The 121,896-nt window shown below is 37.1% G+C and overlaps 1 protein-coding gene across 1 annotated transcript; it reads left to right on the top strand.

The window, feature by feature from the left end:
• The first annotated feature begins 653 nt into the window (after window positions 1-653).
• On the top strand, window positions 654-81,469 carry LOC150075932 (outer dynein arm-docking complex subunit 4-like). The gene is made up of 11 exons (XM_090387610.1): window positions 654-1,222; window positions 5,519-5,650; window positions 22,728-22,881; window positions 34,428-34,489; window positions 43,069-43,207; window positions 47,333-47,572; window positions 54,089-54,296; window positions 59,230-59,316; window positions 71,084-71,280; window positions 78,652-78,789; window positions 81,393-81,469. Exons 1-11 carry the CDS (start codon window positions 674-676, stop codon window positions 81,467-81,469), a joined length of 1,983 nt encoding a protein of 660 aa, XP_090243736.1. The 5' UTR covers window positions 654-673.
• Window positions 81,470-121,896: the final 40,427 nt, after the last annotated feature.

Raw genomic sequence — 121,896 nt, 5'->3', positions numbered from 1 at the left:
TGTAAACATTGTACGATCCTTCCTTTTTCAACTGTATATATTTCAAGCTTGCCATTTATTAAATTTCAAGTGACTGCTGCACTAAGATCCGACGGCTCAGATATATGCACCGATACGGCGTACAGCTTATACTTTCTTTCTGTAATGTATACATGTACAGTATATGCACTTTGACAAAGTCAAGGTCACTTATATTAACATATTAGGAATTGTTGCTGCTGCCATCTAGTTGCCAAATGTGGAAACCATGTGCGTTTCAACCATTATGTAATCGTGATAAACGTATTGTATACTGTTTAAGTTATGTTTTTTGAATTATTTTTCTTATTTATCTGTTATATGAGTTTATCAGGCCAATGAATTTATATATTTCTTAGATGAAATATGAAGAGTTTCAAACAATCGTTTGCAAATAAAATTCTGAGACTCTTGGTGTGACAGGAGGAACATATGACTGTTTTGCTTTCGTTGCCATAGAAACGAAATGACAGGAATTATTTCAAGCAGTCTGTACCAGTGGTGCCTTGGCAGTGAAGCAGTAAAAATTTTCACAAGATTCTCAGTATTTGAGTCTTTACAATGTATGGTTTTAAGAGAAAGATTCATTCTTTAAACTGTATTTATTTCAAAAGTCTCTCCATTTTGTGAACAATTTTAGTATTTCTAGTACAAGATGGCAACAAAAATTAAAAGTTTATTCTCCAAGGCAACACTTTCTACTGGTAAAAGTAGTGAAAGTTCAGAAAAGAGAACTGAGTCCCCCTTTTCAGTTCAGTCAGACGGACCTTCTGGTGATGAAAGCTCAACGGTTTCTAAAACTGATAAAGGTGTGATGGTTGCTTTAATAGGTGCAGTCAAGAAAGCAGAATCAAAGGGTGTGAACAAACCGGGGCAAGTAAAACGCAAAGAAAGTTTGATCTTGGAGCTGGAAAATGAGGAGGAAGAGATTGTCCATTACACAGATGCATCAGACAGTAGTGATACAGACAGCATCCAGAGCTATAAAGTATTTGATGTAATGAATCAAATATATACAGACAAGGACAGAGCTGCAGCTGTAGCCTTGGGATCCAGAGATATTAAAATCAGTCTAGAGAGCAAGAGATTGCGAGACAGACAAAAGGTGAGGCCAGAAGAGCAAGGTGCTACAGTCCTTCTTGCACAGGGAAAGGCTGAGATTGCAAAGGGTGACTGTTATGCAGCACTCAAGATGTTAAACCAGGTAAAAGTTTCTACATGTAGTGTAATATTTAGTGAATTTTACAAAAAGAATACTTTTATATACTTGATTGCAGGTGTGTGTGTGTGTGTGTATGCAAATTCTCGTAGAATTCTCTACGAGAATTTGTTCACTCACGGCTCTGGTTAGCTGTTCATGAAGTAAAGCAGGATTTTTTCTTGTGTATGTATGCAAACTAGAATAGACTTAGTTTTCAGAATTGGTATATTGATTCCTCATGGCATTAGTTGCACTGTTCTGTAGCCTAAACAAGCACCACTCTCCTTTTAAACTTTTAGCATTAAGGAAACTTCCTCTCTCTCTCTCTCTTTTTTTTTTTTTTTCTATTATTGCAATTAAAAGAATTTACATATTGAATCCAGGGGCACGTCAATAGAGTCAAATCTCCCAAATCCAGTAACCTTGGGACCTGATCCTTACTAAAGTTTGGAATTTGGTAGACTTTGGGTGGCCATATTATAGTCACAATAAGAATTTTAAAAAAAAACAGCATTTGTATACTGCAAATTTGCTTCTTTAAATACCATCCAAAGTAATTGCACATACCTGTATATAGTGTCCTGCATTAAACGTAAAATATCTTATAGTGCATGAAAAAGTATTACATATCATCAGCTCCACCACCACGGGGAAGGGGATGTTCAGTATGGTTGTACAAAATATAGAAAAGGACAGTTTGAATATCTTTGAGGGTAGTGGTACAGTGTTAAAAATTTCTGTACTTAATGTATAACACTTCAAATAGTAACCCACCAAGTTTTGTTCAGTTTCAATAATGTCTTTTTTTTATTTACAGGTCCCAAAGTAAAAAAAAGTTGTGTGAATGAGGAAAGATGGACAAAATCAATCGCTGTTCAATCATCTAATATTGGGAAAAAAGGGACTAATGCCAAAGGCAATTCATAAAGATGTGGGGAGAAGATACTCCTTCCTGTTCCATGGTTAAGAAGTGGGCAGCAAAATTTAAATGAGGGAGGAAGAGCCTGAAGATGACCCATGCTATGGAAGATCTGTAATGCTAATCATTCTGGAAGTTGCTAACTGTGTGCATGATCTTGTGATGAGCGATCGATGAGTGAAAGTCTGCTACATTTCCAGCATCTTGGGCATCTCATCTGAACAAATGAAAAAGGTGTCAGCACGATGGGTGCCAAAGTTGTTGAAGGCAGATCAAAAGTGCATGAGAGTTATCAAGTAAAGTGAACATTTGCATCATTTTCAAGCAGATCCAGCAAATTTCCTTGCAAAGTTTGTAACCATGAATGAGCTGTGGGATCCATCACTTTCAGCCAGAGACAAAGGAGAAGTCCAAACAGTGGAAACACAGTTCTTGTCCCCTCCCACAAAAGTCAAGTCAATTCCTTCTGCTGGCAAGGTAATAGCATTGAGATTTTGGGATGCTGATGGTATGTTGCTAGTGGATTACCTTCAGAAAGGCCAGACAGTCACAGTGTCATATTATGTAGACATTGTGAGGCATTTGTGTGAAAATATTAGACAAACACTGAGGAAAACTCAGCAAAGGAGTCTTTTACTATCAGAACAATGTGCCTGTTCACAAGTCTGCCATTGTCATGGTTGCCTGCATGAGTGCAGCTTTGAAACCTTGGACTATCCCCCATATTCATTAGATATAGCACCATTGGACTTTCACCAATTGGTAATTTTAAAATATACCTGGCTGGCATTCATTTTCTCAATGACAGTGATATCATTGCTGCAATGGATGCATTCCTGGGAGCACAAGAGAAAACTTTCTTTGCAGCTGGAATCAATGCATTGCAGCATTGGTGGAAAAAGTGTATTGACTCCAAAGGGAACTATGTTGAAAAGTAACATGTTACCAGACTCTTCAAATGAACAGTTCATAATGAGGCCATAAACTTTTCAAATGCCCCTCATGTGTCAGTCTAATGCATCATACGAATTAGTGTTAATTGTAAAGCAGCTCCAGGGATTTTCCCCAACTCCACAAGAGCAAGGAACTTAGTTCTACTTTATTTTGTTCACGAATAACAGTTTGCAATCCCAGTTGCTAACAGATTTCTCTGTGCGATGCGATACTTAAAACACAAACATGATTTAATTTCATAATAACTGTACTGTATATTACTGTGTGCTCACTAGAATATACATATGAAGTTAATACCTGTTCAAGAAAATATTACTGATAAATTGTAAAAAATTGTTTTGCAGAATGGCTAATATTTGTTGACCATTAAATGAATGAGGTATTGAATGCGCCTAGGAATGTAAACCTAAGTGTTTGGCTTTCATGTAATTAATCAATCACTGGATTTCAGAGAATGCATAATAGGAAATTTAGGGCTCTGTAAGCACAAAAGACAATAACAAGACTGTGAGGGTAATCTGGACTCATTTTTTTCTTTTTTTTAGGAGAAATACTGACATATTACAATAACCATAGTGTCATTCCTTTTCAAGGTATTCTCCCTGTAAACTCAATACATTTATTCTATTGTTCTAATGAGGACTGATAGTATTTGAACCAGCTAGATCTTTCCAAATAAGTGACATGACAAATTTGTATGAGCATGGAGCTTCTGCAACCTTTTTTTTTTTTCTTTTTTTTTTTCGGGACATTGAAAATATTTTTATCCTGTTTACTCTCATAACAATATAAAATAAAAAATATATAAAATAAAGATTATTTTTTCTTGAGTTAAAGAATAGGATGCATATTTATATGTTATATACAAATACCTATTTTTTTCCCCAGAATTCTGAAAAAGAAATATGGATGTGGGCTGAAAATTGATGCTTCTTATTGTATAATTTTTGAAGCAGTAAAAATAAATAAAATAAGCTTTACAAGCTTTTGTACATCATCAAAATTGACATTGCATGCATGCTGTAGTGAGGCCATGCATTCTAATTTTGAAGTATTCTAATTGTTTAATGTCTCAATGTGCCATTCATTGTGGTTCCTTTTTCTGAAAATTCAGTTTAGATAACACCTATAGAGTTCCAAAAACAGTCAACATCACTTGACTGTTTTTGATAAGGAATTTTGCCATAAAACATATCCATGTCCAAAAAAATTTCAAATTCTAAGACTAGGGATGTTTAATCTTTTCTTGGGGATTTTCTGAGACTCTGCAGGCCAGATAAGAAAACGGTTAAACATAGTATCATTTTGCTCCACAAGAGCTGGTAAAGATGCACAAAGTTTTCCTCAAAATTTAACTTAATTAAATTGCAGCATATAAGCTTAATAAGAAAACATTTTTTAAGTTTATATTTAATTATGAATATCAATAAAATTAAAAAAGAACTTTTACTGTTTAACTTTCTATAAATGATCTCAAAGCACTTGCATCTTGTTATAGGTGGGTATTAAAAATTTGGATTGCATGCTTATATCTGAACAGCCTTGAATCTATAGTTTCCATATTTTGCCTCTAACATACCTAATTTGACTAACAATAATTTTGTCAACCGGGCTAGCCAGGTGGGTAAAGTGCCTGCCTGGCAACCCAAAGGTTGCAGGTTCGAATCCCGCCTCGGGCTTGGATCAGAGTAGAAAATGCAAAAACTTTGGGAGGTGCATTATGGCCACAGAAGCCGATGCGCCAACAACTAACAAAAAAAAAAAAAAAAAAAAAAAAAGCAATAATTTTCAAAATTCATTTTCAGATCAGGGAAAACATTGTCAGGGTCCAGACCCAACTCATAGGCCATACTTTGAGTATCTCTGCCTTAGACTGTTTCTTGTTTTCCAGTTCATAGTAGTGAATCCAGAATTCATCTTCATTCACATTAATACTTAAAAGTACATTCTATGGGTCTAACATTTCAGCAGTCAGAAACAGTAACTAATGTTTTAAATGTGCATTCAATAAAGTTCATTTAAAACCAGGGCCGGACGAAGGTATTTCTGTGCCCTGGGTAGAAAGATTTTTCGGCACCCTTTACAAAGGATATAGATTTTTTTGCCTCATTTTTCTTCTGTTTTTGGTGTCCCTTAAAGAATGGTGCCCCAGGCAAGGGCCCTTCTAGCCCATGCCTTAATCTGGCACTGTTTAAAAAGGTATAACTTTTAAATAATTACACAGAAATGGTAGTTAAAGCTTGCTGCTCCACCTAGTGTGCTAAGATTATGAACTAAGAGGCATTACTTTTTAGTCCACTCTCATATATGTATTGCATAATGTATTTGTAACTTTCTTTGATCTGTATTTTAGTAGTATAAACACTTTATAAAATGTGTTTCTGATAAATACAGTCGCTATAGATTTTATAGGTGATGTTTTACAGGCCCTGGAGCTTCAGCCCAATAGCAAAGAATGTCTGGTGGCCAGGACCCGTTGTTTCTTTCAGATTGGCAACTATGACGCTGCTATGCAGGATGCTGAAGCTGCTCTGGCTTTGGATAAGGAATACATTCAAGTAAGTTTTTGTAATCCATACATATTTATTTATTCATTCATTCATTTGTTTTTTAATAAAAAACTAGGGGGCTCTGCCCCTGCTCGCTTTGCTCGCACATGCTTTTTTACATAATATGTAGAGGTATGACGAAGTAAGTCAAATCTTTTCTACGTAAAAGACACCTGTCAAAATGCACTGATTGATATCTAATCTAATATATAAAAGTAAATAGAAAGGGTAAGAAAAAACTATAAAAAGTAAAATTGTGTGAATTTTAAGTGAATGAAAGTTATTATTAATTGCAAGTTCTATCTTAGCCTTTTCACTGGACAGACTGATGGCTGTGCAGGCCCTCAGGGGCATCATTGTTATCCAAGCTAATACCATGCTGTAGCTTTTACTAGCTGGGGATGCTGACACTGGCCATTAGGGTAACCCACTGTTGTTTTGTATATTTATCAATGATATTGATGAAGTTATATCAGGCTTAGTGTCAAAGTTTGCAGATGATACAAAGGTTGGCAGGGTTGTTAATGACAGTAATGGCAGTGTCCTACTGCAACATGATCTAGAAAATTTGGGGAGATGGGCTGAGAAGTGGCAACTGAAGTTTAACATTATAAAATGCAAAGTACTGCATATGGGTAGAAGTAACCCCAGAGGAACATACCAACTGTGTGGTACTACACCAGTGCCGTAGCTACCATGTAGGCAGGCAAGGCAATTGCCTCCAGGCCCGGACCCTTTAGGGGCCTGGCGTCTTTGACTGTTTCCTGTTTTTGCAATTTTCATTAATTCTGTAGGCGCCCGAACATGTTCTTTGCCTCTGGACCTGAAAAAGGGTAGCTACGCTAGTGTACTACACTTAAGGTGGTAGAAAATGAACAAGACCTGGGAGTAATTGTGCAGTCAGATATGAAGTTTTCTGAGCAATGCAGAAAGGCTGCCAAGGCAGGTCATGGGGTTTTGTCAGTGATATACAGGAATATTGCTAGCAGGGAAAAGGAGGTGATTGTCCCTCTGTATAAGGCAATGGTCAGGCCATGCCTTGAGTACTGCGTACAGGTCTAGAGGCCTCATTTTAGGAAGGATGTAGATTTGCTTGAGCGTTACTGAGAAGGGCAACAAGGTTGGGCAGGGGAATGAAGGGCTCCTCTTATCAAGAGAGGCTTAAGCTCTGCAAATTGCAGCGACTGGAAACTAGGCACCTGTGAGGTAATGTGATTGGGGTGTATAAGGCCTTGAATGGTTGAGCACGCTGAATTCTGATAGGATTCTTCCACTTGTTCAGATTAAACCTAAGGGGGCATAAATTCAAATTGAGGAAAGACAGATGTAGAATAGATGTGCTGAAATTTGCCTTTAGCCAGCAGGTGGTTAATTGCTGGAACAAACTTCTATCTATTGTTGTGGAAGTTGATAGGTTAAATAAATTTAAGGAGGAACTGGACAAACATTTAGAGGGAATGGTTATGTGAAATTTTTTTTTTTTTTTTGCTGATGCTGCATAAGCTCATACGCTTGCTATCTTGCATCACATGCCACTATTACTACTACTACTACCACCCCCAGACCCATGTGGGAAGTTTCAAATAGCACACTCCACCATAGGGATCTCTTTCCCTACATTCTTTTATTCCTACCACCTGGGGTGGTTGAGTGTCCTTCCCCCACCCTGGGTGGCCCCTACCCCCTTTTGCATGGTGGCTCACCCCACCAACCACTTTTAACTCCCACTCTCTGGGCTAGGATGGGCATCCTGTACCAGGGAGTCCCCTTACTGTCTCCCCTTTCAAATCATGCAAGTGCCTCAACTACTGCGCCCCTCTATTCTCTGCCCCTTTTATCCCACCCTCTTCCTATCTCTTTTCCAATAAATTTTTTTTTCTCTTTTTTTTTGGGCTCTCCTTGGATGCCTAGGCTACACCAGGGTTCACCCCGCTAGAGCTTTCTTCTCTCCTAATGTGTTCTGGCCTGCCTCCCCGGGGCAGTGATGGAAACTTTGAGTGTTAGTGGCTCTCCCCAGGCTAAGTGGCTAGAGAAACAACACAACCCACACTAATGCTTCACAAAACACACTAACACACCCTGGCCTTATGCAGGGTATTGTATTCTACACAGAGTAAAAATGTGGAGTTGGGGGGGGAACCCCCTGTGCTGCCAGACAAAAAACACTATGTCACTATGATCGATATCTAATCAGGAAATAATCTGTGTAATGATTTACCTGTGCATTTGTAGTGCGTGGCATTCAATCACTTCCAATCACATTCAATCACATTCAATCATTCAATAATTATTTACCTGTGTTTACATAGGTCACTTAGAAAAAGGTCTTTTGCTTCGGGTTTCATAATGCATGAGGAATACTGTTGCATCCCAATGAGCAGGACTAAAATATTTAACTGAAATATTTACAAACTATACAAATATTTAAAATATTTACAAAATACTAAAGTACTGTATTTACAAATATACAATATTCATTAATATATAAAAACGTTACAATGGAACATCAAATGTTAGACAGCGAAGCACAAGGTTGGTGAATGTTATGGAGGCAGTTGTGAATAATTAATTGCATTTATAGTGATGTAATTGTCTCGCTCTCTTCTCCCATTGGCTTGAATAAATATCACTAGGAAGAAAACTTTTTTAAGGCATAGAGAGAGATATCTTTCACTTCTTAGAGATATTAGTGACACTGTTGATACTATCAAGAATATTTTTTTTTTCTATATTACTGTACTGCTATTTTTATTCTATTTGTTGATATGTACACTCAGTTGTGTATCTAAAAAATTTAAGGGAATTAAAAAGTCAAATTAAATTCTGTGATTTTTAAATTTAAATTTAAATTAAAAATTTTCGTGAGACTTTTTTATATTTTATATATTTAAATTGTTAATATTCCATGTAATGTCCTTTATTCAGTATATTAGAAAATTAAAAAAGTCTTACTTCAGTAGTTCAGTGAAATTTCATATATCGAACATAGGATAACTGATCAGCAAATGCATTAGGCCAGCTTGATCATAGATATTGTTAGCAATCTCATATAGGCTTAACATGGGTTGTTTGTAAGCTGTAGCAGCTAGAGCCTGCTGTAGGTATCAGTTGACTAGATGGTGCCTGAGTCACCATTACCTAAAGGGCTCCCTGGTGCAGTAAATGTAAAACCAGTCCTACGAAAGTAGACTTCTCCCAGGACACCATTTTATTTCAGCTAGCACCAATAGTGACGGATAAGTGCAAGTAGAAGAACAACTTGTAATATTTTTTATATTTGAGTTGAGGAACTGACTAGCTTCATTAGCTATAGTCCCAATCCTTACAAGATGTTGTAGGGTGTTAGGAACATCAGACCTAGACTATATTGCACCTTTGTGTATAATGTCTATGCAACTGTGTGTTCACGGGCCAATATGCATGTTGGCCAAAAAACCCAGAATAGCTCATGAGGAACCCTACTTCCTCCTGAGATCAGCTAACTGGAACCCTAATTGAAAAAGCCTTCAGAAATTCCTCCAGTCTACAATGGGACTTGAACCCAGACTTCTCCAAGTGGTGAAACCACTATACTGTTATGGAGGACCTTACAAGATGTAATCTGCCCTTGGTAATATAATTATTTCTAAAATGAATAAAGACCAACTGACTGAGCAGCAATGGCATTCCACATAGGAAAATATTCTGGCACACAGTCACCCATAAATAGTTTATACTAGGGGTGTCAACTTTAGAAGCACTTGTGAACTGCACAAACAATTCTGGGTGGACCACATTAATGGTTTTTGGGGAGTTCACAGACTGCACTGGGTGGCATTACTGAGATAAAAATGGACGCCTCCATAACCAGGTGGGAAGGAGCAGCAGTGCGTAGCACACACACTTCTTGATTAGACCGGGGTTCGAGCCCGTCACCACCAAATACAGAGGATGCGGAAAGGTCAGAGAATGACCACCGCATATCCCAGAGCAATATGGCCTTAGTTGCTAATGCTCCTAAAAACCAAATAACAATAACAAACTGAAATAAATATATATAATATTTTTAGGATATTTCTCCTTTTGTGTGCGACCTCATAACCACATTTATAAAAATTCATATAGATTATGAATTTTATTGAAATCTTATATTAGTGTTCCACCTTTTAAATATCATAATTTACTGTTATTTTCATATGTTGAACACTCTTAACCTGAAAAAGTGGAAACACTTGGGGAGCACACTGCAAACATCAGAAGGCCGGCAGTTAGACATGCCTAATTTATTCAATGAAAAACTATTTTTTATTTTAACACAAATTTGTTTTATTGTCTGTTAGTTCCGTATAGCAGTGAAAAATCATAATGTATTGAGATAAAATTATGCAGCAACAAAATTCTCATTAGAAACTTTTAATTATTTGTTAGCTTTTTAAAAATATCAATAAAGGCTATAACCAAGTTTTGCCAGTTTTTTTCTCCTTATGATAGGAGAAAATTGTTATTTTTTTTTTAGTATATCTTTTGTCATATGTTCACCATAACTGTGATAAAGTATTAAAAATTATTCAGATATTTAATTAACCTTTAATAATTTTGATATGTTTATTGATATAATTTAATGATATTTTGGCTAATTATTTAAACAGAATGAAATAAAAAAATTTAGAATTAAAAAATTATTAATTGCTATTGAAATGTGAATTGGCCTTAGCAATGGTCACGCCACCAATCAAGCAAATTTCAGGTCGGCAGTTGTGGTGGTGGGTAAGGGGACTCACGACATTCCAAGCCATCACACTAGCCCAGTGAAACGTTAATTAAAGATGCAGTGTTATAAATTATACAAAAAAAATATCATTAATCTAAAGATAATGCTTCAGAATATCATACATCAAATTACTATAATTACTTACATTAACTTAAAACTGAGAATAGTGAAGAATTATGATGGATTTAAGATTCATATATAAAGTTTTAAATAACAAACTGCTCCCTTACATTTCATAGAAAGTCTCACACAAAATTTTAAGACCACACAAATTATTTCATATGATTTTTTTGAACTGACTACAGACATATTTAACAGATCGGGGCCATACATATGGTTTAAGGTGGGGGTTAAAACCCCACTTCAAAAACCCCAACTGAAATCTGCAGTGAACAAGAGAATTGATGACCTTAAAAAACACTCTTCCCATTTTAAATTTCTGTATACAGCCATGTTAAAAAAGTTTAAATTTATTTGATACTTATAGTCTATCCATTTTTACCATGTTTTTTTTTTTTTTAAATTGGTGAAATAATTGTTCAGTAAATAGTCTTAGAAATTAGTGCTTTTATTACTATTTTAAAATTATTTGATATTGCCGTGATGCTTTGTATAATACTATAACTATTATACAAAGTTAAAAAAAAAAAAAAAAAAGAAAGAAAAGAAATACAAGTAGATGAGAAAATACAAATTACACTGAGTGAGCACTGAATTATGACCACCTACCTAATACTTCGTAGGTCCTCCTTTTGCCCTCAGTACAGCAACTATCCAACATGGCATTGATTCAACAAGATGTCGGAAGCGTTTGGGAGGTATGGCCAACCAAGCTGTGTGTAATGCGGTCAGCAATGCAGGTATGGAGGTGATTGGTGTATCCAGATGCCTGATATGCCTTTCCATAGTGTCCCACAAGTGCTCTATGGGATTGATATTGTGGAGTTTGGAGGCCAATTGATATTCTGGAAGTCAGATTGTTGTTTGTTGTTTGGTTTTTAGGAGCATTAGCAACTAAGGCCATATTGCTCCAGGATATGCGGTGGTCATTCCCTGACCTTTCCGCATCCTCCGTATTTGGTGGTGACGGGCTCGAACCCCGGTCTAATCAAGAAGCGTGTGCTACACACTGCTGCTCCTTCCCACCTGGCTACGGAGGCGCCTTGGAAGTCAGAACTGTGTTCCTCAAACCATTCCTGCACAACAAGTGCCCGATGGCTCGGCACATTGTCATCTTGGAAGACACCATCGCCATTTGGGAAAAAGTGTAACATAGTGGAGTGTACACAGTCAGCAAGCAGTTGACGATAGCGGAGACCACTGATACGTTGTCCCACATGCATCAGGGGTCTAAGTTACTGCCAGTGAAACATTCTCCACACCATATAACTGCCTCCACCGGCCTGCACTTTTGATACCATGCATGATGGACAAAGAGCCTCATGTTGTTGACTCCAAATCCGTACATAACCATCCACAGTGTGGAGTAAATAACGTGACTCATTCGGCCAGCATACCTTCTTCCAGTCTTCTAACGTCCAACTTGCATGCTCTTTGCACCAGGCAAGTCTTTTACACTGATGAACCGTGGTTAGGAGAGAATGCCATAGAGGTCTTCTGTTGATATAGCCAATACATGCAACATGCGACCCATGGTCATGCCAGATATTGTTCTGGGTTGGCCCTTGTTGTATTGGGTAGTTAACTCTTCAACAGTGCTGCACCTGTTTGCCTGTACGAGTCATCGGACCTGGCGCTCACCTCTAACATCAACTTTTTGCTGACCTTTGCAGGTTTGCCATTGGGTCGTTGTTTGACCATTTTGACGCCAGTCCTGGTACACTTTTCGACGGTGGCTGTCGAACATCCCACCAGTTCAGCCGTTTGGGAAATCGAGGCACCAGCTCATCAAGCATCCACAATCTGTCCTTTATCAAAGTCCAATAAATCCTTCCTTTTACCCATCACGCTCGGAATTTTACTACCTACTGAACCACTGACACCTTATCTATGCTGTGTAGGTCGACTAACTGTGCACTCTCGTACCTCGCATGGTCAACGGGTCACATTCAGTTTTCATAGGGGTGGTCATAATTCAGTGATCACTCAGTGTATATGCTTCCCTCTTCACACAGGTAACTATTCAACTGACCTTTGAATTTATTCAAACTGTCAGCCTCAACTACCTGCGAGGGCAACTTGTTCCAGCAATCAGTGACTCGCTGGCTGAAAGAAAACTTCGTACGATCTAATCTAAGCCTCAACCCCTGTAATTTGAATTTATGACCTAATAACATAATCTAGTTCTGGAATTCTTTATAACAGTAAGAATTCCACCTTCATTCATTTTACTAATCCCTTTCAGAGCCTTATAAACCTCAGTCAGGTCACCTCTGAGATGTCTGGTTGCCAAGCTCTGTAGCCCAATACTCGGAGTCTTTCTCATACAGTCATCCTTTTGTTGATCTCCCCATGTGAGTTACCTGTATTTGGACCCTTTCAAGAATCTCAGTCTTTTTTCAGATGAGATCTCCATACTTGAACACAGTATTCCAAATGTGGTTTTACAAGTTCCTTATACAGTGGGATATTATGACCTCCCTGTTTCTACAGGATAACATTCGATAAATCATTGATAGAACTCCATGGGCTTTTTTGGCTGCATGTTTGCACTGTTTAGAAAACTTCATATCTGCCCATATTGTAACTTCCGGATCCCTTTCCTCCTCTGCTGTTTTTAACTCAGCTCCACCAAATGTATAATTTATTTGGGGGTTGCTATTTCCCAAGTCTAAGACCTTGCATTTAGCAGCATTAAAACCTAGCTGCCAATTCTATGATCATCTATGAAGTCTGTTCAAGTCATACTGAAGGTGCACTGCTTGGCCCTGATCATTAACGACTCTGCCAATCTTTATGTCATTTGCAAATTTTGACATCATTCTTTCTATCCCTTTGTCCATATAAACCATGTCAAAATTGTTCCTTAAGTGCATCAGTAACTGTGTCAAAATTGTTCCCTAAGTGCATCAGTAACTGTGTCAAAATAGCCTACTAAGTTAGTTAAACATAATTTTCCCTTAACAAAACCTTGTTTTGTGTCCTTCAAAATGCCATATCTTTCTAAATGTCCCTAGATTGTACTCTTAATCTTTGCATCTAAGATTTTTCATACTGCTGAAGTCTGAAGTCAGACTAACCAGTTTGTAGTTATCAACTTCACTCTTAGAACTGCTTTTATGTATTTGCGATACATTGGCACTTCTCCAATCCTAAAGAATCTCCCCAAGTCCAAAGATCCCTCGTAATTAACCTCAGTGGTTCAATACACTCCCTTGTGCTCTCTCCTCAAAACTACAGGGTATATGCCATCAACTCCAGTAGCCTTACTTTATGATCAAAAGTTTTTCTAATAAACAGTCATCTGTAATTAAGATATCACTAATATCATATGGCTCAGCTTCACTTGCACAGTCTCTCACCAATGAGGGGTCTTTTGTCAGTAAAGACCTATGCAAAGTACCTATTTAATTCATCTGTAACATCAGCTGTATTAGCATTAGCATTAGTAGAGGCATTTGATGCAAGAAAGCAAGCTTATGCAGCATCAGCCAAAAAAAAAAAAAAAAAACCCACCTCCACTTCACCCCTCTGTTCGTTCAGAATACCTGTCCAGCTGAGCCTTAAACTTATTTAGGCTATCAACCTCCACCACAAGGGATGGAAGTCTGTTCCACCAACCAACCACCCGCTGGCTAAAGGCAAATTTCCGCACGTCTATCCTACATCTGTCTTTCCTCAATTTGAATTTATGCCCTCTCATGTGATTTTTCTGAGCTAGAGGAAGAATCCCATCAGCATTGAGCATGCTTAAACCATTCAAGGCTTTATACACCTCTATCAGATCACCTCGCTGGTGCCTAGTCTCCAGACACTGTAATTGCAAAACTTAAGCCTTTCTTCGTAAGAGCACCCCTTTGTTCCATTCACTAATCTTGTTGCCCTTCTCTGTACTCGTTCCAGCAGCTCTACCTGTTATCTAAAACTTTCCCACATCCAGTGCACAAGGGGCTGATCTGATTAGCATTTTTCTTCGTTGTATTCACATACATGAAAAATTCCTTTTCTCTATTCTTTGCTCACCAATGTTACTATTACAAGTATTCGAGTATTCTTTGTATATTAGTTGCAGACCCCAGAGTTTCCTCCATTAGCCACATTTAGTCATCTTGTGGTAAGACTTGCACCATATCTGGTCGTATGTATGACGTGTATTGTGCGTGTAAATGTTATGTGATGTTCTGTTGTTATGTTGTATGACTGGCACCTGGAAACTGAGCAGGTGGGAAGTAGCAACACCTGGTCACCACCTCCCCCCATCCTTGCCGTGTGGAGGCATGCCAGGATCTGTAATCATCTTGCGAGCCTGTGCCAAGACAAAACCTTGAAACAGGCAAATTAAGGAAAAGGAAGGGGAATAAGTAGAAATCGTTTAGGATGGGTAGGGGAGGAAACTATAGCAAAGAGGGGGATCAGATTGAGGGACCCACCTTGGAAATATAAAATAAAAGTATTAAGGTAAAGAAGAAAGAAGGAAGTGGAAAATTATCTTCAGTCATGAGACTAATTTGTCCCATGAATCCCATCCTGATATCAGGATCAGCAAGTGTTGAAGTTCTTCTTTAAGAGAACCATCAGCTCAATGGTAATTCAATCAGTCACTCCCAATACATGATCAGCAGAGGTCGAAACCCTTGACAACAAATCCGTCAATCCAGTAGGAGACTCCTATAGCCTACTGATACTGATATCCAGAAAAACTGATAAAATCATCATAATACTGTCCATCACCTCAAAAGAAGATCCAATTATTTATCAGGTTCTAGGCTAAATAATTTACTTTATATTCTATGAATCAAATGTCCAAAACATTTAAAACCAACTTCCCAGTTGATTTGTTTAGTCCTCCAACAAAATGTTATCCGAATGACATTTGATAGCCTAGACTCAAACCATTAGCCTTAGGTTAATTAACTACCATAATTTACTAGGTCTGCAAAATTTATAAAACAATTATATACATTATATACAAAAGTTTTTTCCCTATTCGATTTAATAGTAGACATTTGTACTATTCCAAAGTTACTTCTGTATTATTCAGATGATTATTCAGCAGGGATGGGTCATCCTGAGGGTGCAAGGTGTGCACTGCACTCGGGCAACAACGTTCAAGGGGCACCTGAAACTTACATACACATGTGAAGAAAATTTTAAAGGGGGCACCAAATTGCAATGGCAGCCGGCACCACATACTCTAGGAACGCTCCTGTTATTCAGATTATTTTCCTTAAGCACCTTGTCTCAAACACTGTTCATGAAACAGAAAATGCACTGTAGTAATCATACTTAAAACAGAAAAACAATTCACTTGTACAGTAAAAGCCAGCACAAAATACGAGTAGCCATCCTCAAAGAAGGCATTACCAAGAAAGCTACCACAATGAGGAAACTTTAAGTAAATCCAAAGTCACTACAGAAAAATAAATAAGAAGGCATCTCGTGAGGAAGTCACCATAATAAGGTGTCATTAAGTCATGAGTATGTAGAAGTCATCACCAAGAAGTTACCACAATAAGGCAACTTTAAGTCTATCAAAATCATCACTGAAAATAATGAAGGCATCATGCGAGGAAGTCAAAAGGTGTCATTAGCTCATAAAAAACATAGAAGTCATCACCAAGAAATTTTCTTGTCAATGATATATAGGAATTTTGCTAGCAGGGACAAGGAGTTGATTATCCCATTGTACAAGGCAATGGTCAGGTCACACTTTGAATACTGTGTACAGGTCTGGAGGCCTCGTTTTAGGAAGGATATAGAGTTGCTAGAATGAGTACAAAGAGTACAAGCTCAACACTGATGGGATTCTTCCTCTTGCTCAGATTAAGAACCCGAGGGGGTATAGATTCAAACTGAGGAAAGACAGTTATAGAATAGATGTGCAGAAATTTGCCTTTAGCCAGCTGGTAGTTGATTGCTGGAACGGGCTTCCATCCCTTGTCGTGGAAGTTGACAGCTTAAATAAATTTAAGGCTGAGCTGGATAAGCATTTGGAGTGAATAGATGAGTGAAATGGGAGGTTTTTTTTTTTTTTTTTTTTTGGCCGATGCTGCATAAGCTTGCTTTCTTGCATCATATGCCTCTGCTAATGCTAAAGTTACCACAATGAGGCAAATTTAAGTCAATCCAGATCACCACAAAAGAATAAAGAAGTCATGTTAGGAAGAACAAGAGGTCATTTATAATGATACAATAACATTAAATATTAATCACCTGCTAGAATCCTGCAAACATAGAAGAGAGCTGCACCTAGCTGTCCTCTAAACCAGTGGTCTCCAAACTTTTTTGGTCATGCACCCTTATTTTACTTAAAAGGACTAGCGCACACCCTGGAATAAAAAATTAAATATATAAGTTTAATTTATTTTTTTTTTATAAACCATTTACATGGAAGGCATATCTAAAATCACATATAATTTTAAAAAATCACAAATAAAAAAATACAAAACAAAATTAAATTGAAGTTCAAGCACAAAATGATATGAAGTCATTAATGTAACAAGTGTAGTAAATGTGATGTAATACTAATTATTTTATTTATAAATAATTTACATGGTATGCATTATATCTAGAATCACATATAATTTGAAAAGATCACAATCTAATTCGATGCAAAAATACAAAACAAAGCGAAATTGAAATTAAAGTACAAAGTGGTATTAATCGAATCAACAGCATTTTTTAGGGGGAAAAATGTGCTTGAATATTTTTCATTATTGCTGTGTATCTTGGTTTCATATTTTGGGACACAGCTACCCAAAGGTCTGGTTCCAAGTTAGTTTATTTCTAAATGTAGTTTTAATAATAGTCATTGCAGAGAAAGTCACCTCACATAGGTACATTGATCCAAATGGAAGGACTGCTTCGCTCGTTCTGCTTACCAAATCACCCCATGGATCATTTTGTGCGCACCCCACTTTGGAGACCACTGATCTAAACCAGCAAAGTAGATCTCAATTCCTCTCTCTGCTTGAAGGCTTTTGTCACAAAAGTATTAACAGCATTAAATGCAGTTTGAGTCTGAATTAGTAGTGATTTGTTTTCTCTAGAGGAATTTCCAGTTATTAACTGAAGTTCATTCCTCAAATCTATGTAAAAATAATAATCAAGAAGGATATGGTCCACATCTTTAATACAGCTGCACAGGCAATTTGGCGTAGGTGAAAGACCCAGCTTATATAATTTATTGTTGATACATATGATCTGACCATGTAGTCCAGGAGAAAACCACAAGTGTTCTCTCTTTCTAAACTCTCTAATGGCAGAAAGAAATTCTTTTGTCACCTTTCCTAAATCCGAAGCATTCCAATCAGCTTGCCATTTACTTATATAAATGGAATGAAGTTGCTTCTTCTCCGATGTAATGGAAACACTTAAATCTAGTTGTACATCTTATAGGGCAGTGTTTCCCACTTTTTTAGTCGTAGAACACTTTTCATCTAACAACATATTTACAGAACACTTATATATTTGCAGAACACTTATAAAACACAAGTTTAGCAGGAGCCAAAGAACTGTTTGCTAATATTTTATTACATAGAATGCACTAGCACTATGCATCAGAAGCATCTTTATTTCCAACACATGTAAAGCCAGAATTCAAATAACTGTCATCATACTTTCGCTTTGGTCTTTTATTTGGTTCCTGTTGTTAACAGGAGAGACTGCTTCTACAGGGATGGGATACACTTAAACAGAAAGGGTGCAAGAATATTTTCTGACGCTATTGAGGTAGTGTTAGTGGGTCGGAAAACTGCTAGCTTGGGGGGGATACAAGGACTAATAGATTAACAGTAGCCTCTAGCAGAGGTGAAAGTGATTCTTGCACTGCTTCTATTGGAATGAGCAGCAGCCTGGAAAACAATGCAGGATATTTCAGAGACTGCTGGGAGTCATTGTGGTACAAGTAAACACATAGGTTGTGTTAGGGTAGCTAAGAATAGGAACAGGTGCATGTATACTTGCGTGTACACCAATTGTAGGAGTTTGGTAAATAAATTTGATGAATTTGAGGTATTGCTCAAAACATCAAAGGCAGATATTGTTGGGATATCAGAGACGTGGTGTCACACAGATATAAGGAATGCAGAACTGGAATTTGGGGAGTACAATGTGTACAGAAAGGATAGACAGGATAGGAAGGGAGGAGGGGTTATGCTATTAGTTAAGAAACCAGTCGACATCACTGGACAGTACAGTGTCGAGTCAGTTTGGTGTGACATAAGCATTAGGAGATCAAAATTGAGAGTAGGAATGTGTTATAGGCCTAATGACTCTGATAAGTATAATAAGAAACTGTACAGGGAAATAGAGTGGGCCAGTAAATCAGAGAGTCTTATAATGGGGGATTTTAATTTCCCAGATATTGACTGGAATTTGTGGGTTGGTCACTCACACACTAGCAAGGCTTTTGTGGATTTATTGGATGATTGTTTTCTACATCAGCATGTTTGGGAGGCAACTAGAGGGAGAAGAATCACTACTGATCTGATTATCAGTAGTGATTCTTCATGCCTTAAGAATCTGCAGATAAAGGAACCACTAGGTGGCAGTGATCACAGTGTGCTGAAGTGGGATTTACTCAAAGAGGTAACTACCATCAGGGGAAAAGGGAAGGGTTTTTGCTTTCATAAAGGCGACTACGATGGTCGGAGACAGTATTCAAATTCTGTACAGTGGGACCAACTGATGATGTTACCAACAGCAAATTCAAAATGGGAAGCATTCAAAGAACTTATCTTGGAAGCTACTAAGCTTTACATACCAACTAAGAAATATTGTTCAAGGTTTAGGCCTAAATGGATGTCAGATGAACTAATAAGACATATGGCAGAGAAGAAAAATGCATGGAATACATATAAATTAATGGGTGACATGGAAGCCTATGATAGATATAAGCTGGTCTGTAACCACGTCGCAAAGGAGATTAGGCAGGCAAAGGCAGATTATGAGAAATCCTTGGCAAAGGATGCAAAGAAAAATGGAAAACAGTTCTTTACCTATGTAAAGTCTAGAAAGAAAGGGATGAATCAGATTGGTCCACTGGATATTGAAGGTTCAACAGTTGAGGATCCTGCTCAGGTGGCTAACAATCTAAACGAGTATTTTGCATCTACATTCACACATGAGGAGTTATTTAGGAAGGGGAATGCCCGAGGTGAAGTAAACTCTGGCAGGGAGCTAGATGATTTTGTAATAACTGAGAGAAAAGTGATGGAGAAATTGTTGAGGATAAACATAAAAAAGGCACCTGGGATGGATGGGATCTATCCAGTTATGTTAAAGGAGGCAGCAAAGGAAGTAAGCAAACCCTTAGCCATAATTATGAGAGCTTCTTTGGACTCAGGGGAGGTACCCATAGACTGGAGATGTGCAAATGTAACCCCAATTCAGAAAGGAGGATCAAAGGCTGACACAAGTAATTATAGACCTGTGAGTTTAACCTCTGTTCCAGGAAAATTAATGGAGGCACTGGTTAAAGAAGCACTGCAGGTTCATCTAGACAAGACTTCAGTTATAGCTCGGACACAGCACAGCACGGTTTTGTTAAGGGGAATTCTTGCCTGACCAATTTGATTGGATACTTGGATACTATGATGCAGTCACAAAAGAACATAGATAATCTTGTTTTTACCATCTTGCTCAATCAGCCCAAATGCTGTCATTTAGAAGGTAAGAGTGGCCAGAAACCATGAATTTATGGTCTTTGACTTCAACTGAAGTTTCTTGAATCAGTTTCATTAACAATAAGGATACCTCGATGTTCTGATTTTGGCCAGTACATGTGTCACTGTATATCATCAGATGCTTTTATTTTATATATATTTTTTTGTTCAACTTAATATGTTTAGTCAGGCAAGAAGCAACCTCTTGTGAACCTCTGGATGCAATGGTCTCATCCCAAACGTACGTGTAGCCAAGGTTATTTTTGATGTCATGCAAACCTAAATTATAGCAGTACATATTGCACCTATAGTAGGCCTCAGAAACAGTTGATTTTGGGAATGGCAGGGCTTTTTGTAAATCTATCATAATTGTGTAGATGTCAGAATTTCCTCGGGCCTTTTTCCCATCAGCCCTTTAATTGATTTCTTGCTTTCTCTGCTTTTTCCAAATGCAAAACATGTTGCCCCTCCAAATCATCTGTCCTTTCTTTGCCCATTTCTACAACAATTGACTGTTTATACTTGCCACATGCCTTGCAAGTGTCCTTTCAAGGAACGTGAAAATGTAAATTAAATTCTGTGTTGAAGACATGTCTATAGTAATACTCTTTAAGACATTCAGTCTCTCTTTGCTCACACTATTCACAATAAAGCACATACATTTTTCTTATGTTCAAGTCAGGGCTAAGGAACTTCCTGTTCGGATTATCTTTTTGAGTGTAATGACTTTGAAATGCTGGGAAAATATTAATGTGATCCTTAAGTAACTGTTTTTGTTTGTCAGTTATCTTTTGTGCTGCTACATGTTTACCACTTAAATCTTCTCCTGCAGACCTCTCCTTCCTTGCTTTTTCTAATGCTCTTGTCACCCTTCCATCAGAACCTTCACCCTTCCAAAAGTATCAAGAAAGAATTTTTTACAAACACGTACTGTGGTATTTTCTTTTTGAATGTAAGACAGATTTGTACATTGCTTTTCTCCCTAGCTGTCATTCTGAGGCTGCCTTCGCTTTATAGGTTCATGATGTATAAGACCGCATAAATATGCATTCTGTCTAGAAAAATCAGCCATGGATATAAAATTATCAAATTGCTTTCTCCTTTCCTCTTCTGTTAAGGACTCTATGCATTTTTTTTTAATTTTTTTTTTTTTGCAACCACAATCTAAGTTTTCAAACTGCTTACACTCAACTTGTGTTCCTTTTGAGTTCACGTACACCTGACCTGAATTGCGAAGTCTTCTGGCTACAACTCGTTTTGACTCTTTCCTTTTACGTTTTCTTGATCTGAAGGAAATTTCATGGCATGCTTCTTCTACTTTGTTGGCCTCTTGACGTGCTCCATTTCTCGAGATTTCAACTTAAAAGACAACTTAAAATCCTCCATTTATTGAGATTTCAACTTAAAAGACATCTTGCTACATGAAAATGTGAAATACAAAGTATGAAAGACACCTTGCTACAACAATACAAACTTGAAATATAACCTCCATCATACTAGTTGTTTAGGAACATAATGGTGTAAGTCAGACTTACTTCACTATGATTCTAAACCTTTTGCTCATATTGTTAACTATTCAAAATAAATGCTGACATCTCTTGGTTAGAACTGCAACTTTGACTTACTTTGCTATGAAACTAAACAGTGGACACCTAGAGAAGGCAGGAAATATGAACAGCTCATATTTATAAAATTACTGACTGTGATTCTCAACATCCAACTTCAAGTAGCGAAACTGGACTTTGTACTGTATAGACATTTTTCTGGTCAGTATCTGCAAGGCCACTGTTCAAGTGGTCCTACATGCCTTCAACAGCATTAAGAGGGCTGCACACTGAGGCTATTACAGCTTGTAGACTATTACAGATAAACTTGTACCTGTTGTAGGCTTCAGTAATTTTCATCACTCTGTAACTGTCTTGTGCTATCTTTTTCTGCTCTATTTGTCCATTCAGGTCTGTAGTCATCCATTTCGCTCTCCGCCTCCTGCATTATTTCTTTAAATGTATGTATGTATGCATTCGTGGCTTCTTTGATTTTGCTTTAAAAGTATTCCATAATTCAAATGTATTCGCCATCCCTTGGCAATCTGCCCAATTTACAGATGCCATAATGTATACTATTATTTAAAATACTTTGTAATAATTATTTTAATATATCCAAACCCATGTGGAAGTCTTCCATATTTACTTCTGGAATTTTTATTAGAGATATAAATCGAAACACCAAAATTACCATTCACATCAAGTGGGCTGCAAAAAAATTTCACCGCAGTAACTACAAGAGATAAAACGAAAGCTGAATTGAACAATTTAGTAAATATATCACTGGAAAAATATATCACCAGGAAAAGTTAGATCACTACGAGATTTCTGAGGAAATCTCATAGTAATCCATGTTACCATGTGAATAGTTGATTAGTTTTTTTAATTAGTTTAAGATAGTGAGGAAATAATCTAGTGTAGTTTTGTTTCATTTACTTTTCAATCCAAGAATTTCACAGTCCAAGTGATTTTTTTTTTAAACTAAACATTGTACATTTGTCACTTAGGCTATACTTGAAAAAGCTGAAATCCTCTACATTACGGGTGACTTTGAGCATGCACTTGTCTTCTTTCATCGTGGATATAAAGCAAGACCTGATTATGAAGCCTTTAAGCTAGGAATTCAGAAATCTCAACAAGCTATAGAGAATTCAATTGGAGGTAAATTTCAAATTATAAAAATATTAGCATTAATTAGTACATGTGTTATATTTCATCTGAATCTATTATCAAAACTATTGTAACTATTGATATTATAAGTTATTGGGAGGTCTTGATGAGAACCAATGCCATAATTGATAAAATTCCTTCAGCATCCCAAAATACAGAGGCCCTGACCTTTCCGGTTGATTGTTCTTTTTACTCAGGGTTGAAGTGATAAACCAAGTCTTATCTATGGTAACAAATTGTCTACAAAAAGAGTCACAATCCCTATTAAACTTTCTTGGAAATGTCTCTGAAAATTGCACTGCCATTTGTTTCTGCTAAGATGTCAACATTCATGGGATCTATCTTGCTGATAATTTTTTCATACCTTATTATTCTCTCAGTACAGACTACTGTTCCACAACACTAGCCCTGTGGTCTTACAAGTTTTTGAATGGTCACTCAATTATCACTGTATCACATATTGGATTTTTCAGTTCTCAGTCATCAGTGCTTTTGGTCTCCCATTACAGTGTGAATTGCCAAAGACTCTTTGCCTGTTTTAAGGCAGAGAGTCTTTGTGACTTATGATGGAGATAAGTCACCCAAAGTACTAACCATATCACTGTCGATCTCTGCTGGGTTTATATTTTTCTTTGGTAAATATTTGATCACTACTCATAGTAGGAAGGGGATGAATCAGATTGGGCCACTTAATATCGATGGTTCAACTGTTGATGATCCTGCTCAGGTAGCTAACAAACTAAATGAATATTTTGCATCGACATTTACACATGAGGAGTTATTCAGCGAGGGGAATGCCAGAGGTGTATTCAACTCTGGCAGTAAGCTAGATAATCTTGTAATAACTGAAAGTAAAATGGAGGAGAAATTGTTGAAGATAAACACAAGAAAGGCACCTGGGGTGGATGGGATCTATCCAGTTATATTAAAAGAGGCAGCAAAGGAAGTAAGCACACCCTTAGCCATAATTACGAGAGCTTCCTTGGACTCAGGGGAGATACCCATAGACTGGAGATGTGCAAATGTGACCCGAATTCACAAAGGAGGATCAAAGGCTGACACAAGTAATTATAGACCTGTAAGTTTAACTTCTGTTCCAGGAAAATTAATGGAGGCACTGGTTAAAGAAGCACTGCAGGATCATTTAGACAAGACTTCAGTTATAGCTCGGACACAGCACAGCACAGCACAGCACAGCACAGTTTTGTTAAGGGAAAGTCTTGCCTGACCAATTTGATTGGATACTATGATGCAGTCACAAAAGAACTGGATGCAGGGAATAACTTTGATATTATATACTTGGATCTTAGAAAGGCTTTTGATACTGTTGCACATGGAAGACTGCTGCACAAATTGGAGCAGTGTGGCATTGGAGACAAACTGCTGCTATGGATAAAGGGGTGGTTTAGGGGGAGAAGACAGAGAGTGGTAATCAATGGACACTGCTCATCATGGACTAATGTTATTAGTGGAGTCCCTCAGGGTTCAGTGTTGGGTCCATTATGGTTTTCTGTATTTATAAATAATATCGATGATGGCATATCAAGCTTAATGTCCAAGTTTGCAGACGATACAAAGGTTCGCAGGGTTGTTAAGGACACTACTGATGCTATGCTGCTGCAACAGGATCTGGAAAGGTTGAGCAGATGGGCTGAGAGGTGGCAAATGAAGTTTAACATTGACAAATGTAAAGTACTACATATGGGAAACAGCAACCCCAGAGCAACGTATCAACTCCGTGGTACTACACTGACACTGGTAGAGAATGAAAAGGATCTGGGGTAATTGTGCAGGCAGATATGAAGTTCTCTGAGCAGTGCAGACAGGCTGCAAGAATAGCTCATGGTGTCTTGTCAATGATATACAGGAATTTTTCTAGCAAAGATAAGGAGGTGATTATTCCCTTGTATAAGGCAATGGTTCGGCCACACCTAGAGTACTGTATACAGGTCTGGAGGCCTCATTTCAAGAAGGATGTAGAGCTGCTGGAACGAGTACAGAGAAGGGCAACAAGATTAGTGAATAGAACAAAGGGTTGCTCTTACAAAGAAAGTTTTAAGTTTTGCAAATTACAGTGTCTGGAGACTAGGCACCGGCGAGGTGATCTGATAGAGGTGTATAAAGCCTTGAATGGTTTGAGCATGCTCAATGCTGATGGGATCTTGCCCAGAATAATCACCTGAGAGGGCATAAATTCAAATTGAGGAAAGACAGATGTAGGATAGATGTGCATAAATTTGCCTTTAGCCAGCAGGTAGTTGGTTGGTGGAACAGACTTCCATCCCTTGTTGTGGACGTTGATAGCCTAAATAAATTTAAGGCTCAGCTGGACAGGTATTTCAAACGAATGGAGGGGTAAAGTGGAAAATTTTTTTTTTTTTTTGGCTGATGCTGCATAAGCTTGCTTTCTTGCATCATATGCCTCTACTAATGCTAGTGCCATATTGGGCTTAATTTTTCACAAATCAACACACTTCACAGTTATTAGCATTAGTAAAGGCATACGATGGGAAATGGGGAACATGCTATATAAAAAGGATAGGTGGAACAGGACCGGGATATGTCTGCCAAGGGCAAAGGTTGATGACGTACAGCTGATATCATCTTTTAGTAGTAGTAGTAGTGGTGGCATGTGATGCAAGAAAGCAAATGTATGAGCTTATGCAGCATCAGCCAAAAAAAAAAAAAAAAAAAAAATCGCGCCATTCCCTCCAAATGCCTGTCCAGTTCCTCCTTAAATTTATTCAACCTATCAACTTCCACAACGACAGATGGAAGTTTGTTCCAGCAATTAACCACCCGCTGGCTAAAGGAAAATTTCCGCACATCTATTCTATATCTGTCTTTTCTTAATTTGAATTTATGCCCCCTTAGATTCGTAATCTAAACAAGTGGAAGGATCCCATCATAATTCAGAGTGCTCAACCCATTCAAGGTCTTATATACCTCAATCAGATCACTGCGCAGGTGCCTAGTCTCCAGCCACTGCAATTTGCAGAACTTAAGCCTCTCTTGGTAAGAGGATCCCTTCATTCCCCTCACCAATCTTGTTGCCCTTCTCTGTACACGCTCAAGTAAATCTCCATCCTTCCTAAAATGAGGCCTCCAGACCTGTACGCAGTACTCAAGCCGTGGCTTGACCATTGCCTTATACAGAGGGATAATCACCTCCTTTTCCCTGCTAGCAAAATTCCTATATATCATTGACAAAACCCCATGACCTGCCCTGGCAGCCTGTCTGCATTGCTCAGAAAACTTCATATCTGCCTACACAATTACTCCCAGGTCTTTTTCATTTTCTACCACCTTAAGTGTAGTACAACACAGTTGGTACGTTTCTCTGGGGTTACTTCTACCCATATGTAGTACTTTACATTTGTCAAGGCTAAACTTCAGTTGCCACTTCTTAGCCCATCTGCCCAAATTATCTAGATCCTGTTGCAGTAGCACACTGCCATTACTGTCATTAACAACCCTGCCAACCTTGGTATTACTGTAAACTTCGACATTAAGCCTGATATACCTTCATCAATATCATTGATAAATATACAAAACAACAGTGGACCTAACACCGAACCCTGTGGGACTCCACTAATAACATTAGTACAAGAAGAGCAGCACCCATTGATTTTTCGCCCTCTGTCTTCTAGCACTTAACCATCCTTTTAAGGGCACAAAAGGTGATATTGTTGTACACATTGGCACTAATGATATTAAGAGTAGGAGACCGGCAAAATTACTTAACAAGTACAGGCCACTGTTGAAAAAAAGCCATGAATTTGAAAGTGTCTGCAATTCTGCCCAGACACGATAGGAGAGAGTATATGATGAGAGCCTTGTCGATCAATTCGGCCCTGGAAAGATTGTGCAAGGCTCAAGGGGTGGAATTTTTTTCAGCTTGGTCTGTACTTGTTAACAGGAGAGACTGCTTCTACAGGGATGGAATACACTTAAATAGAAAGGGTGCAAGAATATTTGCTGATGCTATCGAGGCAATGTTAGGTGGGTCAGAAAACTGCTAGCTTGGGGGGATACAAGGACTGATAGATTAACAGTAGCCACTGGCAGAAATGAAAGTGATTCTTACACTGCTTCTATTGGAATGAGCAGCAGCCTGGAAAACAAGATGCAGGATATTTCAGAGACTGCTGGGAGTCATTGCTGTACAAGTAAACACATGGGTTGTGTTAGGGTAGCTAAGAATAGGAACAGGTGCATGTATACTTGTATGTACACCAATGCTAGGAGTTTGGTAAATAAATTTGATGAATTTGAGGTATTGCTCAAAACATCAAAGGCAGATATTGTTGGGATATCAGAGACGTAGTGTCACACAGATATAAGGAATGCAGAACTGGAATTTGGGGAGTACAATGTGTACAGGAAGGATAGTCAGGATAGGAAGGGAGGAGGGTTATGCTATTAGTTAAGAAACACATAAAATCCAAGGAAGTGAAGCCTTCCAAGACATCGCTGGACAGTGCAATGTCGAGTCAGTTTGGTGTGACATAAGCATTGGGAGATCAAAATTGAGAGCATTAGCATTAGTAGAGGCATATGATGCAAGAAAGCAAGCTTATGCAGTATCAGCCAAAAAAAAAAAAAAACTTCCACTTCACCCCTCTGTTCGTTCGAAATACCTGTCCAGCTGAGCCTTAAATTTATTTAGGAAGTTGATCTTCCACAACAAGGGATGGAAGTCTGTTCCACCAGCCAACTACCCGCTGGCTAAAGACAAATTCCCGCACATCTATCCTACATCTGTCTTTCCTCAATTTGAATTTATGTCCTCTCAAGTGATTATTCTGAGCAAGAGGAAGAATCTCATCAGCATTGAACATGCTCAAACCATTCAAGGCTTTATACACCTCTATCAGATCACCTCGCCGGTGCTAGTCTCCAGACACTGTAATTTGCAAAACTTAAACCTTTCTTTGTAAGAGCAACCCTTTGTTCTATTCACTAATCTTGTTGCCCTTCTCTGTACTCATTCCAGCAGCTCTACATCCTTCTTGAAATGAGGCCTCCAGACCTGTATACAGTACTCTAGGTGTGGCCTGACCATTGCCTTATACAAGGGAATAATCACCTCCTTATCCCTGCTAGAAAAATTCCTGTATATCATTGACAAAACACCATGAGCTACACTTGCAGCCCATCTGCACTGCTCAGAGAACATCATATCTGCCTGCACAATTACCCCCAGGTCCTTTTCATTCTCGACCACTGTCAGTACCACAGAGTTGATATGTTGCTCTGGGGTTGCTGTTTCCCATATGTAGTACTTTACATTTTCAATGTTAAACTTCATTTGCCACCTCTCAGCCCATCTGCTCAACCTTTCCAGATCCTGTTGCAGCAGCATAGCGTCAGTAGTGTCCTTAACAACCCTGCCAACCTTTGTATCATCTGCAAACTTGGACATTAAGCTTGATATACCATCATCAATATTATTTATAAATACAGAAAACAATAATGGACCCAACACTGAACCCTGAGGGACTCCACTTACATCATATGCCTCTACTAATGCTAATACCTCTCGTGTTTGGGGTTTTCATAAAAAAAAAATGTATCCACAGTGTAGCCTAAAACTACCCATGTTCAAGCACCAGTCCAGTTTTGTCATTTTGGAATGCATACCTCTGTGATTTTATTCACTCTTTCATTTGTTTTTAATCTGTATTTCATTTTTTATATTATTCATGAAGTTTAAGCATCTTAAACATTCTGACCATTCTTGTTGAAAGTAATTTTGCAAGATTAGTTGTTACTATATTTAATACATATATATGTTTCTGCTCTAACCTTGTTCCATATGCCCACCCTGCTGCTTATGTAAAAGGAAATAAACCAATTTTATTAATTGATGTGGTTCATAATGCATATTAATTTATTTTGTATATAATTATAATACTATTCTAATCAAAAATGCCTAAAAAATGTTACACAATATAATATTGTAGCTTAATTTAATTTATTATGATACTCACCTTTTTATAATCTGCATTGATGTTGGAATAACAGCTGCCATTAACTATAATATTAACTATAATATACATTAACTATATTAATAACTATAGCAGCTGCCATTAACGACATCGAACTCAGACCCAACAGAAAATGGGGGATCCTTAAACAGAAACCTCACACTGCCACAAAATCTTCCACTATAAACATTTTTTCGTACCCTTTTTCTTCCACTGAACTCGCTAGCCTCGATTACGGTTTTAACTTTGCTATTAAAGATAATAAATATCCCTACAAAGGATGTATAATAGAACTACAAACCAAATTAGATAATCATCCAGATAAATGGGGAATTATACACCAAAGTAATTCAATCCTTAACTCCAGATTCAAACCCCCAACCCAATATAAAAAAAACAAACAAACTATTGTCACAGTCCAAAATAATATCAACAACCCACCCAAACGCATCTCCAATAATAATCCACGTATTATCCTCCCTTACCATAGTAATTTTGCCAACCAATTCCGCCGTTTATTCAAAAGTACTGATATCACCCTTACATTCTCATCTTACAATAAACTAGGTTCATTATTCAACTCATATAAAGATACACAAAATTACCGCATTAGTGACATGAATAATATCATCTACTTAATAAAATGTCAAGATAACTGTAACGCTTGCTACATTGGTAGCACCACCACAAAATACGGTTCTACCAAAACATCAAACACACGTGCGTACTACCACTACAGTAGCTTTAGGACGGGACAGTCCAATACCGAATTAGCAACACATGTTCAATCCCACAACCACACCCCCTTAGTAGATTCAGCCATTCCTATTATCAAATTAAAATCTAGTTTTAAAATTTTCCAATACGAAGCCCTAGTTATAGAATGGTTTCGCTGCCATTCCACTCTTCAAGTATTAAATTCCAAACTACCCTATAACATAGCACCGGTCTGGAATCTCATGCACCTGAGATTCCCACGTGTATCCAGGAGCATCACGGGAACCTAGGCTTCTTAAATACACGCGTTTACTCTCATTTTACCATTGCCAACTGAAGACGTGTAAAACGAAAGCCACTTGTTATGGCTATTGGCCTTCTGTTTCCAACCGTATAACTAAAATCGTTTCAAATTTCAACATTGACGGCCAAGGACGAAGATTTTGTTATTGTTTGTTTGTTATTTGGTTTTTAGGAGCATTAGCAACTAAGGCCATATTGCTCCGGGATATGCGGTGGTCATTCCCTGACCTTTCCGCATTCTCCGTATTTGGTGGTGACAGGCTCGAACACCGGTCTAATCAAGAAGCGTGTGCTATGCACTGCTGCTCCTTCCCACCTGGCTACGGAGGCGCCAAGGACGAAGACGTGCACTTCTACTTCCTTGCTCACATTTTAATTCTGTTTTTAAATCCTAACTTATTCATGCTAACTTAAATTTAAAATTATCATCCAATTTATTCCAACATCAATGCAGATTATAAAAAAGTGAGTATCATAATAAATTAAATTAAGCTACGCTATTATATTGTGCCAGTTATAAATGGTACTTTAAGAGATCTACAATTTTCGAATTGTCACTAAAAAATGTTAATATGATGAAGTACACTTGAAAACAAAAGCTGTTTTGTTCTATATCTAATTCAGAGCAAACATTTTTTTTTTCTAGCTGAAAGCTTTAAATTTGTGACCGTACTCACTGAAATCTGTAGTTCAGCCATTGCTGCATGTATTTTCCAAAACTCACTTCTTATCTGCTTAATTTTAGCTTTAGCCAGTGGGTGGTTGATTGCTAGAACAAAACTCCATCTGTCATTGTAGAAGTTGACAACTTAAATAAATTCAAAGCAGAACTAGACAAACATACATTTGGAGTGAACGGATGAGTGAAATGGGAAGGTTTTTTTTTTTGGCTGATGCTGTATATGCTTGCTTTCTTGCATCATATGCCTCTACTAATGCTAATACTAATTTATTGTAAAAATGTGCAATACACTTGTAATGTAAATTCCTCTAGCCACCCCAGGACTATATTGGAATATAAAAAGAAATCTTTTTATAAATCATAGAAATGATGTATTTACACCAGAAAACATAACAGCTCTCTTCCAGTTTTTTTATTTTTTTTTTTGTGCAACCCCGAACATGATAGATCAACATCCATAGTACTCTATAGATTTTGACAATCTTTGCTCAAGTACCATGTATTATGTATTTGTTCATGTGCTACAGTTCGGTTGAAGGGTGAGAAACTAGAAGCTTGACACTGGACTCAAATTTCTGTACTTTCTACCTTTTGAGGCGGCAGTTACAGAATTAAAAGAATCAAAATTGGTAATTCAGTACATTTATGAAATCTTTATGAAGTGATATGCAATTTCTTCTGATATGTAAATGTCATATGTGTATGTGCAAATACATATTACATATAAATTTAAAGCATAGAATTTATGTAAATGTGTGGTCACTTTAAAACTCTTTTTTTTTTTTTTTTTTTTTATATTGATACAAATTTGGTGTATCCAGGTTGATACAAATTTGGTGTAACTTATATTTCCATAATAATACTTTATTAATTTGATATGGGGAAAAAGTAAATTCAGATTCTATCTACATTACCAGTTAGCCAGATCTGATAATAGGCTCTATGGAAACTAAATTATATCAGTTAACAAATATTCCCCTTATTTGTTAAAATTTTTTTCATTCTTATCAATCGCTAGATTAGAGGATTTGAGGAATCCTTAAAGTACTCTTTTATTAAAGCCGTATTTAGCCAATCTCAGATGGAAAGAGTAAAGTTTTTTAGCTTATGCATTATGTATGTCAGCCTGTGAACGTGCATTTGTATAAATGCATGTTCAATATTTTATTCTCCAAAAATTCACAAACAGCAGCAGAACAGCAAAAACATTATTAATATAAAGTCAACCACTACTATTATTCAAACTCAGTCACATTACTTTTGAAAAATGTAGTTGATAGCTATGGCAATCTGTTGATTATAGTAGGATATTAATTGGAAAATATAGATTAGGCTTAGGTATCCCCATTCATGGAATGATCTCTAAGTTATCTTGTCTGTAACAGTATTCCAAAAGGCATAATTTCCGATTTGAGAAAAGTTAATTTTACTAACTCCTTGTTAGGGATGCTTAGTTTACAACATCAGAAGAAATTTTGAAGAGGCTTTTACATCAGAGCATTCTCTAATGTAATAATCAATTCCAGCCATACACTTGAATTAATACACTTAAATCACAAAGGAATTTGATGCAGGGAATAACTTTGATATCATATATTTGGATCTTAGAAAGGCTTTTGATACTGTTGCGCATGAAAGACTGCTGCACAAATTGGAGCAGTGGCATTGGACGCAAATTGCTGCTATGGATAAAGGGATGGTTGAGTGGGAGAAGACAGAGAGTGGTAATCAATGGACACCGCTTTTTTATGGACTAATGTTGTTAGCGGAGTCCCTCAGCGTTCAGTGTTGGGTCCATTGTTTTGTGTATTTATGAATGATATTGATGATGGCATATCAGGCTTAATGTCCAAGTTTGCAGACGATACGAAGGTTGGCAGGGTTTTTAAGGACACTAATGACAGTAAGCTGCTGCAACAGGATCTAGAAAAGTTGAGCAGATGGGCTTAGAGGTGGCAAATGAAGTTTAACATTGATAAATGTAAAGTACTACACATGGGAAGCAGTAAACCCAGAGTAAAGTATCAACTCTGTGGTACTACACTAACAGTGGTAGAGAGTGAAAAGGACCTAGGGGTAATTGTGCAGGCGGATATGAAGTTTTCTGACCAGTGCAGACAGTCTGCAAGAGTAGCTCACGGTGTCTTGTCAATGATGTACAGGAATTTTTCTAGCAAGGATAAGGAGGTGATTATCCCCTTATATAAGGCAATGGTCAGGCCACTCCTTGAGTACTGTATACAGGTCTGGAGGCCTCATTTTAAGAAGGATGTAGAGCTGTTGGAATCAGTACAGAGAAGGGCAATAAGATTAGTGAACGGAACAAAGGGTTGCTCTTACGAAGAAAGGCTTAAGTTTTGCAGATTACAGTGTCTGGAGACTAGGCACCTGCAAAGTGATCTGATTGAGGTGTATAAAGCCTTGAATGGTTTGAGCATGCTCAATGCTGATGGGATTCTTCCTCTTGCTCAGAATAATCACCTGAGAGGGCATAAATTCAAATTGAGGAAAGACAGTTGTAGGATAGATGCGCGGAAATTTGCCTTTAGCCAGCGGGTAGTTAATTGGTGGAACAGATTTCCATCTTTTGTTGTGGAAGTTGTTAGTCTAAATAAAGTTAAGGCTGAGCTGGACAGGTATTTGGAATGAACGGAGGGGTGAAATGGGAGCAGGTTTTTTTTTTTTTTGGCTGATGATGCATAAGCTTGCTTTCTTGCATCGTATGCCTCTACTAATGCTAAATAAAACATAATCACTGCAGACTATTTACATCAAGAATTTAGGACAAACCTTTCCTTCTAGTGAGAAAATCACTCTCATTTCCAAGATTTAAAAGCTTCCCTGTTTAACCCTGAACCCTGCATGTATTAGCAGCTATGTGGCTGATGCCAACATTTGTAGAGGTAGTTATGATAATAGTCATTTGCAAGTTCCAGTCCATCTGTGTAACTATAGACACCAATATTCTACCACTGTGTGTTTGCATGCATGTCTGTGTGGGTATGTGCATACCTAATTTATTTTAAAAAAAACATAACTGTCATCTCAGTATTTCAAGTGGATATTCATTAGACACAGACAAAGTGAGCAATCATTTGTGAGTATAAACTAGTCTGGAAGCCATTTAAACACTATTTGTGCCTGGCTTAGTTGAATGGTGTCAGTGTGGCAGTGCAATAGTGCATGCATTTGAGTTGATCATGATTCAAACTCACATAATTGCTAAAAATGGCAGTAATTAGTAGTAAATATGATTGTTAAATATGTTAGTAATTGATAACAAATATGATTGCTAAATTGGTAACAATGATTAGTTTTAATGCCTCTGACTTTGTGGTCATTCCAGAGTATAAAGAAAATTTGGAAGCACCATCACTACTTAAGGAAAGCTTCTTGTCCAGGACACAATTCATGCTATCCCAGCTGTACATATCTTTCTTTTTTTCCCATTCACTGAATGGGAACATTCAGTGAGTGTGTTGTATGTCCTATTTGCTGTATAAATAGTAGTGAAATATTTATTTATTAACAAGTGGAAAAATGTAATTTGAGGCTAAATTTTCTCATATATTTAGTACACACCCCTCTGTTAAAGATTTCCTTATCTAAATTGCTATTGCTCATTTTTTTTTTTCTCCCAGACAAATGCCAAGTGTACTCATAGAAACCACATATTATCAGCATATTTGTGTTGTTCATCATGTTGGTATATAAAACAGTGCAAAAGTACTGATGTTTAAGTATCAAATGGAAAAATGTAATCTACCTTATTTTCAGCAACATATATATACAGTGTACATTAAGTTAAATATATGAATATTTATAAAAATTATATTTGTTTCCAGAGGAAGCATCAATTAAACTTACTGATAAAGACTGTGAAAGTTTGGAAACTAAAAAAGATGAAGTAAGTTTATTTTATATTTCAAATATTAACATATAATATTTATTTCAAATTTTAATTCATTATTTGCTCCTCTTTATGATTTGTATTATCATAATGTATTAACTGTTATCAGCAGAGGTACAGTTATATTTAAAAAATATATATTGGCTGCTTATACTTCAACATGTATATACAGTGTTTCAAAAGTATGTGCAACAAATGTTGCAATGCATTTTATATCTGTAGCCAGGTGGGCAGGAGCAGCAGTGCGTAGCACATGCTTCTTGATTAGACTGGGGTTCGAGCCCGTGACCACCAAATACGGAGGATGCGGAAAGGTCAGGGAATGACTACCGCATATCATTGGAGCAATATGGCTTTAGTTGCTAATGCTCCTAAAAACCAAAATAACAACAACAACAACATTTTATGGGTCCAAAATAAAAAAAACTAAACTATTACAGAGATTTTTAAATTTTAAAAATATCGATAGAGTTTTGAATAGCAAAATATAATAATAGTAATAAAATAATAATAAAAAAAGATTGGATTAAGGAGACACATACTCAGTATGAAATAAATATTTTACTAGGTATTTGTCAGTTTATTCTAATTAATTTTTTTATTATCTCATTATTTTACCATTCAGAACTCCATATCTATAACTGTTTAGAATTGGATACATCATCTTTTTTATTATTATTTTTTTTTATCTTTCCATACTTTTTACTTTTAAAACACTATATATATAGTATAAATAAAATTGATAAAAATGAAGATTTTTCTTCCTCAGTAAAGTTTGACAATTCTTGTATCATTTTTAATACTGATTTCAGAAATGCTCTTGAAATATTTCTATCACATGTGGTTTTGAAAAAAAAAAACTTTTTAAAATACATGAACTAGAAAAGGGACTGAATATTACTTCAAAATGTTTGACTGTAGTAAATACCATGTTTTTTTTTTTTTTTTAATTTTCTTCTAACATAGTGTGGTGAAGTGTAAAATTAACAGTTAACTAGCAGTAGTTAACTAGTATTATCAGTTCAATACCCTGCAACTTCATTAAGGAAACCAAGGCATTCCATGTAAAATACTCACCACACTACTTCCTCAGTTTTCTACCCAACATGGGTAGAAAACTAACAACCCCAGGGCTGGCTCTAGGCAGGTGTAAGAGACACCTCCTGATTCACACTTGGGAAACAGGAGGAGTGCATTTATAAATACTAATTGACAGCTTACATTGTATTAAAGCGTTTGCAAAAATTTCAGCAGCAAGTTCATATGATGCTTCATTCCAACAAATTAAAGTGGTAGCAGAAAAGTATAAGTTAAATTTCAACACCAGTCTGTCTCTTCCATATAATCAGCCTTTTACTATATCCGAGTTAACGGATGCTCTTAACAGAGCACCCAGTAGTGCAGCTGGCCCTGATGGTATATTTTATATTATGCGAAAACACTTGAATGATACTGCTTTACAAATTCTTTTAATATTTTTTAACAGAATTTTTGAGGAACATGTTTATCCTCGCTCTTGGAAACATTCACTTGTATTAGCCATCCCTAAACCAGGAAAAGACCTCTCTAATCCAGGAGATTATCGTCCAATTTCCTTAACTAGTTGTTTGGGGAAAACACTGGAGAAAATGGTTCTAAAGCGCCTCACCTGGTTTCTTGAGTCACATAACATCTTACATAAAAATCAGTATGGCTTTCGGCAAAATAGATCTGCATTAGATATGATGACCAAAGCAGAATCAAACATCAGAAACACTTTTGTCAGAAATGACCACCTTGTTATGGTAAGTTTCGATTTAGAAAAGGCCTTTGATACAACATGGCGTTTCGGTATTCTACGGGATCTTTACACCTTTGGTCTACGAGGCAGGCTTCCTTTGTTTATTCAGAGCTTTCTCCAGGGCAGAACCTTTCAGGTTAGTCATCTAAATGCTCTTTCTAGAATTCATATACAGGAGGAGGGGGGGGTCCCTCAAGGATCTATCTTGAGTCCTACGCTATTTTTAATAAGAATAAACAATATCATCCATGATATTCTAAGCACAGTAGAATTATATCACTATGCAGATGATCTCATGATTTCGTGCCAAGGAAAAACTATGAATTCTATTGAGAGACAGCTTCAGATCTCAATTAACAAAATTGAGCTGTGGATGTCTTGCAGTGGCTACCGCTTATCAGCACAAAAATCTAACTGTATTCATTTCTTCATTTCTGTAAAAAACGTAAGATCCACCCTGAGCCTGAACTACATCTTAAAAATTTCACCATACCTCTTTCCAATAGTATAAGATTTCTTGGCCTAATCCTGGACAATAAATTAAACTTCTTACAACACATCACATATCTGAGAACCATTTGCTTTAAAAAATTAAATATCCTCCGAGTACTATCTTCATTGACATGGGGTGCTGACCGATATACTCTGCTTCGGCTATATCGGGTATTAATCCGATCTCGCTTGCATTACGGAGCTCCAATCTATGACTCTGCCAGGAAAAGTGCACTAACTCAGATAGACACTATCCATCACAGTGCCCTAAGAACTGCTTTAGGAGCATTCAGAACATCCCTGTACAGAGATGCACATGAACCTCCACTCCATCTTCGGATGAAAATGTTGATCCTCAACTATGCAGCAAAAATACGGAGTCTTCCTTTTCATCCTATCTCGCCATACTTATTTGAGCCCCGGTGGACCACATTTTATCAAAACAAACCTAACGAAAACAAGCCTATTGGGATAAGGTTGCTACAGTTAACACAATGTTGGAATCTAGACATGGGTAATGTCTTTCAGGAAATGAGCCATCACGACCCTCCGTGGTCTGATTATACACCGGTCTGTGACTTCTCATTTCAACAATGGGAAAAAGCAAGCAGCAGACCTTACCATCAGGAAACTCCATGCTGCACATGTAGCAGAAAATTCTCGGTGTCTCCAAATATATACCGATGGCTCGAAAACAAGTACGACAGTGGGCGCAGCGACAGTTTCTTCTATCTTTTCTACTTCTGTGTCCCTTCCAAAGGAATGCAGCATCTATTCTGCTGAACTGTGGGCGATTAAATAGCTCTGGATCATGTGATTAATCTGTCCAGGAAGCGAATTATGATCTACTCTGATTCTGTGAGTGCAATAAAATTGTTGAAAAATCCATCCAAACCAATCCACCCCGTCTTGAAGCAAATTAGATCACAGATTATTGCGTTACAAGCTGTAAACCAATCAGTCAGTTTCTGTTGGATACCAGGTCATGTAGGCATCAAAGGAAATGAATATGCAGATCAAGCCGCTAAATATTCAATCATTGCAAGATCTCCTAACTACCAAGTGCATATACAGACTACAAATCAGTCATAAAAAACGTATGTGAAGAGCAATGGTTGCAAATCTGGCAGGCTCAGTGCGGCAATTTAAACAGGAACCTAAGTTGTGGCCATCAAGCATGCAATCAAAATAGGCAAGAGGAGGTGATCCTGGCTAGGACGCGTATTGGGCATACGTATCTAACCCATATTTATCTACTCAAGGGGGAAGCTCCGCCTATTTGTACTTTTTGTCAGACTACACTTACGGTGAGGCATATTCTAATAAATTGCAATCATTATAATAATTATCAAAACAAAATTTTCAAATCGCTTTCACTCTGCAAGAACCTTTGACATTACCCCATCTGATTGGAGACAATGCAAATATAGCTGAGTTTTTTATTTCTTAAAGCAGATGGGATTATTTTACAGATTTAAACTGGTAATTGCACTACCGAATAGAATCAGACACATATGCCCTTGTGCCATTAAACAACATATCAACCAACCAACCAACCAACCAACCTTGCATTGTATTTTGCACTTTGTCCTGGGAGTCTTAGAACTGCTTTAGAGCTGAACCCCATAATTCCATCTAAAGGAAACCATAAATAGAAGAAAATAAATTTAAAAATTTCTGTTCTTGTTTTTTTCTGATTGTGTAAAGGTCAAGTTTTATATCTAGACTTTAAAGACATCACGTGCCATTTTATCATATTTTCTTTCCCCTCTGCTCTTATTAAAGTATTCTTCTTTATTATTTATTCTTTATAATTCTTTTAAACACATTAGTATTCTAACATGTTTAAATCTACAAACAAATAAACATGTTAGAATAACATGTTCAGAGAAACTCTGAAAGGAACAATTCTAATGTTATTTATGATTTTATTCAAGACTGAGTTTATTACTCAGTTTTGATATTCACAGACATGAAAATTTTCAGAATTTTAGGAAAATATGTTAAAATAAATAAATAAATTTTCTGTTTATACTCTGACACGACAACCAAGTCAGTAGAGTTTACAATAAATCGTCAATACAAGTATTTATCGTATTCAGTAGTCACGGGCTTGAACCCTGCCCCACTCAAGGAACGCGTGCTATGCACTCTCACTCCTGACCACTCGGCTACGTCAGGTTTTGATTTCAAAAAAAGAAAAAAATAGTGTATTTAATTTATGGTTATTTTACTAGAATGCATAGATTATCTGTAATCCCTCTTCTGCATAGAATGCAGAAGAGAGGTTACAGATTTTATTGGGAAGTCTTAAGAAAAGTTGTGAAGAATATGGGATGGGAATAAATTTTGATATGGTTAAAGTTATAAGGATAAGAAGAGATTACAAGTAGATAAACATAGATACCTTGGCAGTCTGCTAACAAGTGATGAGAGAAGTAGTCAAGAAATTACAACTAGAAATTACAATATGTAAGACAGCATTTAAGAATAACCAAATATTTTCAGGGAGAAAATTGAGTTATCAAGTTAAATGTTCAAGGAAACAGTTAAATATTTTGTATAGAGCACCATGCTTTGTGGGGCTGAGACATGGGCATTAAAGAAGGAGGATATTTGAAGAATTGAAGCTTTTAGTTGTGGGTGTGGAGGAGGCCTGAAAGGAGAAATGGACAGATAGGGTTAGAAATGAGGAAATATTGAGGGGGGTAGGAGTGTGATACTGATATGTGATAAAGGCTGTAAAGAAAAAGAAAAACTAGAATGGACATGTATTGAGGGGTGAGAGAGTTTGTTAATAGATATGATTGAAGGAAAAACAATGGGCAACAGAAAGAGAGGAAGGAGAACTGGAATGTTGGATGAATTTATAGAGGTCGAAGGGGCATCATGGGCTGAAGGAGAGGGCTGGAGACAGAGAGAAATGAAGATACAGTTGCCATGCAGAGAACTTATGAGGATATTGCTGCATAAATCCTATTTTCTTACAGGATTTTGTTATTAAATAATGAAGCACTGTTACACTGTTAAGTGACCAACAGAATAAAATTTTGAGAATGCACTGACTAAAATTGCAATCTAAACACTGAAGAGGAATTTGTGAGACCAAGCTTGAAACATTTACAAGTTTCTGTCTTAATAGTTCAATTAAGTTGTTTGGTATGGTGTATGCTGTTTCTTTATTTAATAGTCTATGTATTAGATTATTAAATAAACCCAACCATTATTTGGTTGGTGGAACAGACTTCCATCACTTGTTGTTGAAGTTGATAGCCTGAACAAATTTAAGGCTCAGCTGGACAGGTATTTCGAATGAATGGAGGGGTGAAATGAGAGTGGTGTTTTTTTTTTTTTTTTTTTTTGCTGATGCTGAATAAGCTTGCTTTCTTGCATCATATGCCTCTACTGATGCTAATGCTAATTTTATTTGCCGTGATGTTATACCTATGAATATAGAGTTTTCCATATTAGTTAATTTGTTATCTAAACTTTCAAATATGTGTACATTTTTTGGATAGTCATTCACCCACCTTTCCAAAATTTATCAGTTTGATTAATTTATTAAACATTTATAACATTCTAAAAATATTTCTTGACATTTATTATATCTAAGACTATTTGCATGTACCCTGTTGTTGCAGTGTATTGCAACAACAGGGTACCTGCCCACCCACCGATAAGTAAGCCAGCAAGCTTCAAAAAGGTGCCATTTGGGTGGTGGTATCTGCCAGAATAAGTAACATTAATCTTCTCCACTGGTGAAGCATTACTTATTTAAAACAATGCAATACCTCGGCAACTCATTGTGAAGGTATTCACAATATGAGATATAATTAAACGATGCATGCATGCATACTACCTGGGTAATAGAAATGATGGAAGTGCAGTACCCATGCATAAACAACCTCTTTCATTTATAACATTGTTGAAGATTTTATTTAAATAAACACAAGAAGATGATAAGCACATTACTGCATTAGTTCAATCACAGGGAATGTTCTGTTCTGTTTCCACTAAAGATTTGCAGACCAAGCCTAATTGATCTTTAGTGGGAACAGAACATGTCTCATGATCAGACTAACATGGCAATGCACTTATCATTGATGCACATAACTTTGATATCATATATTTGGATCTTAGAAAGGCCTTTGATACTGTTGCACATGGAAGACTGCTGCACAAATTGGAGCAGTGTGGCATTGGAGGCAAATTGCTGCTATGGATAAAGGGATGGTTGAGTGGGAGAAGACAGAGAGTGGTAATCAATGGACACTGCTCATCATGGACTAATGTTATTAGTGGAGTTCCTCAGCATTCAGAGTTGGGGCCTTTGTTGTTTTCGGTATTTATAAATGATATTGATGATGGTATATCAGGTGTAATGTCCAAGTTTTCAGACGATACGAAGGTTGGCAGGGTTGTTAATGACACTAATGACAGTACACTGCTGCAACAGGATCTAGAAAACTTGAGCAGATGGGCTGAGAGGTGGCAAATGAAGTTTAACATTGACAAATGTAAAGTACTACATATGGGAAGCAGTAACCCCAGAGTAACGTATCAACTGTATGGTGCTACACTGACAGTGGTAGAGAATGAAAAGGACCTGGGGGTAATTGTGCAGGCAGATATGAAGTTTTCTGAGCAGTACAGACAGTCCGCAAGAGTAGCTCATGGTGTCTTGTCAATGATATACAGAAATTTTTCTAGCAGGGATAAGGAGATGATTATCTCTTTGTATAAGGCAATGTTCAGGCCACACCTTGAGTACTGTATACAGGTCTGGAGGCCTCATTTTAAGAAGGATGTAGAGCTGTTGGAATGAGTACAGAGAAGGACAACAAAATTAGTGAATGGAACAAAGGGTTGCTCTTACGAAGAAAGGCTTAAGTTTTGCAAATTACAGTGTTTGGAGACTAGGCACCTGTGAGGTGATCTGATTGAGGTGTATAAAGCCTTGAATGGTTTGAGCATAATCAATGCTGATGGGATTCTTCCTCTTGTTCAGAATAATCACCTGAGAGGGCATAAATTCAAATTAAGGAAAGACAGTTGTAGGATAGATGTGCTGAAGTTTGTCTTTAGCCAGTGGATAGTTGACTGGTGGAACAGACTTCCATCTTTTGTTGTGGAAGTTGATAGCCTAAATAAATTTAAGGCCGAGCTGGACAAGTATTTGGAATGAACAGAGGGGTGAAATCGGAGCATTTTTTTTTTTTAATTTTTTTTTTTTTTTTTTTTTTTGGCTGATGCTGCATAAGCTTGCTTTCTTGCATCGTATGCCTCTACTAAGGCTAACATCTTTTTGTGTTTAGCATTATCATTAGCATTAGTAGAGGCATATGATGCAAGAAAGCAAGCTTATACAGCATCAGCCAAAAAAAAACACGCTCCCATTTTCACCCCTCCATTCATTCCAAGTACCTGTCCAGCTCAGCCTTAAATTTATTTAGACTATCAACTTCCACAACAAAGGATGGAAGTCTGTTCCACCAACCAACCACCCGCTGGCTAAAGGAAAACATCCACACATCTATCCTACATCTGTCTTTCTTTAATTCCAATTTATGCCCTCTCAAATGATTATTCTGAGCAAGAGGAAGAATTCCATCAGCATTGAGCATGCTCAAACTATTCAAGGGTTTATACACTTCAATCAGATCACCTCGCAGGTGATCTGATTGAAGTTTATTTATTGAATTTCTACATTAAACATATCCTGGAATCCTATATATAATGATATTGCATGGGTTAGCACAATCCAGTTATTGGCAGGAACACATAATGGTTATGAGTTTAAATGGAAGTTTTTCTTCTAGAAACTGCTTAGCTGTTCACTTAGACTAAGTATAATTGTTCACATGTTTGGCATAGGTTTGCAATAGAATTCACCTACTGGCTGATGAGAAGCCAGTTAGGTTTGAAATAGATGTCCTGGTGGTGTCTGTATTTTTAAATGCATAGCAGAAATGTTAAATCACACAACATCACCTGAGAGGTGATGTTACTCATATGTGATTTAAAAAGATGTTGGCAACTTAGGCTGAACTGTGGATAACAGTACTTGTCTAAGGTGGACATAAGACAAATCTTAATTGATCTTTAGTGGAAATAGTGTTTCCTGGGATTGGATTGATGCTGAAATGTGCTTAGCATCTTCTCGTGTTTATTTATTTAATTTTTGATTAAATATCCTCCACAATCCTATTATATATAATAAGATTTTGTTTAGTTTACTCCTTTTTTTTTGTCATCAGATCACTGTATTAATATCATAAAATGGTTTCCTTTATTGTCTTTTGAGGATCAAGAATCTGTTTCTAGCCAGAAGAGTTCAAAGCCACCTAGTGTTTCAGCAAAACGCAAACGCATTGTTGAAAAACGACTATTGGGAGAACTGGCTGTTGATAAATCTTATTTGGAAGGTCTGCTCAGTAAAAAAGGTATGTTGAAACTTTGGAATATAACAAATTAATTTAAAAAAAATTATCTTGATCAAAGCATTAATCCATTGATTGAATAACGCATACATTCTGCATGTTTTATTTTAAGTTATGTGTATCAGGCATGTTTAACTACTTTATGTATAGCCTGCTATGTTTAATTATTAAGGTGTAATTATTATTTAAAGTATTATAACTGAGCTATATTTATAGTAACAATAAGAGTAATTCGATTGTGATTTATTTACACCGCCTTTTCAAACGAATCCCTCCTCCTGCCCTCTTCCAATTACACTGGTGTGCAAAACTTAAGGACCGGTCAGGTTTTAGCATTAGCATTAGTAGAGGCATATGATGCAAGAAAGCAAGCTTATTCAGCATCAGCCAAAAAAAAAAGAAAAAAAAAAAAAAAAAAAAAACAACCACCTGTTTTCACCTGTAGCTTCTCATAGGAGTGGCCTGGATATGGGAAAAGCATACCAAAGGAACCTCGTGAGGTACAGAAATAATAAATGAAACAACATCGACACAACAACGGAAACAAAATGGTATGGTGGGACTTTATTCAAAAATGGCAACATAGCACTGGCTGCTATGATACAGATGCATCACTGCCAAAGGTGGAACAAAGGGAAGAGGTGGTCCTCAGTAGGAGATATGGCCACCTCTAATGTCGATGCAGGCTTTGCACCACCTGTCCATACTTAGAACAATGTTGTTGATAAGTTCTTGTGGTAACATCGTCCATTCCTCTGTCAGCGCCATCTTCAGCTGGTGAACATTTTCTGGTGGGTGTCGTGTTGCTAGGCATCTCTCCAGAGCGTCTCATGTGCATTTGATGGGATTTAGATCACAGTAATGGGCAGGCCAATCCATACGAACAATGTCCTGACTTTCCAAAAGCATATCAACAGCTGCAGTGCGATGGGGTGTGGCGTTATCATCCATAAACACGAACTCGGGGCCAATGAGACCTCGGAATAGACGCATATGGGGAAGGATTACCTCAGTACAGAAAAATCTTATACCCTCCTCTTGAGATCTGCTAACTACAGCTTCAAATGAAGAGGACTTTAGAAATTCCTCCAGTCATTAATGGGATTCAAACCTAGTTCTCTCCAAACAAGTGGGCAAGAAATGATGTGTTATGTTGACTAGGTTGCCACAGTGGGCATACATTTAGTAGCATAGCATAAATGGCTTACATTCTTGGCTTTCTACCATGTAAATCCTCTTCTTTGTGGACATACACTGCCTTGAAATAACTATTTGTACATTCTTAATATATTAGCATTAGTAGAGGCATATGATGCAAGAAAGCAAGCTTATACAACATCAGCCAAAAAAAAAAATGTGGAAAGGATTTAATTTGTTGGCAGCATGTACAAGTAGGCAAATGTTTGGTGGTGGTTCCATTGTGTGATGATTCCATTAAAAAACATTTTTGTGACTTACTGTGAATATTTTGAAATAAAATTGAATATATTATGAACAAAATGAGAATGTTTCGAAGTTAGTATTAGTAGTGGCAAATTATTATTATTATTAGCTATATGGTGCAAGGAAGCCTGAGGCTTATGCTACATCAGCTAAAAAAAATTTCCGAATTACCCTGAGAGAGAGAGAGAGAGAGAGAGAGAGAGAGAGAGAGAGAGAGAGAGAGAGAGAGAGAGAGAGTCGGAAGTAGAAGGGAATCACCAAGAAAGAGAAGAATGATGATATCTAGCTAAGGACCCTGGGTTGTCCAAGACCATGCTCACCAGATGTGAGCCCCTGGGGTAAAATTATGTCACTACTAATGCTAAAAGGGATTGCCAAAGTAAATATGTTTCTAATATAGTATGTGAATATTTGTTTAGGATTCCATATATAAATGTGTAAACTTTTCTTCCTTCTGCTGCAGAACACTCCAAAAAATTTAATGTGGCATTTAATGTGGACCCTGGGTTGTCCAAGACCATACTCACCAGATGTGAGCCCCTGGGGTAAAATTATGTCACTACTAATGCTAAAAGGGATTGCCAAAGTAAATATGTTTCTAATATAGTATGTGAATATTTGTTTAGGATTCCATATATAAATGTGTAAACTTTTCTTCCTTCTGCTGCAGAACACTCCAAAAAATTTAATGTGGCATTTCCTCATGCATAACACAACTGTGTTGTAAAGTGGTCACACTATACAACACAGTTGTGTTAATATATATTTCTCAAAGGCTATAAATGATAAAAAATATTGAAATAAAAAACTATCTTAATAAACTGTGAAAGTCTTTTTAAAGAGAAAATAATAGTGTATTTTTTATTTGGACCCTTCATTGTAGATCTACAAAGCAAATCACTAGGGTGTTAGTCCCATATTAGGGTTTCATACAAAAATGGATTCTTGTTATTGCTATCTGCAGTGTACAGAATTTCACTGTACTTAATTGAACAAAAATTTAGTAGGGTTTTTTTTTTTTTTTTTTTTTTTTTGGCTGATGCTGTATAAGTTTACTTTCTTCCATCATATGCCACTGCTAATGCTAATACAGTCAGTCCTCGTATAGCATGATAGTTGTGTTCCTAGAAACCCTCGTGCAATATAAATAACAGGCCCTATGGGAAAAATAGGGTTAGGCGCCGACCACCCAAGATTGAACACACATTTGTAACCAAAATATTACCAAACACAATAAATAATCGTAATAAAATACGTAAGTATTTTATTACGACTATTACATAATAAAATATTGCCAATGCTTTTGCTTCTATCGTAAGCAAACTTGTTTTTTGTTTGATTTTCTATCCAAACAGATGACAGCCGTTCCATCTCTTCCAATTCTTTGCGTCTTAATCTAATGGATTTTAATTACACTTTGAGTTGTTCCTGCTATCAAAGTTGTTTTTATTTTCTTTGCATTCTTTGTAATTCTCAGGGTTGCCTCATTTAGGTCTATAGCACGTGCAATATCACATGGTCTTTCATTTCGCTCAAAGCGTTTCACAATTTCATATTTTTTCTCTATCGACAGAGGCAGACTGGCCATAAGCCTTACCGGGGAAACACCGGTGGGCCAGAGGCGGGTGTGATTTTGGCCATAAACCATACTATGAGGCCACTATAAATTTTCCCGGGTAAGAATTTTTGACCCAGTCCGCCTCTGTTTATCAATATTGCTTTTCTTTTTCTCTCTGAATCTGCAGTGTCTTCACCAGGACGCTTCCTTTTCATACTTTTAAGTATTTTACTCATTTTTAGGGAAGAAAGCACAATTACAAGATTGTGCTTTATTCCCTAAATAAAGCTTGATACACATAAACATATAAATGTGTGCGTGTAACAACTGAATAAACAACACTGTAAAGCCAGAGATACACTATTAACACCTCACATTTTACTAAAACACATTTCTAGGGGTTGCTACCATAAAACAATAAAAACAATTTCCAGTTGCGTTTCTGCTAATGGAATCTGTTATAAACTGGTAGTAAACCGATCTAATTGCATTTGCGATTATACCGATAGCTGGAATTGTGTTGCTTTTTACGTTATTATGGTGAAATCTGTTTCCCCTTCACTGATATAAAAAACAAATACATTTTCAGAATCTTCTCTTCATTCCTATCGTGTTGCATTCGGTTGGGGTGATTCTGTGTTCGACTGCTATTTCTTGTAAACACAAAGGCGAATCGTGCATAAGCAAATTCGGTTTGTGTTATATAAGATATCGTTCCCCTATTTATAAATCGTGTATGATCGATTTGTGTAGTGTAAACACGTGTTATACGAGGACTGACTGTACCTCTACTAATATATCTTCACTGATAAAAAAAAAAAAAAAAAAAAAATTTTTAGAGGTTAACTGTGTCAAGTGTAAGAATGCAGTAATGCACATGCATTTTAATGGACCATGCTTCAAGCTTGTGTGACTGCTAAATATGATTAACAATTGTATTTGTTGTAAAAATAATTAATTGAAAGCTTCTCTGACCTATTGGTGATGCCAAAGTATAAAAAAGAACATTTATTTATAATGCTATTTTAAGTGTGATTGAAAAGATAAAGATATTTCTGTTCTTCCAAAAAAAACTTTGAATAATAATAGTGATAACAATAATCTTTCTGTCTGAATTTTTTTTCTAGTTCTTGCTAGTGAAGTTAATCCAGAGTCAAGGAAGGCTGTGGCACATGCCCGAGAAGCTTTAACTTATTTAGAGAGATGTCAAGACTTCTGGTTACAAGAGAAGCCATTATATGCACGTAAAAAAGTTACTATTACGTATCGAGATTATCCAAAGAAAAGACAGAGAAGCAAAATGGATCTTCTGAAAAGGTGGGATAAAGCTACTTCAGCAATGAAGATTTTGGAGCAGGCTGACCAAGGTAAGATTTCTTTCAAATTTTCAAACAGTTAAATGGATAGTTTCTTAACTGTGACCAAGTTAACTTGGAATACAAAGCATATTATCTTTTATGATTTTTCAGATATGAAAACAACAAAATTTTTTGTTTTGATTTTTTCAAATAAAATATTTATATAAAAATCTGTATTTCAGTTGCTTTTTTTAATACACTTTTATAAAACTAGTTAAAGAGAAAATTATGGTTTTTATTCCAAAAATGCCCATACTTGTTTTTAGCATGTTATTGTTGTTGTTATTTGGTTTTTAGGAGCATTAGAAACTAAGGCCATATTGCTCCGGGATATGCGGTGGTCATTCCCTGACCTTTCCGCATCCTCCGTATTTAGTGGTGACGGGCTCAAACCCCGGTCTAATCAAGAAGCGTGTGCTACGCACTGATGCTCCTTCCCACCTGGCCACGGAAGCACCATTTATTTTTAGCAGTCATCACTTAGTTTGTACTGTAGTCATATGGTCATCATATTTAAAGACAGTACTGCTGGTACTAGCAAAGTATATATATATATATATAAAAAAAATACAAAAATGTATTATAAGAGTAAAACTGAAAAAAAAAAAAAAAAAAGGAGAGTGGTAAACACGAAAAACAGCAAAAAATAAATGTTAGAACTAACTTTTGAAAAGTAGGAGCAAGCCACATTTGGAATGTGCCCTAAAAAAAATCAAATTAGTAGTGAATAAAACATCAGCAGGATATAATCAAGAAACCAAGAGAAATAACTAATCATACTGGATCTGTAAACATGAGATTACATGAAACTAATATCACTAGGGATGCCAAACGTGTTATTAATGATAATGACTTTATCACTAGGAATAACTTAGAAGCAATTAAGAGCCTTCCCTGCCAAATAAAGCAGCAGTATGACCTGACCAGTTCCCACTATTTATTTAATAAAAAAATATATATTACATACAGAATTGACTACTTTGTTACTTTTGCCAAAGTATATTAAAAGGTGTTACAAGCAGGAAAAGCTATTATGTAAAAACAATTATAAAAATCAACAAACACAAATCCAGTAAAGCCTTCAGTCCCAATTCTCTTACATGCTCTTAACAAAAAGAGACAATCCTAAATACTATTAATCAGTGCTTCTTTGGGTAAAGACCAAAGTACTTGCACCCTTGTTCCACAAAGATTGATTATAAAAAATTTAAATGCAACTCCTCCTGATACAGAAAATATTAAAAAATAAACAACAGCTGATGTAATTTTTTTAAATGTAGCATCTCCAACAGAAATTATGTTGTACATTAAGACATTGCACAGTCTATCCTGTAAAAGCCAAGTGCAGATCTTGATAGAGTACATACTATTGACTTTTTGCAGTGGCAGCCACCAGATTCACCTGAAACTTCTCTATCCTAGCCGATTTCCTATTCCCTATTCTGATTTCCTAGGCTTGAAATACTGGCTCTTGAGATGACTAAATAGCACTGCAGGGGTGTGATAATAAGATATGTATGATATCTTCTTATCACATACTAGATAAGCATCAGTATCTTTGATAACAAAATATATATGTGCATATCTTTTTATCACATCTTGGGAGCAGTTTAGAATGATGAGAAACATCATAACTCCTGCTCAGTTATTAGCAGATAGACTAGATGCACCGAACATAGGAAACTAGATAACTCAACATTGGATGACAAAAGAAAAACTAAAGGTGAAGAGCTATATCCCAACAGCAGCATCATTGGATAGTCTGGAGAGAATATCCCCAACAAATATAGTTAAGTTTTCCAATAATTTTAACATTGATCTAGAGAAACTATGCTCAAACAAAATATATAGGAAATAAATCTTTTGGGAAAGCATGCTGACAGATCCAAATGAAAACTCTAAAGCAAAAAAGGAGGGGCAGTTTCCTTTCAAAAGGCTGAAGAAGAAATTCATATGTTATAAATTGTTCAGCTGAACTCTTTTTTTTTTTTTTTTTTTTTTAAACACCTTTTAGTAGGATTTTTTAAACTGAAATAATAGCAGGTTGAATGCATTTGCTCAGGTTCATCTTATTTAGACACCAACATAATATCCGACTCCTTTGCAGTTTAAAATTGCATAAAGATTTCTTTTTCATATACAGTGGATTCCGGTTATTTGGGTCACCGGTTAATCGGGGCAGCCGTTTATTTGCAGCAAATCTTAAAAAACAGAACCCAATCGAGAAAATAGCCAGGGTTTACTTCGCTTAATTGGAACAACATGTTGCTTAATCGGGGCAGGAGACCGCAGCACTGTAGATTACCCTTTGATTGTCTCCAACCGCCCTACTTGGTGAATTTGTGATAATACCAATAACTGGAATTCTGTGGGTTATTATGATGAAATGTGTTTACACTTCCATGACATCTACAATCATATCAAAAAATTAATTTTCATAATCTTCCCTTCATTCCTATTTTTAAAGCTTCATAACTTGTTACTCTGTTCTCACTTGTGTGTTACTTGCAATTTGTGTGTGCCGTGTTCTTTGTTATTGATTTCTTATCTTTTTACTGTTTTAAATTTTAACCCCCACCCACAAATATCAGCTTCCACAACAAATGATGGAAGTCTGTTCCACCAAACAACCAACCAACCAACCACCCGCTGGCTAAAGGAAAACTTCCGCACATCTATCCTACATCTGTCTTTCCTCAATTTCAGTTTATGCCCTCTCAAATGATTATTCTGAGCAAGAGGGAGAATTCCATCAGCATTGAGCATGCTCAAGTCATTGAAGGCTTTATACACCTCAATCAGATCACCACACAGATGCCTAGTCTCCAGACACAGTAATTTGCAAAATTTAAGCCTTTCTTCATAAGAGCAACCCTTTGTTCCATTCACTAATCTTGTTGCCCTTCTCTGTACTCGTTCCAACAGTCTACATCCTTCTTAAAATGAGGCCTCCAGACCTGTATATGTCACTCTGGGGTTGCTGCTTTCCATATGTAGTACTTTACATTTGTCAATGTTAAACTTCATTTGCCACCTCTCAGCCCATCTGCTCAACTTTTCTAGATCCTGTTGCAGCAGCGTACTGTCATTAGTGTCCTTAACAACCCTGCCTACCTTTGTATCGTCTGCAAACTTGGACATTAAGCTTGATATACCATCATCAATATCAATTATAAATAGAGAAAACAACAATGGACCCAACACTGAACCCTGAGGGACTCCACTAATAACATTAGTCCAAGATGAGCAGTGTCCATTGATTACCACTCTCTGTCTTCTCCCACTCAACCATCCCTTTATCCATAGCAGCAATTTGCCTCCAATGCCACACTGCTCAAATTTGTACAGCAGTCTTCCATGTGCAACAGTATCAAAAGCCTTTCTAAGGTCCAAATATATGATATCAAAGTTATTCCCTGCATCCAGTTCTTTTGTGACCACATCATAGTATCCAATCAAATTGGTAAAGCAACACTTTCCCTTAACAAAACCATGCTGTGTCCGAGCTATAACTGAAGTCTTGTCTAGATGATCCTGCAGTGCTTCTTTAACCAGTGCCTCCATTAATTTTCCTGGAATAGAAGTTAAACTAACAGATCTATAATTACTTGTGTTGCCCTTTGATCCTTTGCTGCCTCCTTTAATATAACTGGATAGATCCCGTCCACTCCGGGCGCCTTTTTTTATGTTTATCCTCAACAATTTCTCCTCCACTTTCCTCTCAGTTATTACAAAATCATTCAGCTCACTGCCAGAGTTTAACTCACCTCTGGCATTCCTCTTCCTGAATAACTCCTCATGGGTGAATTTAGATGCAAAAGTTATGTAGATGCATTTAGTTTGTTAGCCACCTGAGCAGGATCATCAACAGTTGAACCATCAATATCCAGTGGACCAATCTGATTCATCCCTTTCCTTCTAGACTTTACATAGGTAAAGAACTGTTTTCCGTTTTTCTTTGCATCCTTTGCCAAGGATTTCTCATAATTAGCATTAGCATTAGCATTAGTAGAGGCATTTGATGCAAGAAAGCAAGCTTATGCAGCATCAGCCAAAAAAAAAAAAAAAAAAAAAAAAAAGTAACATAAATAAATAAAAATAACCACTTCCACTTCACCCCTCTGTTCGTTCGAAATACCTGTCCAGCTGAGCCTTAAACTTATTTAGGCTATCAACTTCAACGACAAGGGATGGAAGTCTGTTCCACCCACCAACCACCCGCTGGCTAAAGGCAAATTTCCGCACATCTATCCTACATCTGTCTTTCCTCAATTTGAATTTATGCCCTCTCAGGTGATTTTTCTGAGCTAGAGGAAGAATCCCATCAGCATTGAGCATGCTCAAACCATTCAAGGCTTTGTACACCTCTATCAGATCACCCCGCTGGTGCCTAGTTTCCAGACACTGTAATTTGCAAAACTTAAGCCTTTCTTCGTAAGAGAACCCCTTTGTCCCATTCACCAATCTAGTTGCCCTTCTCTGTACTCGTTCCAGCAACTCTACATCCTTCCTGAAATGAGGCCTCCAGGCCTGTATACAGTACTCTAGGTGTGGCCTGACCATTGCCTTATACAAGGGAATAATCACCTCCTTATCCCTGCTAGAAAAATTCCTATATATCATTGACAATACACCATGAGCTACTCTTGCAGCTCGTCTGCACTGCTCAGAGAACTTCATATCTGCCTGCACCACCACCCCCAGGTCCCTTTCATTCTCTACCACTGTCAGTGTAGTACCACAGAGTTGATACGTTGCTCTGGGGTTGCTGTTTCCCATATGTAGTACTTTACATTTGTCAATGTTAAACTTCATTTGCCACCTCGAAGCCCATCTGCTCAACCTTTCCAAATCCTGTTGCAGAAGCATAGTGTCAGTAGTGTCCTTGACAACCCTGCCAACCTTCGTATCGTCTGCAAACTTGGACATTAAGCCTGATATACCATCATCAATATCATTTATAAATACAGAAAACAATAAAGGCCCCAATACTGAACCCTGAGGGACTCCACTAATAACATTAGTCCACGATGAGCAGTGTCCATTGATTACCACTCTCTGTCTTCTCCCCCTCAACCACCCCTTTATCCATAGCAGCAACTTGCCTCCAATGCCACAAATCTGCCTTTGCCTGCCTAATCTTCTTTGTGATATAGTTACAGACCAGCTTATATCTATCATAGGCTTCCATGTCACCCATTAATTTATATGTATCCCACATTTTTCTTCTCTGCCATATGTCTCATTAGTTCATCTGGCATCCATTTAGGCCTAAACCTTGAAAAATATTTCTTAGTTGGCATGTAAAGCCTAGTAGCTTCCAAGGTAAGCTCTTTGAATGCTTCCCATTTTGAATTTGCTGTTGGTAACATCATCAGTTGGTCCCACTGTGTAGAATTTAAATACTGTCTCAGACCATCGTAGTTGCCTTTACGAAAGCAAAAACCCTTCCTTTTTCCCCTGATGGTAGTTACCTCTTTGAGTAAATCCCACTTCAGCACACTGTGATCACGGCCACCTAATGGTTCCTTTATCTGCAGTTTCTTAAGGCATGAAGAATCACTACTGATAATCAAATTGGTAGTGATTCTTCTCCCTCTAATTGCCTCCCGAACATGCTGATGTAGAAAACCATCATCCAATAAATGCACAAAAGCCTTGTTAGTGTGTGAGTGACCAACCCACAAATTCCAGTCAATATCTGGGAAATTAAAATCCCCCACATTAAAAGACTCTCTGATTTACTGGCCCACTCTATTTCCCTGTACAGTTTCTTATTATACTCATCAGAGTCATTAGTCCTATAGCACACTCCTACTCTCAATTTTGATCTCCTAATGCTTATGTCACACCAAACTGACTCGACACTGCACTGTCCAGTGATGTCGACTGGCTTGACTTCCTTGGATTTTATATGTTTCTTAACTAATAGCATAACCCCTCCTCCCTTCCTATCCTGTCTATCCTTTCTGTACACATTGTACTCCCCAAATTCCAGTTCTGCATTCCTTATATCTGTGTGACACCACGTCTCTGATATCCCAACAATATCTGCCTTTGATGTTTTGAGCAATACCTCAAATAGAATTAAAATTCCATTCACAAATGTGATCACAATGACTGGCGCTTATTACACATTGTATAGTGAACGGTACTTTACTATGGTGAATCCATCGTAACGTGATTTTATTGTACAGTGAACCAATTGTAAAGTGGGGGTCCCTTGTATTTTTAACTATTTACATGAAACTTCGGATAATTGGGCAGCCGCTTAATCGGGGCAAAATGCACTAGTCCCGATGTGTCTCAAATAACCGGAATCGACTGTGTGTGTGTGTGTGTGTGTGTGTGTGTGTGTGTGTGTGTGTGTGTGTGTGTGTGTGTGTGTGTGTGTGTGTGTGTGTGTGTGTGTGTGTAAAACAGCGCTTAACAAGTCTTGTTAAATCATCCTTTGTTCTTTAGTGCAAATGTAAATGGGTTTTTTTGGTAATAATTAACTTAACCATTCTGTTTGTTATTTTTAAGCCCTAGCAGACAAGCATTACCAGGTATGCCTCCAGAAATGTGACAAGCTTCTTAAACTTCTGTCCTCTTATACTGATAGTGATCTCCCTGCCAAACCTGAACTCCTGGCCAGTACATACAGCAACCTTGGATGTCTTTATATTGAATTAAAGGACTATACATCTGCTTTAGAATATCATCAGCTTGACTTGCAGATTGCTGAGGACTAGTAAGTTATTTTCTTGATACTGAATATATAAATGTTTTATACCAAAACATTATTAGCATTAGCATTAGTAGAGGCATACGATGCAAGAAAAACAAGCTTTTACAGGTGCTAGATGACTTTCATCAACTGGTGAAATACCACCACTTTGCTTATTGGAGGCTTGAAGTGGTGAAACCCATGTTTAGTCTTTAGAGCAAAGTTTCCAGCACCCCCCCTCCCTCCCTTCTCCTTCAACCCATGCACGGTACTAAGTACTATAGGTTTTGATACCTTTCATGTTTGGGGTTTTCATAAAAAAAAAAAAAAAACCTTCCATTTCATCCCTCCATTCGTTCCAAATGCCTGTCCAGCTCATCCTTAAATTTATTTAGGCTATTAGCTTCCACAACAAAAGATGGAAGCCTGTTCCACCAATCAACCACACGCTGCCTAATTTTTTTGGCTAATATGAACTTTAAACAAATAATGGACTCATTATGGAGCAAAACAAAATTGATCATGCTTTGTTTCTAGAATCTCCAACATTGTATGAAATATTCCTGGATGTATCCCACTATATAATATAACCTACATCAGTACCAGACTTACTGTAATATATCAGCTTTCATTGTCATTTTTATCAAACCAATGTAATTTTATAAACTTTATCAGTTTGAGAAGTTTTTTCAATATGCTTTAGCACCAAGCTGAATATATTTTCCCTCCCTATAAATTTTCCTATATAGCCAAAATAAGAATTAAAGTCACTTAAAGAATTAATTCAGTTTTTAAAATCAAAATACTAGAAGTCAGCGGTTCTTATCAGTATTAAATAGAAAAATTGAAAAAACATAGCTTTATGTCTTTATTTACAAGGAAGATACAGATCCCATTACTGAAATTAGATTTTAGACATCAGCAGCTTGCTTTTAAAGAGCACTTTGTACAAAAACAATTAATTGTACAAAAAAATAAAAGTCAATGTTCATTGACACAATAGATTAATAATTATATTTGATTTATTGCTGTTTGGAATTTTGTTTCACACTGAAAAAAATAGAGAGAATTGTAAAGCCCCTTTGTTTAAATTTTGGCAATCATTAAATAGATTCTTAAATAATGTTGTAAAGTTTTTTTAGTACCTAAATAGCACATATATTAATGAACAGAAATACTATTAAGGTATTAGAAATTCTTTATATCAGACTGTGCCCTATCTTTTTTCAAGTAGCTGAAAATACAAAGGGAGAACATTAAATGAAACTGAAGTTTATTCTCACATGAAAATTCAGTAATATTTTGATCTTTTTGAAGTTTTGAAAAGGATGTGTCTGTGAAGTTGCAAAAGAAAATAAGTGTGGCGGGTCACCTGACAGATGACTCACCACACTTATTTTCTTTTTTATTTACACTAGTTCAATAAGCATCTACAGTCTTACCCTAGTTGTTTTTGTAAGATTTATTGTTTTCACAGAGTAAAGATGTAAAAGAGTACATCTTTACAAAGAGTACTTTATAAAGAGTAAAGGGAAGTCTTGTATGACCAATTTGATTGGTCAGACAAGACTTCCCTTTAACAAACCCATGCTGTGTCTGAGCCATAACTGAAGTCTTGTCAAGATGATTCTGCAGTGCTTCTTTAACCAGTGCCTCCATTATTTTCCCTGGAACAGAAGTTAAACTAACAGGTCTATAATTACTTGCGTCGCCCTTTGATCCTCCTTTGCGAATTGGGGTCACATTTGCACATCTCCAGTCCATGGGTACCTCCCCTTAGTCCAAAGAAGCTCTCATCACAGTCATCAGGCCTATAAAACACTCCTAATCTCATTTTTGTTTTCCTAATGCTTGTGCCACACCAAACTGACTCAAAATTGCACTTTCCACCCATGTCCACTTGATATGCTGTCTTAGATTTTGTGCTTCTTAACTAAGAGCATAACTACCTCCTGCCCTGTCTGCCTTTTCTGTACACAATGTACTCCCCATATATAAATTCTGAATCCCTTATATCTGAGTGACACCATGTCGCTGATATCTCCCCATGCATTTGACGATTTTATCAGTACTTTAAATTCATAAAAATTTATTTACCATGCTCTAAGCATTATTGTATATACAGTGGTGGACAAAAAAACTGCATCACTTGTGAATTTTGCAAATACTGTGTTTTGCGCTGCATTGTGGGTTGCAGAAATGTTCAAAATGCATTTGTTAGATGAGATATATATCTCTGTGAATGAAATCCAATAAAAAGACTCCACCTAATATATCTAATTGCCATAAATATCTTCGCAAAGAGTAAAATGCGTAATTAATGGAAATATGAGAAATATGCAAATGGCAATCATGACAACCAAACGTACATTTTATTGTATTTACGTGTACAAACTGAAATGACAAGTTAATGTAATAGTATTATGTACTGTAAATCAGCAAAATAAGTCCTCAATATTTTGTTGTTCCTCTTCAAGCTGCAATTATCTTCTTCAGCCTTGCAGCCTTCCTCTTCAGCCTTGCAACGATTTGGCATAGAGTTAATCAACTTCTGGATACGTTTGCCCAATTTCGTGGTACCACACTCTTACAATGCTCTCCAACAGCTGAATCTTACTTGTTGGCTTCTTCTTCTTAGACGATATTATGTACCAGCAATTTTCAATAGGGTTCAAATCTGAAATGTCTAACACTGTAATGCCAGCATGTCTGAGGTATGACTGCACCTTAAGGGAGAAAAATGAGGAAAACATTGATGTAAGTATGTGTTTAAGCCTTGTGAGACAAGAAGACAAACTCATCATTAAATCTCAATACCATAAAACTTACCAGTTTTGCTGTGTGGCATGGTGCTCAGTCCTGTTGAAAAATGCAGTTTTGGACTTCTGTGTGGTGATCTGTAATAATGGGCTTCAGGCACGCCTCCCAGGTAGCAGTGTAGGTTTCAGCATTCACCATTCCATTAATAAACTTAATTTGCCTCACCCCTTTGCTTGTTATGCATCCCCAGACCATCTGACTGGTGAGAAACTTTACAGTCGGTGTTATGCAGTCAGGATGGTATGCCTCCGATTTCGTCTTCTGACATATCGCTTCCCATCTGAGCCATGCAGGTTGAATTTCAGTTCATGAGAAAAGATGATGGTGTCCCATTGCTCTTTTGTCCATGAAACATGCATTTTAGCCCAAGCAAGTCACTTCTTCCTCATTTGTTAGGTCAACAAAGGCTTCTTGGGCCGATAGGCATGCAGACCACATTCCGAAATCCGTCTTTGGATAGTTCATGCACCTGTTTCAACACCAGAGGCCATCTCAAAGTCCAGTTTTAGATCAGGAGCACTAGCATAGTCATTTTAAATATCAATCTTGGGAAAACATAGTCACTCTCTTATGGCCTGATCCAGATCTCTTCACATCTCCTGTTTCACACTTTAATTTCAGCACCCAGGATACTGTTGACTGGTAGCAGCCTATTTTATCAGCAATAGTACTGGTAGCACCCTATTTTATCAGCATCTGCCTTTCCTGGGACAGAGCAATAGCTACACTTTTTTTTCTTGGTGTCAACTGAATGTATGGAGCCATGCTTACACCTCTGCAAAACAGGATACTAATGAGTGTGTATACCCTTCCAAAGCCATATTTATAGAAACAGCTGATGCAATATCTTGCATTACTGTCTGATGCAATACCTTTGCTTTGCAACAAACAAAATGACTGCAATCAAACAATAACTTATATGTTTCACTACAAATGTTACCTTTTTTAAGGTGATGCAGTTTTTTTGTCTGCCACTGTACAAATATATGTGCATGTTTAAATTTTCGTGCATTTAACATCTTTTTAAACTGGAAAATGGAAGAGAATAACAGATTGATGTTTCTGTTTTTAATTTTTGCTAAAAGTTAAAATATACATTGATTCTATTGTATGTTTTAATACATTAATTAAGACTGTTTCGTTAATTTCATTCATTAATAGGTACTGTTTAAGTAGAATTCAAAAGAACTCAAAACATTTTCCAAAAATTAAAAAGAAAGTTGGACACCTTTAGTGACCCCCACCATTTCTGCAACATATTGGGTGCCACCAGGTTAAGACTTACCATCAAAGGTCTAGCATTTTATTGGATCCTTATAGCAAATATTATAATGTAAAAATTGAAATTTTATAAATAAATTTAATTCCCCTTTATACTCTAAAGCATTTAGGGCATAAGCCTCAAGCTATGGGAGAGTCTAGACTATGTATAAATATAGTGCACGCATCAGAAATACATAGCTATATCTGAATAAATCAGAATATTAGTAAAACGGCATCGTTTTAATGTTTTCACATTAAAACTTCACCTAAGGAGAAGACATTAGTCTTCTCCTTAGGTGAAGTGTTACCCACTGAAGAAGGGCCAAATAGCCCTGAAACGGTGCCATCTGAGTGGTGGTATCCATCTGAGAATAAGTAACATTAATCTTCTCCTTTGGTGAAGTGTTACTTATTCGAAGTAGTGCAATATCATGGCAACTCATTGTGAAGGTATTCACAATATGAGATATAACTTAAAAAGATGCCGTTTTACTAATATTCTGATTTATTCAGATATAGCTATGTATTTCTGATGCGCTTGCACTATATTTATACATTCCCCTTTATATTATTATTCTGACTTATGAATATACATCTCTTTAAAATCATTAAATATTATAATTTTAGGCGCCTCCGTAGCCAGGTGGGAAGGAGCAGCAGTGCGTAGCACATGCTTCTTGATTAGACCGGGGTTCGAGCCCGTCACCACCAAATACGGAGGATGCGGAAAGGTCAGGGAATGATCACCGCATATCCCGGAGCAATATGGCCTTAGTTGCTAATGCTCCTAAAAACAAAAAAAAAAAAAAAAAAAAATTATAATTTTATATATTGAAAAATTCACTGTTTAATGAATGTCTTTCTTTATATTTAGCGAACTGACTGAAGCAAAGTCTCGAGCATTAGATAACATTGGAAGAACATATGCACTATCTGGAAACTATCAGAGTGCTCTAGAAGTGTAAGTAAAAATTGATATTTCATTTTGATTTTAAAAAAAAATAATAATTATTAAATGTTTCATAATCTTGTAAATATGTCAAAACCTAATTGATGCTTCAATGTGCTGTTGTTTAGAAAACACAACCTGAAAACATATTTTAGAGCACAATTCTTGGTTTTGAATCTTGTTCAATTTATTTTTATTTCATAGGAATTTCCTTCTCTGCTGATAACCTAATAAGAAGTAAATAAACTTGGTATAAAAATCTTCATATACTCTCACAAGATTATCACATGTGCCATGAGCTGCACATACAGGAAAATATACTAGAACATGTGCTAGTAAAAAAATAAAAATAAAATAAACTTTTTCTCATAATACAAACTAAATTGTTTATATTATGAGAAAAAGTTTTTTTTTTTTTTTAATTTGAGGACAATTTTTTTTTACAGTATATCAGCCACATCTTGCAGTGGAAACCATAAGTGTAATTGTTACACTTATAAAGCAACAAAGTTATTATTAGGAACTTTCATGTATAGCCACGTTTTTTTTTTTTTTTATAGTGACAGTAAAGATTATTCATAAATTTAGTTAGTTTTTATTTGTGGCACACATACATCATTATTATTTTTTTCTGTAGCACGCAAAAATGGCCATATTTTTGTTTCAGCTTATTTTCAACCATTAGAGTGGAAAGGGTTTGTCATCACTGCCCTAGAATGTATCATTGTTAGAGTGCCATAATACCATGGGCTTGCACTTCTAGTGAAGCACAAAAGTTAGCCTATTTGAAATAGTTATTTTTATAAAGATATTTTGAAAACTTATACTAATTTATTTGTCTTTCAACAAGTTTTATAAACTGGGGTGAAAAAAAAGAAAAGAAAATACCATCTAGTCTTGTACTCACTATCAAAAACAAGTGCTTTTTTCTTTTTTCTTTTTTTTTTAATATTACAAAAATAAATTTTGTAGTCCCAGAACACATTTGTAGGTCAAATTTTGATCTGCACAATCAAATGACTCAGATCAATTATTGGCACTTCAGAATTTTAATTATCACTTTAGCCATCTCAAAGAGAATATCTATAGAGTTTAATTTTACTGATCATGACCTGTTAAAACCATTGTTTTTTCCAAATTGTGGTACATTCACCACCAGTAGTATGTAAAAGGATTTTAAGAGGAATATATAGGGATATATAGCAAAAAGAAAATTACTAAAATTTGTACCAGACTGTGACCTACCATCATATGAACTCTGACATAAAGAAAATTGAGCAGATTAATTTCTTATAATTTTCACATGATCAGGAAATGGGTTAGTGTCTGTACTAATTCCTACCTTGCTATCTAGCAAGAGTTTTTGTTATGTAAATTGTGTGCTCTGGGTATTTGATCTTATTGGAAACATACCATAGGTTATTATTTTAACTGAAATCTGTACTGGTGATAATATTTTTGATTCCATCTTTCAGTTATATCATATTTATTTAGTGATAGCTAAAATTTGCATTTCCTCAACTGCAACCTCAATAACAAACAAAGAATACCAAGAAAAAACAGTAAAATTATTCCAAAATAGGTACAAGGATATCCAAAGGTTGGGAAAACCAGTGCATTAGAATGTGTTGTGAAAACATTGGAAGCTCCTTATAGTGTATTCTATAATACAAGATAATCAATTAATTTTATTTGCAATCCTTATTAGCAAAAATGAATATTATGATCCAGATACCTTTTAGGCATAAAAATTAATAAAATAACAAAAAAAAATGATAACAAAATTTTGCTTCCTTTTATTGCATAATATTTACTGATTATTACAGAATGTAAAGAAAGGTGCATTCAATGTAATATATGATCAATTTTTTAAATGTCACGCATCAAATTAAAGGAAACTTACAAAAATGCATAACTGAAATACATAACTAAAAATACATAACTAAAACACATAACTAAAAATACATAACTAAAACTTTATATACAAATGATTATTTACTTGGGATCAGATCACTCCAGTCATTGAAAAATCATTGGTAGTTTGGATGTCGAGGTCTGCCAGTTTGTGACAAACAATATTATACTTAATTGCAAACTCCATAGCTGTTCAAATGATTGGCAAGAAACTGATGAAACCTGTAGCCAAAGTGTTGTTGTAGTAGTGGCATGTGATGCAAGAAAGCAAGTATATGAGCTTATGCAGCATCAGCCATAAAAAATCACACCATTCCCTCCAAATGCCTGTCCAGTTCCTCCTTAAATTAATTTAACCTATCAACTTCCAATCAAACCTATCAACCTATCAAGTACAGTAAAGCAGTTGATAGCCCTCCTGTTAAATAACATTTGTCATTGTAGAATTACAGATATGGCCAAAAATGTAGTTCATTATTACAAGTATGATGGAATAACTCTGCACTTCCCACAGATGTTACGAATTTCTAAAATGACAGATACGACCTAATCTCTTGTTATTTGGCAGATACAAGTTAAATGGGGATGCCCAAGATGATATTTTTGTTCTGCCAACACTTAGAGCTGGGAAAGCTATTCTTTCGTTGATGACTTTATTAAAGATGCTCACTTGATTTGGATAGATGTGTTTGGATAAGTGTGCATGGTACTAGAGCCATTACCAGTGGAAAGAAAGGAGCTGCATTTATTAAGCTGTGACATTAGAAGCAAAATTAATTCAATGTTGTATACACAGGGTAGCACTCACTACCCAAGAGACATCCATGCATATCTAAAGCAAGTACATTGTGAAACTATTAAGATTGTCAGTTGTAAAATTCCAACCACTAAATGCCAAGCTTTTTGTTCAGCTTTGTAATGAGATGGGTAGAGCTTAAATGCAGCTCCTGTTTCATGCTGAAAGATGTTGGCTTATGCATGAAAAAGTCCTGACTTGCCTGTTTGCACTGCAGAAGAACTTTAAGTTTTCCTGGATGAAACTGCCAACCTGTAAGATTACATCCTTAATTGTAAATTATCATACACTGGGAGATATCATAAAACAATATGCACTTTCCGGCTTATTGGGCTTTTCTGTTAGTGCATCTAATTATAAATGCGTAGTAAACTCGATCTTATTGCATTTGCGATAATACCGATAACTGCAGCTGTATGGATTTTTACATTATTATAGTAAAACTGTTCCCCTTCACTGAAATTTTCAATCATATAAAAAAAAAAAAAAAATTTTTCAGAAACTTCTCTTCATTCCTATTTACGGGTTACAATGATGAAGGGAAAGCGGCCAGCGGAAAGTGAAAGTGGTGGTAGTGCCAGGAAACGAAACAAAATTGATTTAGAAATGAAGGTGAAAATGATTAAAAAGTACAAAGCAGGACAAAGTTTGTCATCTATTGCAAGGGAATTAGGTCTCGCTGCTTAAACAGTGAATACTATTTTAAAGGACAGTGCGCGTATAAAAGAACATGTCAAAGGATCAATGCACTTAAGATCAACAGTGATCCCAAAACAGTGTTCAGGTGCTATATCGAAGATGGAACAGCTATTAATAATATGGATGGAAAATGAGATTCAGAAGCGAGTGCTCCTGAGTCTAATGACCTTGACATCTCAAAGGCTTTCAATCGTGTTTGGCATAAAGGTCTTCTAAACAAGCTTCCATCTTATGGTTTGCCAACTGTTTTTTGTAATTGGTTATCCAGTTTTCTCTCTGATTGCTCACTGAGGGTGATAGTAGATGGCTCTCTGTCTTCTAACTTCTCCACTAATGCCGGTGTCCCACAAGGTTCAGTTCTTTCCCCCACTCTTTTCCTCTTGTATATTAATGACCTTCTTCCATTGACTGGAAATCCTATCCATAATTTTGCCGATGATAGCACATTGTATTCCACTTTCCATTTTGAGAAACCTTGCCCTGCTCAATCAGCTTCAACTTCTCGAAAATCTGCTGCCAATTCCTTAAATGCCGATCTCCAGGTAATTCTCCAGTGGGACAAAGACAACTTAGTTGATTTCAATCCTTCAAAAACTCAGTCTTGTCTTATATCTCACAAAAAGGATTCTTCCGCTCCTATGCTTATCTTTGGTGACACTCTGATTTCTAGGTAAAATGATATATCTCTTTTGGGGATTACATTACAAATATTGCTTTCTCTGCATCGAAAAAACTTGGTTTTCTCTTTTGCTCTCGGTGTTACTTCTCTTCCAAACAGCTGTTCACTCTGTACAAATCACAAATCTGCCCTGCCATGGAATATTGTTCCCACATCTCGGATGGTGCTCCCAAAACCTCTCTCAGGCTTCTTGATTCCGTTCAGAAGAGGGCAGTTAGGTTAATTAATGATTCATCTGTAACAGAGTCTCTCCAGTCTCTGTCTCATAGACTTACTGTTTCTGCTGCATGCCTCTTCTACAGATATTTCCATGGGCACTGTTATTCCCACTCTCCCTTCCAAATCAGTCCAAACATATGCCACCACCAGCCAACATCCATTTACTGTCCAACTTTAAACTCACAGAACCAACTTTTCATCTTCCTCGTTTATTCATTCAACTGCCATTTTCTGGAATAACCTTCCTTCATATGTATTTCCTGAAAATTACAGAGTACAGAAGTTCAAATCCGATGTCAGCAAATATCTTCTTTTGTCATCTCAACCTCCAACCCAAGCACGGTACTAAGTACTGTAGGTTCTAATACCTCTCGTGTTTGGGGTTTACATAAAAAAAAAAAAAAAAAAAAAAGCGCAAAAGCAACAAGTATTTATAAAGAAATTAAGGATAAGTGTGGCAAACCCCAACCCAAGTTCGTGGCAAGCAATGGGTGATTTAATAGGTTCAAGAATCGCACTGGTTTCCGCAACATTAAAGTATGCAGTGAAGTCGCCAGTGCCGATTCTGCAGCTGCAGAGAAATTTTGCAATGTGTTGGAAAAAATTATCCATGAATGTAGCTATTCAACACAGTAAATTTTTAACGCTGACAAGAATGCTCTGTATTGTAAAAAAATGCTGGATCGAACATACATTGCCAAAGAGGAAAATACAATGCTATGTTTCAAGGCTTCAAAAGATAGGGCTAATGCGGCGGGAGATTGCAGATTAAAACCACTGCTTGTGTACCATCATGCTGGAAAGTCTCGTGCATTTAACAGCATCAATAAAGCCACCCTACCCGTGCATTTCAAATCAAACCAGAGAGCGTGGATAACAATATCTCTCTGAGGATTGGTTTAAATGCTGCTTCGTTTGTAAGGTTGAAAAATATTGTAAAAACAATGTTCCTTTCAAGATTTTGCTTCTATTAGATAATATTCCTGGACATTCTATGCATTTATATGATTTCAATTGAAACACGAGAGTCATATTTCTACCGCCAAACACGACTTCACTCATCCAACCTATGGATCAGGGTGTTATTTCAAATATAAAAGCATACTATGTACGCACAACATTTGCTCAGGCATTGTCTGCAGTAGACGATGAGAAAAATTTTATGTTAAGAGACTTTTGGAAATCTTACAATATTTACCACAGCATCAAACATTAATAAGGCCAGGGTGGAAATTACTAAATGTTGTTTATATGGCACATGGAAGGAAATATGCCCATGGCACGTAAAAGGCTTTGAAGTATTTGAAAAAGGCAAATCATTTGAAGAGGTTACAGATAAGGTTGTAAAGATTGCAGATCTACTTCAGTTGGAGATTGATGCCAAAGACATGGAGGAGTTAATAGAGGAAGAAGAGAAGGAATTATCTAACAAAGAACTTATTGGCTTGCAAGCAGCGATAATGAAAGAAGAAAATGCTGACAAAGCTCAAGATGAACTAAATGAGGAGCCGAGACATTTCGTGAAATTGCATCGGCAATGGCGAGCTTTAAGAAGATCGATCCCGACAGCGAACGATTCTTAAAAGTCAACAGAGGGGTGAATAATATGCTTGCTTGCTACAAAGAAATCTATGATGAAAAGAAAAAAAGCCACCGTCCCATCATCCATTAATATGTTCTTTCATAAGGTTGAGCAGCTAACCCGTTCTAAATCTCCACAGCCTCACTCAACCCCCACAGTGGCGTGCTTATCAGCTGACGACATCGATTCTGGCAACGATGCTCGAGAGGTAAAACTTATGTTATGCCTGTCTCCTCTCTTTATTTTTGTAATTTTATAATTTTTAAATTTTTGTCATTTTCCTGCGCGTGAGAAAAAAAATTGAATAAATACAATAAATAATTCTATTTACATGTTCGTCAAACATTTCTTTTTTGATTCAATCAATTCAGTGAGCACAGTTGTGAGTGCTGCAGAACGCAACCCTTAAGTAAGGCGGGGTAGTTCCTGTATTAAAAACAAAGGAAATGTAACATTCTATATTACACAAATTTTTATATCATTCCAGTTTAATATTCTCTAGAATTTGATTTCCATTTTTGACTTTGAGGTTCCGAAATAGATGAGTCTGCTGATTTAGGAATAAGCCATAACTTGGGATTGCACCATTTTCTTTTGTGAGGATAAAAATCTGTAATTACATATTTGGGATTGTTTCACATACAGTCAGTCCTCGTATAGCATGATAGTTGTGTTCCTAGAAACCCTCATGCAATGCAAAATCGTGCAATATGAACAACAGGCCCTATGGGAAAAATAGGGTTAGGTGCCGACCACCCAAGACTGAACATACATTTGTAACCAAAACATTACCAAACACAATAAAAAATACTTACGTATTTTATTACGACTATTATGTAATAAAATATTACTAATGCTTTTGCTTCTATCGTCAGCAAACTTGTTTTTTGTTTGATTTTTCTATCCAAACAGATGACAGCTGTTCCATCTCTTCCAATTCTTGTGTCTTAATCTAATGGATTTTAATTACACTTTGAGTTGTTCCTGCTAGGAAAGTTGTTTTTATTTTCTCTGCATTCTTTGTAATTCTCGGCGTTACCTCATTTAGGTCTGTAGCACGTGCAATATCACATGGTCTTTCATTTTGCTCAAAGCGTTTCACAATTTCATATTTTTTCTCTATCGACAGAGGCGGACTGGCCATAAGCCTTACCGGGGAAACCCTGGTTGGCCAGAGGCTGGTGTGATTTTAGCCATAAACCATAGTATGAGGCCACTATAAATTTTCCTGGGTAAGAATTTTTGACTCAGTCCGCCTCTGTTTATAGATATTGCTTTTCTTTTTCTCTGTGAATCTGTAGTGTCTTCACCAGGACGCTTCCTTTTTACACCTTTTAAGTATTTTACTCATTTTTAGGGAATAAAGCAAAATTACAAAACGAGGAAGCACGCTTGATACACATAAACAAAGCTACGCACGTGTAGCAACTGAATAAGCAATGCCGTAAAGGCAGAGATACACTATTAACACCTCACATTTTACTAAAGCACATTTCTAGGGGTTATTACCATTACACAATAAAAACAATTTCCAGTTGCGTTTCTGCGATTGGAATCTGTTATAAACTGGTAGTAAACTCGATCTAATTGCATTTGCGATAATACCGATAGCTGGAATTGCATAGGTTTTTTACATTATTATGGTGAAATGTGTTTCCCCTTCACTGATATAAGAAACATAAATGCATTTTCAAAATCTTCTCTTCATTCCTATCGTGTTGCGTTCGGTTGGGGTGATTCTGCGTTCGACTGACATTTCTTGTAAACACAAAGGCGAATCGTGCATAAGCGAATTCAGTTCATGTTATATAAGATATCGTTCCCTATTTATAAATCGTGTATGATTGAATTCGTGTAATGTAAACACGTGTTATACGAGGACTGACTGTACTTTGATTTAGGGACTCATCATATCTAAATCTGACTCAGATAGATTCTTTGGCTCAAGACCTCATCCTGTCTAAATCTGAACTGGACTGATGCTTTGGCTTGGGATTTCATTAGATTTCTCCAATCCTGGAGAGACCATTTTTGATAGCCAGTAGTCTATTTTCTGGAGAATAAATAAGAAAGAAAGGCAAAAAATAAAGCCATTTGAAATGAGATATCTAAGGAAAATCAATAAAACAAATTGGAAAGAACATAAAACTAATGAACAAGTAAGGAGAGATCTAAATTTTGAATGCAGAATAATAGAGCAGATCTACAAAAAAAAACTTCATTGGTTTGGACATATGAACTGGATGAAACAACACAGACTGCCTAATTTAAGGGATGGTTGAGTGGGAGAAGACAGAGTGGTAATCAATGGTCACTGCTCATCGTGGACTAATGTTATTAGTGGAGTCCTGCAGGGTTCAGTGTTGGGTCCATTGTTGTTTTCTGTATTTATAAATGATATTGATGATGGTATATCAAGCTTAATGTCCAGGTTTGTAGACGATACAAAGGTTGGCAGGGTTTTTAAGGACACTACTGATGCTATGCTGCTGCAACAGGATCTGAAAGGGTTGAGCAGATGGGCTGAGAGGTGGCAAATGAAGTTTAACATTGACAAATGTAAAGTACTACATATGGGAAACAGCAACCCCAGAGTGACATATACAGGTCTGGAGGCCTCATTTTAAGAAGGATGTAGAGCTGTTGGAACAAGTACAGAGAAGGGCAACAAGATTAGTGAATAGAACAAAGGGTTGCTCTTACAAAGAAAGGCTTAAGTTTTGCAAATTACAGTGTCTGGAGACTAGGCACCGGCGAGGTGATCTGATAGAGATGTATAAAGCCTTGAATGGTTTGAGCATGCTCAATGCTGATGGAATTCTTCCTCTTGCTCAGAATAATCACCTAAGAGGGCATAAATTCAAATTGAGGAAAGACAGATGTAGGATAGATGTGCGGAAATTTGCCTTTAGCCAGCGGGTAGTTGGTTGGTTGAACAGATTTCCATCCCTTGTTGTGGAAGTTGATAGCCTTAATAAATTTAAGGCTCGGCTGGACAGGTATTTCAAACGAACGGAGAGGTGAAGCGGAAGTGTTTTTTTTTTGTTTTTTTTTTTTTTTTTTTGGCTGATGCTGCATAAGCTTGCTTTCTTGCATCGTATGCCTCTACTAATGCTAATGCTAATGTAGTACTGACAGGAAGATTTGGAGATAAGAGACCACAAGGAAGACCCAAAAGAGAATGGCTCTAATACCTAAAGGAAAACACAGGCTTTAAGAGCTATCAAAAAATACAGTCTGTCCTTGTATAGCACAATAGTTGTGTTCCTAGAAACCCACGTGCAATGCAAAATCGTGCAATATAAACAACAGGCGCTATGGGAAAAATAGGGTTAGGTACCGACCACCCAAGTTTGAACACACATTTGTAACCAAAACATTAAAAACACAATAAACTATCGTAATAAAATACGTAAGTATTTTATTACGACTATTACGTAATAAAATATTGCTACTGCTTTTGCTTCTATCGGAAGCAAACTTGTTTTTTGTTTGATTATCTATCCAAACAGATGACAGCCATTCCATCTCTTCCAATTCTTTGTGTCTTAATCTAATGGATTTTAATTACACTTTGAGTTGTTCCTGCTATGAAAGTTGTTTTTATTTTCTCTGCATTCTTTGTAATTCTTGGCATTGCCTCATTTAGGTCTATAGCACGTGCAATATCATATGGTCTTTCATTTCACTCAAAGCGTTTCACAATTTCATATTTTTTCTCTATCGGCAGAGGCGGACTGGCCATAAGCCTTACCGGGGAAACCCCGGTGGGCCAGGGGCCATGTGATTTTGGCCATAAAAGCTAGTATGAGGCCACTATAAATTTTCCCGGGTAAGAATTTTTGACCTAGTCCGCCTCTGTTTATCGCTATTGCTTTTCTTTTTCTCTCTGAATCTGCAGTGCCTTCACCAGGACGCCTCCATTTCACACCTTTTAAGTATTTTACTCATTTTTAGGGAATAAAGCACAATTACAAAACGAGGAGGCTCCCTTGATACACAAACAAAGCTGTGCTCGTGTAGCAACTGAATAAACAACACCGTAAAGGCAGAGATACGCTATTAACACCTCACATTTTACTAAGGCACATTTCTAGGGGTTACTACCATAAAACAATAAAAACAATTTCCAGTTGCGTTTCTGCGATTGGAATCTGTTATAAACTGGTAGTAAACTCGATCTAATTGCATTTGCAATTATACCGATAGCTAGAATTGTGTTTGTTTTTACGTTATTATGGTGAAATGTGTTTCCCCTTCACTGATATAAAAAACAAATACATTTTCAGAATCTTCTCTTCATTCCTATCGTGTTGCATTCGGTTGGGGTGATTCTCCGTTCGACTGCCATTTCTTGTAAACACAAAGGCGAATCGTGCATAAGCGAATTCGGTTCGTGTTATATAAGATATCGTTCCCTATTTATAAATCATGTATGATCGAATTCGTGTAGTGTAAACACGTGTTATACAAGGACTGACTGTAATGCAAGATTGAAGAGACCGACAACAATGGAAGTCGACATCAAAATAGGGACTCAACCCATGCCAAATGAAAGAATAGAATGATGATGATGATGTAGTCTATTTTATATTTATTTCTCTAAAATTATAAATGTATAAATTTATATATATAGAATATTTATCTGCTATAATTTTTTTATACAGTAAACCCCCACTATTCGCGGTATCTGTATTCGTGGTTTCGCGTATTCGCGATCGCTGATTTAATATAAAATGAAACTTTAAAAAAATGTGAATTTTAAAGCGCCGTGAATATTTTCCGCCATAAAAAAACATGGGTGTGGCTAAAATTATCTTTCCTGGTCAAAACAGCGTTCAGTGAGTGGGGGGAGAGGGGTGACAAAATCGCAAGCGTGGATGTTTCTAGCTAATCCTTGTTCAGTATGTGTTATGCGCTTATCATGGAAGGTTTCGTCGTTTGCTTTTCATTTATATGCTTATAAATTGAATCAATTTATCAATTTGTAAATTGATATGCTTACAAAAGTGAGAAATCTACCGTTTTGCAGTGTAAAACAGACTTTTTCGAGTGGCTACGAATAACAAGGGAAATGTGAAAATATCAAAGAAGGTGATGACATTAGCGAATAAAATTGAGTTATTAGACAAAATTTCTAATGGTGAAAGTGTCTCTTCAGTGGCAAAACATTATAAAATCAATGAGTCAACGGTACGATCAATCAAAAAATAGGAAGAAAAATTCCGCCGTGGTGTCCGTGAAAACGCGCTAATTGCTTCAAAAATTTGCTCTGTAACTCGTGATGTTAAATTAGAAAAAAATGGAAAAAGCTTTAAATCTGTGGATAGAAGACCGAACTCAAAATAAAATTCCGTTAAGTTCACTCATCATTCGTGAAAAAGCAAAACTCCTTTATCAACACTTTAGCGAAACTGGTGATAGCACTGGCGGGATACGTTTTTTAGTTAGCAAAGGCGCTGGTTTGAAATTTCTAATAAATATTACATTTAATATTAAATTTTCTTATTTTCATTTCGATGTCATATGCTTGCATTTCACTATGTACTGTCTATGTACATAGTCTATTATGAAGGTACATATAATACAGACATAGACAAAATTTTAGACTAGTTTTTCTTATATATTTCATACTTTTGGAACGGAACCCCTTTATTACTATGGGAGCCATAAATCAGTATTTGCGACATTTCTCAGGAACGTAACCCCCGCGAATAGCGGGGGTTTACTGTACTGTGTTATTTAACAAAAGGTGAGAGAGCAAAATACTTTTTATATTTATTTCTCTAAAATTATAAATATATTAATTTATATATATATATATATATATATATATATAGAACGTTTGTATGCTAAAATTTTTTATACTATATTTGCTATTTAACAAAAGGTGGGAGAGCAAAATACCTCTTTGTGAATTTCCTCGTGAGAAAGCGTGGCTAAACCATGAAATCGGACGCTGTTATCTAGAATTACAGAACTATTCAACTTCAAAGGAGTATGCAAAATACTCATTAAAATATGCACGGGAAGCCAATGATAGTGGATGGATCCTCAATGCCACAGTTTTATTGGCACAGTGTGAAGGTTAGTATAATTGTAGTAGTTTTAGTAATAATTAATGCTGACCAACCCATTCTATTGAAACACAACAGTTGGAATGCCTGTATGTTAAGAATATGTAGGGAAAATTTTTAATAAATTATGATTGTATATTACTGTATAAAAGTAAGTCATTATTAGTAAAATAATAAGAGGAGTATACCTCAATATAGTATGTAGAACACTTCCGTATGATACCCTCCAGAAATTAAAACAGAAAAAATGAAAAAATCGACGACTTACCAGTACATTAGAGTAAAATATAAATAATTAAATAATAAATTTAACACAATTCAAATCAATTTAAAACAATTAAAAATCAAATTAACGCAATTAAAAGAATCTAACGAAAATATTCAAAACGATTTTCCTTCTGGAAGCTGACAAGCTCAAATATTTTATTTTTCACGCAATTCCTGTGATCACAGGAATTGCGTGAAAAATAAAAATTGCGTGAAATTTAGAAAGTTTAAAGTCATTAAACTATCTAAATTTCACACTTATCCAGGACTCGAATAAAATAGAATTTAGCATCTATCGAAAACCTACAAACACCGGTATGCTTCTACATTATAATAGCTATCACCCATTCACCTACAAAAGATCGATTATCTTTAATCAATTTCTAAATGCCTATAAATATTCAACAACGGAATCTGCTTTGGACTCAGAAATACAAATATTAACTAGCAGATTCTTAAACAGGGGTTATTCCATTACCACAATAAACCGAATTAGGGTACAGGCTAAGGATAGGATACAAAATACTACACCAATCAACAATAGTAATATCAAAAAATACTTTATTTCTGTTCCATATGTTGAACAGTGCCACAAACAGCTTAACAGATTCTTTAAAGATACCGAATTTAAAATTATAGCTAGGCCTATACGGAAGTTACACACTATACTGAACAATCGCTCGGTTCTTTCCGCGTTCGCAACACAAATTAATGATCTAGTATACAACATTTCTTGCGGTGATTGCGACTCGTCTTACCAGGGTTCGACGCGGTTTTCTCTTAATATTCGTGTAAATCAACATGAAGCCTCAGTTCGTGCTTCTCGGTCAGCAGCGTCAGAATTAGCCTTTCATGCCATTAACGAAAAACATACTTTTTTCTTTAACAAGGCCAAAATACTTAACATTCAACGTAATTATACGCAACTATTAATTGCAGAAACCGTTGAAATTAAATTACACGAGAATTCTGTTAATGTTTGGCGGCCATATTTGATCTCCGATGCGTGGACCTTTACGCGCATGCGCGAAGACAAATAATCACTATTTAAGTTTCAGGTTTAACCCGATTCGGTAATTTTCATTCCTGTGATAACGACATCCGGTCGAAAAGCGTTGTCAGCTTCAGGAAGGAAAATCGTTTTGAATATTTTCGTTAGATTCTTTTAATTGCATTAATTTGATTTTTAATTGTTTTAAATTGATTTGAATTGTGTTAAATTGAATATTTAATTATTTATATTTTACTCTAATGTAACGGTAAGTCGATTTTTTTCGTTTTTTTCCATTTTAATTTCTGGAGGTATCATACGGAAGTGTTCTATGTACTATATTGAGGTATACTCCTCTTATTATTTTACTAATATTATTATCAACGTAGAACATATTGAGTATTACAGCTCTGATTCATACTATCAAAAGTAAGTCATATAAGATATATGATTTTCTTGTACATAGTAAAGATTTTAGCAGATTTATGATTTTGTAATCAGTGATGATTGTTGTAACAAAAACCTACTGAGTTGGTTAAAACTGGGTTGTCCATCAAATGAAAAAACCATAATGCATTCCATGGTCTTTTTTAATCAATTATTCCAGCAGGCAGCTAATTAGCTTCTTACGGATCCAATCCCATTTCTCAAAAATTTATTACTTACGAATGTGCAGTTGTCAAGTTTCATTTGTAATGTCAGTCCACTTTTATTTTCCCATTTTACATTCCTGATTTTAAACATTTTTCTCAATGAAACTTGCACATGTGCACATTTAAGCCCGGACCCCTGCCTTCACAAATAACTACAGGTTTTTTTTATTATTTTTTATTTTTGTACTATGTAAATTTATTGGACTAGGAACAGGATTACAGTAACTTGGTTTCTGACATTTTCCCATATTTATTTTCATATTCAGTCTCCACCGTGCACACACACACACACACACACACTCTCTCTCATATATCAGAAGTCAGCACCCATAGTTAGTTGATATCTGAAACATGTTCTGCAAAGGTATGTTTCAGAATCAAAAATATTTTTTAATTCATTTCTGTTTTTTCATTTTTTATCTGATTTGTGATTTCAATGAAATGCTTCATAATCAGGTCCCTGACTCTTGAAAATCACTCTTGGCTATTATAAATAGTGTAATTGTCACAAGGTTTATTCTAGAGTTCAGAGGAGCCTGGGTACAAGAATTAATAGTGAGCAGAGGACAAAAAGGAATTCTCCTTGCTTGGATTTGAAACCCTTTTCATTAGGAGGCCAGTGTTGATTACAGTAACAGTCTTTGTTGTCAGATGTGGCCAATAGACAAAAATAAATTTGTCTTTAAATAAAAAATTCTTTCTTTTTAATAATATAAACTATTTATGGAAGGCTGCATGCCTGCATATTTCTTACCTGTGCTGCTCATGACATGTATGCCACTGGTTCTCCAGTCCCTGCTATATGTTATTGTCCAAGAAGTTTCTTTTCTCTACGAGTGAGCAACTTTTCCCTATGAGCCCACCAGACACATTGACAAATAATTTCCCTGGGGTCTGTGCAGTAACAGCTATGCAGCTGATTATACACACTCTGGCAAAAAAAATATGAACCTTTATTCTGTATCAGATCAAGCTTCCTTTGTTTTGAATAACAACAAGTGTGTAGCATGGCATGAATTATGTAAGGTGTGTTTAGTGTGTTTTGGTCTAATTTCCATTCTTCCAGCAAAATATCACACGGCTGTGACAAAGTTGAGGGAAGAGGTTGCTGAACAGCTTCCTCCAGTATATCCCACACATTCTCAATAGGATTGACATCACGTGAATGTAGGGGCCAGGATGATGGTTGAAATCCATGTCATGTTCTCAAAACCCTTCTTACACAATTCCGGAGTAATTTTTTTTTTTTTATTTAATTTAACTATTTAATAATTCATATTACAAACTTATCAATATATTAATAAGTTTGCAGTTTGAATAATATTAGAAATATTACTGAAAAATATCATTGCCTAGTTGTGTTAGCTGCATTGTATTTGCTCTGTGGGTTGTATTTTATTGCGCCTATCTTTATTATTAGCAGGGATAAGGAGGTGATTATTCCCTTGTATAAGGCAATGGTCAGGCCACACCTTGAGTACTGTATACAGGTCTGGAGGCCTCATTTCAAGAAGGATGTAGAGCTGCTGGAACAAGTACGGAGAAGGGCAACAAGATTAGTGAATGGAACAAAGGGCTGCTCTTACGAAGAAAGGCTTAAGTTTTGCAAATTACAGTGTCTGGAGATTAGGCACCGGCGAGGTGATCTGATAGAGGTGTATAAAGCCTTGAGCATGGTTTGACATGCTCAATGCCTATGGGATTCTTCCTCTTGCTCAGAATAAATCACGTGAGAGGGCATAAATTCAGATTGAGGAAAGACAGTTGTAGGATAGGTGTGTGGAAATTTGCCTTTAGCCAGCGGGTAGTTGGTTGGTGAAACAGACTTCCATCCCTTGTTGTGGAAGTTGATAGCCTAAATAAATTTAAGGCTCAGCTGGACAGGTATTTTGAATGAACAGAGGGGTGAAACGGAAGTGGGTTTTTTTTTTTTTTTTTTTTGGCTGATGCTGCATAAGCTTGCTTTCTTGCATCATATGCCTCTACTAATGTTAATGCTAATTTCAATTACAGTATATACATTGGCCATTATATGCAAACACAGATCCACACATTATGAGATTGAGCCCATATGATATGAAAAAATGCAAGAACCATTGTTAATTGTTGCTACTGTATATGAGATACAATAAAATAAAACAGTTACAGTGAAGCTGTAACCTCTAGGATGCAGTGTACCCCAGATATACAGTATATAAGTGGAAATTTATTTATTTATTTATTATGTGAATTGATTCTGTTAAAAAAAAATAGTAAATCAAGTGCAGCGAACTGCATATTTTGAAAATTTTCTTATATAGTAAACTTGTAAAAAAATTTACAATAAAATCTTAGTGTTAAGATGTGTAAAGAACACAAAAATTATTTTTGAAATATAGAAAATATACTTTAATAATAGATAGTGTATTAACAATTGGATAACTGTTTGAAAGACAATGGGCTATTAAAGTTTGTGCCATTTCTTAAAATTGATAAGTTAATTATACATTAAGTTAATTCCATTAAACATTTCATACATATGCATGGCAATTTTTTTAGGAATACTTACCACTTTCATGAAATGGAGTTCTCATTCAATAACATCATTGTCATTGTTAAGAAATAAACCAGTGACCAAATACATAGTAATACCCATATCGGCTACGGAGGCAGGCCTCCGTAGCCGAGTGGGCAGGAGCGGGAGTGCAATAGCACACGCTCTTTGAGTAGACCGGGGTTCAAGCCCCTGACTGCTGAATACGGTCGATCTGCCAACCCGCACTGGACCAGCGTGGCAGATTATGGTCCATTTCCCTCAGCATGAATTGTTGAGGAGGCTTCCATCCTGCAGTGGGTTGATAATGGCTGCACTTTACTTTTTTTTTTAATACCCATATAATGCAGGGGAGTTGCAGGCTTTTGCTGCACTGGCTGGGGGGAAAAAAGTAGATAAGAAAATAGAAATTATTTCTTCCCTCTTTGCAATCCAGCTGCCTTTGAATTTTATTCAAACTGTCAGCCTCAACTACCTGCAAAGGCAACCTGTTCTGGCAATCAATGACTTGCTGGCTAAAAGAAAACTTCGTACAATCTAGTCTAACCCTCTTCCCCTATAATTTGATTGTATGCCCCCTAGTTCTGGAATTCTTTATAACATTGAAAATTCTACCTTCATTCATTTTACTAACCCCTCTAACCCCTGTGGGCTCTGTAGCCCACATACAGTCTTTCCTTGTATGGTTGCCCTTTTACCAATCTCACCATGCAAGTTGTCTATCTTTGGACCCTTTCAAGAAGCTCAATATTTTTTCAGATGAGATAGCCATATTGAACACAGTTTTCCAAATCTGGTCTTACAACTGCCTTATACAGTGGGATTATGACCTACATATCTCTACAGCAGCATTTCTCAAATTGTGTTCTGCTGAACACTAGTGTTCCGTGAAAAACTGTAATTAATAATTTAAAAAATATAATAAAATAAATAAACTATTATTAAAATAAATTACCATGGATTTGTGGTTGAAAAAAAGAACTTTAAAACAAGAAGCAAAGTACTTCGAGTATTGCAACTGTGGTCAATGAAAACGAACACAATATTGTCACACTTCAAAGTGAAAATGAGCAATCACAGCCTTTTGTTCCCCAAAAATCTGAAGTGAAAAAAACAGGAGCCAACTAATAAAAGACCAAAATGAAAGTATAATGACAGTTATTTGAACTTCAGCTTTACATGTTGAAATAAAGATGCTCCTGATGCACAGTGCGTCATATGCAATAAAATATTACAAACAGTTCTTTGACTCCCGCTAAACTTGTGTTTCATAAGTTCCGTCAATATATTGTGAGATGAAAAGTGTTCCGTCAATATATTGTGAGATGAAAAGTGTTCCGTCAATAGATTTTGAGATGAAAAGTGTTCTGTGACTAAAAAAGTTTTGGGAAATGCTGCTCTACAGGATAATGTTTGATAAATCATCAATAGAACACCATGGGCTTTCCTCGCTGCCTGTTTACACTGCTCAGAAAACTTCATATCTTCCCATTTTTCAGTGGCTAATAATAATAAAAACAACCTCTCGTGAGGGACTGAGTTAAATGCCTTGCTAAAATCCAAATAAACTGTCAGAATTGTTCCCTACATCTAGCCTTATCAGTAAGTGTCAAAATAGCCTAAGTTAATTAAACATGATTTTCCCTTAAACAAAACCTTGTTTTGTGTTATTCAGAATGCCATATCTATCTAAATGTCCCTGGGTTGCACTCTTAATCATTGCCTCTAAGAATTTCCCTACCAGTGAACTCAGACTAACTGGTCTGTAGTTACAAACTTTGCTCTTAGAACTGCCTTTATGTATTGGTGATACATTCGCACTTCTACAATCCAAAGAATTCTCTCCCAACCCAAAAATGCCCTCATAATTAACTTCAGTGGTTCAATACACCCCTGTCAGCCTCCCTCAAAATTACTGGGTATATGCCATCAACACCAGGAGCCTTATTTACCTTTATGCTCAAAAGTTTTTCTAATAGCAGTCATCTGTAATTTTGAAATCACTAATTTCACATGACTCAGCCTCTTTTCAGCATGAAGGTTCTTTCTTCAGTCAAGACAGATGTAAAGTACCTGTTCAGTTTATCTGCAACATCTTCTGAGTTGCCTAAAAATTTCCCATACCAAGTGCACAAGGGTCCGATCTGGTTTGCTTTTATCTTCCTTGTATTCACATACATGAAATATTCCATGTCCCCCATTCTTTTCTCTCTTAGCCGGTGCTTTCTCATACGCAGCATCAGCTTTGTCTTAAGAATTTTCCACACCCAGCACACATGGGTCTAATCTGCTTTCCTTTTTTCTTCCTTATATTCACATACATGAAAAATTCCTTGTCCCCCATTCTTTACAATCTTAGAATGTGCTTTCTCATACGCAGCCTTGGCCTTCTGCAATATTTTCTTAATGATATGTATGCACTCGTGGCTTCTGTGATTTTTCTTTAAAGGTATTCCATAATTCAAGTGTATTCGCCCTCACTCTGCAATTCACCCAATGTTCAAAACCTCAGATATGTGTTTAAAAAGTTGTCATCACCCTCAGTTTTCAAATATCATAGCTTAATAACCAAAAACCAGTATTCCAGTACAATAACACTGGAATCCTATCATCGGGCCTAATCAGGAAACATTTGATAGCTGTTTATAATTATAGAGTCTCCTACCTTGTGCAATTAGTAACAACTGCCAAATCTTTCCTGGTGTGTCTGATGACAGAATTCAATATGGAATCTAGAAACAGCACCAATTATTAGGTAGTTTTACTGTTTTAGAGGTACTTAATGAAATACTTTTTTACACAACAAAGTTTCATTTATGACAACAATTCATGTTTGATTAGTGATTCTACATTTCATTGTATATATCAAAAATGTGTTTAGTTAATATTTTTACAAAAGAGTTCTTTTTTATCTTATGTGTATGTATGACTTTTCAGTGCATATGAATGACCTGAGAAATGCATTACACCACTTTGAAAGAGCATTGAAAGTTGCAAAACTGTTAAAAGATAAAGATGCCAGAGATGCAATCCAGAGCACAATAAAGAAGTTGAAAATGCAGATTGAAACTACAGGTAAATAAAAATATTTCTGCTGTTTACACACACACACACACACACACACACACACACACACACACACACACACACACACACACACACACACACACACACACAGTCAGTTTCTCAGCATTCCCTTGGTTCTTTCTTTTACAAAGTTACAGTAAAAGTTTGTTTTACTACTGTATAATTAAAGCTTTTATTATAGCTTGTGTAATTATAGTTTTCTTCTTAAACACATTTTCCAAAGATTTTACATTTTTTCTTGTCTTTTAAAAAAAAATAAAAATTGAATTGATCAAATTGCTTTTAACCTGTCAGCATTCTTTAGTAAATATAACATTTTCTTCTTAAACACATTTTCCAAAGATTTTACATTTTTTCTTGTCTTTTAAAAAAAAATAAAAATTGAATTGATCAAATTGCTTTTAACCTGTCAGCATTCTTTAGTAAATATAACATGTAAAGGATCAATTATCTTGTTAATAATTATAAATCTTAATTTTAATGTGCCATTAGATATTGAGATTTTTAAGTAAATATTCATATTTTTTGGATTTAACCATCCAGTGAGTTATGCTAAAAGATAAAAATATCCATTTGGAATGATATTAATATGAATTTTAGCATTCCTTCAGTGTGGTTTTGATTCTGCATCGTTGATTCTATTAAAATTCAAAAAATGTGGCCATAGAAAAGTCAGTTAATTAAATAAGTGTAACTGTTTGCACACTATATGCTATATAACAGTCCATATAAGCAAATGAGCAGATTAAAAAGGAATATTACAAGGCATATAAAGTGCATCATGAAGCCTGTTTACATTACATTTTACATGTAACATTTTTACATGTCCCTTGTTTTTCCGTTATAATTTTTATAGCGTATAAAATATGCCACTTGCCTATTCATGTAGGTTTTTTTTGCTTGCCTGCCATAGAGTTAATGGCTGGAGGAAATTTGTTTAGCTTAACTGGTTTTAACTGTAATACTTAATACGCTCCACGAAGAAGCCCGCCTGTTATTGATATCCTCTTTACAAGAAGTCTCCTCTGAAATCTCTTTACAAGACAATAAATGAAATCCATATTGTGCAAGTCTGTATTGTATCCAAAATATACTGTTTCCAAAAAAGGATCTGTATACCACTGGAATTGGGAAAAATTAATAATGCCTGCCATCGATGTGTTAAGAATAGATATAACAGCAACTACATTCACTCTAGAAGTAAGAAGATTGATGAAATACATAGCTGGATCAAGGCATAAAGCTTTGAAATTCCCAGGAGGGGAATGTCATCATAGGAGATCATATTAGCAACCAATCCGTTTGTACTATTGCAACAAAACTACGACACCCTAGATCAGCAGTGACTGACATAATCACCAGATGGAAGTGTCATGGTTCAGCTACTGCTGGGAAACATTTGGATATTTGTAGGCCAAGAAATTGAAAGAAAGAAACCATAGGTCGCTTAAAACAGTAGTATGTAGGTTTCATCAGCCCTCATCAGATGCTGTCAACCAGGTGTTCAGAGAAGCTACAAGAACTGATATTGGTACAAGGACAGGGAGTAGAGACTGTGCAGCTCCTTACAGTCCCTACAGGCAGTGTAGGGAGCTGCACAGAATCCCTACATAGTCAAATTGTGCATTACACAATCATTGTAATTTGTTCCTGGAATGTTGAAAAGCTGCATTATGGGGTGATGAATTATAGCATATAGTTTTCTGATCTAATAGCTATTTGTGTGTGTACTTGGTGCCCAAGAACATTATTTACCAGAGTGCATCATCCCCTAGCTGTGCAGTTTGGCAGAAGTGCTGTCACTGGGGTTGTTTCTCATGGTTGGGACTTGGGTCATTATGTTATTCTTGTAACAATGAATACCATGCAGTACATTGTCATTCTGGAAAATTCTGCCCTTCCTACATTGTGATAGCAGTATGGGAATATACCATTTATGTTTCAGCATGAAAGTGCACCATTTTCATAATACGCAGCCTGTGGTGAATTTGAATACAAGTGTGTACAGAAACTTCATTAGCTGTCTAGAGCCCTGACTTTAACCTTATTAAACACCTTTAGAATAAACTGGAATGTTGACATCTGGCCAGGCCAGCTTGCTTGCAATCAGCAGCTGAATTGACTGCGATGTTGAAGTAGGAATGGACCAAAATACCACCTTGCTGTTTTGCACTCTGCTGATGGGAATACAGTGTGTAATTAAGGCCAAAGGTGGGCTTGCACATTATTAAATATCGCATTAGTAAAAGTTCTTAGAAACATGCAGGCATCCAATTACTTTTGGTATTATAATGACGTTCTAATGACAGTTAAGACATGGTCAATATGTCTTGACCATGTCTTGGCATTCTTTTCCATCGTGGCTAAATAAATTATACTTAACGGTGCTATTAATATGAGATAATTTAACTTTTGCCTGCCACATGCAATGACCAGTTGCATGTGGCAATGATTGAAACTGAATTTATCTTAATCATAAGTGATGTACAAAATTTTGCAGACATTTTATTTAAATAGATAAATAATTATTACAACATAAATATTGATTTATTTCAGCAATTATTTATTTAATATTTTATTTCTTTTTCTAGGAGAAAGCACACCTCCTTCTGAAGACAGTAAAAATGATTCTGGAATGGAGAGTTACAAAAGCCATGGTCCTGAGTAAGCCTGTTTTACTTGTGAATTGCTTTCATCGGTTGCATCAACCCACACAATGGGTTTCTTGTGAAATAAAATTGTATTTTATTATGTCTGTCTCAAGATTGATTTTTTATAACATTTTGCACTATACTGGATACAAAAAAGTTCATACTTACATTTTAAAAGAGAAAAATATGTTGATTAAGACAATAATTCTCTAGCTGACTTAGACAAATGTCACAGATTCTGCTATGGGTAGTAACTCCTAGACAAACATCACAGATGCTATGATGTTTGTCTAAGAGCTGGCATCTTAGACAAACGTCACAGATGCTGCTCTGAGCAGTAGCTCAGAGAAGCATCTGTGATGTTTGTCTAAGTCAAACTATGGACGCTCATCCAAAGTCAAACTTTGGATGTCAGAGCAGCATCCATAATTTGGTTTCCAAATTAAAGGCAAACATAAAGTGAGAGCTACCATTAATTTGGAAACCATTGCTTTAAGATTGGCAAGCATGTCATAAATAAATTTTTTTATATCACAGATATTTTTAAAAATAGCCTGATGTTTGATAGAGTTATTTTAGCCTGCTTGCAGTACAGGCTACTATTTTTTTAAAATGCCACCATAGCCAAGTGATCAAGCACAAGTGTACAGAAGTACATGCACTTGGTGATTGTGGTTCAAGCCTATGTGACTATTAAATATGGTACTGTTCTTGTTTTCTGTCTTGTGAATTCCTCCAATCTTACGTGATTGTCCTGGAGTATAAACAGAATTTTTTTTATTTTTAATATGAGACATATCTGATTTTATATTTTTAATATTTAGTATTACATTAGATGTATCATTTGCATGCTCCAGACAAAATGAAAGATGTACTGCATCACTCTTTTTCTCGCTCAGAACTTTGTAAGTATTCTTATGATATATTTTATATAGAGGGTAGTTATAATTAAACTGAATCACTTTGGAGACCAGTTGATTGAATCTTGGTAAACATGGAAAACAAAAAAATTCCTTTTTAACTTCACAACCACAAAGCCAACCTTTCCTTTAGTATCATTCAGTTTTAAAACTGCGAATATATTTCTTATTATTACTTATTCCCCGCTGAGAAATTTGAATCTTTGGTGTGAGGCGGCCTTCTTTTTTAATCACATTTTTTTTCTTGAAGAGATAATTGTAAAAAACTTAGTTGCTGAAGTTTATTCACTGTCACGTGGTTTACTTCATGGGGAAGCATGAAGGCCATGATCGAATCAAATTTCGCAAAATCGTGTGTCGCAGAAATAATGTTTAACTTACTCATCACCTCATAACTTCAACTTACCCAGTTCAAGCTCAATTCGCAATTAAGATGTAATCACATAATTACACTGTTGAATGTTGAGTATTGACTTAACACTGATATTATTTGTTTACTTAATGAGAATTCGGGCGAAAAACAAACAGATACCGACATTGTGGCTACACACCCATCATGGTCAACGATGAAATTTGAACTGCGTGCTTGTTTCGTTTCACCTATAAAAAACGTATATTGGCAAGTTGCCAATAGCAACCAACTACCAGATATTCACTGAATTGCAAAATGTGTCACTGCCTGACACACAGTGAGGCCTACGGTTAATTAAACTTCAAAGGTGGAAACGATTTCGTGTTTTTATTCGTTTATTATTGAAATGATTACTGAAATAGAGGATGCGCATACTATATGCAGGTACTGTTAATAAAAAAATTCATTGCATTGCATTGGTCTTCACAAAATTTCATATAACTTCGTTCACTGCATATCTAGATTTAACTAGCTGGGGTGCTGCAGTGCCTATGGACGAGTCTCCTTGGGCCATGATGCTGGCAAAAAAAAAAAAAGAAAAAATGCCCAAATTACATCCCATGCACATATTGACTTGGATTCCACTAGATGCCTCAGAGAACCTAGCTCCAGATTTGCATATTCTACCATCATAATATCTGTCAGCTGCTGTATTGCGGTTGGTACAGAACTGAAAAACTGAACTATCTTTCCGCAAAATCAAAGACATTCTCAATTGGATTCAGATCTAGAGTAATTCTCTAGATCTGAATCCAATTGAGAATTTCTTTGATTTTGCGGAAAGATAGTTCAGTTTTTCAGTTCTGTACCAACCGCAATACAGCAGCTGACAGATATTATGATGGTAGAATATGCAAATCTGGAGCTAGGTTCTCTGAGGCATCTAGTGGAATCGGTGGCCAGGTTAATTTTGGAAATATTTCTCGAAACATTCAGATATAATTTTTGCACGGTGGATTGTGGTATTGTCGTCATGAAATAATCCATTGTAATACCGGTAAAAATGAAGCATTGCTGCGTGAAGTTGATCAAATACGGCAAAAAGTTGATAACACCGCCTTCTAATGGCATGACCATTAGGGTTGAGGGGAAGACGACAGAGAGTGGTAATCAATGGACACTGCTCTTCGTGGACAAATGTTATTAGTGGAATTCCCCAGGGTTCGGTGCTGGGCCCATTGTTGTTTTGGGTATTCATCAATGATATTGATGAAGGTATATCAGGATTAATATCCAAGTTTGCAGATGATACAAAGGTTGGCAGGTTTGTTAACGACAGTAAACACAGTATGCTACTTCAACTGGATCTAGATAAGTTGGGCAAATGGGCTGAGAAGTGGCAACTGAAGTTTAACATTGACAAATGCAAAGTACTGCATGTGGGTAACAGCAATCCGAGAATAACGTACCAGCTGTGTGGTACTACACTATGGGTAGTGTAAAATGAAAAAGACCTGGGAGTAATTGTGCAGTCAAATAGGAAGTTTGCTGAGCAATGCAGATGGGCTGCCAGGCCAGATTGTGGAGTCTTGTCCATGATATATAGGAATTTTGCTATCTGGGACAGGGAGGTGATTACCCCGTTGCACAAGGCAATGGTCAGGCCACACCTAGAGTACAGTGTACAGGTCTGGAGACCTCATTTTAAGAAGGATGTAGAGTTGCTAGAAGGAGTACAAAGAAGGAAAACAAAAGGGGTGCTCTTACCAAGAAAGGCTTAAGTTATGCAAATTGCAGTGCCTACAGAGTAGGCACCTGTGAGGTGATCTGATTGAGGTATATAACGCCTTGAATGGGTTGAGCAAGCTGAATGCTGATGGGATTCTTCCTCTTGCTCGGATTAAGAACCTGAGGGGGCATAGATTCAAATTGGAGAAAGACAATTATAGAATGGATGTGCGGAAATTTGTCTTTAGCCAGCAGGTGGTTGATTGGTGGAACAGACTTCCACCTTTTGTTGTGGAAGTTAATAGCCTAAATAAATTTAAGGCTGAGCTGGACAGGCATTTGCAACGAATGGAGGGGTGAAATGGAAGGGTTTTTTTTTTTTTTTTAGCTGATGCTGCATAAACTTGCTTTCTTGCATCGTATGTGCCTCTACTAATGCTAATGCTAATGACCAGATCCATCCAGTCCTTACATTAGAACGTAACCAATACCTTGAAACAACTCAAGTTGCTGGTGTGGCGAACACGAGAGACGGATTCATCGCTTCATGAGGTTCACGCCACCCTTTCATTCAACCGTTGGTGCAAAAACGTGTAAATCGTGGCTCGTCACATCACATAATCTTTTGTTGTTTTTTTTCCAAGAAAGAAAAAATGGCTTTCGTATAGGCACACGACTGCCAAATCCCATATTCTTCAACTCCAGCTGCAGAGGTCACAGGGAAATGAGTCTTTCTTTGCCAAAATTGAAAATTTCAGTCGTTTGCTATACACTGGACTTTCTACCGCATTTCTTCCTGTTAGAGCTTCATTCTCCTTTCATCTTCCATTCATTGTATATGTTTGAGATGGTTACTCAAACCATCTCAGATGCCAAACGTTCGTTGTTTTTGACAAAATCATGAATTCTGAGGTATATCTAGACGTCTTGGTCTACAGAGTTAATTAGCTTTCTAGCGCAGAATGATAACAGGATGCCACACAAGCAATCAGTCTGTATATGACATATTAAAGCTATTGAAGATCTCTAGGTTGACGATTGCTGGTGTGATTTGCATATTAAAGAGAGCTGGTGCTGAAACCATCATGAAACGACCCGATAAAGTTCTAAAACTGGGACATGACAGGGAGAGAGCACTGTAGAAAATTGTCCTCTAGGAATGCAGATTGACCTTGTCGCAGCACACACAGTCCTTCAGCGAGACGATTGGCACAATGTCAGCATCAGTACAGTGAACAGGATGCGGCATGATATAGGTTACCACGGTCGTGCAGACGTCTACAAGTCACTAATCACTCAGACTAATGGCAGAAGCCAACTACCTTGTTGTAAGATCCGTCGTTCCTGCGCCTTAGATCAAGAGAAAGCTGTGCTTTGGATCAATCAGCCAGGATACATTGTCTACTAACCTGAGGAATTTGCTTCTGTGTGAAAATGCATGTAGAAAGTTTCCTGCCGGTCCGCATCTCCCTGCAATGAAGTTTGTCGGAAGTAGAGTGATAGTCCGGGCCTGTTTTCATGATTTGGCCAGGAAACGTTCGTTGCTTTTGACAAAACCACGACTGCCGAGGTATATCTAGATGTCCTGGAAAATCATGCTTTACTCATGTTATGGCAGCACCTTGGGTAAGACCCATATTTGTACCAACAGGACAACGCTCCATGTCCTATTGCTGGCGTTGTGACGGACTGGTTTTTGAGGACATGAGCGCAGTAAAATTGCACTGGCCAGCCCAGAGCTCTGAGTTTTATCCTATCGCGACCCTCTGGGATGAAATGTGTCTTCTGTTGCGTGTGAGGAGAGATCTCCAGAAAAACAGAGTTGAATTGGTATTTAAGCCGAATGGCGGAAAATATCGGAGAACATTCACAAAAAACCTTGGAGAGTGTTCCATGGAGGCTAAAGGCTGAAATAAAGGCTCTATGTTTTAGCACATGTTATTAGGTTTCTTGCAAATCAGGGTTATTTGTAGACATGCAGGTATCAAGATATTAAATGATAGGGCAATGTACTTCTGGACCAAGTCTAAACCCAAGTTCAAAAATTTGAATTTCATCATTCTTGATCATGATTTCCTGTTAGACATTAAAATCACAACAAAGTAGTAAAGAATAGACGAATAAATTTTACCCAACGAGTAGGGGAATTTACAGCACACAACGAAACACATGCTGGATATAATCATTCTTCTCTTTCTTGGTGATTCCTTTCTGCTTCTCTCTCTCTCTCTCTTTCTAAAAATAATAATATGCGAAGAAAATTCTGAGTAGAACAATCAATTAATCAGAAATAAGTGGTCTGCCACGTTTGTGCACGAGGAAGATGGCGAAGAAATATATTGAGACTAAGAGAATATTTTGGTTTTAAAAAAATTCCCTAAAGAATAAATGTAGTAGTGAACTTTCTTCCACGCTACCACTCCGAGTTAAGCGAAACTATGCTAAACAAGGTAAGGGATAATTTCTTCCGAGAATATATGTACTCTACAGACCGCAAGTATATATATATACATAAGCGTTTAAAAATATAAAAACAATATGAAAGCAATTTTTGGGCATGAAACGATTGCTTCACCTGCCTTATGAGGAAGATAATTATGTTAGGTATGTGTTAAGCTCCAAAGCAACTAAAACTATGGAGTATATTATATCTGTAGTTGCGTGTGTCTTCAGTTGGTTTGTTGGAAGAAAAACCCGTTCTGAAATTAAAAACCATGCGATCCTCACCTGAGACCCCACTAAACTAACTCAGCCACGTTGTGAAAAAGGCCCATAAAAATTCGTCGCCTCATTGAACTTTTTCACGCATCTAAGGTGATAATAGGACCTAAAGAATACCAAGATATTGCTGCCCAAACTATTGTTCATTGTCCTCCAAGTTTGACCGTTGGTGCCAGACAGTCAAGATGATGTGCTTTCTTTAGGATTCTCCAAATATAAACTCTCTGTGATGTTGGAAAAAGTGTGAATGATGATTCATCCGAAAATATGACATGTTTCCAATCATCAGGTGCCGTTTTCGTGCTCCTTACACCACTTTTTCTAACATTACATCAGTAATGAGTGTCTTGGAAGTTCTCGCCAAACTGTTTTGCTAGAACCTGGATTGCTGAGATTCACATTAAGCTCTGTTGGTGTACGCGGTAGCGCAGTGGTATCGTCGTAGTCCTCCAACACCGAGTAGAAAGGGCCGGGTTCGAATCCCGTCGATGACGCGAGGAACTTTAATGGGCTTTTTTCCACTCCATGGCTGAGTTAGTCTGCCTCAGGTAGATAGCGAGGTTTTTTCCCCCAGAAATTGGGATTTTTCCATCCAACAAAACAGGTAAATCGACCAGAGACGCAATTTACAGACACAAATACGGGTTAATGTATTAAATTGCGGGTAACCTTAATATAATAATAATTTAATTTTTGTAGTTATTGTTGAGGCAATAGTTTTGTTTTCAGCCTACAATCCTTTTCACTATTGGAAAATCCCTTTCAGTCAGCTTCGCTTTTCAAATAAAAATCACTGCATGTTCAAAAATACATAATACAGCCATTACATAAACTACTACTTGCATATACGATGTTTCTAATATTTTCTTCACCGCTATACTGTCTTTTAAAATTTCTGAAGTATTTAGCAATCTAGAATTAATAACTTCCTGCGTGTTTACCCAACATATGACAAGCGAAGTACAATAAAACTCTGTGACTTTCGTCATGAGCGCCATCTACCGTGACTAAGCGTCATGACTCATGGAAATCTTAAACGATAAAATAATTTTATTACGTAAACATTAGTCATTCAACGTTACGTATCGGTCAAGCCTACTTATAGGTTAAAGGTCACAGTGACTCATTTAGAAAACTGCTTCTTTCGAATTGCATTTCTGGTTTTTGGATTGATACGTTTTAAAATGAACTTGCGACATACTGAATAAGATCGGCATACAATAATTATACTAAACTATCCCTTAAGATTAGAAAAACATAAATGCTGCGAACAGGGGCTTAGATGGACCTCTTAACACCCCCTTCAAATGCTGCTGCAGGTTAATGTCACATAGGATATCTGTAGGTATAAAAACTAAGCAGTTGTCATTGTACAAAAATCCCAGAAAGCTTAGGCATCAAGCACCGGAAACACTTTTTTTTGGTGTGGGGTAATTACTACGTGCCAAAGCTTATTAACGGAGTTACAACAGTAATTATGGGTGTGGAAAGGTAGATGAACGTTACTTATAAAGGTATCGCTTATCTGCAACGGTCTGTCCATTACTATTTATTTGTGAACATCCCGTAGAGAAAGTATCATCCAATTAAAAAAGACAATGCTAATCTTTAATGGCAACTATGAGAAAATCGCAATGAGTTAAAAAAGTATTCCCACTGCTCGGAGCGCTTTAAGAAGGAAATACCACGCTAACTACAACTTGTTTAATAGTTAGTTTATACTATTCACAGAGCTTACGAATTTATTTTTAAAAAAAAAGAAGAAAATAGTAATAAAGAAATGGGTCCAGCTATTTCGTAGTATACTACTTTTAAAAGTAGTTTACCATTGGAGCGAAAGATCTTGTCCAGCTGTCTCTGCTACTGCTAGAAGCTTCTGGAACTCCTGCTTCTTTATCTCTTAGAAAACGTTGCTAATTATTTTATCATCATCATCAAAAAAAAGCTGCAATTAGTGTTACAAGCATTTCTGCCTGTAATATATCTAATAATACCGTTGACAGCTAATGGAAAACACTTTTTACTGTACTGTCCATACTTATTTAACAACAATTCTAATTACCATCTTCTAAACATTATAGGCTCTTGAATAACGCTTGTCAAGTTCAAAAATCAATTGAATACATATTTTCAAACTCAAGATTAATAAAAACTAGTTGAATATATCACATTTTCAGACTCAAGATTAATAAAAAAAAACTACGAGCAATTGTACATATCACGTTTATTAACTATTCTGGACTTCTGGATTGGATTTCTTGTGAACGTTGACTGAACTTATTAAACTTTTCCTGTATACTCCATTGGACTTTCATTTTGAACAACTTGGTTTAATCACCTGATTGGACAATTTCTTTTGACCACTGAAATTGAACGGATTTCTGATTGGATCAAGACAAGCTTTGGAATAAGAACTCCTAAGGACGTTGGGAACTTACCAGCGTATCTTCCTGGTAGCTAAGTGAAAAAAAAAAAAAAAAAAAAAACAGAAAAGTTGAGCAGATGGGCTGAGAGGTTTCAAATGAAGTTTAACATTGATAAATGTAAAGTACTACGTATGGGAAGCAGTAACCCCAGAGTGACGTATCAACTGTGTGGTACTACCCTGACAGCGGTAGAGAATGAAAAAGACCTGGGGTAATTGTGCAGGCAGATATGAAGTTCTCTGAGCAGTGCAGACGGGCGGCAAGAGTAGCTCATAGTGTCTTGTCAATGATATATGGGAATTTTCTAGCAGGGATAAGGAGGTGATTATTCAATTGTATAAGGCAATGGTCGGGCTACACCTTGAGTACTGTATACATGTCTGGAGGCCTCATTTTAAGAAGGATGTAGAGCTGTTGGAACGAGTACAGAGAAGGGCAACAAGGAGGCCGCCGTAGTCCAGTGGTCAGGCGCGCGGGTGCATAAGGCAGAATACAGAAACATCTTATGAACTCCTCTGACTGTTTTGGTCGTCCCGGAGTATAAACAGAAAATGTATTTATTAGTGAATGGAACAAAGGGTTGCTCTTATGAAGAAAGGCTTAAATTTTGCAAATTACAGTCTGGAGACTGGATACCGGCGAGGTGATCTGATTGAGGTGTATAAAGCCTTGAATGGTTTGAGCATGCTCAATGCCGATGGGATTCTTCCTCTTGCTCAGAATAATCGCCTGAGAGGGCATAAATTCAAATTGAGGAAATATGGTTGGAGGATAGATGTGCGGAAGTTTGCCTTTAGCCAGCGGGTAGTTGGTTGGTGGTACAGACTTCCATCTGTCATTGTTTGATAGCTTAAATAGATTCAAGGCAGAACTTGACAAACATTTGGAGCGAGTGGGTGGATGAAATAAGGGGGGTTTTTTTGTTGTTTTTTTTTTGGCTGATGCTGTATAAGCTTTGCTAATGCTAAACTCAACGACACACTGCACATAGCACTACACTCATTTCTGGTCGTTTTACAAAGTTCTGTATTATCGTAGTATACCAAATTGGAATTGAACTAGCCTTCAGGGGCTACCCGACATTAAATCATAACACATGTCCACATGTCATCACTTCTTCCTTTATCCCATGATTTCGGGGGATCTGATGTCGGCAGCCTGCATTGTGTGGATCATGCCTTATTGCAGATATGTTAAGGTATACTTCATATTGTGCTTGCTTTTTCTGGACATCCCTGACTTTTGTCATGCAGAAGGAATTCGTCAATAACGTTTTTCGGTTCGTGCCAACCATAAGAACATCAAAAAAGCATATTTTTAATTTTCCCAATTAGCTACATCCTCAGATTTGTGGTTCAAATAGTACAGCACATACGCACACTAGTCAAAAAAAAAAAAAAAAAATACGAACCTTTGTATTATGACAGGCAAAAGCAGATGCGAATAGATGCAAAAGAAAACTGTGATGTGGGGTGATGACGTGTTGCTTCATTTGGTGTAAACACTGCACAGACTGTTCGACTGCAGTAATCTGAAGCCAGAATGCGGAAAACTCGTAACTTTTCAGATTTTGGAAAAAGTCTTAATATTTAGCAGGAACCATGATCCAAGAAACGAAAGACATAACTGGTTTCTCAAAAGCATCCGTCTCAAATGTTTTTAATGACTGGAAAACAAGCGGTTCTTTCGCATCTCAAAAGCGTAAATATGGCAGAAAAACAATACTTTAAGAGCGAAACCATTGTACTCTAAGGAGGACTGTACGGTGTCCAGCATGCAGCAACAAATAGGACATCCAATGTGCAGAAAATAACATCTGAATTCAACTAAGCCCAGAACTGCCGTATTTCAAACCCGTACCATGCAAAGGAAACTGAAGAATTTGGGTACTGGCAGTTGCTTGCCTATTTGGAAGCCGCTTGTTCCAGAGAAAAACAGAAAAATCAGATTGCAGTGGTGCCGAGAACGTCGTAATTGGACAATCGAACAATAGAAGAAAGTCATGTAGACAGACAAATCACGATACACTGTTTTGCACTGATGGTAAGCAGAGAGTTTGGCGAGAACCTCATGAAACGATGGAGCCTGCTTATCTTGTTAAGACAGCCCAAACATCTGGAGGCGGTACCATGGTATGGGGAATGTTTTTTGGCATGAACTGGGTACGTTGATAGGAGGAAGGTCGAATATCATCCAAAGAATACCTGAATTTTGTATCAGATCTATTGCACCCTGCAATGTTACACTTTTAACTCGAAGGTGAGGGCCACTTTATAGCTAACAATGCAAGAGCGCATTGTGCCGGAATCGTACAAGAATGGTTCGGAGAACATGATACGTATTTCCACCATTTTCCCTGGCCCCCTCATTTACCCGACTTCAATCCTGTTGAGAATATATGGGATATGCAGGAGATAGCTATTCGACAACGAAGACCTCTTCCTTCAGCTTTGTCACGGCTGCGCGATATTTTGCTGTAAGAATGGTTACAATTCGAAACAAAGGTGGTCCGATTAGATACTGAATAAAGGTTCGTATTTTTTTAGCCAGTGTGTGTGTGTGTGTGTGTGTGTGTGTGTGTGTGTGTGTGTGTGTGTGTGTGTGTGTGTGTGTGTGTGTGTGTGTGGTGCCCAGGTTTGTCCAGATTATCAATCTTGCAACCAAAATACAAAGAATACACACGTTTAATAATAATGTTGATTTTCTTCCTCTGAGTTTTTGTTGTAAAACCGTAGTACACACGTTTGCTGTACACACGAAGCAGAAATTGTCAGGGTGATTCATACACCTCCTTTGCATCTACATTAGAAACAATATGCAATTGGCACGCAAATAAACTGTACATGTACTCACACTACAAGTGTTTTTCCATTAGCAAAAGAGAAGTGGGAGGCAGACAGACAGACCAGGATGAACATGTTAAATCTCCTCAAACATCAATATTTGCAGGTAATACAAGGGAGATCAGTGTCATATTTACTGCTCTAAACTGCAGTATGATATATAAATTATGGGCAAACATGAAAACCTGCATGTGTAGAAATTGTGACGTGCTTTAATTTTAAGAATTATTTTCTAAATCTACGTGTTAAAAAAATTGACTGCGAGCAGCTGATATATTAGCGAAGGTGAAAATTATGCTGACCTGTGTACTTGTTCAACTTGGATGGGAATTAACTTTTATTTATTTTCATTTTAAACTTTTCTTTCTATCACTATTTTATTTTATATTCCACTTTTCATCCAGCAAAAAGTTTATATTGCAGGTATTTAATGAAAGGGACCCAGCAGCGGAACGCTGTTCTAAAAGTATAGTTTCAGAGGAGTTGCATGGACGCTGAGATCTATTCGTTCTGAAGAACAATATTGGAGATGTGTTTGATTAACTTGCAACCTGGGTTGCAAGTTTCTTTGTGGAGTTTTTGGAAATTCTTTAAAAATGAAAATTTACTTCACCTCTGGAGTTTACTTCACCTCTGGCATTCCCCTTCCTGAATAACTCCTCATGTGTGAATGTAGATGCAAAATACTCGTTTAGTTTGTTAGATACCTGAGCAGGATCATCAACAGTTGAACCATCAATATCCAGTGGACCAATCTGATTCATCCCTTTCCTTCTTGAGTTTAAATATGTAAAGAACTCTTTTCTGTTTTTCTTTGCATCCTTTGCCAAGGATTTCTCATAATCTGCCTTCGCCTGCCTAATCTCCTTTGTGACGTGGTTACAGACCAGCTTATATCTATCATAGGCTTCCATGTCACCCATTAATTTGTATGTATTCCATGCATTTTTCTTCTCTGCCATATGTCTCATTAGTTCATCTGACATCCACTTAGGCCTAAACCTTGAACAATATTTCTTAGTTGGTATGTAAAGCCTAGTAGCTTCCAAGATAAGTTCTTTGAATGCTTCCCATTTTGAATTTGCTGTTGGTAACATCATCAGTTGGTCCCACTGTATAGAATTTAAATACTGTCTCAGTCCATCGTAGTCGCCTTTACGAAAGAAATAACCCTTCTCTTTACCCCTAATGGTAGTTACCTCTTTGAGTAAATCCCGCTTCAGCACACTGTGATCACTGCCACCTAGTCGTTCATTTATCTGCAGATTCTTAATGCATGAAGAATCACTATTGATAATCAAATCAAGAGTATTCTTCCCTCTAGTTGCCTCCCGAACATGCTGATGTAGAAAACAATCATCCGATAAATCCACAAAAGCCTTGCTAGTGTGTGCGTCACCAACCCACAAATACCAGTCAATATCTGGGAAATTAAAATCCCCGATTATAAGACTCTCTGATTTACTGGCCCACTCTATTTCCCCGTACAGTTTCTTATTATACTCATCAAAGTCGTTAGGCCTATAGCACACTCCTACTCTTAATTTTGATCTCCCAATGCTTATGTCACACCAAACTGACTCGACAATGCACTGTCCATTGATGTCGACTGGCTTCACTTCCTTGGATTTTATGTGTTTCTTAACTAATAGCACAACCCCTCCTCCCTTTCTATCCTGTCTATCCCTTCTGTAGACATTGTACTCCTCAAATTCCAGTTCTGCATTCCTTATATCTGTGTGACACCACGTCGTCTCTGATATCCCAACAATATCTGCCTTTGATGTTTTGAGCAATACCTCAAATTCATCAAATTTATTTACCAAACTCCTAGCATTGGTGTTGCAAGTATACATGCACCTGTTTCTATTCTTAGCTACACTAACACAACCCATGTGTTTACTTGTACCGCAATGACTCCCATCAGTCTCTGAAATACCCTGCATCTTGTTTTTCAGGCTTCTGTTCATTCCAATAGAAGCAGTGCAAGAATCACTTCCACCTCTGCCAGTGGCTACTGTTAATCTATTAGTCCTTGTATCCCCCCCAAGCTATCAGTTTTCCGACCCACCTAACACTGCCTCGATAGCATCAGCAAATATTCTTGCACCCTTTCTATTTAAGTGTATCCATCCCTGTAGAAGCAGTCTCTCCTGTTAACAAGTACAGTCCAGGCTGAAAAAAATTTTTTTCATGCAATAAGCTTCAATGCAGTAATCTCTCATGTAATAATAGAATCAACAGTCTTGTACATCTATTTAATTGGTACATTTTGGCCCCAGCTGCCCTTGTGCTCTTAAAGTTGGTATAATCACCGTCCTCGCCAGGGAGGATTTTTATGGTTTTTTTTCGAAACGCGGCCGAGTTAGCCGGTCTCAGGCGAAAGTAGCATGGTTGTTGCTTCCAGAATCTAAGATTTTTCGTGAGAAGCATTGCTGATGTGCCTTAAACAAACAAACAAAAAAAAAAAAAAAAAAAAACGTACAACCCCTACATGCTGCCATCTATTGTAATTTCCAGCTACAATTTTTCGAAAACGTAAAGATGGGACGACAAAAAATGACTTGAAAAACGTATAATACGTACATAGTTACTCCTACATTCCAACATGTGTATTACGTGCTCCGGAAAAGTTTAAAGTTTCTGAAATTTTGCAAATATACAAAGTGTCGCAATAAAGTTCCCAGACCGGTGCATTAAAAAAGGACACAAAAGTGAAGGAACTCAAAAACGGTTTTAATTTAATTCAAAGTAATCACCACCCGATTTAATTCACCTGTTTCGCAGTTCTAAAAGTTGTTTTATGAAAAGAGGAGACAATGAAAGCGTCCATAGGATTATTTTTGGTCCTCAACATCCTGGAATCTCTTTCTTTTGAGAGCAGTTTCACATATGGAAAGAGGAAGAAGTCCGTTGGTATTAGATCAGGAGAGTTGGGTGGAGGTTGATCTGTACAAAGCCCATTCCGAGCTTGTTGTGAAGAAATATCTTCACAACAAGCTCGGAATGGGCGGAGGCATTGTCGTGCAAGAAGAACCAGCTGCCTTTCTCTAGGAAGATGCACTTCGACAGTCTTTGAAGCACCTGTACGTAGAACTCAGCATTGAATCCCTCCTTCAGAAACAAAATCCTTGTAAATAATACCCTGTTTGTTGAAAAACATGATCAGCATCGTCTTGATCCTAGACTTTGGTAAACGAAACATTCTGGGCTTTGGTGATGATTTTAAAGTCCAGTGTTTGCTCTGACGTTTCGTCTGTGAGGCGTACTGAAACCCCCAACACTCGACTACAATGACAATGTAGTCGAGGAAATTAGGATTGTCTTGAGAAGTCTGTATGAAGTCTTCGCATGAGGACTTTCATGCGAAAACTTCATAAACGGTTCCTTTTGAACCGTTTATTGTCCATAGTGGCATAGTGTTTAAGGTAAGGCGCCACCTGTGGTCTCCCACAACTGCACCATCTGTGCTCTTGTGAAGTATACAGGACTGTAAATGCCAGAAATTGTGCGGTATGTTTTATGTGTATAGTATTGTGTTGGGTTCTGTTGTTTCTCTGACTTCTTGTTCCTAATGGAACCCTACGTTGCCCGCCACCACCACCACTGGGAGATGAGTCTAATGGAAAAGGCGGCCATGTGTCCCTGGAAAGCTTTGACGACCCTTTCCGCACACATATTTTTGTCGTTCAAAATGTCGAACTATAGTGCTCCAATTGCCGAGTTGTCTGGTGAACGGACCTTTTCTGAAGTTCCGGACATAAGTTTCAAAAAACCCCTAGTTATGTTGGAGAAAAACCTGGAAGACAAATTTTCCCCTGTTCAAGGACCTTTAAACTCTACTCATACTTATAATGACTCCCAAGACTCCACTCTTATGGGTGTTGAGCCACTCTTATGCGGCTTGGGCCTGGGGATATAGAATTGATAATTCCCTTGTTCAAAAATATCTAATTCAAGCGCAAAGATTTTTTTCTTCTCGCTGTAAGCAGAGCTTGTTGAATAGTCTCTACAGCTGCTCTCCAGGTCCTCAGACATCGATTGCCAATTCCATACGAAGTAATGTTACACTATCTTTTATATTGTAGAAGAAAAAATGTTCCTGCGGTTGTAAATGGTTTTACTTATAATACTGACTTACAAGAAAATGTAGACATTAAAAGAATAAGAAATGAATGTTGTATCTTGTGTAAGGAGACCTTTAGGTTTTTTTCCCGAGGTTGCTCATTATGATAAGAAAATGGACTGGTTCAATCCTGGCTTATATGTTACTTTTCTATATACCAGTCATGGCAGTCTTAACTCTAAATTGTTCTCATTGGGATTAAGTAACTCCTCTCTGCAGTTGTGGTGCTCAAGAAACTGTTGAGCACCTCGTCTTGCATTGTCCTCTGTATGATGATTTAAGACTGGACTTTCAACTTCTCACAAATGTATTCGATTGCTCTGAACTGCCAAGATTAGTTAACTGCTGCCTTCTCCACCTATGCGGAGAAAATGTTTAAACGGAGGAAAAGAATTCTTACTCCTGAGGTTCAGTAAAATACTAACTTAATGTTAATTGATAGATCTTAGATGGAAGGGTTTACGGCCCGTTCTATTGTTTTGGAAACCAGAAATTGTAACTACTCTTTTGATGTATAAGTCTTTGTAACGCTCAGCTGGTTGTTGGGGACTGATCACTTTGGCTTGTTTTTAGACTGTTTCCATTTTTGAATTCTCTTACCTGATGTATTGATCAGTCTGCTGGACTCTGAGGCCCAGTGTTTATTTTGTATCATTATTATTGTAAATAGCCTTTATGTATCATTGTATATAGTTGCTTTAAATTGTACACAATGTACACTGTGTGATCACTGAATTATGACCACCCCTATAAAAACTGAATGCTACTCGTTGACCACGTGAGATACGAGAGTGCGGAGTTAGTCGACTACGTAGCATAGATAAGGTGTTATTCGTTCAGTAGGTAGTAAAATTCCGAGCGTGATGGTTAAAATGAAGGATTTATCAGACTTTGATAAAGGATAGATTGTGGGTGCTCGACGAGCTGGTGCCTCGATTTCCTAAATGGCGGAACTGGTGGGGTGTTCGAGAGTCGCCGTTGTTAAAGTGTACCAGGACTGGTGTGAAAATCGTCAAACAACGACCCGACGGCAAAACTGCAAAGGTCAGCGAAAGGTTGATGTTAGAGGTGAGAGCCGGGTCCGACGACTCGTACAGGCGAACAGGCGCAGCACTGTTGAAGAGTTGACTACCCAATACAACATGGGCCAACGCGGAACAATATCTAGCATGACCATGCATCTTACGCTCGCACGTATGAGCTATACCAGCAGAAGACCCCTACGGCATCCTCTCCTAACCAAGGTTCATCGGCGTAAAAGACTCGCCAGGTGCAAAGAGCATGCAAGTTGAACGTTAGAAGACTGGAAGGTGTGATGAGTCACGTTATTTACTCCACACCGTGGATGGTCGTGTACGGATTTGGAGTCAACAATATGAGGCTCTTTATCCATCATGCATGGTATCAAAAGTGCAGGCTGGTGGAGGCGGTTGTATGGTGTGCGGCATGTTTCACTGGCAGGAAATTTGACCTCACTGGTGCATGTAGAACAACGTATCAGTGGTTTCCGCTATCGTCAACTGCTTACTGCCTGTGTACACCCCGCTATGTTACACTTTTTCCGGAAATGCGATGGCGTCTTCCAAGATGACAGTGCGCCGAGCCATCGGGCACTTGTTATGCAGAATAGTTTGAGGAACACAGTTCTGACTTCCAGCATATCGATTGGCCTCCGAACTCCCCCGATATCAATCCCATAGAGCACTTATGAGAAACTATGGAAAGGCATATCAGGCGACTGGATACACCAATCACCTCCATACCTGCATTGCCGACTGCATTACACACAGCTTGGTTGGCCATACCTCCCGAACGCTTCCAACATCTTGTTGAATCAATGCCACATCGGATAGCTGCTGTATTGAGAACAAAAGGAGGACCTAGTAAGTATTACGTAGGTGGTCCTAATTCAGTGATCACTCAGTGTATACTTTTAGCGGCGGATAGAGGAAATCCTGGAGCCCACAAAAATTTAATAAAATACTTTGAATACTTAGCTAAACATCATTGCTGACCAGGTACACCCTTTCATGGCAACGGTCTTCCCCTCTGGCGGTGCTGTCTTTCAGCAGGATAATGCGCCGTGCCACATCGCCCGGATTGTTCGAGACTGGTTCGCGGAACATGAGGAAAACTTCCAGGTATTGCCCTGGCTTCCAAATTCCCCAGACATTAATCGCATCAAGCATCTGTGGTTTGTGTTGGAACAGCAACTTCGATCTGCAGCGTCTCAACCACGGACCTTACAGGAGTTAAAGGATCTGCTGGTTACGTATTGGTACCAGATACCACAAAGACACATTTAGAAATCTTGTAGCGTTGATGCCTCGCCCGGTACGAGCTGTTTTGGCTGCACGTGGAGGACCAACATCATATTAGGTAAGTAGTCATAATGTTTTCGCTCATCGGTGTAAGTCTGAAAAGGAAAATATTTTATCACTTTTGCCTGTACTATTTTTCAAAAGAGAAAAAACAAAAAACACAAAAAACTCTCATGACCAAGTTTCCCAATTTCAGAAGTATACTCCCACGTCGTCAGCATTTCTACCGCCTTACTTAGCGTCTCAATTTTTGCTTTAAAACATTTTTTGTCTGTCGCCAAGAGTCATGGCAGCCCACTACGAGTTGTTATTATTGATCCAAACCCCATTAGTGAAAGATAATGAAAATGAGATAAATAATATTTATCCCTATAATAAATATTTCTTGTGTATACCTCACAGCAGTTACAAGTAATAAATAAATGTTATTTTTATACTCCGCAAGGAACATATAGGGTTAGAGGAACTTACAATATATAGCATTCAAGGACATTATCGTATTTATATGCTTCGAACCACGGTCAACTTAAACGCGTGTTCTACCGTACTACTGCGTTAACCACTGAGCTGTGTTATATGTTTCAAACCATCAGGGAACTAGCGGTTCCTTACCCTGATATTAATGGATTTATCTGAAATCCCCTACTCGGATGAGAATACTCCGAGAATAAGATTGTAGACTAGATCTGCCCTTATATCCAGGAACATCACCTTAAACTATTGAACTGTCAGTCGGAATCTTAGACACCTGTAAGCCAGTCATGTGATTTGTGTGGGGTCTGCGCAGAGTAATGTGGTGGAAGTTGTGTTGTTGAAAGTCCATCAAGCAGAGAGAGTTAACCACCAGGGAAGATTCTCTTTACTTTTCGTTTCCACCACGAGGAGGTGGGCCTCGGCATATGACGTATCGAAAGTCCCAAAGGAAGGAAGGGTACAAACAAAAAAATCACGCACCGGTAAAACCAGTGCCAGCATGCTCACAGAACTTGTTCGTCGGGCAGAATAGTAGAAAAAGGAGAAAAACAGAGCAAAAATTCTCACTGCTCAGGTGACCAATGCCAGCCATACATTCAAGCACTCGAACTAGTACACGACAGAATAGAAGAAATAGGAAAATATAAGAATAGAAAATCAAAAGAAAGGGTACAAACCACACTGATGAAAGTCAGTGCCATACGGAGAGATGGAACAGGAACAGGAATTGTAACAAATGATTCAAGAATGAGGGTTGATTCTTGAGATAAGCTGCCTCCTTCGAAGGAGAGTTTTCTGAGCATAGTCTTGAAGTACATACTCGTAGCTGAGACTTCTTCTTAGGTAGTGGAAAGTACATTCAGGACTATTAATGAAATACCAGCGGATGCAAAGAGAATTTGTTGTAGATCTTGATAATGTGTACAGCTGTACAACACATGGTCCTTGTCTTTGGAAAAACCACAAATACAGAGCGTGAGTTTACCAAATTAAAGAATGCCAATTTTGAATTAAGGGACTCATATCCGGTCAAAAGATAGAGTGTATAAACCTGGGGTTAGCCAAATGGTTCACCCAGGTTTATACACTCAAAAATCCGTTGTAAATCCGTTAAGTTAAAACGTTTGAATAGCAGATCCTAGAGTAGCAGGACCTGTGTTTTAATATTTTCAAAGATCCTAATAATAAATTATATCTGTCTAGACTCTTTGGTTGTCCCCTCTCCGGTGCACTCTTCCATGAAAACGTGCGAACTTTTATGAGCGGTAAATCCTCGATTTTGACTCATCTGGTCGTGCAGGAATATAAACAGACCTTAATAGAAATGTTAGCAGTAATAGTAAGTATCAGTTATTATTATTACAAATAATAATAATAATAATAATATTATTATTATTAGAAAATTTCCTAATATTAATTATTATATATTATTTGCCTACTTTTATTATTGATTGAGTTGTTTATTTTTGACAATTAATTAGTTAATTAATTATTTTAGTTAATTATTTTTTTTCAGACGTCCTTCAATATTATCATTTCATATTGTTTTTCAAAACATTTCATTTTAAATTGTTTCATGAATCATACGTCAAAAATCATACGTCACAAAAAATATAATTTTATCTCACACGTTGACATAATAATGACTTCTTTTTTTCCCCCTCTTTCTTTCATTTTTTTTTTTTCGTTTTATTTTTTAATTCTCATTTTTTCAACCCCTCCCCTGTTATCCGACCCCCAGAACTATATCCAGTTATTCATGCCTGAATACATCTCTGCTTCCAAATAAAAAGCAAACGTATATTAAATAAATTTAAAAAAATAATAATAATCAGTAACAAATATCTTTTCTCCTACTCATAACAACCTTTTATTATTCCAAAATTCTGATGTCTAAGGAATATTATAATCTGTGTTATTTCCATAATATAGATATTTTCTGTTTATTACTATATTAATAAACAGAAAATATTAATTATTTTCTTATTTAACCTCCATGCGCAATGTCATAACTTAGTATACTTATCACCACCTAGATGGCGCGCTAACAACTGGTATTTCTGCCTTAAGGCGATTGGTATACAATTCGCACACTAGCTGCTATTAGCAAAAGCCGAAACGGAACATAACGAACTAATATATTTAAAAAAAAAAAACATCAAAAACTATAACAAAAGTAACGAAATCAATATAAATTACTCTTATACAAGATATTAAATAAACTAAAAGTATCATACACAGTCTACTAAGTTGTATTAAATCAGTAAACCGCTTTGAAGGAATGCATTCCGTTGTTCTTAACCAATCACGGCAAGTGTACAGTTGACTGTCACGCGCGAGTGGTTTAGCTCCGTGTGACAGAACGGTGCAAAGGCGTCTGCTTCAGAGTGGTTGAAAGTTTTTCCCTCGTGGTTCAAAGTCTGTGGTTCTTAAAGTTTATGAAACTTTGCCAAGATGACACCTTAGTAAACAACATCCAAGAAACATGGATCGGAACTTTATTCACATAAGTGTCCTTGGACTGTTGCTGGTTGTTACGGGGCATGCTGTCAGAGAAGAGAAAGGTAAGGAAGTTATAGATTGCCTAGCCTAAGACAGCCTGGAACCGAAAGGTTTTTCACGCTTCTCTAACTCCGTAAATTAGGCTCCCCATAGCTTATCTTGAAGTCTATACTTATTAGAGAAAGGTGCAGACACTGTTGCGAAATATTTTATATATATAGAAAGCCTACTGTGTGTTGATTTTTGAATATTTTTCAAGTGAATAGAACACAACCTTAGATCAAATAGAATGCAAATCTTGGATTTTATTTCTATTTTGTTTTGTTTTCTGCACGTAGCAAACGTTACACTATATATATATATATAAAACGTTTTTTTTTTTTTTTTTTTTTTTTACGTCTGCTGTTTATAAACAGCAGACGATCTCTAATCGTCTGGGTGCTTGTAGTTTTCTGCAGACGATCTGTAGTAAAAAAACACTACTAAAGAGCATTGGTAAAATTTTGGTGGTGAAATATAATTTCTATATATTCACTACATAATTGCGAGAAACGTGGTGTTTATATTTCTTTATTCAAATGAGTAATATTTAGATATAATTTTTTATATACAAACCATGTTGTCTTACTGCTGAGATCCCTGTTTCTGTTAATGATCAGAATACGTGTATGGTTTCAGTAGAATGTTATGGTGTACGGTATATGGAAGAAATGGGCCTTAGTTTAAAACAGGTTAATGTTTCAAGTCTTCTGCCTTCGAGCCACCATGCCGAAAGACAATGGATTTAAAGGAAATGCTTTACGAACAAGAATCTAATTAAGGAGAAGAAAAAGGGAAGGCAGAGAGAGAGAGAGAGACATTGGAAGGGAGCGATAGAAAGATAAAAATGAGGCAAGAGAGAGAGAGAGGTGAAAGAACTTGAACGTGTTAGTAAACTTTAGAATTCCGAGTGGAGTACAGAAATCGGACTGAAGACCCTCCGAGGACTTTAAACTTTACACTGATGGTTAAGGTCAACGAAGGAATTCTATGTTTGACCTACGCGCTGCTACCTGATTTGTGATCGTCTGCTTACTTCCCATGCGTAAAATGTCAGCGTTTCTAGGGAAACGGAGTTGGGTGCTCTGGATTCATCCAGCTGATTGAAACATATTATACAGAAAATAAGTTGTTTTGTGGAGTATATCCTGAAGAAATCTCTGCGTTCGAAGACCGAATGAATTCAGATAAATCAATTAAAATACAGTATGCAGCACTAAGGATTGATAATATCAAGAAAAGTTCAGTGAGGTTGGAAATAAAAAAAATTGTGTTTATTTATAATCCGTTACACTGTCTCTCCTATATGGACACGCTTTGCGTTTGGGATTTTGATTTGAAAAGCTGGAGTTTCTTACAATATTAGATTTACACTGTAAAGCTGAAACTTGTAAATATGACTGATTAGGCACATAAATATTTTGGAATTAAACATTGGAAAGCAGGAGCGATGGGGGACTTTTTCTCCCGGATTTTAGACTACATTACTGTTTACTTCATACCTTTTATTAGACTGTCGGACAAACAACTACTGGCTTTTACAGTGTAGGTGTAGTTAGCCGATCTTACATTGAGAGAGTAGGGTTTCCCCTATGAGTTATTTCATTTTTTTTTTAACTCCCATAACGTGCAAAACCAGTATAAAGACCATAGGAACTGGAGTCTGTTGTCCCAAGAATCCACTGGTTCATTCAAAGTTATAAAGATTTATCCGCTCTAGCTTTTCGTTCTGCATTACATATTAATCGCTCTTGCTGCTAGCACAGGGGTAATGATGATTGCTGTACTTCACACCTCGTGAAAAATTCTTGGGTTCAAATCTCTTCGCGATTTTGCGTAATTGTGTAAACTATAAGTATAGACAGTATCCTGGTTGTTGTAGGGTTAGGTGCATCAGCGACTTAAAATGTATTGTGCTGTGTATATATTATGTCTGTAAATTGCCTGTGTTCTGTGCCCGATTTGCTGTTTGCTGGACGAAAACCCAGAATTTCTGTTTTCAAAACCATACAGCTCTCACCTGAGGCCGACTAACCACGTTGCGATAAAAACATAAAAATTCCTTGTGTGATTGATTGGATTCAAACCCAACTAGGAAAGAGGGTGCTTATATGCCCCCTACTACCCACGCGAGAGTCTAATATCCTGGTGAGAATAATTGTTGATTAATCTGTAAATAAAATGCGCCTATTTTTCTGTGGTGTGTGGCTTTGTTTTTGTAAGTTTTTAGGCTCATCAGCAGATTAGACCTTGTTGTGCCTTATATAATGTCTGTAAATCGCATGTGTGTCTCTGTGGTCGATTTTCCGGGAGAAAAACCATGCTGCCCTCATCTAAGACCAACGAACTCAGCCACATTGTGAAAAAGGCCGATAAAAATTCCTCCTGTCATTGACGGGATTCGAACTGAGGTCTTTTCCACTGTGGGGAGGATGGTGATTATACCAACTATGCTACCACGATGCCTAGTCTGTGGCCTATAATCCTGAATATATACTCGTTCATATATAATCTGTGAAGAAGAATAGATGTAATCTGATGATCTGTATCCAATATTAATCCAAACTTCAATGCATGTGTATGAATCGCCTAGAGAAGGGTGCATTTTAGTTTATATCATGCCCTCCAGGCTGTGTGGAGGAATATTATTTATATGGGTTGGTCTGCTGTGCTTTATATAACTTGTCAAAACTTAAGGCTGCTGTCCCAAATCACTCCTATTATGTTAAAATCTTCTTCGATCATTTTTCGCAAACGAAGAAATGATCAAAGTTTTCTTTTGGAAGTTTTTCGATATTTATGAACCGTTGGTATATTGTCTATAATATGTATCTATTCAAATGGTTGTCTTTCCTATTTTTCGAGATGAAAACCCAAGTTTCCGGGATGAAAATCGCATTATCTGTGATATCGCGATATCATCCTTTCTTCGTAGCCGTGATCGTCTAGTGGTTAGGACATTGCGTTTGGCCGCAATAACCCAGGTTCGAATCCTGGTCATGGCATTGTAATCACTCAAACGAAAGAAAGTCCAATTTTTTTAAAGGCCGCCGTAGCCGAGTGGTCAATCGCGTGGTGCATAAGTACACGTGCCTTGAGTGACCCGGGTTCAAGCCTATGACTGCTGAATACAGTGCCGTTTCTTGTATTCTCTCTACCTTGTGAACTCTTGTGGTCGTTCCAGTGTATAAACAGAAAATTTATTTATTTAATATATCCTCTCCGACGACTGACTAACTCGGCCACAGTGTAACAATTACCTCATAAAAGCATCTCTCTGTTCGAGATGGTTGGAACCTAAGCCTTTTAAACTACTAGTACGTGTGAGTGGATGAGATCAAAAACCAAATCATCAAGAAAGTAAGATAAACATATTCACTGACTGGATTTCATGGGGATATTTTTAAATATGTGCTCGGGAAAATTAGTTGATGATATCTCAATGTATCATGTTTGTGGTCTGTTTTGAGTTATGGAAAAACTCATTTCATGGGTTTTTCCATCTCAAAATACTCACCCGAGATCGATTAACTCGGCCACAATGTAAAAATGGATTGGAAACCACAGAAAGAAAACAGCAAATCACGACATGGAAAAAGATAGACGAAGTACGAAAATTTTGAGAAGTTCAAAGTACAAGAAAGTTCATAATCAGAACATTCATGGAATCCTGGATGAGGTCTTTATCCAGGAGTGAGTTACAGAAAGTTGAGAATTAATCAGATAAAGTAAGGATGCAGTTTGGTTTCTGGATTAAATAAACATAGAGGTGTTTGTAGTCTTTCCCGATCGTGGAAACTGAACTAGCTGACTTCAACAAAGACCACGTATATTTAAAAATAAATGGTTTTTTGATTGTCAACGAGGTTGAAAATGGGATTTGCTAAACAAAGGTACTTTCATTTAATTAAATCAAATTGTAATTGTTGTCAACGTTTCGGATCTACCTTGGGGTTCCTACCTCAAGACAAGATGTTATACTGTAGAGACGACTGTACTCATCTAAAACAGGTTGTAAACTATTCATTTTACAATCTATCTCAGAAGCTTACATGATGTTCAGTTTACAGTCTCTCAGAAGAGTTGCTTCTACAGTATAATTTGAGATGGAATCCCTAAAGTGGATTCGAAACATTGACATCAATTGCAATTTTATTTATTTAATTAAACGAACTTTTGGGTAAGAAATTCTCTCTTCTGGGTAACAATCAATAACACTTTTAATTTCCAAATATACGTGGAGTTTGTGTTTTTTTTTGTTTTTTTTTTACCATTTGAAATTTGAGGGTATGGTAGGTTGGACTATTGCTGTCATCACGGTTTCTGTTTTCTAGTTAATTGAACGTGCTTTTGTGTAAGAAATCCACTTCTGTTGTAAACACAATAGTCTGTTGGATGACATAGAGTAACTATATCCACTGCATTGACATGATTTTGTGTAATTAAATCCCCACGATCATATTGCTCAACGCGTTTAGTTTCCGGTTACATGCAGTTTTTTTTCCCCCTAAATCTATGTGATCATTAAGATTAATTTGATTTTTCCTTGATCGATCGAAGAGTTAAATAACGTTCCACCCTGAAAATGGTTACTTTTATCCAATGAATTCAATGTCTTCCTGTATAATTTGTTCACGATCACTTTCAAGTACGTTGTCTTCTTATCGCTACTTATGTTAGGAGATTGACCTCCTTTAAGATATTCGTATCATGAATCACGTGAGTTGAGTGAGTGAAAGAGGTAAATACACGCTCTTTCGTTGACCATCTGAGTTGATACTTGGCTTCAACATCACGTTCCTTTAGATTCTGGAATTAAAAGATGTTATCATATATCTACTGTAGTAGCTATTTTTCATTTTCCAATGACTCATCAGAAACATTTGTTAATACGAGTCTTTCAATCATTTAAAAAGAGAGTCGTCGACGCCAAACTGATAACTTTGAGGTTCACACATTTAATTGAAATGAATCGTTGTAGCGCGATGTCCCAAGTTTAAATCTTTTAACATTTTCGTATATCAATAGCGTTAATATCAAAGGCTGATGGTATTTCTCTGTATGTGCACAGTATAAAATTAAAATTTGTTTTCTTTTTACCTTTACAAAGAACGAAAATGAATCGAATTAATCAAAACCACCTAATTTGTGATCTACCCCTATATGGAGTGGTTTACAAATTACCAAAGGAAACAGCAAACTAACTCTGGAGAGGATATGTAACACTTTGAAATTCGGGAGGGAAAGCGTTGATAACAGCTGTAATACGACACAGCGGGGGATTGCATGTTGGCATGTTTTATAGGCTAGGAGTAAATGAACTGTAACTTTGCGTGGTAGAGAGGCTTTATTGCTGTTGGGGCACAAACTTGAGGAAGGGGGCACTCCCTTGGCAAAATTAGTCAAGGCGAACGCATTCTTATAGATAATCGACGGATACGCTATTGGCAGCCATCTTTAAGTTAATCAAGAAGTTAGTCTAGCATTTGCCATAGTTTGAGACTAACAAGTGGTGGTAGAAAAAAAAGGGCCCACCTGACTCTTCTGCGATAATCCAATCTTTTCGTTATGAAATCGCCAAGAGCTATTCTCCCTCTTTTTCCCTCCCCCCACCACAAGTTTTTCCAGTACGTTGTCATTTCAAAACTTCTTGGTCTGCGTTCCCAGACAGCCTCCTCCTCCCACCTCTTCTCCTTCCCCGAGTCCCTGAGGTGTAACGGTAAACAATAGTCCGTTTGTTCCCAGTGCGCATGACATGGTGTCATCCTTTCACCCGACACGTCATATTTGTTATCATGGTTTCCCCATTGTTGCCTTTTGCAAGTTCACTGAGCAAGACATTGGACCTTCCTACCTATCACTACCGATGCGATCAAGTGCAATGGGATAAGAAGTTTAAAAATGGCTTTTAGCTGTCTCTGCTAATCTACCGCAGCTGATGAAGTGAAGGCTTCGTGAGCCTTGGAAGGGAAATGAGGAAAAAAAAAAAGGCAAAAACGTTTTGATGGTCTTTAATCACAACCATAACAAGAAAACGGAATCACAAAGGGGAAAAAGAAAGGAGAGAATATAATAACCCTTAAAACCGGGGAATAAAATTCATTTAATTATAGAAAATTATTAAATATCACTTTTAATTTAATTATTTTTATTTTATTAAATTTATTTTTATAAAGTTTTAAAAATTTTGTTTTATTAAATTCTAGTTAAATTTTATTTAAAAATTTTAAACTACTGTATTTTATTTAATTTTCTAATTCTTAATTTCAAACTATACTATATTTTTAAATTTTAAAAATGCTTTTGATATAATTATTAAGTAATTTCTGCTTGCCCTCAGAAACTAATAAAATACCATGTTATTATTAGCCCAAACACGAGTTGACAAAATTTATGGTATTCCATCACCTTGGATGAATTGATCCAATGAATTAATCCTTTTTCCTATTTAGAGGGATGGGCCCTGTTTTCTTGTTTGTATCCATGCGCAAAAGATCCGATTTGCTGTTCCAAATGTTTCGCGATGTTTTTTTGTAGGAGAGGATTGGTGAAGGTACGGAATCGGAACTTAAAAACTTTGGAACCAACATGAAACCTGTCCAGGGACCAACAAAACGTGCTGAAAATTGGGTGTCCATCCGACTTTTCTTTCTAGAGCTATGGAATCGTAATTGAGCTTAAGAGATTCCCAAGGATCATTGAACATACGCAGAAATTTGGTGTTGAATATAAAATTTCATCAAAATCGACCCACTAGGAGTCTGTTACATGCGGATGGACATGTTTAAGACAATCATTTCCAACTGCTGGACAACGAAAGATATTAATAACATTAGACTAATCGAAATATTTGTGACTTTAAACTCTTCTTTTAATCATGGTACTGTTTCCTGGTCTCCAGAAAGCCTGTTTGGATAACCCCGGTAATGTTAACGATTTAAAGAAAAGATAAATGAGAGAGAGAGAGAGAGAGAGAGAGAGAGAGAGAGAGAGAGAGAGAGAGAGAGAGGATGTATGAAACTATGGTTCATATTACAGTTCCATTGGGCACGGTCCTGTTCCTTTACAACCACCTAGTGTTTATCAGTGGTTGAAAATTGCTGGTCATTCGATGCTTTTAGAGTGCATGCGTGTTTAGAACCGAACACTCTTAATGAGTTCAGAATACCAGACCCGGGAGCTCTCTCTAACGAGCCTCCTATCGAGCAGAAAAGAATACACCACATGCCGGTTGACCTTTTGTTCTGCTCCCGTTAAAGTACGTCGCAGCTTGATGTTCAGGCAGGGTGGCCTGTGTGCAATACCTGACCAAAGAGGAGGGGGGGAGGGGTAAGACCCAACTTCCTCCGCTACCTGTAGGCCCCGCCGCTAGCTGCTTTCCCACAGTCGGAAAACAGGCTGGCTTCTATCTCCGTTGGATTCTGCCGTCTAGCTGTACTCCGTAGGTCAAACTCTTTCGGGGGATTCCCCCTCCCCAAGAGTTCGTTTCTCACACGTAATTTCCGCTTCTCTCTCTCCTTCGAATAGCTCGCTTGCTCGACCTTATTCCTTGCAAAGAAGGGACAGAGAAGGCGGGCAGCCTTTTGAAGGGGCCGTCAGGGGAAGTATCTCTTCGCCAATGACGGAGGTGTTCGATCCGTTTTTGCAGAAGAAATCGGAAGAGGACGAGGGCGTACGGAGAATGAAAGTTGACCTGGGGAGGGGAAACGGGGCAGAAGAAACATACTACCTCGGCTCAGCTTTCGTTTTTATGCGGCGGAGGCCAAGAGACTTTCCCGATCTATAACGCAAAGGTTTGTGGGTAGCAGATGGCTACTAACTGTTGTTATGGCTTCCGGCTGGAATATGGCGTTTTTCAGTGAAATAGAGCGCATTTTCTTTATTCGGATTATCAGGGGAAAAGTTGATGACGTCACCACCCCTCTCCCCAAAATGTTATTACTGAAGATGTTTGGTTTGCCAACAAGATAATTGTTGAATTGTCGTCAGGGAATTTCACTCTGCAGGCCTCAATAATCAAAGGAATTCATACTGCAGACAATATCGATGGATTGAACGTTAATGGTGTGCGTAAGATTATCTCCTGTGTGATGGTTTTAAAATTAGCGAAAATTTCCAAACCCAGTTGGTGTCTCTCTCCTAGAAGATTAATTTAACAAAGAGAAAGGGCGAAGCTGCTTGTACCGAAACCTGCTTGGTTACTCCAATGCAAATTGCTGCTGGTGGTATAATTAGATTCTGAACGCCTTCCTAATAACAAGAACGATGATATATGAAAGTGGTTTGTTTGCATAAGGAAACCATCAAGGTCCACCAAAGAGAGGTTTTCTTTAAATGAATTTTCAATATGCCAAAGAACATCGCATTCGGAATAATTGAAATTTTTGATAGGAGTGCCCTGCCGAGGTATTACAAACAAATCAAGAGATTGAGGGCCACCTTATACGTCTCAGTTTACTGTACTCGGTAACGGAAGCCATTTCTAGAAAGTTAATTTTCTAATTTTTTATTAATTAACGCTTTGATACATTTACACTGCATTTTAGATTTAGTAGATTAATTTCCGAAATCCCTAAATTCTGTGGGGCCTAAGCTGCTGCTTACCTTACTTATACTTAAATGTTATATCACTAAATTGTGTATGTGTGTTCTAAGGCCTGCTTTGTTTTGGAAAATATTACAGAAAAAAAAAAAAAAAAACCTCTTCCCAGTTGAAAACGACTAACTCTGCACTTTTCAAAATTCTGCAATGATTCTCACGTTGTCGACGACTTTTGAACCTTGACTTTTCCAAGTGGTTGCCAAAAGATACAGTTATTATACTACTATAGAGGAAAGGAAGAGAAAGTATGAAATAGAGAGAGAGAGAGCGAGCGAGCGAGCTGAAGAGAGTGACGCAGAAAGATAAATACGGAAACAAGAGAGAGAAAAATAAAACGATAAATGGAAATATGAAGAACAAAGGAGAGGAAGATAAATTTAAAAAAAAAAGAGATTAACGCGAAGAAAGAGAGATAAATATAAAGAGCAAGATAAAGTGAGAAAGGGGATGATAAAAACGAGAGAGAAAGAGAGATAAAAATGAGAAAGAAAGAGAGAGAGATTAAAACGAGAGAAAAAGAAATATAAAGAAAGAGAGAGATGAAGAAAGATATAAAAAAAGAGATAAAAGAGAGAGAGAGAGAGAGAGAGAGAGAGAGAGAGAGAGAGAGAGAGAGAGACAGAGAGAAGAAAAAGATGAGAGAGAAAGAAGAAAGATATAGAAGGAGGGAGAGTGAAGAAAGGAGAGATAAAAACGAGAAAGAAAGAGAGAAGAAGAAAGAGAAGATAAAGATGAGAGAGAGGAAAATGATGAAAGAGAAAGAAAAAGATGAAAGAGATAAAAACGAGAGAAAAAGAAATATAAAGAAAGAGAGAGAGAGATGAAGAAAGATACAAAAAAAAAAAGAATTAGAAACGAGAGAGTGGGACAGAGAGAGAAAGAGAGAGAGAGAAGAAAAAAGGAAGAAAAAGATGAGAGAGAAAGAAGAAAGATATACAGAAAGGGAGAAAGGAGAGATAAAAACGAGGGAGAGAGAGAGAGAGAAGAAGAAAGAGAAGATAAAGATGAGAGAGAGGAAAATGATGAAAGAGAAAGAAAAAGATGAAAGAGATAAAAACGAGAGAGAAAGAAATATAAAGAAAGAGAGGGAGAGATGAAGAAAGATACAAAAAAAAAAGAATTAGAAACGAGAGAGTGGGACAGAGAGAGAGAGAGAGAGAGAGAGAGAGAGAGAGAGAGAGAGAGAGAGAAGAAAAAAGGAAGAAAAAGATGAGAGAGAAAGAAGAAAGATATGCAGAAAGGGAGAAAAGAGAGATAAAAACGAGGGAGAGAGAGAGAGAGAGAAAAGAAAAAAAAGAGAGGAAAGGAGAGAAGAAGAAAAGCAAGAAAATAGAGAGAGATAGAGAAAGAGAAATAAAAAAAAAGAAGATACAGAGAAAGGGGCATAAGAAACGAGAAGGTCGTTGTCATTGTAGTAGGGTTTCAATACGTACTGTCTGTAAATTGCGTGTGTTGTGTGGTCGATTTTTTGTTTGCTGGAAGAAAAACCATGCTACCCTCACCCGGGACCAACTAACTCAGCCACGTTGTGAGAAAGGCCTATAAAAATTCCTCACATCATCGACTGGACTCGAACTCGGGTTTTTTCCACCCGGTGTGGGGAAGACGACGATTTTGCCAACTGTGCTCCCCACGAGGACAGACGGGACGAAGAAAGAAATATAAAAGGAGAGAGAGAGAGAGAGAGGGCGGGAAGAAAGCGGAAGAGGAAAAATGCAATAGAGAAAGAGAAAAGGTGAGATATAAGGTGAAAAATCGTGAGGTAAAAAGCGATCGAGGCAGAGAAAGATAAAAAGAGTGGGGAGGAGAAGGATTAAGAGAGAAGGAAAAAAGGTAAGTAAACAGAGAGAGGAGGGATGGGGGAATGCGCAATGGAAACAAAAAGAGATAAGGAAACAGAGAGACAATTTGAGTGCTAACATGTTTGATGGAAAGAATCGAAATAGTCGATTCTTTTATGTCCTATTTCGACGCGTTCATTTAATCCTTTTGGAACGTCGACACGTGCACATCCCGTAGTTAGCAGAAATTAACGCGTGGGTCGAAAAATACCGTTAGTTTTCAGACTGCTGTCTGACGCACTTCATCCTCTGACCCTCTAGTTATACTTCGGCACGCATCGTGGGTTAATACGCCGGCATAAACGGCCCACTTTTAGAAAACTCGAAAATACCAACCCGTACATTTGCGAGCCAATAGAGGACCGGATCGGATTCCATTCCGCGACTGCTGTATTCGCTTCGCACCGGTCCACTTTTAAAATGAGCACGTGCCAGAACACCAAAGTGCGATGTCATAACTCGCGCTTAGGATAATGAAAGCCATTATCGGATGGCCGCTGAGCAGTACCATTAAAGTCCACGTACGAGTGTCAGTTACTGTTTTCATTTGCACATCAAACGTGCTTTACCAACCTCGTTGTAAATACCACATCCAATAAGGCAGTCAGGTGCATTTTTATTAAAAAAAAAAACGAGTTAAGCCTTATATTATACATATATACACCATCCTCTCAAAAGTATTGGTAGGTAGTGGATGATTTCGAGCGTATGCATATATCGTATAAAAGTGTGCAATGCCAGCGAGTTATTAGTGCGTGCACCACCCGTTAGGCCACGATTAGTAGATCAACTTAACGGACGAAGAGGAATCGACCAATCCTGAAAAGATTGGTTACATCATCCCCAAAGACATCCCTGAAATTCCAGATGTATACAGGACTGTCCATATATAGAGAACTTCCCAAAAGACGTTGCGTAGACTTAATTTTCTTGAGAAACCATCGTTCGTGGACTCAAGAACATTGAAAATGAGGTTCTGTGGTATGATGAATACCGCTACACAACTAACGTATAGTCCAATGATGACTCCTTCTTTATCATATTGGATTTGAAAAACTTTTCCAAGTGGATGCCAAAAGATACTGCGCCCCAACTTTTGCTTTGCTATCAGAGATACTGGCGAAGCACTGGATACCAGAGTATTAACCAAACGCGTAGAAGAATCATTATCAAAATAACTCGTGTCCACTATTACAAATTTTCGTTCAGGTAAAGGAGCCAACAGACGAAGTAATTTTGGTGAAGGTCCTATTGACATTGACGCCATATTGCTTGATGATTTTTTCCGTTTGGATTGAAAATTTGAAAATACCATCTCTGGTGTCGAAACTGGTTCCTCCACTTTTGTAACATCACTTTCGTGCAGTATGTAGGGCGTGACTGAAAAACGGCGGGAGATACATTAAGATGATTAGCTTGTGCGCAGGTCGGTGACGCAACAATGCACTAAGTTTACCTTCGCTGTATACGCTTATCTTCTCTCTATTCCTGCGAACGTCTTGACATTTCGGAGTGTATTTAGAGGTAACACGAGGCAGTAAGAGGCACTTGGTGACAACAATATGAGTGGCAAGGTGTGGGATCAGGTTTCGTGTTGTCACATGACCCCGTCGTGATTCCGTGTCGACACGCTTGGGAGAGGTTGCTCTGCAGTTATTCAACGATACGTGAAAATTGTGATGAGAGAAGGAATGAAAAAAATATATATAAAAAGGAAGATCGAGGCTTTAAGAATTAGGCGCAAGAACAGAACTGGCGTAAAAAATAAATAAATAACAGAATAGGCTTAAAAATTTAGGCCTAACAAACGAGGTTTTATGGCCGATTCGTTAAGCCTATTTTGTTAGGCCTAATTTGTTCAGCTTAATCCTCGACTATTTCGCTACCCTCTTAAGCATAGTTTTAAATTATTAAATGTTTATAAGTGACAGAGTTTGATTTTAAGAGTTAGTTTAGTAAAATCTGCGCATGTCTTGCTTATAACTGTTTCAAAATCTCTTCAGACGCCTTTACTGAAACGTAAAGTAGAGAATTTATAGATATAAAAATGTAATTTAATTTAATCCTCTATAATTCGATTTTTATTCCACATCTAGTACTTTCTTTTCTTTCTTTTTTTGTTTTATTTATTCACTATTTTTTATTATTTTTCGTCTGCTGTCAGACTTTCACAGATTATCTTCTGTCGAGAATGTTACCTCATAAGTGCGTGTTGCCTTGGTTACGCGCGAGTGATTCTAACCGGTAATAATGTATGTCCCAGCTCTGCTTTGGCGCCTGCACAAATGATTGCCTTCTGGTATCGAGAGTACGATTAATGTCATTTTCGAAGACTTATTAAGAGAGAAATGTTTTTTTTATTTTATTTATTATTTTTAAAATTTTTTTAGTATATTGGGAGATTAAAAAAAATTACTGTTCTGTGTAGTGGTTATTTTTCGTTTATTCCAAACGATATAAACCTGTTAAGAGGCATGCGCGCGCAGAGATCGACAGACGAAACTACAATCTGAATTATAATTTATACACACCGTGGCGCTTTTATCATGCAGTATACGTGTATTATATATATAATTTGTTTACATCGTGGCTATTATACGCTTGGATAATTTAGTTTTCGATGTTTTTTTTTTAGTTTCAGATTGTCTTAATTGCTTGCATTAACGCAATCGGGTTACTTCCACCCAGACGATTTTCGTGTCCACAAATGTGGGTGGATTAAATCAAAACAAGTCGTGCTATCTTGTGAATACTTGGACAGAATAAGTTATTACGGAATTACTAATGTGTCTAGCAAACGTCTTTCTTCTTCTAGGTAAGATAGAAAAAAAAAGGCCCTCTAAATATTCTTGACACACCACGCCCAAATTTTATTCCATGATTTATGATGGGTTGGTTACCTCGGGTTTCAGAAGAATGGTTATCGTGAAAGGCTTGCTTGTTCTAAAGGGGAAAAGAATACGTGGTCACATGACCTTGTTTCTGGGAACAAATTTTACTTTGCTCAGAGCGAAAAATCCTCAAAGGGATAAATGACAGGACGCCATTTGGAGGATAAATATAGCGGACCAGCACCCACTTTCGAACAATCCATCAAGAGAAATGAAATTCTGATTAGGATAATCAAGTTTAAAATGTGACCGGATGTAGATGCGTGGATCACCCTCAGGCATGGTCCATGTTTTGACTTCAGAGACCGAAAGGTGGTATTCCTTTGGTCTGTTTATCCCTTAAACAGAACTATCGGCCTTGGAACACAATTGTGCAATCGAGGCGCCCTGACAATGCAACTAGATGCGTTTATTCACAATCTGTTTGGAATCCAATCACGTACTTTGAAGAAAAAATCTGTTTTCTTAGAATTTTCGCTGCACTCCATCGTTTCAATTGCGTAGAACACCGCACGTCGACAGTTGCGGCTGCGCATTATTTCCAAGTGTGTATTTGTCACTCACTCTGTCCCAGAGAGCCTTTTTATTTTCCCTACATCTTAGAAAAATATGTTTCTGCCATTAACTTCAACTTGGAGGCAGAAGAGATCCATTTTTCGTACAGAATGTAAGATGGTGTTGATATAGAACTGGCGCCATGTCACTCTACTTAGTGTTTCTTTTTTCGGAGGGGGCCATTGGGGGTTGACAAGAGGGTCATCACGGTACTAGATGATGTTGAGTGGGGTGGAGTACATACTTGTAGCATCGCCTGCTACCATTTGTCAACAGTAGTGATGGATATTTTCTATTTGCCGTGACTGGTTTTTTTTCATAGCGATGAACGAGACCTTTCCATGAGTTTCTATTAAAATACACTCTTTTGAATGGGGGAAGGGGAGTTAGAGGGGGGAAATAGGGGAGGTTTACACACTTTCAAACTTATAAGTAACTGTGATCCTCCCCGAAAGACAGTTTTCAAGATATAATAAAATGGAACGTACTCTGCAAATAGTTTGAATTTATTTCCTTTTGTATTTCTTGAAGGGGGGGATATGCCACCCAATCCGGTTCCAAATGGAATATGAAGATCAGTTCTGGTTGTATATAAAAAGAAGATACTAAGATAGGAGGAGGATTTAAGGTTTTTTAAAGATGACTGCCAAAGAGGAATTTTTTTCATCGAAGTAAATTCCGAAATCTTCATCAACTGGGACGTTTGGTATTGTTTAACCAGCAACATTTAGAAAAATATGAAAAGGGACTTTCTTCTTTGATGTAGTTAGATGGCAGAATTTTTTAGTGTTAATGTTAGAACCAAAATAAGAGAAATAGTTGGTTATTGTAGGTAGTATCTTCTAGAGATTTAAAGATGGCCGAGACTTTGCGACCATCAGCATAGGATGGTCCCCAAGGAGAAGTAACAGAGGAATTAAAGAGGAGAAAAGTAGAAAAATCGGAATGATTAGGACCTGAGAGATTTTTAATTTAGGAACCTGAATGGTATTGTAGCCAACACTGGGGTACCCCCTTCTTCCAAGTTGTAAACCTTTCAATTTGATTAAATAACTAGAAATAGAGTGGGAACCAACAACAAAAGATTACACGGAGTTGATGACATTACCATTTTCAAATTTTGTGGTTCAAAGGTGAAGGAAGTGATTTGGATATTTTGGTAGATATTATGTAACCATCATAATGTGTTCAGTTCTTTTAGAAGAGTAATCGTGCCAAACTGTGGGGTAGGTCGAGTGATTTCATAATGGATTTTTTATTGGGAGGATTCTCTTTCCATCATTAATCCTATTAGAGAGGAAGATTTCGATTTTTGCCGTTTTAAGAACAGAACCAGCTCTGGCTTCCTTTTATCGATCAACTGTTGCTACAGAGGGAGGATTTGTTTTTAACCTGATAACGTTTATTTACGTTTGAACGCTTCAGTGAGGTGAGTACTCCATCATAATTCAGAGAAGAGAGAGACAACCAGATCGATTGACAGGAATCAAGCCTGTGCCTAGAAAAGATTGCTAATTATTCAAGTGCATGATTAATATTGAGAAGTTCGAGTTAAAGTACACATTAAAAGGAATTTAAACGATTGGAGTATATTTTCCGAAAAGCGGCAGTGGGGGCACGTGCCCGGTGCCCCTACCCTGAATCCGCCACTGGGTGCACCGAAGCATAAACTTTGTACCACTTCTTATTTAGTATGGTCGAAATATATGAAATTAAATACATTTCTTACATTTATTTCTTGATTTCTTTTATCTTTCGAAATCTTATTTTTATTTCTTTTGTTTTGTTTCTGCTCTGGCAACCACCCTGCCCCATCTCTCCTATCACCCTGCATGAGTAATGTCTATTGAGGTTATGATAAGATCATGGAGAGATCCAAGCTTCTTTACGTTTCGAGGGTGCACCTCTAAAACAGCGTTTGCAGGCCGGCCGCTAGATAGCCCACCAAACAGAACGTATTGGTAACTCTCTAGGAGGCATCAGGATCAGCTAGGGTATAATCTCGTTGCCTCTACTCTACCAGATAGTGATTGGAGGGAATCTGAGTAGTGTGCATGCGGGGAACATTATCGAGGAGCTGTGTATATTCTTGCCGTGTGTACGCCATATCTAATACATCACGAATAGTCAAACTAATAGAACAAACTTATCTGCGAAAAGATCGAAAACCTCCCAAACCGTTCCTCGTTCATTTCACAAATATACGTGGTCTCAGTTCCAATCTCAATGGTCCCATTCCACTTATAGTCTTCCAAGCCCCACTTACTCTCACTGACAGAATCACAATTATCGGTTGATTCAACCACTGCTCATCTCAAGTATCCGAATTATTCGCTGTACGATTTCTTTCGCTTCAAAGGTGGTACTTGTGCAGATATCCTCTCGGATATTCCTTGTTAGAGACTTGGTTATTTGGAATCTCCTCGTTTTGGTCTCCTCTGGCTTTAAATCTCTGTACCCCATTCCATCAAATTCATCTGGTGCCTCTATCGTTCTCCCAACTCTGCAAAGCACTCAAAACTATTTGACTTCCTTTCACTGTTAGGAAAGTTTCCTAACAGTGAATTCATTCTCCTTGGCGATTTAAACGTTCACAACTCTAGCTGGCTTCAGTTTTCTAGTTAAATGGACACAACTGGTTGAGATGCTAAGGCTTTTGCTTTTATCAATCACACATCGAACACTTTTCATCTTTTCGTCACCAACAACCCGTCAGATCACAACTTGGTGATGGGTCTCTTCTGCAATGGAGCCTTAACCCTCATGACAATTCTCAGCCTTGTGTTGTTTGATATTACAATAGTGCAAAATGGGATGATCTACTGATTTCTGTTCTATTCTTTGATTGGATTACTGTTTTAAGTCTCGTGATGTCATTGTTTGCTAAGATCATGTCAGCGAAATTATTCTTATAGAGAGGAAATCCTTTATTTTGCATTCCACCCTAAAGTCTCTTCCCTTATCTAAACCTCTGTTTTCCGATGAATATGCTAAGGCTGTTCAAGATAAGAATGTAGCATATCGCAACTGGCTTGTATCCAAATTTCCATATTCAACTTTTGCCTACACCAAAGTTCTCAACGGTTGCGAAACAGTGATTAACCAGTCCATTCTCGATTTTGAACTCGCCAAGTAGTTTTAGTGTTATGGGCTACGCTAAATCCCTCAACAGCTACTCAAACAATTATTAATCAATCCAAACTGAATGAACTGGCTAAGCTTAGAAAACGTGCTTCTTGTTCAAATGCTAGTGTCTGGTCTCTTGCCGCAATTTCTATCCGTCTAACCCTTGTTAAAACCTGATGGTTCTATTGCATCCCTAAAGATGAAGCCGAATTATTGACATCATACTTTTCTTCTTTATCTTGTGTCTGTGAATTGATAAATCACCTCCTGCTCGTACACTTCACACAATGCCTGCCGTAATCTTCTGACAGAAGAACTTTAGAAGAATTCTGAATCCTTGATTTCAAGAAGCCTCCAGGCCCTGACCATTTCTCCACTTGTCCTCAAAACCTCCGTTTTGTGTGGCCTTTTTACACTTTCTTGTGATACTTCAGATTTTTAGAGTTACTAGTTCTAATACCTTTGATATTCTGTTTCATAAAAAAGAATCTTCTACCAACAAAGGATTTCCAATTTTTTCCAACACATTATTGCCCTCGTGGGGTTAGTAGAATCCCTGTCTTCCCCACACCTGGTGGAAAAGACCTGTGTTCGAGTGCCATCGATCACGTGAGGAATTTTTATGTGTCTTTTTCACAAAGTGGCTGAGTTAGTCGTTCTCGGGCTAGGGTAGCATGGTTTTTTTCTTCTGAAAACTCCCGTTTTTCGTCCAGCAAACAGAAAATGGAGCAGAGAACACGCAATTTGCAGACAGTGTACAAGAAGCAATATGGCCTTAGTCGATGAGGTTCTTAAAACGCTACAACAACAACCAAAGCTCTCAGATTGTGTGTACAGAACTTGAATAATTTGATCCACCTCCCATGAATACCCACACGCTGATTTAATACAAAGAAAATGGCTACTAAAGTTGTCATAAGAGGAAAACGCAAACATTACCCTGAAAACTGACACCGCTGTAATTCAAAAGCTAAAAGTTAAAATATATGCAAAGCGCATGAATTGAGCTGAACGACAGTGCCACCTAACGGCAGATTTTGAAGTACACTCCGGTAAATAAAAATAAGTTAACAAAAATTAAGTTAAAATTAAACTCGATTAAAAACCGAAAGAGAAATAAAAGCTTGTCGTTTGCCTGCACACAGTATCTGTTGGAGTTTTAGATCTGCTGCACCTATTGAACCTATTTTTTTTTTTACTTACGGTATCAAGTGACGTCTTAAGACGCTACTAATTAAGAATAAGATTTTTATGAGAAAGGATTTCATGCACGTTTTTTGTGTTATTTGTTTTTTCTTTCTGGTTTCCGCTTTTTCTTTCTGTCATTCGTTTCGTCTGTCTCTCTGGCTGCCATAGTTGTGTGTTGGGCAGCGCTAATTGTTTCTTAGTTGCTGAGGGCTAATGATGCAAAAAGCGTTTTGATTTCCTGCGTTTAACTGTTCCGTAGCACGAGATTGTAGGGTGGTCAGAATGTACCTGACGGATCTGAGCAGAAGAATATTGGCAGCGTTTCCCTAACCTCTTGTGCCGAAACAGGCCCGTCTTCTTTTCTTGTTCTTTTTTTCTTCCACTGCCCCTTGGCAACGGAAGTCTGGGGATCTGCCATCTGCAACGAACAGACATCACGCGAACAAGTAGAGACGAGGAGCGTTCTTCACCTGAAGAAAGTGACACCTGGAATTACTTGGCGCTCCGAGACAGGCTGCAGGTATCGGTGGCGTCTACCTATCCTCCGCATTAACAATGGAACTTGCGGGGTGGTTGTGGAACTGCTGCGTTTCAGAAGCGGCCGATTTCCATGGCAGCGATGAAAACAAGACGTTCGAGTGAGGAATCGAAAACCCTGCCAGACGAAGGAAGAATCTTTGGTTTTGCCGCTCATTAGAATTCAAGAGGAATTTTCCTGTTTACTTTTAATACTTTCTCTCTCTTGCTCAGTCTTTCTCGTTCACTTCTTTCTTTTTCTTTCGCTTTCTACCTCTCTTTCACCTTCACTCTCTCAGTGTCTCACTCACCAACCTTCCACTCCTTTCATTTTCTTTCTCCAGTTATTGTGTGGGCACTCTCTCTCTCTCTCTCTCTCTCGGCCTCGTTCGCTTTATCGTTGATAATCTATTCTACACTCTTTCCTTACTCTGTCTCTCTTTCGCTCTTTCTTTCTCTGTCTCTTCTCTATTTTCTAACGTGTCGTTTGCTGGTTTCTTACCCTTTCTTTTCTGATCTGTCATTCTTTATTTCTGTCTCTTTTTCTCTCTTTCCCCTTCAACCGGCTTTTTCCTCTTCTCTCTCTCTCTCTCTCTTTCTTTTTTCTTATTCTGTCTCTGTTTGCCTGCCCTTCTCTCTCTTTTTCTTTTCATTTCTTTCACTATGTATTAATTTCTTTCTCTCTCTCTCTCTCTCTCTCTCTCTCTCTCTCTCTCTCTCTCTCTCTGCTACTCTTTCTTTCCCTCTTTCTTGATTTTTTTATTGTGTTTTTTTTTTTCTTCGTTCTTTCTTTCTGTTCCCGCTTTGTTTTTTTTAACCTTTCTCTTTCTCTTTTCTTTTCTTTTTCTTTCTTTCTTTTTTTTAACCTTTCTCTCTTCTCTCTCTCTTTTTTTTAAATTTTTTTTTTAGCCTTTTTCTCGTCTTTCCTTCTTTCTTTCACCTCAATTTCGCTTTATATTTCTCTCTTCCCCTCCTTTTCCAGATTTATTCTATTTTTTTCAACCTCTCTCTTTCTGTATTTCGCTGTGTGTTTCCCCCTTCCCTCTTTCTATCTTCTACTGTTCCGTGCACTTGAAAATTCTCTTTCGTTCTGTCTTTCTCTCTTTTCTCATTCGCCTTTCAGTTCTCACTCTCTCTCTCTCTCTCTCTCCATTTCTTTCTCCATCCGTGTCATTTTTTTCTCTTTCTGCTATTTTTTCTTTCCCTCTTTCTTGCTTTCTAATTGTCTCTTTCGTTCTTTCTAATTCTGTCTCTTTCATCCTTTTTTTTTTTG

Source organism: Mastigoproctus giganteus, chromosome 13 (genome assembly GCF_048544385.1).
Source record: "Mastigoproctus giganteus isolate SK-2022 chromosome 13, ASM4854438v1, whole genome shotgun sequence".
Classification (NCBI taxonomy): domain Eukaryota; kingdom Metazoa; phylum Arthropoda; class Arachnida; order Uropygi; family Thelyphonidae; genus Mastigoproctus; species Mastigoproctus giganteus.
Note: the sequence above shows the minus strand (reverse complement) of the source record. Positions and strands in the feature narration are given on the sequence as shown.

Excerpts from the sequence above, each read along its gene's own strand:
- LOC150075932 (XM_090387610.1), top strand. The coding sequence starts at position 674 with ATGGCAACAAAAATTAAAAGTTTATTCTCCAAGGCAACACTTTCTACT. Across the intron at positions 43,208-47,332 it reads AGGTCTGCTCAGTAAAAAAG|TTCTTGCTAGTGAAGTTAAT; the intron begins GTATGTTGAAAC and ends TTTTTTTTCTAG. Across the intron at positions 47,573-54,088 it reads TTTGGAGCAGGCTGACCAAG|CCCTAGCAGACAAGCATTAC; the intron begins GTAAGATTTCTT and ends GTTATTTTTAAG.